Raw genomic sequence first — 144,179 nt, forward strand, 5'->3', positions numbered from 1 at the left:
TGGTCCCACCTTCCTCCTGCATTAAGTTATGGTGGCTCTGAAGTTTGGGATTTTGTTAGATTAAGGTTTACTTCTTCCTTTCTTAGCGCCACTGGCAGTTGTGCTTTATGAGACACCGGTAAATCAGCTCCCTTGCGTTACTGCACTGTATTTCATATATAGCTTAGCATATATATCATACTAGAGAGTAGTGCATCTTAAGATGAGCGAGAGTTTGGCTTCTCCAACAAATGGAAATACTGACCACTTCCTCCATGTTCTAGTAATAAAAGTATTTGTACGACTGTAGATGTGTGTGGTAAGGGTGCTACAAACTATGTCTATAATCACTAAGTAAGAATGCAACTGTAAGGAAAAAATAAGAAAAAATCATATATACCTTTAAGAACTTTTATTTTTTGGTGCTGAGACCAGCTTAATTATAAGTTTAACCAATTTCCTGCTGCTCTTGTTATCCATAGAGGCTGAAAATAAGATGATGTGTTTTGTCATTATTAGCAAGTAGCTGCCTCTCTCATTTGGGAGCATCTGCATAATGATGACTAAAGGGAAAATGACTGAAGCACCAAGTAAGTTGTTTTGCAGTATTTACTTACCTACTTTATTAAACCGTGCAACCATAGAGTGATTTTTTTTTTGTATTTATTTTTTATTTCTCTATCAGCTAGCTGTGTAGCAGGCTTATTTTGAGATCCTAATAGCATGCAAAACCCTGAAAATTCATGACTGTAAGAAACAGTCCCAAAGTACCTTAATCCTTACATTGATAACACTGCTATTGGGTTACACAGTTTTAATCCCCAAGGAGTTGTCGCTTGACATTAAAGTGTCCAAATAGTATTTATATCTGCTGCTGCCCTGCAAGATCACTTAACCCTGCACAGCAGTTTAAAAGTAGTTAATGACAGACCCAGCATGACTTGCCCCTTATGAATGATCGCGTAAGTTCGACCTGTGCTGTCATGGTTTATGGAGGAAGGCAGTTTGTCCATAGCCTGCTTCAGCCACAGCAGGTAATTTGAAATGAAATGAGACAGTTTCTACAAGCAGATTGATTTGGGAATCTTGCCTGTTCTTCCCTTTGACCCTTGACAAGTTGACACTACAAAGATTGTGACTTTAAAAAATGATTGGGTGCAAATACATTTAGGTAGATGATTTACTACGTGTTAAAGCAAGGACAGTGCGTTTAGAATGGAGCTGCAAGGGGAGGTAATTGTAAACTTTAACAACTCATGTTTTATGTTTCTCTATCTTATTAATTATCCGACTAGGAGAATCTTCTGATAACAGTGGTTTCAGCACTTTAATAAAGTCTATATGAGAGGCCACAGATTCTGGACACCAATATTCGGAATTTTAGTTATATACAAATAAGTATATATGGTTTAAAAAGTCAACTGTAATGCTTTCTTTGATTGGGCTGCAAGGGTTAAGTCTGAAGATGCACATTTGAATGTATAGCTTTCCCAATGCAAAGATGCCTTTTTCTTTATTATCCTTTTCAAATACAATCATTCCTATATAAATATTGAAAGAGCAAGATCTAATGCATGATTGGTAATCAGTAAATAGTGAAGTAATGAAAAAAAATGCTTAAAAAAGATAAAATCACAATTATGCGTCGATAAATATTTTCCTCTGTTTTTCAAAGCATACTCCCTTTCAGTTCAAATCTTCATGTAGTATCTCATAAAGTCCACATAATTCTCTGTATTTAGAGTCCATATTTCTGAAGTATACATGCAAATAGAGAAGGTATTGTATTAATTTCATGATGACTTTAAATTGAACGTTTAATTGCAGTCCTAGAAAGCAGAAACTTATCTTTGCTAAGCCACATGGCCCTAAATGTCAGTACACGGAGTGTATATGTAAATGTATAATACAGAACAAATGTTTGCACAGGCGAAGTTCATCTTTCTGTGGGTTTCTCTACGACTATGGGCTGTAAATGCTTTGTATAAAGCATAATTTTAAAGATGCATCTAAAAAAAAAATCTTGTTGGTCTCAATTGCAATTATTTAATACCCTTTTGCCCGTGTCTTCATTGAACTATGCTAAAAGTATTTTGCTGAAATGTTTCTTTATGTTGTCCGTTGAGTTTAATAGACGTGCCGTTTAATAAGCTCTCTACCTGTAAGGATAGACTATTTGACCTGTGTGACCTGCCAGTGGTAGACATAGTATAAGATTGCTTTGTGAAATAAAGCTGTCGGTAACATCAACAAAATAAAAAATGATCGTATTCCAATACTCTCTGCTGAGTACTATGACAGCACTGAAATATGGAATAAAATTGAAAGTAGATTAGTTTTGGGTCCTAAGTCATGTTTTGACAAGATATAAGAGAGGAGAACATATCTTTGAACTTTTAGTTTTAAAGTTTTTTAATGAAAATATTTATCATTTTGTAAGGTTCCTTCTTTCTTTATCACAACTGGGCTGTATAACCTTAAAACAATCCATTCTCTTATTGTGAGGGATATAAATACTGTACTATCTTTTATATTAAACATCATAAAGGATACATGTACAGTATTAAATTGCTTGACACTTGCAAGTAAAGGACTGTCATGCTAATAAAAAGCTTATTTAGGAGGTTGAAAAATCAGTCATTAATAAGCCACATATTTTTAAGCTATGTAAAGCATGTAAATACTGCAGACAAGAAGGCAGTTTTTGCCATATTTCCTCCTCTGTATTTGAAATCTTTAAAGTGTAAGCAGTAGAGTAAATAAGAAGGCTCAGATTGCCTCTACTGTGATTATTGTAGACTTCAAAATATTTGACAATAAATTCAATAATGTTTTTAGTTACACTGATACATTCTTCCAAAGGCGTGTGGGGAGTGCGACACCGGCTTCATTGTGAATGCTAGAATTTGTGCAATTTGCTTTCAGTCTTTCTCGAAAAACGACTTCTCAACCAAAAAAAAAAAAACAAAAAAAAAACAAAAAAAAAAAACAAAAAAAAAACCCAAATCAGCAAAACCCACTTTCTGTAACAACTACAGAATAGGGAATGGGGAGAAAGGAAAGTTAAAATAATGCAGATGGTCTATTTGTCTTCATCTGCATGCAAAATAAATTCAAAGCCAATTAGATTAAATTAATTGTTTTAATTAATTGTTTTAATTAAGATTAACATCACCGTCTGTTTCTGACTACTCAGCTTTTTTAAAAATGTGTCACAAGCTATTGATTAATTTTCTCTTTTCTTTATTTTTCTCTTTATTGGGAACTGAAAGGTGACCAATACAAAAGGAAAGAAAAAGTAAAGCAGATGGCTTATGATGGCATCAGTGAAAATTATTTGACATAACCCTTATGAAATGCCTTTTAATTCAGTTATTTTCATTTGGCTCTCCTGTTCTTTTAAGTGCTCCATTGTTAGTCTGATATAAATGCTTTTTTTTTTTTTTTTTTTTAAAGAATGCTTTTATGTTAGGGAAACAGTTTCTATAGCAGATGTTTATTTTTTGAAACGATAGTAATGAAATATGTTTCCTGGATGAAGTCACAAGATTTCTGCAAAGGCAGAGGCCTTTGTTTAATTTCAGCAAATCAGGACATTCTCTGACCACTGTGGGGAATGGAACAATTTTTTCATGCCATCTTATAAAGAAGAATATTCATATAGAATCAGACAAGGGCATATAGAAATTCTGTCTTTTGCAATGCTTAGAAAGAGGCCTGTTACAATGGACAGAAGTGTATCATGCTGCTGGGAAGATGAGAATAAAATGTTTAGTAAAATAAATTAAACCTATACCAAAGGGATATTTTTAGAACCATCCTCAAGCCGTACCTCAAGAAGGTCAGAATGAAGAGAATAGAAAAACTTTCAGAAAAATCTACCAGGTTGGTACTGGGCTGTATGAAATGTCATACGTACTGGGCTATACTATGGTGTGTCTCCATACCCTTGGGTTTGTCCCTCCAAAGCCATGTAAATAGATTATCCTTCAGCACAATGCAAATGTCTTGAGATGCTACCTTGTTGAGACCATCCATGGAAGTTCTTAGCTTGCTCTTTGAATTTGATTAATCCTTATTACCATTAATTTCTGTGTTCCTAAGTGTGTGGATGGTGTCCCCAGAGCAGCATGTTTGCCTTGAATGTTATTGAGGGTGAGAGGTTTCTGTAGAGCCTCCATTCGGAGGGTCACCTTACCCCTTGCACGTGAGGTGGTGGTGAAGAATGTGTGATTTTAGTCCACCGACCTGGTAACTCATTGCTTCCTTATGAAGTAGAGCAAACTGCTAGAAACAGCATGTGGCCTTTTTCACCCTTTCAGTGTCTCTTCCTCATGTCCTAGCCATGGTTTAACTTGCAGGTAGGTCAGCTTGTTCTTTCCAAAACTAAAGGAAGCTTGCAGGCATGAAGGAGATGCATCATTTCTCTGCTGTTTTATCTGCTCTCGTGATTTTGCAGAAATTGTGTCATTCTGCTGGAGCTGAGCTGCGAGGAAATGACCAGGAAGAGGCACTCCATGTTGTGACTGCTTTCCATAGCTCTTCCTTGCTGTTCTCTTCACCAGGTAGCTTCTGGATCCCACCCAAACTGCTCCCTACCCAAACATAAATAGTGATAAATAGTGTTGCACAGAAAACTGTTGAGAGAGTGAGTGGTTTCTGCTGCCAAATATTGGTGCTGAGTAAAAAAGGTTTTGCCAACATTTTTTTTTCAATGACTGTAGTTTGTGCTCACTGCTTGGCTACATCCTTTAGCAATGGGTTAGACATCATTGCCTTTGCATTGATCTTTGTCATCTTTTTTTGCCTTTTCAGAGTGAAAATAGTTGCATTTTGTATCTCCGTAGCTGCTTGCCATTAACCAAGAGGTTGTCCTTGGACTCAAAGCTTTATAAAGCTCAGGTCTTTATAACCAGATCTTTTTATTCAAAGTCTTTAAGTTGCATAAGTAGAATTTATTTGAGAAATAGCATAAACTATTTTTGTCTGTAATATTAACTTATATGCATGTAATATAACAAACAGAGTGATTGGGGTCCAAAAGTGTTGTGTCAGAGCTGGGCCATGTTGCATTTATGAATTTTCAATTTTTAATGACAGGAGAAAAATAATATATTTTCTCTGGCACTGTCAGATTTGTCCAAAAGGTGGCAGCACCATCTCCACTGTCCTTCCCTGCCTTTTTATGCTGTGTCTCCCTTTAGAAAAAGATTTTTTTTTTTTTTTAATAGAAGCTATATTCTGGACTACAGTGCAAGTAGTCTGTTAATGTAAGCAATAGTGTTAGTAGCTGCAGGATCTTTACAAATGGAAAGGCAGGAATCATGCTAATGATTTTGCGTTACATGCAGACCCCATGCAGCAAACTTTACTGGTTGAGCAAATGTTGGATTGTGCAAAAGCAAATATCCTCTTACCTAGATCCACACGGGGCTGCTGATAACAGAGGCTGAAGCCTGGTCATGCTGTGAGAGGTGAGCACCATCCCGTGCTGCCTGCGCTCCCCTCGCTCAGCTTGTGATTAATAACTTAGACAGAGAGCAAGCAAAGACTTTGTGATGATGGTTTGGCTCTGCTTAATTTTTGTGAGGAGGACATGCTAGAGAAATGCTCTGCATTTTGACCAAGCCAGATGGCTTTGGAGAGTGACCTTTTTAGCAACTATTACTACTACATATCACTTTTATGATCACAGTGGAACCATCTGAAATACAACTTATTTGTGTTGTACTGAGGCTTTCTTCTTTCCTGAGGATATATATTTCTTTCTTTCTTTTGTACCCTATTGAATAAAGTCAATGCTACCACTTGAAGGCTGCATTTTTTTTTTCCTTTCTTCTGCCCTTTGTAAGTACTTTCCCATTACTATTTCTTCACCTTGCCTATATGGTGCTTGTGGAGGAAGAGGCTTTGACGTGATTCCCATCAAAGGCCCCACCAACTGCTTTTCAATTTCCCACCAGAAATCTGTCATATATTAACTGCACTTCACTGTGTGTGTAATTCCATTCAAGCAAACCCTGGAGTTTGCTGCAGAGTTAAACTTGCAAATAGGATGCATATGCTGAGAGAAATCCGCTAGCAGCTTGGATAGCTCATTCCTTTTGTTTCTAATACAAACCAATGTTAAAAGGACTTTTTTAAAAAATCTTATTTTCCCCCTAATTTTCCAAGAGTCGCAAGGAAATGATAATATACTTTGGCACTGGGAAACTCCTTAGCTGTGCGAAGCATCCCGTTTTCCCCCGCAGATGAATGAGCTGTTCTCCACCGCAGCCTGAGTCCCGACTGACCTGGGGAAGGAGACGGGAGACCATCGTGATGAATGCAGCCGAGCGTCCCCAATGACAGCGCTGAGCAGGGCTGTTGTGTTGCTCACTTATAAAGTACTCCCAGTTATTTACTGATTCTCTTTCTTCTTTCCCCAAGGTTACGTTATTGTACATAGCACCAGTCAGGTCTGTACAGGAAATACTACAGTCTAGGGTGTTTCTTGAGTAGTTTCTTCCTTCTAATCCGTCTCTCTATCCCGCTCCTGCAGGGCAGGGTCCAGATGATGACAAATCCCATCTATGTGACCAGTGCTGGGTCTGCTCCTGCAGCGCTGCGTCCGTTCCTGTAGCGTGTGGCGTGGTGATGGTTTGTCAGCTCTAAAACAAAGTTTATGATGTTTCTGAACACTGTTAGTTCCTGTCAATGTTAACCTAGAAACAGTGACACACAGCTCTGTGAAGCTGCTTTATGGACCTGACGGTGCTTGCCAGGGAGACTCTATCCCACAAGTGGTGCCATCGTGCAGAAGAGAAATTGAGGGGGAGAGAGGTGTTTTTTGGAATGATTAAAAGAGTTGTGATATTGCACAGCTTCATTTCTGCCGCTGCTGTCAGGATAAAGTGCAAGAGCTGTTTCGTGCCACCAAAAAGTAGTCCAGGGTTGCTTATTAAAAAACAAATGCATCAGGAATTAATCGGCACTGCTTTTTACTATATTGGTATTTCACTATTTCTGAAAGAGACTGTTTCTGAATTAATCTCAGAATGCAACAATTTTACAATTATTTTGTGTGTTATTGCTGCTTTATTCTAGCTGGTAAAAAACTGAGAAACATAACTGTAATCCTCTCTTTGAATATGTTAATTTTTCTCTGTCCTGTATGGCCTTCAACCCCATAGTGCGTGAGCACCTATCATTCATCAATGGGTTTATTTTCGTAGTGCTTCATGGAGGAAGGGGATATTGCAGAAGGCAGCCCCAGCAATAGCTACGGAAGGCAGTCCCAGTCTTGGGGGACTTCTGCAGTGTAGTGCAGGAGGCTGCAGCTCTGGTTGGGTTTCTGACTCTAAGACCAGTGCTCAATACACCCTCTTCTGACAGAGCCGAGGACCCAATCTGAAAAGGCACCTGAATACGCATCTTGAGGATTGCGTGCAAGCAGTGGACTCTTGCAGACTGAATAAATAGTATTTTGAGCATGGTGGTGCTGCAAGTAGTGTATTTTTGGCTTGTGATGCCATTAAGTCGCCTGCTTTGGGTGGTGGCCGTGGAGAGGAGTGTGCATTGGGTTATCATTGCTGCAGAATTTGTGAATGAAATTCTGTAGTCCTTAATTAACAAAGCCCCTTTGGGAATCTCCATTTAGGAGAGCAAACTTGGCTGCAGTGCTCCTCCTGGTGCATTTTCTGCATAGCTGATAGCACAGAGCCACTTGATGCTACGAGGCTTGAGTGTGAGGTAGGTGAAATGACTGGTATCTGTTATGGAGCATTTTGGAGAAACTTGTAGAGTCTAATTATGCTTTTTATTTCATAGGTGAAGGCAGAATGACTTGCAGGCTATCTCTGCAGGAAGAAATGATGGTCCTTGCAATAAAAGTATGCTCTCTGAGTTTGGAGATCTGTTTTATGTTTTATTTCACCACAGACTTCTTGGAGAAGCCATGAGTTCATGATGTGGACATTTTTCTGTCTTCAAGCAGGTATCATAAAGAGACATCCAAATAATTTGAGAGCGAAGGGAAGAGGAGGAAGGTGGTGCCCATATGCTGTGCAAATGGCAGTCTTTTAAATACTTAGCTGTGTTAAATATCATTATTGAAATGTTTTATATCACTTGACTATCTTTGGTTTATATCTTTTTACCTACAGCATTGCTAAAGAACTGCTTCTTTGCAGCCAGAGTAAAGGGCTGCTGAGTATTCTGCTTCAGTCCCGAATTGCAGAGGGGAAGGGATCTTCTAGATGAAATAGTGTATTGGAGGGGCAAAGCAGAGTAGTGTAAATGTAATTCCCATCCTTCCGTTCTGCTGCAGGATAGCACCCTTGTGTGGGGAGTTTGTGTAACTGGAGATGCAGCAGAGGCTTGAGCCAAGGCTCAGGACTGTTTACTGCTGTGTTCCTTGCAGGTTTTAGAGATTAGCCAAACCTCTGGTGAAGGAGAATCTCTGAAGAAACTGTTCTTTCATATGTGGCAATGAAACCTTTTTCTCCCAGGTGACTCTGCCATTGCTCATCTGAAGTACCTGCTTATTGGTGCTTTGACAGTCTAATGATGGTTTGGATGGAATCCAGAGTATCTTGTCTCACCCTTTCCGTGGGACTCCTTTCTACATCACGTCCTGCCTCAGGGTAGTTGGGGATATCAGCTCTTAGCTTTATCAGAGGGTCTGTTCTACAGACTCAGTCACACCAACACCTTGTACTTGGGTGTTCCCAGAAAAGGGAAAGCTCTTACCAGCACAGACACTTCACCTATGCTGCTGGTAGACTGTAGGCATTGATGGTCACGTGCCTTTGGAGTAGGGCAGCACTGTGAGCATTCCCATCCCCACGTCTGCTTTTCTGCTGAGTGAACACTGACTTTAAATATATGTTTATAATAAAACAGAAAATTTGTTCACTCATCTATACATATATTAAAATATAAAAATTTAAATAATGACTAGTGACATCTCTGAGTTCATTCCTCATTCCGTCCTGCCTCAGTATTAAGATGACCCTTTGCTTCAAATCTGCTGTTCCTGCCAAAAATAAAACAAAAAGGAATCGCAAGATTGACTCAGAAATGATGAGCTTTGTTTTTAAGCTGTAGAACAGTGTTAGAAGTCTTAGGATTTGATATCAGGAGCCTGCATGACACACTTGGATTATTTCCAGCCTTTTTTTTCCCCTCTTACCGTGAACTTTGTTTTTATTTTATATTTTAATTGCAATCTGTCGGTAATCACTTCTCTCCAGGAGCTTGATGTTAAAGGGAAACATAAAATATCTCGTAGCATGCAATAATATACTAGGAATTGACAATAGGTACTGGTGGAATTGGATTTGTAATATGCCAGAGAAAGAAAGCACTCTCTGAGATGGTGAGCAAGAATTAAAAGATATGAAAATATCAGTTATCTGAATTGTTTACAGGTTTACTGTAGTTGTACCCAGCTTGTACAGGAGAAGAAAGAAACAAACAAACAAAACGCAAACTTTCAGCACAAGTGGAATATTTCCCCCTACTCGGGGCCCCCTTTTAGAGGAGACTCTGTCCTCCCCTGAAGCGCATCCCTGCACTGAGGGCTCAGTCCTGGGTTATCCTCCTCTCTGTGCCAGACACTTTGCTGCCTGGCTGACAAGTAGGAGACCCACCATGGGGACCACGTATCTTCCTGTGAATTAGGTGTCAGAGGTGGTTAAGAGATGTTGACCTGCCAGCTCTGGAAGTCCCTCGTGTGCTTTGGGGAAAAGCACGGGACAGATTTTCCGCACAAGGTATCAACCAGGTTCGGATGTAACCTAAGGTTCAAATATATTTTGCTGGTGGGGAGTTGTTTCAAAGAATGCAGTTGCTGTAGTTTGCATGTAGCTATTTGGGTTTGGAATGATCACTGTTTTGGTCAGGTGGAGTTACTGATCTGCATTTTCTCCCTGAAAATGGAGATCCGTCAGGCAATTTAAAAATGCATTGCTACTCTTGTGGGCCCTGGTTCTGCCATTCTTGCATGGAACGGTGTTTGCCTGAATGAATAGTGCCCTTGTGCTTATTTGCAGGAATAATTGCCCCTGGGTTTTAGCAAGGGTGACAGACTTGAGTGTTAGTTTGCAACAGTGGGGACATATGCTAGTGATTTTCTCTTTACTGCATATAAACAGTCAGCACAGAAGTGTACAGAGATTACAGTTTTGTTTTATCTTCTATTTGGTTCTAGGTATTAAAAGAAATTTTTTCATGGTATCAGAATACTTGCCAAGAGTTGTAAAATAGAGATATTTTCTCTTCTCTCTCTCTATCTCTCTCTTCTTCTACTTTAGCAGCAAACCAAGAAGTTTTGGACCGAGATGTCTGAGATGAAACTGCTTTTCATCTTGAGAAAATAGAAGATTCAAGTGAAAAAAAAATAGGAAAAACTAGTAATAACAGCTTTGAATGAAGTACTCACTTGAAGTAGTGAATTCAAGGCTTTTCATGGAGACTGCCATGAGCGTACTCGAACCTGCACACTGTGATGTAGTCCTATTGCATAGTATTTCTCTGAGAAGAATGGTTGCATATCTTCATTTTCTCTAGCTATTGTCATACCTTTCCATTCTGTGTAGCCTGTTTATTCCTATCAGTGGATAGGCTACTTTCTAGCTCTTCCTCCTCCCAAATATTTCATGAAAATACCGGATAACAGTAAAAAAGGAGATGTCGTGTGTGTTGTAATATATTGTGGTGGTTTGCTGAAGGAGCTTGAGAGTCTTCCTATATATAACTTTTCTGGAGAAGGCACATGGCTGTGCAGTCCTGTTCGTGGTAGAGAGCAACAGGCAGGGAGGCATCTTCAAACCTTTACCAAGACTTGACAAAGTTGTTTTAGTGCTGTGTGTGATTACAGCAGCCCGTGACATGCTAGTTGGTAATTATTAAAAAGAAGTAAATGAACGTTATTCAAATTCATTTTTGAATTCATATTCAGTTTCATGTTCAAAAATATTCAGATTGTTATTCAAATGAGCAGAGGCGAATGGTGAAGATCAAAAAGCCATATTCGTTCTTTCACGCAACAGTATCAATTCCCTCAGCTCAGCTTACACAATTTTTATCCATTGCTTCTAAAAAGAAACTTCTGTCTTTGAAAAGCTCATGAGATAGGAAAATGCAGGGACTTATTCACCTCAGGTAGAAGGAGAGTAAAGCAAAACAACTGGGGTCACTGAGGCTGCAAGAATTCCTATTAACATTTGAATAAGACACAAAGAAAACTAAATGTCAAGCCTTTTGCTGTCTTATGATGAATAGTTGTGGCTTTTCTTTTTAATAGATCAGAAACACTTGTTTTTGACCCTGATTTTGTAGGAAACTCTTGTGGAAGAATAGGGATTACCAGGAGCATGACAGCGTGTTGATCTCTGGCTAGAGTTGCTGTCAGGCACTCAGAGGAGAGACTCCTAAGCAAAAATATTGAGTTCTTCCATGTAAAAAGCCCTACTTTCTCTGGGGGAGAATTTCTGCCATCTGCCTTCTAGTGCTCCATGGGGCTGAGTGGCAGTGTTGTTTCAATGGCACATCCCCATTCCAGTCTGGTCCCCTACAAGCTGTCCAGGAGGCAGAGAGAGAACCCGGTGTCTGGCCATCTTATACTGTTATGGTGGAAAGAAGGTTCTCCTCCCTCTCAAACTCTGCCTGCTTATTTTCTAGATTAAGGCAATTTCAAATATTTTTTTCATCCTTAAGGGTCATGAAGGCAGGGGGGACGTGGAGAGATGGGAAACACTAAGGCTTCCAAAACAGCTTATTAAATCACAGTGACATTCCTGATAATCTAACCTTCTTGAATGTCAAACCAACCCATAGCGGCAGGGGTGCATTTTCTTGATGGTATTTGCTCCCTGCCGTCTGCTTAGGTGGTGGGATGCCTGTTTTGATGGGAACATTTGTTCAGCTGGACTGAAACCATCCATGCAGAGGCCACCAAATCTCCACCCAGTGGCAAGACACTCAGATGCTATCCCGAGAGTTACCACATCCCTCACTTTTCACTCATCTCTGCTTCTACATCTCTCACAATTTCATCTTTCACCTTTCATGCCTAGTGTGATCATTTTTCTCCTCTTCCACATTTACTTTTTGACTGTCACCCCCATGTAGCTGGCAAACACCCCAAGCATTTTTCCTTCTGGTGGAGAAGATGAGAGGCACTAGTGCAGTGGTCAATAGGTGTTATTTAAAAAGCAGACAACAGGAACTCTTTAGTTTGGCCTTTCACACTGGAGAATTGCTCACTATGTGTTTTTAAAATTGAATCTTCTGGTAATAAGAGTATGGCTATGAAGGCTTGCTAAATACCAAATCTGGAGTTTAACTAGCCAAGGAGGAGAAAAGGCCCTGAGACAAGTTATCACTTGGAGGAACTGCCAGAAACGCTTTGGGAGAAGTTTTGGGAGCGTATGTACTGGGATGCTTTTCCCTAGCAAATCAAAGCCTGTTTTTATATGCTTTGTCAACATAAAAAAAAAAAAAGTTACTTGAATTAAGTCTGGCGGCAGTCAAGTAGGGTTAAAATGGATCCTTTGCCCTTTATTGGGTAGTACCTGGATGAGCTGGGAGTTATATTAATAATAAATCCCTTCCTATCATGTGCTATTTTCCTCCACTCCTCCTCTTCCAAATTAAGGAAAACAGAAAGAGAAGAAACTACTGTTTCTGCTTAACAGAAATTGTTTTAAATTAGCCTGGAGGTGTGGTTGCTCCTGTAATCCAGCGCTTGTAAACATGCGATCCTGCCAATGGAGCAGTGTATTTTAAGCTGATATGAGATGGACCTCTGCCAAGAATCTTTTCGTAGGAATAATTGAGTCTATTTTTCAACATCGAGCTTTGCTCTGTACAGTCTCAGTTATAAAGTAATCCCAAAAATAATCTTCAACATTCTGCAAAGATGTTTGAGGTTTTAAAAGTTGTACTACAGCAAATGCCATAAGTTGCCTTTCACTAGGTTCAACAATCTGTTATGGGAAATTTCCTCTAATTCAAATACATGAAAACTAAAATTACTGTAAATGAGTTGATGCGAAGCTAATATTGTCACCATTTCCCTTTTGCATTTTATTACATGGTGTATCTTTTCAGGAACACTTTGCACTTTTCTGCGGTGCTTTAAATACTGCCCTGGAGAATAAACATTTCTTCTCAGTAAACAATCCCCAGAAATAGATTTTTACCGCAAGTAGTTTGTTTTTAATAACACATGCTGGCTCTCAGAGCTAGATTCCTGAAGGAACCGTAAAATGCCTTTCTGTCCCAGCATCCGACTTCCCTTCTTTGTCAACCTTTTAACAGATGTGTTGGATTTGCTGTACTTACAGGTCAGCCTCTGTTTATTCAAAATAAAAAAAAAAATACGCAAAAAAATAGACCAAAAAAAAAAAGGGAAAGGGGGCATATGCCACATGCCACGCTAGGCTGGACTCAGTAGGGCCAGAGCAAAGTCCATTCGCAGACACATCCCACGAGGTCAATGCGCTTGGAGTCGGGGGGAGTCGATTTTCCCGCAAAAAACCTTAGCTGTGTGATTTTTGTGAAGGGAAAAATTGGTTCTCCCTGGACTCTCCTAGCGCCTGGGTATGAGGATTAGGCTAATGCAGACTCACAAGCACAAATCAATGCAGATTTCTGAAATCCTTTCTGCTAACGATGGATCTGATCATACAGTTCACAGACATAATTTTGTACCTCCTTTCTGAAACAGAGGGAATATCGCTTGGACATGCAAATTTAATTGAATTTTCAGCCTCTACTAATGCTTACTTTCAGGAAAATAAAAGGAAAGTAGTAAAACTAATTTGTTTAAATAAGCAACAAAAATGATGGGCCCTTTTATAATTTGTCCAGAATAAATCTACTGTAAGGAACAAATTCATCTCTTCCATCTTCCAAACTAACGAATATAAAAATTATTTCCAAAGCAGTGCAGGTTCCAGCACACTCTATGGTTGTGAAACTGAAAGTCCCCCAAGTGCGTTGGTGGCTGCAGCAGACAGGGCAACTCTCTTGTGGTGCCCACTGAAAAAGCTGTGGGTTTCTGTGTTACCAAATTATCTGCTTAAAATGTTTTATCTCCCTTACATGCTTTTGGTGAACCTGAAAAGACCTGAAGTACTTTTACTTGGCAGTTCCCAAAATTTCCTACAAGCAACCTTTAAAGAAACCATTTTTTTCCATCTGTCAATGCCATTTTTGTTTTGTGCAATTTTATAAAATGAAAAAATGTGTGAAAAGAAATGCTTGGGTTGATTTGATGGGCATTTGGTGTTGCTGAGCTGGAGACGCATCCATTCCCTTCCTTTGTTATTTCTAGGGTAATGCAACATATGGTGGTTATTGCTGGATTAAAGGAAAGGGCCCCCTTTTTAATTCCAGCTGCGATCATGTGACTTTCTGGGAGTTGCAAAGACTGAGGAGGAATGGATTTAGAATATGGATTTGAATTTTATGACCTTGATATTCTCTTAAAAGGGAGCTTTAAACTGTCAGTTTTACATAGCTTGTTTGAAGGTCCTGGAGCTGTGGCATTTGGGGCAATTGGACGCAGCTGCTCTTGGTTAGGATTGTCTTCTCGAGGACATCGCGCCATGTCACTGCACACAGAAGAGCAAAATGTAGTTTGTTAGCTATTTATAACAACCGAAAGCAACCCATTAGGCTTGCAATGGTAATGTGTTTATAACGTGGAATGTGTGAAAGATGTTATTTAGCTCGTGATTAAGAACTCAGATGAGGAGGGAAACCCTAGAGCTGATGGTAATTAAGCTCATATGGGAGAAAGCTGCCTGCATAGGAGAAGTTTAAAGCTCTGACGGCCGTTTTTGAAACTACAGTTTGAATTTGGCTCATGTTCTGCCATGGAAGATTAGTGTCCTGAAGGAGGGAGGGCCTGTTGCTTTGCAAAGTTTTGTTATTCCCAGGGTTATGCTGAAGTAATGTTAGAGGGGATTTCCAGGGAGAATAACGTGCATGGATGTGAGCTTCCCGGCCTTTTCAGACCTATTCAGCATCATCAGAAAGAGTAAATTAAAATCTCTTGACCTCATATGTGCTTTCAGGTACTTTTTCCATTTCCTTTGCACACCTTTCAGCCATAAACATGACATCTCTGCAGCTGGTGGTGCTGATTTTCTTGGTAACTTTTGCATGGTGAATAGTTGGATTATTTCCTTCTCTGCCACAATAGGGTCTCTTACAGATCCTCTGAGGCAAAAATCTGCCAGGGCCTCTCGGCAGTAATTCTTCCTAATTTTCATTCTCATCCTCTCACACTTTCCCTGTGACTTGCCTCCTCCGCCTTTAAAGCTTCAAGCGGTATCCTGATGCTGATGACTTCCAATTCCCCCGAGTTCTCCTTGTATCTCTGCTTTTTCCATCCCTTTCTGGGAATAGCTGGTTACCTGCAGTCCCATCCCAATCACTATTTGTTAACATCACCGGTCTTGGCACCGATTGCTACAGTATCGATCCTGGCTCCTGCATCTTTCTTCCTTTATCGTGGAGGACAAATCATGTTGGTTCTTGAAGTGGATATTGCTCCTTTCCAGTCCTGGAAGAACATGCCCGCCGTTGATTTAGTAACTAGTTGTCTTCGCAAACACCCTTTCTTCCTCTTTGGTCTTCGTTCTTCTCGCTCGAGTCCTGTTTGAGCCTGTGCAAGATCCTTTCCGCTGCCCCAGACACACCAAAGCCCCTCTGATTCCTCGGGCTCTTTCCTCCTAACTTGCTGATTGCTGACTCAACTGCTGTCCTTCACCTCATCTGCTATTGTCCCCCAGGCCCTTGTTTCTCCTTCATTTATTTCCTCTTGCCCCTCTTCTGCTGTTTGTGCACCGCCAAGTGGTTACATCTAAAGGTATTTAAAGAATTAAATATCACATAAGCTAAAGAAAGGAGAATCTGGTTTATTCTTGTAAATAATGTGCTATCTGTGGAATCAGTAGTGATGTCCCACCTTGGTACCTGCCTTTGGTTGCTGGAGAGCCCTGAGATGACCCTGAATGGCTCTTATGAATAATAATTCACAGCGAGGAATAATTTAAACTCCAACTATTAAAAAAAATATTGTTCTGAATTGATATTAAAGAATCAATGAATAGCAAGGAGAATGTTTAATAAGCTTGCTGGAGGTCTGCAGTGCTGGGACCTCTTCCAATGATTTAAAATGCATTTCATGTTGATTTTCCAAGGTTTAGGGGGATTTATGCAAGTAACTAAGAGCTCTTCCAATTCTTGTTCCTCATACTTGGCATCCCTTTACTGCTCTTCTAATGCCATCCATTTGGACTGAATACAAATTAAAACAAACACAGAAGCAAAACAATACTTGCATTTTGGATTCTAAGTGCCTCTGTGATATGATAGCAATATCTGCTTGCTTGTTTAGAAAGCCAAAGAAGATTAATTTTGTGGTTTATTTCTGTCAAAACTTTTTCCTCTCATCTATCAGCATCACTGTGTAGCAAGGACAGTCGATGCTAGTGGTTACTTTGATCGCTAAGGGCTGCAAGAACTGTAGAGCCGTGTCCGCAGCAGAACTTCGTTATGTGTTAGTTTGGTCTCAGCAACCATACGGTTAAATTGGGGATTTCCCCCACGTCTCCAGGCTGGATGCACTCCTGTGAAGGGTAGAAATGCAACAGATCAGCTTTCACTTAAGGAAGAAGTGCCAAAGCAGTTCTCAGAACTCTTTCTCTATTTGAAAAGCTGAGGCTTTCAGAAGAAATAAAAACTGCTAGGAGTCGAAAATGAAAATCTGTAATTGAGCTACATATGACTGCTTCCATTTCAGACAAAATATGTTTATATTTATTCAGGAAAATAACTATTATTGTGAGTAATATAAGAATATGCTAACCCATATGTTGAAACATTGTGTTAGCTTTTAGTATTTCTATTGCCTGTTTCATTTAATTTCTAAATGTGCCTATTAATTTTGCATATTTTTGAAACTTTATGACCTCCTGAAGATGAGACCATTAGAATATAATATACTAAAATCAGCCCTCAAATGCCATATTATTAGGCATGTGAAAACTTAAGATGATTTTTACATTTTATACATTTTTTCATGTATTCCTATCTTACTGGTTTTTTTATGCCGAATATGTTTGAGATATGGAATGTAAAAACCCGCTAAACTTATTTTTGACTGCCCAAATGTACACATATGTAGTCCTATCTGCCCAGAGAGTCCCCGTTTTAGATATCTTCCCATCACCCCAGCTGAGGTTGGCATTTTAATCATAACCACTTAGAGCGTTATCTTTTTACAGTAAAAATAATGACTTTAGTTTCAGGAGGATAAAATAAATGGATTCAGGTAAAATTGGTGTGAGAACCCATTTCCATTCTTACAGGCCTCAGTGTCTCTTGGGGAGAAAATATCTAGTGTTTTCAGACTACATTTTTTCTCTTCCATAATTCCTAATTTCTGTTAGTTTCTTAGTTAAATGGACTAAGTCATCTCTCCCCATTACAAAGCAACCTGGTATATCCTCACTCAGAAAGTCTTAAATAATACCATTGCTAGCTGCTTACTTACCACCTTCCTTTTCCCTCTCCCCCTTGCTTTTTTCTTTTTCAGTATTTCCCTATTATTTCAGTACTTGTGCTTTAAAACTCCTGCTGTGCCTGCTTAAATCATCTTAAGATGCTGTTTGCTGACGTGGGCCAGATAAAACTGATTATGGTTATAGTATTGGCTCTAGCTCAGGAAACTGAGAGAAGTGTTCATGGTTGTGTAAAAATGACCAAATCCTTAATTATGCAGGGAGAGAAAGAACCAGGAACTGCGGCTTCTTCCTCCTTGAACTTCCCTGCTCCTGGAGAGGTGAAATAGTCGAAAGAGGAACCTTGATCAATAAAAATGGTAGAGGGGAAGCCTTGTTGGTGTGATGCCCTGCTGTTCTGAAAATCCATAAAAATTATTTGACCCTCTGGTTTCTGAAGACCAAATGTGCCTTGAGTCTTACTAGGGGAAAAAAAAAGAAAATAATCTTGAGTTTGACAGTCATACTGAGCACATTTCTGGCTCTAGCCTCATGTGATCCCTGTCAGATGTGATCGGATACCACGGCAGACATGGCAGCTGCTCGGTTCGTGTGTGGAGGGGGAGAGAGCCATTCAGTTTTTTGGGGGTGCGCAATATAAGACAAGCGACTAGAGCAGCCATCTGCACAGTCCCTTATTGATACTTTACAAATCAAAGGTTAATTTACTGGTAACATAATGGGTTACCTTGGAAAATAATGCATTCAAAGTGATGATGTACAGGTTTATGTGGTGAGAAGATAACGTATAGGGAATGTGAGTCATAAATGCCTTATGCTTCCTCTCTCCTACTATCAAAGGTGCCTCTTTTACGTGGCGGCCAGAGGGGCATCTGTTAAAAATAAGCAGGAAAAATAAAGGTTGTTAAAACTGCATGGAAAGTGGCATTAAAGTTGCTTAAATCCACTATATCGTGTACTATGCATCCTTTTGGTTTTGGATTATGCTCAGCAATTCATACTGATACTTCATCGTTTCAGATGCTTCCCTGGCTGTTCCGGAGCTCGAGGCACATCCCGACACCTCCCGCAATCCCGCTTGCAGGCACCTCTCCTCAACGCTCACTCTGGAGAAGCGCAATTTAATGTTTCCGTCTCTGATTTTGGGTCCGACTCCCGTGCCAGGGGCTCCAGTAAGTAATGCAAGCAGCACAGGTAGATGGATCTGACAGGGCTGAGGACGAAGAGCGTGTCAGGCGCTTTTCTCCAATGAAGGCTATAGATCAGCACCAGGAATCTGCAAGAGCCGGAGAGGGTGACAGGGGAATAACATCCCTTTCTCTTCCATCGACAGGGGTAATAACTCCTGGCTCCCTGGGGACAGATTGTAAAAGCCAATAGCCAGGAGCTGTGAAGCAGGGAGCCTAGAGGAATTGAAAATTAAAGAGGGAGTGAAAATTTTGTGCAAGGCTTCAGCGAGGTGTTGGAATAAACCATCAAATGTCATTCTTTTAATTGCCTTGTTGTTGATAGAAAGACGCTCTGAAATTTGAGTTCCTATTACTTTATCAGGTTAAAATACCAGGAAAACAGTATAAAATGTTAACATACACTATTCATGTCTTCATGTGTAGCTGACTATCATATATTCTACGGCAATAGTATTATTGAAAGTGTCAGGAATATTTTTTCAAGTATTGCTTTAAAATTAAAGACCTCTTGAACAGTTAGAAGTTGAATATCATTATTATAGGCACACGTAGTTTTAGCATGATGATGCTCTCCGTTATATATAAATCATATAATAAATTCAAATGGCTTTGTGATTTATGCATAGTCGATGCCTGTTATATGTAAAATTCCACATTGTTGAATCTTCCACGGTTCACCAACATTTACGTTTTGGTTGGGTTTGCGTCTGGGAGGAGGACTGCAGTACTATTAAATTTTACTAATTTTACGATCCTGCTGTCATACAGGATGCGGCACCTTTTAATGCTGGGCTGGCAAACATTTAAACAAGCAAATGCGTCGGAGAGCTCCAGGGCTCTGCAAGAGCCAGAAGCACTTAAAAGCGGTGTTTTTTATATGAGTTGTACTTGCTTAGTTTTTAAACTGCGACTGGTGTTTAGTTAAATCTTTTACAGACTCAGTTCACTGAAGGTGACAGAAGTACTCACTTGAGCTCCATGAAAAGTAGACATGACAGTAAATTTTTCAGTCGGAGACAGGAGATCTTGTTATAGGAGTCAGTATGGGGGTCAGGGCAGAGCCTGTTGATGATTGAGGAAAAGAGAAGTAAATTCATTCTGCTTCAGGCACTTTGTCAAGTGCCAGTAGCTTACCATTGAGAACTAGTCACCCGTTCGAGTCTTACGGCCCTAGAGGTCACTCATTTGATATAAATCATAGCCCCGCATGGGCTCGGCAGCCTATTGCCACTCGAGATGAAATAAAAAAGAGGGATGCCTCGTCCTGAATTGAAATGGCTGCGAATATCCCACCACATGTTGCTGTTTAATGCAATATGTGGCTAGATATCGATCTCCAAAATCAAGTCATTAAAATGTGCAGTTTTTGTTTATTGGAATGAAGCAATTAAATGGTTCAGTTATGCCAGACCTTACCTTTTCTGATGAAAACTATTGATTTCTTGCCACAGCTTTATAAGCGACAATGTTTTTGATTACTCTTGACAAACCTCCTTGGAGTGTTAATTAAAATCGTAGCAGATGAGCAGGTGTGGGAGATCATTAGATCGCCCGGATCACACACCGCACTTCATATTCTGCAGCCTTGCATAATGAATAGGGCACAAGAGGGGAAAAACAATATCTTCATCAGCAGAATTAGCATCTTCTCTCTCTTTTTGTTTTTAACTAGGTGACAGTACATTTTACAGCACATCCATTTATCAGCTATTGAGGAACTTCTACTGTGTTTGATGAAATTCACTTTCTTTTGAAATGCGACTTTGTCATGTAAATGCAAAAACATAAGTTTACATGAGAATGTGGATTAAAGAGAGCAGTTGATATCTTGAGTCTAAAAATAAAGCAGGAACTTTAGACGTTTTCCTTGATAAGACCTATTTAAATATGTGTCCCTGTATTTTTCTTTTGCTTAACTACATGATGGTATAAAATAGCATAAGGACTATCGATTGTGTTCGTTTTGAAAGAGCAAATTATTTCATGATTAATTTACAATAGATTTTTTTGTCTGGTGCAATATTAATCAGTTAATAATTATTTTTTCCAAACCTTATTATTATGCAAAAACAATGACTGCCTACTGTATTTCTCACATGTCTAGTAGCATGTTGTGGGGTGGAGGATACCCCTGATACTACAGCCTGCTGTGATAGGCAGCTCTGCTGCCAAGACCACGCAAGAAAAAGAAGGAATCAGAGCAGGTAAAGAGCTAAAGATGTAGTTTGATTGAGGGTGGGAGATATGTTTGGAGCAGCAGAGGTAAATGTAAAAAAAACTTTTGATCACAGACTTTCTGGCTCATAAATCAATAGCTTCAGTTTCCAATGATGTGACAGGTGAGTCCTGGCAACAGTTAAGTGAAAGCTGATGTGGTGGGCTTGTAGCTCAGCCCCTTAGCTGGCAGGTTGAGACTTAATGGTTTTACAGTGAAAAACAGGAGGGTTTTTTTAATGCTTCAGGTAATAATAGAAAGCAGGTCACGCTTGGGCATTCGGAGCCTTCGGGATACATTTTGCCTTGGACATTCACGTGCCTTTTGCCTTTGATCAAGGTGCCCCCTCCTTGCCTGCTTATCTACTTGGAAATGGGCTCAGCCAGACCGCGCTGTGCTCGTGGTGCAGAGCTACTGTGTAATTTAAGTCAAGTTTGTAAAGCTATTTGAGGCCTTAGCATAAATGCAAAGTCAGATTATAAACCCAGCATTCATTTCCTAATGCTTAATTGACTGTGCTCGTGCTTGTCAGATACTCCCCAACATGGAAGTGACGTTGAGAAGTGTCAACCCTAAGTTAGCTCCAGTGATCACAGAATTAAAACAGCCACCCACATATGAACACATTATGAAGATGGAAGAGAAGGTTTAGAAGATAGGGGCACACTGGAAATGCTATTGTTTTCCAGCAGATATTCAGCTGACTGACTTAAGTTGTCCCATTGATTTCGGTGGGCAAGGTAAATGAAATTTGACCCTAAATACAGTTTTCCGGGTCTCTAGATGGGAGTTAACTGGAAACTGAAGGGTGGCTGCTTTGCAGCAGCAGTGCTCTTGGTCTGCATGCTGTGATTGGGTTGTGGATTTGGGGTCTGAATGCGGAATGTGGTATCAATCACCTTTATTTGTGGAATTTATTGCTTCCTGCCTTTTAGGAAAGTCCTTCCTTACCTTAGTATTTCTGGAGACACGTGATACTCATTCAAATACATGTAACTCGAGGAGATCTTGAGATTTTGTAGGATGGTTCTTGAGGGATGGTTGAGTGCAGTTGCCTGTGCAGCAGTCGGCAGCAGCAGTGCCCTCTGGAAGAGCCTTTGTGGCGTGAGGGGCTGTAGAGTGGAGCCAAATACGCCAGGGTGGTCCCTAGCAGGTCTGAGGGCCCTTGGGGTGATGTTTTGTATCTCCTTTCTAGGGAGTAAATTGATTCCTGGAACATCCTGTAAGCATCCAACCTGGCAGAGAAATGTTTCTCAATAGCACAAGAATGAAATAATCTGGGGAGTATAATTCAAAGGGAACCAAGAGCAGGTGCTGCAGGGTGTATATTCCCATATTTTTTGGTGCTTTTTTTACTACTGATATGAGGTTTTGAGACAAGACAGCTGTTGTTAAGAACTTACTGGCAGACCATGCATGCCACATGATTTATAAAACAACTAATGATACTTCTGGAGGTAGTCAACACAAATTTGCATAGGTTGCAGATCAGCAATCTAAGCACAGGTTGTGCCAAGCAGGGTGCAGTTTTGCATCCTGAAATCCAGAATACATTTTCTATGTCAGCACCTCCAACAGGCTCTCAAATTTCTGCCTTTGCTGCTTCCCAAAATATTAACTGTAGAAAAGTTGAGTGTAAGTGGTTATTACCTGAAGATGTCAAGTGCTAGTAATACTACTACTACTACTAATAATTCACCTAGTGCCTTTAGTTTCAGGAACCTTTCGCAGTGATTAGACTTGCCATGGCCAATGTGCCCAAAGGAGGATAGTTCTGATCATCTGCAGAGGCTGCATAAGCACTGACCACCCAAGAGGCAATGGAGATACAGGGTAGAAATCAAGATATGGGGTAGCCTATTATTCAATAGGCATGGCTAAGTGTGCAGGTGCATCTGAACGTTGATTTTGCAGAACAAAATATTGCAAGACCCACCTCTGATGAAAGGGCTGGTGGGCTTTGGTGGGGACTGTGGAGTGGGACGCCACTGGGACAGGGCTTTTTGCTGGCACTTACCACATGTGAATTGTCACCCCTGCGGCTGCCCGCATGGGGCTGAGCACAATGGAGCAGCCAGATGGTGGAAACAAAGCCAGCAAATGCACGTGGCTATTAAAAGCTGTTTACATCAACTTCCAGCTTTTCATGGGCTGGAGTTTATATAGAGTCACTGTGCAGAGTGCTGAGCACCATCCTCTCTCCACATCGGACTTTTCTGTGCTATTGTTGCTTATGTGTTAAAATAACACTCAGAATACATACCTCCAAGCATGCTTTTTTTTTTTTTCAGTAGGAGATTTTTCATTGTATGCTAATTGCGAGCCTTCAAATATTTTAATTGATTGCCCTGTCTAATTTCCCCGCACTTTTCCCGCAGTGCCTGGAGGTTCGGAGTAGCGATGGGCAGACGGGTGCCTCGCGTCTCCTCCCGCTGACCCTTGCTCCTGGTGGCTGCGTTGCTCAGCTTCCCGGTCCCCATCTTTCCCTGGCCAAAATAAACTCACTGATGGGACGCGAGCCTCGCTCGTCCGATTGCCTTGCGTGAAGCTGCAATGCGTAGCTTTGGAGGAGTGCAAAGGAGGAAAGCTTTTTAAAACTGTGCTTTTGCATATGTGTTTTCCAGTTAGTTATACAATATGCTTGCAAAAATGACCAAAACTGCCTGAAACAGCTTTAAAAAATTGCACTAATTTAGAAGAATCAACAGAGCTAATATTCTTTCAAGCATATGAATGATGGCTAACATAAAAGCTGTTATCTGTCTACAGGATGCAACTCAACTACATTATTGTTATTATTATTATTATTTTCAATTTGCTTTAAAAATGAAACCTTACCAGCCATCCCTCTCTCTCCCCCACAGGCATGGGATCAATAAGGTCTCAGGTGAGGTGGAACTGGGACCATGAGGTTCTGGAGGATGGTAAGGATGGTGTCTTCGGTTTGTGCCCCTGGAGGACCTGGCTTTGATGGCCAGCTCCTGGCCACCGTGGCACGCATGACAAAATGGAAAAAAAAATGGCCCCTGAAAAGCACTTGTAAACTGTGTAAAGCTAATAAATCTAATTTTGATATTCTGTTTCACTCCTTTGTGCCATTTCTATTTACCCTAGAATACAGCGTTCAGCTTCTTGTTAGTGGTAGCACTAACTGTCATAAAGTGAACAGAATCGTGCATATTTCTTCTGCAAGAGAAATCCTGACACATTTTATAGGTTTTGAATAAATAGAACTCAGCAGCATCTAAATAGGACTACTGAGAAAATACTCTGAAGGTTTTCACTGAGTGTTTTGGTGGTGGGCTTTCTAAAATGGTTATATACCATGCAGGTTTGAAGGAGTACTACAATTCTCAATTTTAGCACATTTATACAGAACTGTAGAGAAATGATCATTGTGAATTCAGGAGCTTTCTTTAATATGATGTTTTATTAATATTAAAATTGGATGGTAATTTTATAATTCATACATGGTGCAGTTTATGCTATCACAATTTTCTTTCTTGTTTGCAAACAGCAGCTCTGTTAATCTCTAAGCCTCCTAATTGCACTGCTGAATACAAGGTTTAGTTATAAAGAGACACCATTTATATTAGCATGCAGAAATATCGTGCAATTTGTTACTTTTGTAAATGTATGAATAAATGACTCGAGCAGTCTCAATCTTGATATTTTTTAAAAACTTCTAATATTTTACAGAGTCATTTGTTTATTTGACAACATGTGACTGTAATGTAAAATAAAAACATTAACTTTTCGTATCTGTTTTTACTATTAGTTGAAAGGATGATGATTCTTCAAACACGACATTCTTCCTGGATCGTTCCAACAGATAATTGTGACATCGAATACCAGAGCTATGACTATTTTCAGAAACTTTTGAACATGAGGTTCCCAGACCCAAATTTAGGTATCCAGATAAGCTGGCTGAGGTAAGGGTAACTTTTTCAAACGAGTTCCATTTAAATTTGAACTCTAGTCTAATTATAAATATTTCTCTATTTAAAGATTTAACCTTAGGTTATTGTTTTGGAAGTCTTGTTTGGGGCATTTTTTTTTCCTGAAATATTGTAGGGAACAAGAAAAGCCTGCCAATTTTTGTGCTCTTCGCACTGTTATTTTTGTGCGATGTGGCAAAATCTCCGTTCCTTAGCACTGCTTTCCTTGGACAAAGACTGAACCCTTGGCTTGGCAAACGTCCTTAGGAATAAAGTTAATGCTGGGAATTTCCTCTGAGCTCTGCAATGCACACATGGTTTTCAGGGATGAAATGACTCCTGCAGCATCATCATCTTTGGAGCATCGTGGAAAAGATCTTCAACATCGTGGAAAAGATCTTCAATCTCATGGAAAAGGTCTTCCATGAGAGGTCTAACAGGGCTCTGCAATTAAGGGCCTGTGTTTCGCTCCGTTCTCTTGAGGTTTATTGTCATTTCCTTGTTCCCTGAATCCATGCACCTGGCAGGTAGACAGGGATCATCTCCCAGTGTTGTGGTGGCCCCTGCATGCATGGACACATGGTCTGGGGCTACCAAGGTAAGAGTTTGCACCAAGAATAAGCACTGTGTTTAGTTGTTGTGGGGCTTGTACACCAGAAAAATGGGAAATATAGGAAATATATTAAAGAAACGGCGTTAAATGCTACCAGCACAGGGGGGATGTGGTGTTTAAGACCTTTTTTCTGTAAAGTCAAGTTATTTTCAGTATTACGTTGGAGCACAGCAATAGAAGAATCTCACATTATTTCTATACCACGAAATGATTAATCTCTGACCTTTCTGTTCCAGTGCTGGTAGTGCTGAAGCCTCACTAAGTGAGGCCCTTCCCGATGGTGCAAAATGATGGAGAAAGACAGATTTTGTTTAATAACGGAGCAGCGCAGGGCGCCGGGAGGGAGGAGGAGCGTCCTGGTGCTGGCGGGGCGCAGGCCCGGTGCCCGCGGTGGATGCGCCCTCGGAGCCAGGTTGTCAGCCCAGCGGCCAGCGGCTCCGTTTCCTGTTTATGCCTGCGCGGGGCTGCACATCCTGGCTCGCTTGCCTTCAGCTGCAGGTTTTTCCGCACTCCCTGGGAGATTTCTTCCTTAAAACGGCTTGTTATTTACCATTTAAGTAAGCCATTGGAATTTTGTTAATTCCTGTTTTACTTAACACATGCGAGACGTTATCGTTAGCTAAAGGAAGATGATGTTGAGGTAGTAACTGTTACTGATACTCCTAATTAAGTGACCTTTGCAAAACAAAATCCGATCAGGCTGTGCCTGCAGCGTGAGGAGCTGATGCCAAGTTTACAGCTTTGCAGAGGTCTGGCCTATTGTATATCTGACCCGAGGTTATCAGTTATTCAAACCTGCTCTATCATTTAAAAATAAGCTTTCTGTGTATTGCAAATATATATTTTTTCATCTGTCATAAGGCTAATTAAATTTGAAAGGGTGTTCTTAGCACCTCCCTCAAATCTGCCATTCAGAAGTTCTTGTGCGTTCGCTGCTCTATGTCTGACCTCAAGAGCTACAGCTGCACTAAGTTTAATAGGCTTTCCTAGGTGCAGCAAGCAGCTCCAGTGAATGGCCTTCATGCCTGCCCCCAAGGAGGGTAGTTAATGAGGAAGGAGGCTGCTAATAAAGCCGCACTCCTAGGCAAATTTGGATGCTATTTGGTAAAGTGACTGTCGGTAAGCTGCATCTCTCCCCCTTCCCTTTTTGTTGCTTTATTGTAGTTAAAAGGTAGATCTGTAGCGCTGATTTATAGTGGCACCAGACTGAGGCTGGAGTGGATTTTATTAATCTAACAGTACATTTTCCAATAAGATAACAGATATGTGGTACAAGATGCGTAAGGGTGCAATAAAAAGCCAGAGTATCTTGAACCTGTATAGCTGGAAAGGAGAGAAAACAAAAGAAAAATAAAAAGAAAAAGTAGAGAGTGTTTTGTAGCAAATTTGACAGACTGAAAAGACAAGTCCTGACAAGTCCTGTTTGCACTTCAGCTTGGGTTGGTTGGCCTAGCTTTAAAGCTAATGGCCTAGTGGCCAGTGGCATTATCCTAGAACATCACCTTTGAGGGACCATTAAAGACATAAAGAGAAATATTTAAGCCTTCTTAATAGAATTAAGATGTTCTTCCTTTGGTCACTTGCTTCCAGTTTGTGACTAACCCTGTTAAACTCAGTAGAGCTTGCTTTGGAAAAGCCATTACAGAAGATATCATTCATACACAGAGCTGAATGAATTCCTCTTCTCCCAAGGGATGATTATATTTAATGATAATGTAGTGCTGAGGCTTAAAAATTAGATTTTAATGGATGTTAAACTAGTCATTAAATACAATCAAGTTTATTTCCTTAGTTATTTGAAGTCAGAAGAGTGTTAGAGCCCCTTTCCAGACATTGCCTGTTGTCTTGATAAATGTTATTAAACAACAGCTGATGAGAGTATTTTTATTTCAAGCGAGCATTGTTTGACTATCAGTTTCTATTTATATCATCATTTATTGTTCGCTTCCTACACTATAGAAGCGCTTAATGTAAATTGCAGAAAATAGCATTTTTAAACCTTTTCTTTTCCCAATTGTCTTTTCAGACCGACTAACACCGGGTCTAAACACCCAAGCCAGCTTGGGAATGGGTAAGCAGCAATTCCCTTGGTGACCGCGTTCACATTGTGAGATGCCTCAAGACACATGTTTTGGCCATCAGGTCTAAAGAATATCCCGTTTAGGGCTTCTCCCCAAAGTAATCAAGCTTGGAGACAGCTAAACAGCAATTCCTCCAAGGGATGCAGCTACAAAATGAGCTCAGCATTTGTTAAACACCAAAGCCTGGTACTGGCTGTTTTTTGCAGGATATTCTAGTGCGCCTTCACCTTCCGACAGCGGAGGCAGCCAAGGTTAAAAAGTACATGCATTTAATTTATGGTGGTGGATTGCCTCTGCTGAGGTACCCATCAGATCTCCTGCTGAAGTCTTTCCAGGTGTGTTACCCAACAGAGCTAAGATGAGCCAAATGCTGCCCTTAAATTTAGGAGCAGAAGAGGTTGTGCAAAATATTTATGTCTTTGGAAAATGTTAAGCATTTTACTTACTTTGGTACTGAGTTTCCTCCTACTACTTTCAGTATGTTCACAGCTTTGTTTAAAAGAAAAACAAAATCATAGGTATGTTTTTATCCAGGCATCCTTTGCAGATTTCTCCTCTGCTTTGATTGCTGCTTGCTGGCTAATTTGGTGGGGGGGACTTTGTCTTTTTTCATTTCATTTTTTTCCGAGCACTTACCCTTTCCATACTTTCGGTGTCCCTTGTTGTATTTTTAAATTATTGCAAAAATTCCCCTTCCTTCTCCTGTGGCTCGCAGGAAGCCAGCAGGATGCCAATACTGCTTACCCGCGGAAATTAAAAGCCAAACAATAGGTAAGGAAAATAAAGAGACAGAACAAACAAGAGGCACCGTCTTTTCTGTCAGCGCTCAATGTTTTGTGAAATGTTCATTTGCAAACATGCTGGAGCTTCAGGCTTCGAGGTCCATCTGGGAGCATCTATTTCTGTGCTATTTTGCTTCTTGCTTTTTTGGTGGCCGCTGTCGAAATGCAATGCTGGACTCTTAGGTCTTTCCATGTGCTTGTAAGTGGAAAAAAAGCAGCATGCTGGTGTGGGTAGCTTTGCAGTCCAAGGTGTGATAGTTGATGCAGAGAAACAGCATATTTATTTATTTGTTCTTTTTTCTGGTATGCTGCAGGCAGTGGCGCTCCCAGGACTTGCCATGCTGGTGAAGCTAAGTCGTTTGAACACATATTTAAAGTTCTGTATATCACATGGTTCTCTGGAAACTCCATATCTTTTTATTTTCTTAAGTCTTTCATAAGCTAATCGGCACCATGGACACACGATGAGGGGCTTGTATCCAGTTTAACATCTCACTCCACGCTTGGGGATAAATAGACCTCTCCGTTTGCCACTGACACGTGTGTGAAGAACAGCTCGTAACATGATTGAACTCCATTGATTTTTCATAAAAGTTTAATAAGATGATACAGGTCAAAAGCTTTGCAAAATTTGCAATAAATTCCCGCGGTGATGTGAACAAGACTTAGTGGGGAGCGCTGACACCAGAAGCGCTTAAATACAGGTTGAGTTATACCGAGGGTAATGGGGACTTGCGTCATTTTGGTTAATCATTTTGAACCTTGGGTTTCAGATGACAAAATTTATAGCATATGGATCTTCTTGCTTGCATGTGTGGGGGTTGCTTTGGTGCCTAATTTTTACAGCTGCCTTGCAAATAATTGTTTTAATCACGCTCCTCCTGCATTTTCAGAAATCTTGGATTCAGTAGGAGTAGAGCCTTTTTTGGCCTTTTTTGGTGTTCGGTTGGGCAAGGTCTAACGTCATTGGCAGTCATTAACCACAGAGGTCCCCTGGGCATTGGCCATAGAAGACATCAATGTGCAGAGCACTGGCTGCTCCTCCAAGCACTTGGAGGTCACCTCCAGACGCCGTCATCGTCACCACGTGCGTGGGCGATGACTGTGTCCGCCGGGGAAGGCTGGCGCCACTGGTGCTGCCCGTCCTCGTTGCTCATGGCCTCAGGCCAGGTCTTGGAGGCTGAAGAGCGGCCAGGTCAGTCTGAGCTGTTGTCCCTCAGGACGTGAATTTTTCATGAGCAGCAGGCCCTTTTTTCGGGCCTGACTTTGTTCCCTGCGATGGCGCGCTTGGGAGGAAGAGGATGTTTATGGTCCGCGCGGCATCGGCTCCTGCCAGAGGGAGGCCGGCGCGTTGCGACGGCGTCGAGAGGCCGTGGGTCCCAAGCACCTCTGCGGGGAACGAGGGTCTTAGTCCGTCTGGAAAGTCCGGGCCTGGCTCTCCACGCATTTCCTTTCCAGTGCTGGAGCATGTTCCCCTTCATCCCTTGGCAAGACTGAGGAGCCCTGGAAGGCTCGCATGGGCTTGGGATGAGACGTGCCTCGAGCCACGCATATGGCAGCATATATGTATTTTTTTGCCCAGAATGGGGGGTAGGGAATATATATTATGTCCTTCTTGAATGCACAAAGAGTGACATTTAGCTCAAGTGTCCCTGCATAGTCCTCAGGTTAGCGTTATCAGGTGGTGAGTTAGACACAGGTGTTAGCACAAAGTGTAGCTGTCACTAGCTGGTGGGTTTGTGCCTCATGTAGAAAAAATAACTTCACCGAAAGGTATGGGATTTTCCTTTAATTTTATATTATATTTATATACTAAATGTAAGCAAGAAAGCAAACTGTGCCTGAGCAGAATTTATCCCCATGGCCCCATAGTGTTAGGACCACTTATGTTTTATGCCTCCAAAGGATTCACAGCTACAGGAAAATATGGGATGCTGTACTCCAAAGCAATGCAAGAATATTAATGTATTCAAATGCAAGAGGAACGGAGTCAAGATCCGTGTCTGCCTGTGAATTACTGGGACGTGCACGACTGTAATTTAATAGAGAGCAACTTAAGTGTAGCTCTATTGCAATGCACTTTGTCTTGCAAGTGTGCTGTGAAAGTGTTTTTTGTTTTTCTTCAGTGATACAGCAGAAACACTTTGCAGTGTCTTGTCCTGGTTATGCTGGACGACAGGAGTATCAGTATAGGGCATCTCATGATCAGAAAACAGGTCAATGTTCATGAAATCAACTTACATGCAAGTGGAGATCTTTGTAGGGGCCAGGTCTTTGTATTTACAGCAGGGCTGTTGGGGTATTTTTTGATATACATCATCGTAAGTGTGAGCAGAGTGCTTAAAAGTAGGCAAACTCACTGTAATAAATTCCATCTCTTTTCCAGAAATCCTTTTAGAGGACACCCATCCTTAGGAAGCCTTTATTTTCCCCAAACTATTATAATGTAAATAAGTTGAAAATTCCCACAAAAGTTGTCTGGAGAGCTTTTTGACTGTTGCTGTGTTTTAGAGTAATACATTGCCTACGATACGGCGCTGCCATGATGTATTAAACTAATGCATCATAAGAGTGCCATAGCTTTGATGATGTATTAATGCAATACATCGTTAAGGTGCCGTCACTTTTGTGATGCATTACTCAAAACATTACCAAGGGGTTGGGTTAGCTCTCAGGCATCTGTGTGTAGGGAGCTGGAAATGGAAAGTGTTTCTGTGTCTGAAAGTACAGTGATACTTAAAAAAAAAAAAAAAAAAAAAAAGGCACATGTGATAACGAGTCCAGAAGATCAGAAACCGGGTGGCTGCTGCAGAGACAGCTGAGCCCAGCAGGACCCGACCTTTGGTCTCGCTATGGGCTTGTGAAGCCCCTGTTTGAGGGAGGAACGGAAAATTCAGGGAGTGTCGGGGAGAAAAGAACTTTGGAGATGCACCCTGACCAAAATCTGCCCCCGATCTGGGTATCAAGTGTGATCAAAAGGTGCTACAAAACATGTTCTGCGCTGGTGTTAAATCTCCCTTGAAACCACTTGTTTTCTAAGAAAAAGGCTTGTCTGTAGCTCTGTAGCGTGTGTTTATCTTTCTGACCCTTCTGTTTCGTACTCCTCTTTAAATGCCATGTACTTCAGTGGACTTGAGTTACTGCCTGCTTGCTTGTCCCTTGGTGGACAGAACTCGTAGCATTGCTTGAGTTCTGCTGAAAATCCTCCATGGTGACAAGAATTCGTTCAGTTAAAATGTCAGAGTAATTCTGTGGCCAGAAAGATCCCATTACCTGATTCACAGAGCTGAGTTCAGGGCTGGCTGATATGTTTCCTTTTCTACCTCATTCAGAAACCGTGGATGCAGGAGCAGGTGTAAAATACTGTTCTTTGCAAATCCCACTGAGAGGGACTTGCAAGAACATCTACAGGTACTGAAAAACGACACTTGCAGTGTAAGTTACTGTTTTGCTCTTTACAGTGGGGGAAGTTGAGTATTCCGTATGAGCGTTGCAGTTTTTCAGGCTTCACCATGGGAAAAATTTGCCAAGACTGCCAAATATTTACATCAAGAAGCCTTCACCACTAGATGGCAATGACATTGCTGTTGTAGGTGGGAGGAGAGGAACACTCCTAAAGGACCCTGGAGAAGGACATTGCTTTCTTCTCCCTCACATCCAAAACCCCAGTTAAACAGAAAACCTCACAAATCCACAGAGTTAAGACCAAGTGCAGAAATTTGGAAGTCTCCATTGACCATAGGACAGTATCTGCAGAAATTTTCAGCCATTCTCCAACTCCTAGATGGCAGATTCTGAGTCTTGTGCGATTTTCAGTCAACTATGAAGCAGCTGAAATGTAGCCAGGGCAAAGCTAATCAAACCGGCAAGAGGCACACAGGCTTATTCTGGACCTGTCACCACTCTTGCTCTTATAATTGCCAGAATTAAGAAAGTTAATGGTTGCTTCAGGCGTCTCCAAGAATAAGGAATATTGTAGCTGACATTACTGACCATGGCTGTTAAAATAGAGATCTGTATGTAAAGATTTACATTCTTTTTGGACTGAAAGAACACTGTTTTGTGACATGGGAGATAAGGCTGGAAAGTTATGTTACTGTTTTTTGGCAGTGTGGGCATATCCTTGGCTTTGTGAAATATGCCTCATTTTTGGATGCCGAAATGAAGAACTTGAAAAAAATTCTCAAAGCAGCCGACCCCTGGTGAGATACAAGTTTCTGGGCTGTACATCTCCTTCACTGTGCCAGAAGTGGTGGCATGTTAGCAGCATTTGAAAAGCCCTTGATGCGAGGGTTTAGGTATTTCAGCTATTTTAGATCTCTTAACACTTTCCAGCTATTTTTCTGGAACAAGTCAGATTTTTTTTTTCTAAAATAATTCTGGAAAGTATAATCAAATTGGAATTTTCTTCCTGGCTACATTAATTTGTATTGTATTGCTTATGGCTTTCATGAGAAGACATTAAAACAAAGTGGGACAACTACAAAGTGACCATCAGGAAGATAACAGAGTTGTTCTCGTGTCCTTGGCTTCAATTTTGTCACCCCAAAGGGATCACTTCCTTTTTGGAAGATTTTTTTTTCTTGCTTTGTATATGTTTTTTTAATGTGCATTTGTTCACATGATAAGAAACTCCAAAAAGCCTCAAAATATAGGTTTAGCAGATTAGTTAGGAGAGAAGTCAGGATAAAGCTACAGTATCATGACCGTGATTTTCTAATAAATCAGATATTGCTTAATGGTTTGAAAACATATGTTATTAAAACGTGGCTTTTTTTCTTCACAGCTCCCACCCTTGATGAATTGTTGATGACTCAATGTCATTATTAATCACTGCAAAGTATTTAAATACTGGGAAACTTGGTTCTAGAATGGCAAGTGACCTTTTCTTTTATTATTTATTATTTTGTGTGTGATTTTTCCTTTTTTCATGAAGGATGCCCAAGGGGTGAAGTTATGACAAAGTTGCCTATCTAAACAAAGGGAAAAAAAATAGACATTTTTTGTTCCCTTTCCTCTTTTTGGCAAGAGCTGTTTTCTTGCTTATGTTGACTATTGTAGTGCTGGGGCAAAATTGTGTCAGCCTTAAAATACTTCAGTTCCAGCTGTGATAGCATTTCTCTGTTTAGATTCCCTTGTTAATATTTTAGTGCAGTTCTTGAATTAAAATTCTTGGATGCTTCCTATTTTCCCTCTGAAAACAATATTTGATGGGAGTTGTTGATTTCAGAGCTCCGTAAGCCTGGTCCTTGCAAGCCAAGATGTGGCAGGCTGGCGGGTGACCTTGCCTTGCTTTGGCTGAGGCTTCTTCAGCCCGCTTGGACCAGGCTCAGCACTTGCTTTCCTGTTTTGACATTTTGGGTTGCTTTGCTGCTTCTAAACACAGAGAAGCTTGTTATTGAGTCCTTGACTACCTTTTCACCCCCCTGACATGTACCTATCGGTAGCCCTTCCGAAGATCTCGGTGCGTGGGGTTAGGCTGACTTTGTTCACTAAGTTTGACTTAGGTTGACTAAGGAGTTTTGCTAACGGTATGAGGAGCAGTGAGCAGTGGGGGGTGGCTTGGGATCGCTCCTGGACTGCTCTAAGTCCTGTTTCTTGAGTCATAAAAGATTATTATTTTTTTTCTTTTTCTTTTTTTTTTTTCCCCTTTTTCTTTCCTAGGAGTTGTGTGGCACTTGCAGGGAGATCTTCTGCAGGAAGGGGAACATGTCAAGATACCCTGGTAGAAGAGTTCAGCTGAACTTACTAAGTTGGGGAGCTACTTGGCAAGTGTTTGTGAGGCAGCTCTGCCGTTTGATTTTAAATACAAATGCAATTGAATAATAAGATCTGGTTTTCACAGCGTGAGTTGAATGCATTGATTAAATATAGTTAATCAATTATTCCATGCCATTTTTAAAATCTGAAAACTCTATAAGCTATAAAAGAAAACTACACATGTTAAATGGTTTTAAAAAAATCACTTATTACTTATCACTATCAATATTGCCTCACTGTGGCGGTAAACTAAAATACATAAATGGTAATTTATTCAGGTCTTGCTAATACTTCAAAGAAATGATAAAAATCCAACATATTTTATTTAATTTTTTTCCTTTAGATTAGAAGTGAACCAAGATGAAATATTTATGAAACATAAATATCTTCATGTTTCTTCCATGTCTGTGCTTCCTTCTTGCTGTATCTTCTTTTGGAGCTATTTCCCCAGCCCTTTTCCCCTTATCCCTTTTGCTCTCTAGTAGAGTAGCTGGAGCACAACCCAAGGGTTTTGCTATGGCTCACATGCAGGTAGGTAGTCTCAGCTCCAGGTAGCTGTGTCTGCACCAGATACGATCAAGCCTTTATCACTGAGCCAAAGATTTTTCACGGTGTTGGCAAATGCTCTTGGAAAATGACTTTTTCCTCTGCAGGTATATACATAATGGGGAGTGCCGGGCTGGCACGGAAATACATGGGATATGCCAGTGCTGCAAGGTTCACTTTATTATATACACCTGTAAAACTTGTTCAACCCTAACTTATCTAATTCATCTCTAATTTATCTAATTTATTTATCTAAGAATTTAATGCTCTAAGGCTGCCACGGCAGACACTAGACCATAGTAGATGACCCCATACAGCATTTCCCTGGAAAATGACAGCAAACTCCTTAAGGCAGAAACATTGTGTGGATTTTTGTGTGTGGAGCTTAGATGCTTCACATCAGGGGTTAATAAAAAGTGTTATTCGGTATTCCAGGAAATTGTCAGGCTCACTAAGTATTGTACTGATTTGACCTGTGTTACATTGAACTCACTCTTTCCATGTTTCCAATAAAAACACGTAGGAGGTTGCTCCAGAGCTGATGTCAAGCTCAGTTAAAAATAAAATCCCCTCGTAATTTGAATTTGTAGTGCTTATTCTAAATATATCACTGAAACACATACATTTTTAGATAGACTTCCCTGTATATTAAACATGAGAAATTGTTTCTTGCTGCCTCAAAGCCACCTCATCCTCTCCGTTTCACTGTGTTAACTGCAATTCTAGACCTGTTGTGCTTCCTTCAGGTGCGGTTGTTGCAGGTGCCCCGTTCCAGCCTTGCCTCTACCCCTCCATCAGCCTTTGGCACCTCCAGGAAGACCCTTCGGAGCAGAGGGAAGTTTCAGGGCCAAGGTAGCCTTGGTCTCCTGAAGGAGGGATGCACTGACGGGCTCTGCTGGACCCCTTCCCTCTGGCCATTGAGACAGCGGCCACGCGAGCCAGAGGGCAGCTCTGGGAGAAAGTTTTTCTTTAGCAACAGCAGCAACATCTGCCTCCTTGGCAGCGCGCGCCGGCAGCTCTGCCCTTGCTCCCGGGCCCGTGGCGTATTCCCGTCACTGAAAGGTTATCTATCTGCAGCGCGGCTCGATCTGGTTTCCTGCCTCCTTTTGGCCGTCGGTTTTCCCTCTGATGCTTTGGCTGCTTATATCTTCTTAGGGAACCTTTAAAGTGAAAGGCAAGTGTGCCCTGGGAGGCAAAATCTATTTATTTGCAGGTATTAACTACTGAATTCCTCTTAAATAGAGACTCACCTCTGCTTTTGTGCAGTGAGACGCTGTTATTATAAAGACAATTTAAAAGTGGTCAGAGTGGGCATATCAATATTTATTGAAATACTGAGTTTTTTTTTTTTTCCATTGGTGATGAGAAACTCCTGGCAAGAACTGACATGACAATATGTATTTCACCGATACAGTAAGAGAACTTTAACTTCACCAAGTAACTCACTGCACATTCTAAAAGTCTCATGGATTCAAACCCAAGGCAGCTGCAGAACATCTGGGATACGAACATCAGACATGACAGATTGTCTGTTTACAAACACTGAACAACTATAATAAACCAGCCAAAGCCCAAACCTTTGTGTTTTAGTCTGCTTTTACTAATACGTCCTGCAATCCGTAAGGCAGCTCTAAGTAAATGTCTGGTTACAAAGTAGTTAACAATTAACGTGAGGTTTTTTTTTGTTGTTGTTCACAAACTTTGGGCAATCTGGTGGAATTCTTGGAACCACAGATACAGATATGGGCAAACATATGTTAGTTCATCAAAACAGTTTCCATTGAACTGTATAGAAAATTTTACTTTTCTTTTACAGCCTTATTATATTTCTTTTGTCCTGTATACAGATAGCGGTGCTGTGAATTCAGTTAGCAACGGATTTCGCTCAAGTTTTTATTCTTTAACATGCAGTGAGCGTTCCAATGGAAATGAGAGGAAAATGCAGAATAGGAGCACCTGATGCACGTGTTGGTTTTTCTTCTGGAAAGGGCAAGAACGTCTGTGTTTATCTACATGTGTGTGTGTCTCACTTGGCCGCCTTGGCTTGCGGACGGGAGCGCGCGGCTGTTTCCAAACACGCCTGGGCAGAGCCTTTGAGGTGATTAATACGGGCGATTAAAACAGTGCATTTTGCACCAACGTGGTTAACGTGGATAACTGATGTCTTTGGTATACAATGCGTGAGCGATAGGGAAAAAAACTTAAGGGAATGCACCTTTCTTTTCCAAGTTCACATGAAACAGAAAAAGCTACAACTCACATAATTTACAATAGATTTAAATAAACTACATTTAGGATTATGAAGATTTACAGATATTTAATCAAGCGAATGATTTCAATGGTAAAGACCCTTGTGTGTCCCTGAACTATGTTCTGCTAACTTGAAGACATGCTACAGTAAACACATATATTTGGCTTCTTCATTCTGGCTATATCTTATATAAAGATGAAACCAAAGAACAATAAATTAGCATCATAATTGTCTACAGTGGAAACTATCATATACAATATAAATAAACTATTCAAATGCCAGCAATCTTCATGAAAAAAAAAGGATTAGGATTTTATACAGTTTCTACAAGTGATTGTGCAGCCAATAATCTCAAAAATTAAAGTCCAACTGAAATCCCCCCTTTGATTTTAGTGTCTCACGACATACAGTAATTAAGTACTGGTAAAATAATTACCAATTTGAAAGCAACATTAAGGAAATCACTGCTTTGCAAATTTATCACAGTTTTTTCCCCCACAGGACCTAAAGAATGTAAACAACTTAATGTTTTCATTATTGTTAGAGATTAATACTTTATTTTAAATGTATGTTGATCCACACCTGCACAGTTACCTTGAAGGATAATGAAATAAGGCAAGACTTTAGAACTGTGGCACTGCATGTTATAATACTGATATCCCATCTGGGCAGAGGGAGAATTGTTTGTTCTTCTCTAATATTTGTTCTGCAGCAGACTTTGGCCTACGTAGACACGGCAGTATCACTCTTCGTTCTATGGGTAAAAAAAGCTGTATTTCCCAACTTAAGAGAATGTTTCTTTATAAACTGGGCTTTTGAATGGACATTTATTTTCTTCAATATGGGTGATTCAAAAATCTCAGCAAGCTCCCTCTGTGGTAGCATCAGCATACTATTGATTTGTCTCTTCTTGCATAGCTAAACAAATGTAACCAATTTAACAAATTTCAATTCTTTTCAGTGGAGCTTGAGAAAGATTGTTTATTTATTTATTTATTTAGGTGTCAGAAGTTGTCCTTGCTGATGGCTAAAACATGTTGGGATACGATTTATCCGGAAACAGCCCAGAAAACACACCAGGGCTGTGTTTCAGCCACACAAATTGCTGAGTCCCTTTCGCGACGCTCAGCTTTGATGCTTGCTAATGGAAGAGGGATACTGCCTGCCTGAACAACGTGGACACGGGACTAAACAAACCTCGGGACACGGTAAGACGGCCACGCTGACGTGCTGACAGGCTCTCCGCGCCGCCCACGCGCGGGGCTGAGGGCCAGACGCCTGCGTGGCTTCGTGGCGATGCTCTGCGGCGCGCGGCCTGCTCCAGCGCTCGCTCTCGTGGCCTGTCAAGCGGCTGTCACATCACTAGTCACCAAAGAGGAAGCGTTGGGTCCTTGCAATGATGGCAGAGGATGCTGGAGGGGCAGTTTTGCATCTTAGAAGTGTTTCGGAAGTCCTGCTATACAATGAAGGAATTTAGTGCGCTCAAATTCCCCACTATCTTAGCTCAGTAATATGGATTTTTTCCCCTTAAATTTCTTCATATTGGCAATCAGCAGAGTTAAATATACAAGAATCATTCCGTCCTTTTTCATGTCGACATTGGTGATAGTGTCCACCTGGTAAGTCACTTCACGCCAGTATAAAGTCCTATATAGATTCCTTTGGGGATGTGTAGCATATGATTCACAGTTTGCAATACAAATACCCTGATACATCACTTATTTACTATTAGTATTTGATTATTATACCATTTTGGAAAGTCTTAAAACCACATTTTAGTTAGTGTTGCTTGGAGCAGTTCAGAATATATATATATATATTTTTTCCTCGAAAGCAGAAGCTCTAATGGGTATAATTTATGCTCTCTTTGCATGCAGCATCTCGATGAGCAGGTTATTACAGGGGACGTCCCCGTTCAGGTGTTTGTAGTAGAGGTATTCTTCAGCCTGCATGCTGATGGCCCGGATCTCTGGTAGTCGCAGGAGAAGCTGTCCAAATTTGTCTGTTTGCTGTGGGTAATTACACATCGTGTAGTCCAGCAGAGCAGCGTTCACTTGCTCCTGAACACCTTCCACAAGCTGGAAGTTCTCGAGATTTTTGACATCTGAATGAATAATAATAATAATAACAACAATAAAATAACAGCAGAGTTGAATTGCATTTCAATTCCTGTTTACTAAGGCAGTGTTTCACTAAACGGATGCATTTTTTTTCCTCCTGACAAAAGCATACTTTACAAGCTGCTGAATATTCAGTGAAGCCTTTTGCCAACTTTCCTGGGAAAATGATCGCAAAAGAGCTTTAGTGGAGGGTCTTGTTGAAATTCTGCATATACCTCAAATCAATTAGACACCAATGGAGTCTGAGCAAGGTCAGCTCTTTTCGCGTCTTACAAAAAGAAAGGTTGAGGATTCCGAAAGTAGAGGACCATAATATATTGCTAGCAAATGAGTCCCGAGAGGAAGCCCTATCTTTAACCTGGTATGTTACACCATTCATATAATTCTGTATTAATTTTTCTGACCCAAGGTGAAATCTGTGTCCAGGGTATGATGTAGTTAATTCTAATAAAAAGTGACAGGGTTCTTGTTTCTGTTTGACATTTTCTAAATGATTCTGAAAGCCTCCGACTTGCCCAGCCCATGCTAATGAACCATCTGGTACACTCCAGTGGCTGCCAAAATAATCTCCCCTACTGGAAACTCGCTAAAATATATGTTTCACTGACTAATGATCTTTATAAAATGAAATCATTGTCCTTTGGGTGGAATGTCAGATAAGAACGGTGCCCTTTAACCTGCATATAGTTTCTGAAATCCAATACAGGGATTTTCTTTGATACAGGACAGTAGGGCCATGTACATCAGCAAGGCAGATATCGGGGCTTTGCGCTGCCCCTGTGCAAAGGGCCTCTCTTCCTACTCGGCCACTCCAAGCTTCTTCAGAAATGCCAAAATTGGAGATAAATGCCAGTATAGCAACAACTTTTCATTTGATACACTTTGCAAAATTAATCTGGTGGCATCTTTCTCTTGGCATATCTAAAGAAGGCGGGAGTCATCACCTAAACTAGGCAACAAAACCACCGAGGTTATATAGCAATAACTGCAATTAACAGTAAAGCTTTTCCCTGCCATGTCCAGACTGAGAAAATGCTGCCTAAAGTCCCACAGATTGCAGCGGGGACGAGAGGTTTGTAAGCAGGATGTTATTAGTTAAAGACAGTGAAAAGGTGTTGAATTTGTTTCTATATGAATCAGGTGACTCAGATCAAATAATTACAATTTGGGGTGTCATTAGAGAATTCATCTGTGTGTTGATCTCCCACAGGTTGCAGTAGCAAACAGCAAGAGTGGGGAGCTGGTGACCACCAGATCAGTCTTTTGGCATGAAGTGTCTGCAAAGTTAGCAGAGTTTTGGGAAATGCCTTTTGGTAAGTGCCTTTATTTTGTGTGCATTAACAGCAAACGGTGCGGTGAAGCAGGTGAGGAAGCTCTGAGAGGGCAGTTTGAGGATCTGCGTGGGTATTATGCATAGCTCCACTGTGATTTCCCCAACTCGCAAGTACTATTTTCTATATGTTTTTTTAAATGGGGGTTTGAATAACACATAATTGCTATTAAATAATGTCATTATTTTTGAGGGAAAAATCCAAAACTGGTGGACTAGTTGCAACGGTGAAGATTAATGAAGGGAAAATATAAAGGCATTGTAAATATTAAGCTATTTCTAGCAGTGCTGACTTTTGCAGGTGGAACAGAAATGCTATGCAGTTTTCATTTCTGGGTCAGAGTATTTAGGTGATAATGTTACAAATACTATGCAATCATAATTTTGAGTTATACAGTTGTAAGCAGATATTTTTTCTTGTGCTTTTTCCTTTTGTGCTTGTTTTGTTTTTCTCGGCATTTATGATATAACACCTGGTAAAGGCAGGTGATTTGGTTTTCCAGATATTTCCTTTTGGACGGAGCTGGTTTGAACACTACTGAACGAACCTGGGGGAACCTCAGGTAGGGCTGGCGCGATGCTCCTGCGGGCAGTGGGCTACAGGCAGCTCGCAGGGTCTAGCCCAGCAATGTCCTGTGTGCTCAAGTAACTCCTGGTTCCTGCCTGATTTTTAGGATGGGAATGTCTCTTATCAATCTTTACATCGGTTAGTCACAATTTAAAGTACACATGTTTAGGCTTAATGTCAGAAATGAATTTTCAAGGTTTAGAGGCTTGTAAATTAAACGAGTAGGAATAGGTCTCCCCCTCCCACCCACACACCCTTTAGGTCCTAGCAGCCAGAAGAAGCGTTTTGTGTTGCTGCCATAAGTAGCAGTCTCTCATCTCTTGCACTTTATTCACTCAGGGACTAATTACCAACTTTTTACATGAAACAGCCTTACTGCGAGCTCACAGTGGGGCACGCATCTTTTCCTACCCTTATTGGAGAGCAAACCCTTAGGTCTTCTGGAATATATTATATGTTTTACAAGAAATGGCAATCACTTTTCTGTCAAACAAAGAATTTTTGTTCTCTATAGCTTACTTTTGATGATTAAGACAAAAACGTTACCACAATGTGTCAGTATCTGCTCTGTAGTCACAGTAAAGATCTCCTACTATTCCCACAAATCACCCAATTTTGATTATTTTATACATTTGCTATAAAGCTGTGTTTTAAGCTGAAACGGCATACAACGTGCAGCCCGAGGAGAACACTTTTGCATATTTTCCCCAAAAATGGGTCTGGTCTTTAGAGGGGAAAAATATTTAGGTTTCAGAGAGATTTTTCTCCCTCTCATATTCAAAACATGAAATACTGAAAATTTGGTGGTGTATTAATCTGTAGAGAGCTTCCCTTGGTCTGGGAATTTTGAAAAGAAAAATGAAAGAGAATGAGAAATTAAAATTTGAAAAATAGCAACTCTTTAGGAGCAGCATACATATTTTCCAAAGTAAGCTGGTTAATTTTTCCGGCACGCTTCCCTTGTTAGATCCCCTCTTGCAGCCTTACAGAAAGCTGTGAGCAGGTACAGACCCACTTCCCACCATTCCAGCTCCCTCCGTTTGCACCATCACAAGGATGAGTTAAGGATATGTTTAGGCTTCTCCGTGGGGACAAGTTTCTCAGTTTCGCAAGACTGAAAAAAGCTTTATGGATACTTAGGGCAATAAGATCTGATACCCTTCCCTGCAGGACTTGAATAAAATCTAGTTGGCCCGGACTTGATTATTTTTCCCCAGAATTATCCGAAGAAGGGGGATTGTGCAGGACTGAGATGAGGAGCCCTGCCAAGCAATTCCTTCCTCAAAAGCAGTGTTTTCCTAGTTCCTTTTACCATTTCTTTTAGCCCTGCAGCTTACAAGACTTAAAAAAAAAAAAAAAAAAAAAAAAAAAAAAAAAGGTAGATTTTTGACATGTGAATTTGATTTTTTTTTGAGGGCAAGAGAAGTAATGGTTGATAAGGTTGATAAACTGCCAGTCTCTGCAGATTACCTGCCATTTGCCTTCATTGCAACTAATGGTAACAAAAACAGTTCAATATAGCACATCTGCCATCAAAGCAGACATATGCCATTCTATATCTAAGCCTCCTTGACAGAGAAAATGCTGTAATGGGGGAGATTTATGGTAAAGTTAAGCTCCTTATTACAAAATTCTCCTTGATTTTATTAGAGCAGGGTTATGCTGAGTGTTATTTACTTAAAATGCATGGCAAACAATTTCTGACAGATCTATTTGTTAATAAGTTATAAGGTGCTATATTTAGCACTTTCCAGAGCTTGAAACAGAACCTTAATGTTATAACAACAATCACTGCTTTCGTTTTCTTAAGATTCCCAAGTCCAAACTAAAAGCATAGAAAACTTTCCTGTCCTGAGAAGACAGTTTAATGATCAAACTCTGTTTATTAGGATCATAAAGTAATTTTCTTGTTTGGTTGAATATAACATCAGATAATGGGTACATTGTTTTGAAAATCTTGATTAAATCCTGCCATAGCAATGTATTTCATCTCTGCACAAGTGCTAGGCAAAATGATCTATGCTTTTAAAGCTGGAATAGGATGCTCATGAGATAACAAGCTGTAATTCTTAGTCTGAATCCTATTTCATCCCCGCAGTATTCAATCTCGATGGACCTCCAGTTTGCTTCAGACAGATTCAGAATTCGATTTGAACATATTTTGATGTAGCCATTTTCAAATGGCTGTAAAAGGGCAAGTTCTCACTTGGCACATCAGCTCCTATCTCTATGAAGAATCATGTTTATTTACTTAAGAATCATATTTATTTACTTTTTGTGAATAATTTTATAATTGCTTTTGCTTCCGTTAGCTTTGTGACGCAGAGGGAGCTCTAAGGCAGCAATTTCTCTCTTCCTGCAACCATAGGACTATTTTGCAGGACTCCGGTTGCTTCTGTCCTTGCAATCCCAGTGCAACCACAGGGTAAAGCCTAATTTGATCCCTTGTATCTTTATCACCGGTGATTACTCAGGAAAATAAAACAGCTTGATTTTTTCCACCGGGCAGGGATGAGTTTGCTGACTTGAAAGTTAAACAAATAAACAAATCCCCACCTGCCTGCCTTGTCGCAGCACCCTAGTTCCCCACATCCTTATTGCTCTGAGTGACGTCTCAGTGATGTGTGTCACACAAGCGGTCGCAAACAAAGCCCAACCTGGCTGTTTTAGAGGATGAGTTTCACACGAGCCCTAAGCCAAAGTCCAAAGGCGGCTGCACCCTTAAATGCAAAGTCCAGCGGGTTCCAGGGAGTCTCTGGCTCCAGCTCAGTCCTGGAAAAAGGGCTCTAAGTCTCTCCTTTTTAGGGAGAATTTTCCTGTGCGCATGCTGTGGTGTTGTGCTTGTGTTCATACTGTGGCATATGTTAAAAAAATCTGGGGCTGGAGTGATTTAGGGGGGAAATTGTGAAAGTACCTGAGTCAAAAGTTACTTTTCCTGCTTCCTTATCCCACCCCATGTCCAATTGTGCTCCTGGCCTGGGGTTGTCTCCTGAATATTTAGTTGGAATAAGTACAGAAGAGAAGATTAGTATGTTAAATACCACTCCATTAGGAGCAGTCAAAATGTATACTTGAATGCAATCCGCACAGCATTAGTTTAAACCACACTTAGAGTTTCTAGAAAAAAAGTATCACACTTGATAAAAGCAGAAGATAAGGCTTCTGATTTAAAAATAAAAGAAAAACTAACAAATAGTAAACGCATTGGACCAAGTCATTTCCCCAGTTAATTTTTTAAATGTCTTTTTATTCTTCAAAAGTACATGGACAACGCAGGATTGCTGGTGTTTCAAGGGAACTGACAGTCGACATCTACAATTTGTAGGGTGTGAATAGTTCAAAATATCATAAATATTTATGAAGTGCCTGGGAACAGTGATTCAGAATCCTTGAGGTTATGAACTGAGGCAGAGAGGGCATTGCCTATAACTAGCAATAGCAGGCACTACGGTCTAGTGTAAAGAGGAATAAGGAACAATATATTATTTAGCTGAATATTAGGGGAAAAAAGGGAATGGGAGGTTTTGGAAGATTCTCTTTCTTTAGAATGTTATTTGCTCTGCTTTTATTTTAGATCCTTGCAACTTTTCTGAGTTACTGGACTTCTATTTACCTTAGGAGAAGTTTGAACATTACCTATCCTTTTTCCCTGCTACTCAAGTGCTGTTTAAAATAGGAATAATGGGGCAGATTAATCTCAGAGGTATTTCTGCTGCCAGCCCTGGAACCAAGGGCTGATGGAGCTTGAAAGAAGAAATACAAATATTTTCTTAAAAAATATCCTATATAAATTTCTACAGTGGTTAAAGCCCAGAAGTGCAGCTGCCACTGAAACCCTCTTGAGGAGCAGGCTGTATCCTTTTATAAAGCCCATCTGTCTCTGCAGAGTATAAAAAATGCATGATCATAAAAAGCAGTGTTCCTTAGGGGAAAAATCTCTCTGTGCTAATCTTGTAGTCACTTTACAAAACAGTTTTTAATCCCAAATTTGCATTTGATTTTCAGTCAAGAACTTTTGTGGGTTTTTCAAAGTTTTCTTATTCCATTAGAATAAGATATGAGGTACAGTTTGTTCAGGTGGCAAGTCCAGACTATGAATAAAACCAACCTTATCATATGAAAGAGAATTAAACAGGCAGATCCAAGTGGGGATATATTAAGCCAAATTTAAGCTCCAGTAGTTGAATTTAGCCTGTACTAGATGTCTGGTTTGCCTCAGGATAAATTCAGCTTTCCAGCTAATCGACTGAGGAAAACTGCCTCAGGTATGATAAAATTTACAAGAGAGCTCAGTCGAATAGTTCTTGTTATAAATACTAGCTTAGAGGCATTCTTCTGGTCTTTGGGATCAGAACTGTATTTGCATTTAATTATTACACTTCAAACTTTTTTGAACTTGGTTAAAAATATTAGACCAGCCAATTATATTATTATGGTGGTTTACAGATAAGAGAAGAACTTCATGCTGCTTTTTTTATTACCCAGTTAATTTTGTTTGGGTTTATCTTTCTGTTTAGATCCAAAGTCCCATATGAGCAAAAATTACTGCAATATCTTGTCTTTGAAAGGAGGAAATAGAGTTAAGCAAAGATGTTTTAGCGATATACTAATCTCAGAGGTGTGATGCTGTACCATGACTTTCTGTGGTGTCATTGACAAATATTGTAGAATTTTAAGGCTTTTGCCTTCGACTGTGCGGCAATCAGCTAGTCATCTCTTATTTCTGTCATATTGCTTGGAGAAAGATGAAGACAAGGAAACTAGCATTATATGTGACTTCATTACTTTTATGTGTCTCTGTTGGAGCTGATCAGGTTCTTTCACTGAACAACATTATAACAGTAGAAACTGATTTTAGTTTAGAAAGAATATGAAAAGGTTATCACCCCTCATTATGTAAGGGGTAGAGAGGAGTAAAAGAATCATCTTGTGTACTTGTGTTTAGATGATATAAAGCAAAATGCCCTTTATTTAGTTGCTCAATGCTGAAAGCTGCAGAGCATTTTGAACTCAGTAATGTGCTTAAAGACACCTTAAATTCAAGTGAAGAAATATGTACAATGTGGCTGGGTGGGTTTGGACCAGCACATGCCTTGGCTTGCAGTGTTGCAGTATCTTGCATAGATAACAGCTTCACAGGAGCAACCCAAGTGTTGTGGGTGCAGAGAGTAGCTCACAGGCCACTTGCATGGCCTGGCCATAGACACCAGCAGCTCCTGCTGGGGAACTGGCCTTGGCCTTCACGTTTGCATGTGGAGACCTGACAAGACTTCAGGGATCCACGTGAAGGAAAACAACTCAATGCACAACCACCCAGGTTCCAGAATAAACCCAAAATCTATTGTCAAAGTGATCTTCTAATGAGGTTGTGAAAGCCAAATCCTTACCAATAATGTCTGGGCATCATGTAAATTGATAGTTCATTCAGAGGCCCAACGATATGTGTTTTGTATGTGAAGTAAATCCACAGTGTGTAGGCCATGGTCTCTAAGATGCAGTTTCTATTCTCTATCAAATTAGGATTGACAAAAAATCTGCTGGCTTGGATGAAAACTGTTTATAAGGTTGGTGCCACCATCCACTTGGTTGAACGAGCATCAGTTGTCAAATCAGTGCTGTGCCTGCTTGCAAAGGGCCATGGATATGGGTATTGCTTAGACGTGTTGGTGCTCCTCACAGAGGCCATGGGGACAACGGGACGGAGCTGAGGTGTCCCCACACCTCCTGGCAGTTCCCAGCTGCAGTATTTCATAGCATATTGCTTCTGATATTGCTCGTTGATTGGAAAGAAAGTGCGTGTGGTCCTTTTGACTCTTTTTCTCAGAGGCTTCAATTTGTATTGAATTGTTCTACATTGCTTGCCCTTTTAAATATACAAATAGAAAAGCTAAAAAAGAAAAAAAAAATCACCTGCAAGTCCACCTTGCAACACGATTACCGATCACTTAAACAGAAAAGTGTCGAAATTTTCCATGGGAAATATTCTATTTAACCTACATTCCAGATAAGCAACTGAGGGCAGAGATAACAACTGATTTAATGTCATCCAGCAGGAATTCAGAGCATAGATCTACTCTCCTTCCTTTCTAATTATTATATTCTCCTGAAAGTGTGGCTGTGTACATGGCTTTAGAAGAGGGCTTTACTTCTAGCATCTTCTTCTCTCCACCTGCAGCCCTGGGAGACAGGGCCTGCCAGGTAACATGTGGGGACTTGACCTTGTCACTGGTATTTGTGCTTTTTCTTCCCTGCTGGGCTCATCCCGCTGGAGATGGGAGCCCCTGCCAACTTCCTTGACTCCCCTCTTTGAGCCTGCCCTTTGGCACAGCCCTGTGACTGAGGGACTGGAAGGAGATTTCGTTCCTTCCGCCCTGAAATCAGTGGTCATTGGATTAAGCTCAGCTGTAGCTAGATCTCACTATACCCTTCAAAACGACTTCAAAGTGGGTGTTTTCCCCATGGACAGGATTATGAGTTGCCATTTGGCATGATTTTTTTCTCTATTTTTTTTTTGTTTTGTGGCAAAAGTTATATGAGTTAGTACTATGGAAGTCATAAAAGCAATCTGAAATTCTTTTAAAGGCTTTTTTCCCTGCAAGCAATGTCTAGCCCAAGACATACTGCTTGTCTATAGTCCTGCAGACAGTGGACATACATTTGGTGGGATACACATTGGTGAGATATGGTTCATGTAAATACGTGTGTACATCCTCATGTTTTAGTTCCATGGAAATGCACAGACTTTCAGATGCTAAGGTGTACAGGAACAAAAAGTGCCTTCATATCTGTACATTTCCATAGTCTCCAAATGCCAAGGTAATCACTAGATCTTGCAAGAGAATTTGCCCACCTTCCTTGCAGAAATTCATCCTGAATTGCTGGAGAATTCAAGTGGCCTGAGCGTATTCAAGGTAATATACATTTACTTTTGTTTCTTGGCTTTCCTGATTTACATTCACTGAATGGAGGTTAATGTGTTCCCAGAGGCAAAAATGTATATTTAAACCCCAAACTACATTTTTTTTTTTCACCCAATCTGTACACTGAAAAGCAACTCAGTCTTTTGCACAGTGCTAAGAGCACCTCTGAGCCTGTGCTGGTAAAACTGCAGTAACTTTTTCACCTCTGTTTTAGCTGTTTGTTTAGCTCAGAGATTATCGGCCTGTTCGCCTTAATCAAAGTCAGCTCATGATATAGACTAGTTCGATGAATATTAACACTGTTCTTACTACTGTCCAGCCAAACCTAATTAGCTTACAGCAAAACATAGCCCAGCAGTATTTTATTTTGCCATGCATTTCTTAGGTCAGCTCTGGGTTTAAAAAAATACACAAATCCCAGCACAGAAAAGACAAATCAAACCTGACACCTGGAGGGGAAAAAAATCACGTACTGGAAAAACTTGAAATAGAATGCAGCAGTGTCAAAGATCCTAGATATTTGACGTTTCAAATTCATCCATTCTTCATTTAGACCAAAATAACGGCCGCTTACAGCGCACCTTAGTGCTGGTGACTATTTAACAGCGAGGTGCTCTCCCAGCCTGGTGCTCTTTATGTGCACAGTAATGAAAGTTCACTATCGATTTTTCTGTAGCTGCTTGTAACTATTATAGTTGATACATCAATAGAAAAGGAAAGCACAATGTTTCATAGGAGGCAGAAAATCAGAGAATACATGATGCTGTGACAGTAAATCATGGCATAATCTCAGGAGCTGATATACGGTTACGGCTAACTTGAAACCCATGGCTTTCTCTGAAAAGAGTAGCCTATAATCGCCCAATATGTTCTAACAGACTGACTGCCCGTAATAGTGCTAAAGGACACAACACAATGTTTCATCCTCAAAATAATGGCTCCTATGAGCCTGGTTGCTTTGCTGCGGTGGGATCTCTTTGGGGTGTTACTGAGGAGAGGTTTAGACTAATAGTTAAAGGTTGTAGGATTTTTTTTTTTTTCAGGAAAAAAAATGCAGAAGGGTTATGCTAAAAAGGTTTTTTTTTTTTTTTTAAAAAAAGAAGTTGTCATTAATTTTTAACTTGCAAAAAATCTGCAGCTAGTTGATAAAGGCAACACAAAAGAGCTGATTATTCTTGACATCAAAATATTGGAGCTGTTTTGTCAAGAAAGGCAAACACAGAGAAAATACATTTACCACAGCAGTCCCCAGGTTCCCAGCATCTGGAACGGGTGTCAAAGGCACACAAAGAGTTGAAGCTTCTCCTGTGTGTCCTCCCCATCTCTGCCATGTTTTTGGGGAGGTGATGGCGTTGTCGTGACCCAGGGACATGCCCCAAACCTTGAGCCTGGGACGAAGGGGGTTTCTGCACAGCCAGAGCCTGTCCCAGCTCCTGGCTGCAGCTGCACTGAAGGCTGAGCTGCAAAGTTTGTTTCTGAAATTTCTTTCATTGCTTCTTTCCTGTTTGCTTCTATTTCCTCCCCTTCCACCTCTTGCTTGGCTTTGATCACAGTTGCAAAATTTCTCTTTCCTTCCTGTCTGTTTTCCCCTATTTTCTAGCCTCCTTTCCTGCATATTCTCCTCCATTGCCCTCCTGCCTGTTCCTCTGCACCGTGTCTCCCTGTCCCTTGTTTCCAGCTATCACCCTTGATTCCTGTTTTGCACCATGCAGTTTGGCTGCCGCTCTTATTCCTCTTGCAGATCCTCTTTAAGTATGTCCTTCATATATGTCTTTCTATCATAATATATATCTGTTGATGTTATGATGGGAAACTTGGCTATCAAAAGCAGTCACCTCAGCGGCTGCTTCTGTCACTTCTGTCAATAGCAGCTAAAACAGTTTTATGTAATCTCATAGTAAAATACATTCAGACCTACTCCTTAAATGTATAAGATATATTAATAATGGGACAGAAATTTTCCAAGCGGAGATAAATGTAAATCTGGGTCACTTTGGGGGTGCTTTTCCCCTTACAGGACCTGTTTAAACGTCATACTTACTAGTACTCTGCAAACTATTAGAGAGAAGAAGTGCTTTGGTGTTGTGGTTGCAGAGCACTGATTGGGTTGCTCTGAAATCCCCACACACAGGCAGCAGTACCAAACACAGACACTGCTTGGTACCCATGGTTCAAATTACTTGCAAGATTGGTGTCTAACCAAAGAAAAAAAAATCCAAAGTTTCCTTAAGCATCTAATCTTATTGCTGTTACATTTTTTGCCTAAAACATGCCTTTTAGGGGAGAGAAAAAAAAAAGACCAAAATTACTTGCTGAAGACAGTTTCGCTTGTTTATTTGCCTTTTTGTCTCCAATGGCTTTCACTTGTTGGACAAGCAAACAACATAAGCCAGTAATAATCAAATTAGATCAAATTCATGTCTCGAATAATAGCGTTGTACTCAACAGTTATATGACGGATGAATTTCTAAGATTTCATGAAAAAAAGAAGACAAATCAACAGTGATTATTAAATTTCCCTATAATTTAGGGTAGCTTATTCAAAAAATATAATCAGCCGTGAAACACAAGGCTATCTCTGGAATTCCTGTAAGAATTTTATTATTCACGACTCTGGCATCCAGGCTGAATTTAATGATTAAAGATTTATTTATTAAAATAATGGTTTAATTCTTAACTGTAACTTATAATCACAGTATTCATATTTCATTCCCTTTATATAAAGTGTTTCCTTCAAGATATTAAAAAATAAATGCTTGGAAAATTCATGAACAATTCATGAACATTCTATCTATATGATAGAATCATAGAATCCTTAAGGTTGGAAGGGACCTCTAGAGGTCATTTAGTCCAACCCCCCTGCACACGCAGGGTCACCTAGAGCACGTGGCCCAGGACTGCGTCCAAGCGGGTTTGAAGATCTCCAGAGAAGGAGACTCCACAACCTCTCTGGGCAGCCTGTTCCAGTGATGTGGTAGCTGCTGTCTTGCTTTTTCAGCTGCCTGCACAGTGTTTGTAACTGGCAAATGCAGCCTGCATTCAAGTCTATGAGCTTGGTGAAAAGGTATTTTCAGTAAGCAAAGTTTATCAAAGCCTTCAGTCCAGACATCATCATATTGCATCTCTAAGTACTTTCAGTATTAGTACTTATTTTCAATTATTTCACTGTTGTTATTGGCTCTAATAGATAAAGCGAAGGGAAAGATGTCTTGCTTTTGTTTATGAAGAATTCAAGAAAAGCAGAGATGTGAAAGAGCAGAGTAGAAAATCTACTTCATCCTTCATGCTGCACTGAGTGCCAAATTCACTGCTAGAAATAGTCTCCTAAAAGATGAGTTTACAAAGCTCTGCCCTCATACAAAAATATGGCAACTTCTTTCATGTTGAGCAATTTACAAAGGAAAGGATCAAATCTGCTAAAGATCTAGTAAAGATGTTTTAAATGAGATTTCTTTTAACTTTGCCTTTGTTAGGATATCAATGGATATTTTAAACACTGTTATTTGGTTGTACTGTAGGCAGTACCTTCTATAGTCTGGTTTTCACTGCTATTTACAAAGATAAGTGACTATTGTTTTCAGTCACCAGCTAGGGTACTTAATATATCATTTAAGAGACTTCAAAGCTGCATAGTCAGAAACAGTGAGACAAGAGGATTGATTTGTATACTGGGAAGTGCAAAAAGTCCCTCATGATGACTCCCTAAAATGATTTTTTTTAATCCACATTCAGTTTTTTTCTTTCCCAGAGATTAAGATAAGTGAAATAGCTCTTCAAGTAGAAGGATGGAGAAGCTGGACCCCATTACTTAGACCCAGAGATGAGTGAAATGGTTCAGGTGTGGACTGGCTCTTTAGCTGTTCTGACCCTCACCAGCTCTTGTTATAGAGTCATATTATAGCTCACATATTCAAGGGGGCCAGGCAGTAGTAAGGAGCTGTTCATGATAGCTGACAACAGGCTCACATTAGAAGTTGGCAAACAGAGGAAAGTTTGCAAAAAGCTTGAATTTACTCTCACCAATTTGGAGGGCAAAGGCAACCTGTACAATCACAATCATTACTTGTATTAGCATTCTGCTCAATACAAGCCATAAACTTCCATCTAGTAGCTAGTGCATCAAATTCATAACTTTTAGCTTGAGATGTGCCACAATAGCTTAAAGAAATGGTCATCTTGATTTCAGAAGTCATGAGAAAGACTCCAGCAGCTCTAGAGATGAGCTCAGAAAGGTCAGCGATCACCACCTTTAAATTTATCTACTACATTTGTCTGCTATAATATACCCCAGACTATTGATTAGCTAGTATAACATATCTGGTCCTACAAACGTGTTCTCAGTGCCTTCCACGGGCTGCTCACAGTAGCCCTTGTTTACTGGATTAAACCTTTAACAAATACTCTGTGGCCTCATCATGTTACATCTCAATTACCACAGCATTTCTTTCTTTGCCTTTGACAAATGCTGCTGCTGAGACACCTTTCCAAGCTCATTGCTCCCCCACCTTCTTGCCTCTTCCCTTTTCTGTGCTGCATCTGTCATAAATTGCTTGTCTTTGCTTTCAAGGTCCTTTTCTAGAGGTTCATTCCTTGCCTACCATCAATCACCCAGTGTCCAGAGTTCATCTCCTACCTTGGGCTTGCCCACGGTACCATCTCCACCGCCTGCTTGCCACCTTTCCAGCCCAAGTGCCTTTCTGCTTTCTGCACTCTCTCATGCTTAATAGGAGCTCTCCCTCAAAACCTCTTTATTCACCTTCTTTTTATCCCCTCTCCAAGCTCTGTTTGCTGCGACATTTGAGAGACCAGCCTTGGCTGTAGGTATGCTGGGACTGTGCCTGTCCTCATATTCTCTGCTAAGTATAGGCAATACCTATGCTTTGTGACATGTTTATATTGTAAATTTATGAAGAGCATGAATGTTTAAAAACATGACCAGCCTTTGCGGATTCCTAATCATAAAATTAGCAAATGTTATTAATAATTGTTTTACTTGAGCAACAAGTTTGTTGACTGAAAGGATCCTCTTTGACTGGTATCTTGTTTTACATTCTCTGGTTCTCATTCCCAGACTAGCTGAAAGGACAGTAATTTCCAAAGGTCTGCTATTTAAAACATTATTAGTACAAGCAAACAATAATCAAGGATGAAAGGCAGTAAATGTTCTGTCAGAAAACAGTATATGGAAAAACATACTTAAATCTTGTTTTTATCTATTAGTCAGTTGTCATCTAATAACAAATTATATTCAGATCCCTCCCTTGTTATAAATACATATTGATTGCATTTAAACTCTAAACTTCAGGGTGAGTTATATCTGGCCATTGCTAAACTGCTCTGTGCACTAGGAAGAAAAGTCCAGCACCCATTAACTGCATTTAATTAAGACAAGCATCAGTTTTATGTACATTATTTGCTCCTGCCAAGTCGCCCTAATGTAAACATAGAACAGTTGTTCTCCCTGAGCACTGAGCAATCCTTCCTGAATTCCAAAGGATTATCCAAATTATAGGAAATGTTTATTTGTCACTATTATCTTTAGGCACTCGCTGTAATTAGGCATTATGATTGAGATATCAGCCTACGTTTGAAAGTGTACAGTAAGTATTTTTCTAAATTCAAATATAGTCTGTGGAAATCTGAAAACCCAGGAAGCTCCCACTAGTCCTGTGATCAGCGAGAGGGGAGTCTGTCTCTCAAACTGCTGCATTTTGGCCTGTTTCATCTGCATGAAGATCTTGACAGGAAGCTTTCCAAAAGAGTAGACAGTGGAGCCCCAAAATGAGGCTTGTTCTCCTCCCATCTCAGCTCTGACACGCCAGAGCTAAAAGCAAGGAATGACTAATCTAAAAGAGCAAGGACATACTGCCTCATTAGAGGAATGTGGCTGTCACCTTAAGTAAGTAATTCTGTGGTTTGCCAGAAAAAGACATCTCTGTTTTTGCTCAAGCAGGAGCCCGTTGTTTGCCCCACGGAGCGATGACATGTTTGCCATTCCTACAGGTCCCTCTTGCCTCATGGTAAGTGAGCTCTGAGATCAATAGTGGCTCTGCAATTATTTGCCCATTGATAAAGCCTTCGTTTCTTAAATGAAGTGCATTTATCTGGGCCCTGACAGTGATAAGGGAGCAGTACCCGGCAGCCGCTGCCTATTGCAGCATTTCGCTCAGCGGGCAGACAAGTGCCTCGACATGGGTCAAATGACATCTAACTTCCCTCCTATTGGCATTTCACTTTACAAACTGCTCTGATGGGAGGTTTGACAAATCATCCTTGCTGAATTCAGATAATAAAAACTGGCAGGACAAATGGGAAGTTTTGGTAAAGAGAGAACAGCTGATTTCAGGTTAAGTGACCAGCCTATAAAGATACTGGATGGCAAAATGAAGAGAGATCTGTTGTCTCAGCAGGTCCAGAAAGTATACTGTGTAAGACACTCATTTGCTTCTTAAAACAACATTTAAAATTAGTTATTTAGCAAATTTAATTGATGAAATGTTGAGCTGAGCATTATTTTGCTGTAGGACAAGAATGAAAGAAGCAGTGAGGCAAATTTTGGTTACAGTAAAATCACTGGGAAACCTTCTGGCTTTAGTAAGGCCAGGATTTCAGCCTGGAAGAGCATGCCAATCTGTTTGTACCATCACAGGCCCTGTTTATATTTGCTGGTCTGTGATTCCTGGTGTGGGTCAGGTTGGCTGATCCCCATAATGTTGTTCTGATGTGTCATGAGTGTTGCAAGCAACACATTTGTGTGCAGTGAAGAGGTACACAGCTGGGGGGCTCATTCAGGGGAAGATGGATCAAGAGTCCCTAAAAGAATCCTGCTGGATTAGCACAGCATGTTGCTCTGCAGATCATGCAAGTTGATGGCTATCAGAATAACATGAGCGAATTCAAGTCTAGCCCAAATGTGCATGTCTTGACAGAACAATTGATCGAGTGATGATGGTGCAGTGAAGCTGTGAAGGAGGGGAGCTCTGCCAGTGACTTAATGTCATGCTGGTGCAAGGCTCTTGTCCCTTGCTAGCCTGAAATAGAGCTATGTCTCAACAGCGCTCGAATCGCTTGTCCCCAGCGGGATGGGGATGACCTTGCTGGTTGTAAACACTGATTTGTTCCTTGTAGGCTCTCACCCTACAGGAGCACCAGAGCAACAGCCTAACTCAAGAGAACTGACTTTCTGCTGAAAATGAGAGCCCAGGTATGATGGACTTGCTCACCATTGGAGACAGGCAGTGACTAGAACTGTGCTGATGGCGTGAGGAACCACTTGTGGTGGACAGACATGCAGTCACTGACCTTTGAAGATCTACCATCATGAAAGGGGACTCGCTTATGTACAGGGAGGTAAGAACTACCTGGGTTTAAAGAACCTGGAGGAAATTTAAAAGTTACCTAATTCTAAATATATTAATACTAGAAAGAAAGAAATTAAGGAAATGTCACCCTAAAAAATTAGTTACCGAAGTATTCTGTCTTATCCAATAATTGCTGAATCGGCTGCATCATTCTCTACTTGGCAGTGTTGGTCCTATGGGCCCAGAGAGACTAGACAGTACTAGAAAAACGACCTGAACACATGTGCCTGGATGGCATCACTCACTTGTTGGTCTTACTGCAGAAAGAGCTGTAAACCGCTAGCCATAAAGGCTACTTCAACAGCCTGTAATGCTACTATCGCTCAAAAGGGTTTTCTTGTCCCTTGGGAACCTCTGATGAGTAAATAACTAACAATGTACCTCTCATATTTAAAATACAACAAGCAAGATTGACAGGATTTAATTATATTTTGACAAAATTGTATGTGCTCTGGGTTTTGAATATTATTTTACTCTTAGTTTATAAGGCTAATCACTTTTGAAATGTTAGAAAAAAAGATGAAGATAGAGTTCTTTCTCCTCAAGGAGATTGCAATCTTGTGAAGATACAGACTATACAGTAGAGCCCTGAATTACAAACAGATAGAGAAGACAGCCTCATAGTTTTTTTTTTTTTTTTTTTTTTTTTTTTTTTTAAATAACTGCAGCTAACAGCCTTGTTAATAAATTAATTCTTGGGTTATTAACTTCACATTGGCTTTGAAAGGTTTTGTATAAGACATATATATACACATATATATAGAGGGAGAGTGTGTACTATATAATAGTATAAGGCTTTTGGTTCACACTGTGGAATGAACATCCGTAGAAGTGTGAAAAGTCTGGTATGTCCTCAAGTGCTTTTTATTTCATTGAACATTACAAGACCCGATTTTCAACAAGAGCCAGCTCAGGTTTTCGAAAAATTTGTTTTGATTCAATGATGTATTTTTGGCCTTAAGACCACTTTCCTACTGAGATGCCTAACAGATGCAGATATGTGGCAGACAAGCCTAGATGCTTAGATATAATGATTGTTCCCAGTTATTTCAGTAGGAGTTTGATGCTTAGCTGGATTTGACAATGCTGTTGGGTGTCTGCCAGCTTTCCTAGGCACTTCCATGTCTTTAAAAACATGACTCCTAAACAGTCGAAGAATGTGAGTGCTCACTGTAACTTAAGCCAGACTATTCATTCGTGTGTTTGGGAACAGACCTGTGTGCTTAGCTGGAAAGGGTTGCTGAGCTTTTCATTTCAGTTTGATCATGATTCTCATTAAAACTTGGCCCTAGTTCTGTGGTCAAGTGGTAACATCTTTACATTCTGCTCTTTGCAGCATAACATCTTGCTTTGGCCATTAGCAAACTGAATTATGCAGTATGCTAAAAATTGAATTAATCAATTTCAAAGGTGTTGAACCTTTCTTAGCTGTATCATTTCTGCATGCAAGAGGCTTGACTACAAGGCTCCTGTTAGCAGCAGAATTCACTTTTTACAGTGGCATCAATGAGATGTGAATGGGATGAGCTGGCTTGGCACAAGCCTGAAAGTGGCCCTTGCCCGCTCCTTGTGACCACATCTGGCAGAATTAGGGTAAGGACTAAAGAAAGAAAAAGTCCTAAATTAATGAAAAGTATGTTGAAGAAAGTCATCAATGACAAGGGCCGTCTAAATGTGAATATTTTCCAAACCACTTCAGCTAATTTAAAATATCCCTGAGGTGACAGGAAGTCTCTAAATATTTTATCAGAAAAAGTCTACAAGGCTCTTCAGAGATTTCTGTACCACTGTCCAATGATGGGAAAGCCTGCTTGTTAGGAATTAGGAAATCTGAATTCTTGTTTTTCATCAAATTAAGTCATAAAACATTACAATTTCTGCAACAGATGGTTTGCTTTTCCTTCTCTGAATTTAAAACATGAGATGATGCAAACCCTGAATGCAAAAGGTTAATGGTTACCAGATAAATCCATCATGTCTTCCTGGGATTCAGAATGTAAATGGTTCATTAAAGTTTTTTAACTTAATTTTGATTTTTAAAATAATTCTAATTTATTTCTACATGTCATATACTGATGACTGTCTCTATGCTACCTATATTTCAGAGAAGAAAAAACTCCACCTAAAATTTTCTGAAGCAGGTTCAAATTCCATTTGAATTCTAAAAACCTATACGCAAGGACATAATTAAGGCAGTAACTGACAATTTACAGTATAATTAAAACATCTTGCTGTTTTTAGTTTAAATACAATTTTATTATCATAATAGGTTTGTAGAATTTTATTCCTTTACCAAAGAATTTTTTAAATTGAAAATTTGAGAAAAACTTTAGTACATGTCACTAATGGTGATATTTCATTCATTGCTGCTCTTGGCTCAACAGATTGGTCTCTGCACACAAAATACCTTTTGAATAAAAATGGAGTTTTGGCTATGTAGGGGTAGCTGAATCTGATCTTATTTATGATTTTAAGTCTCTTTCAACTACGAGCCAGTAAATAAAATTTACTTGGCCAAAGCTTATTTAAATCAACAGAGTGCAAACCTAAAACAGCAGGCAGGCAGAAAAATTTGTCCCTATGAATAGGAACAATAGGAATCCAACTCCCTAATCCTTTTTTTATTTATATTTTTATTCCTAGTGTTTTTCTGGCCATTTTTTTTGTCTGATTCATTGGAAGGTACTGGCTTCACTAAGTCATCTTGCATAGGTATCTTTTCCATTTTCTGAGTGATTTCCACTAGTACAAAACAACCTCCATTTATTCCTAATTAGAGCTGGTCATAAAGCTATTGCCATTAATTTACACTTCAATTTACAAGACAGTGCCTCTTGTAGTTCATTAAAAGCTATTAGTTACTTTCCTGGTTTGTGTTGCAATGTGACAGCAGAATGCCAACAAAAGATGATTTATACTTACCATGCAAATACATTTTTTTTTTTTTTAAAAAGGGCATGTTTACTCATGTCCCATCTCCATCTACCCCATGTCACTACACCACATATCATAGAAGATCCACTATTCTAAATTTTTCCACCACCCCTAGAATTTATAGTAGAATTGTATCTGTGGTCTGGGATATTCAAAAACTGCCTACAGACAGCATATAATATTCTGTTAAGTTCCATAGGTTTTAGGAATCCTTTCCATAGAAATCAACTTTTAACCCTGCTACGTGATTTTCCTGCAAATGATATTTAAAAGATAATCCTCAGATTATTATGATAAAAATCAAAAAACATATTTTGAAGTCTTACTTTGTTTTTAATGAGAAAAAACAAAAAAGGTTTTGTAACGAATAACACCAAAATCAATAGTCAGTAGTGTATGAAGAATAGAATTTACCTACCTAAACTAAAGAGCACCAAGAATTTGAGACATACAAATTCCCGTAGATCAAACTGCAGGGAGCGAAGCTTTGCTACCAGTTCTTGTGCATGGCTCATGAGGTTGTTGAGGGTGGCTCCAGCTTGAGATGCTATTACTGAATAATCCACCTGTAGGAGAGAGTTATATTTCTGAATGATTATCAGGCCCACAGAATCACTTTAGGATGTTTCCAGCAACCCCGCACCACTGGGACACTCCCAGTCAAAAGAATCACTCTCAATTTAATAAAGCCATCAAGTCAGGATGATTTTAGATGCCAGCTTGTTTTAGCACAACTCTATACAATGAAAATATTATTCAACCATGTATCTTAATGGTGTGTCACATCTGTGTGGACGCGGGTTGTCTGCATTAGCTTTTTTTAGAAGCATTGTAAATGAGTACTGCTCGCGGCACCGGTAGTGGTGTCCCGTGTCAGTTTGCTTTATTCCCTTGGTGTCTCTTGTTCTGACTGTAACTGTAGGATCCGGCGGAGGGAGCCTGATGAAGTGGCCTTCATGCCTACGCTGGCTGCGTTGCTCCAGAGGGATATAACGGTATTTGTGGGAAATGATCCAGCGTTCACAACTCGGCCAGAAACATCTACTTCTTGCCTGGCTGCCCAGGGTTTGCAGAGCCTTTCCATTCCAGGAGCCTCCCTAACAGCGTTGGCAACCACACCTCATATACCACATAACGTGATTGAATAAACCGTGCCTGGCTCTAAAGGAAGACCAAGCACAGTGGTAAGTGCACTCTCTGGGTTAATGACGTGTTTAAAGGTATCGCTGCTCTAATCCGCTCTTTGAGGACTCCCGCAATAACGAAGTTAACAAATTCCAGGTGGTGCTAGAGGAAAGATAGATACTGCACATTTCTATTTTTCTATCACTAATCTCTTAAAATCTATTTTTTTTTAAATAATTGTTAGGGAACATTGCATTTTGAAACATCTTTTTTGGATCTTAAAAGTGTTGAACTGATTTTGCCCAACCATAAACAAGAGTAAAACAAAGGAAAGAGCAACTGATGTTACACCTGCCAACATTTCAACAAGAAATATAGGTAAGTAATTGAAAGGAACTAACGTAAATTCTCCTAGTGATAACCTTAATATAATCAATAGGTTACTGACTTTAAATAAGATGCTTTACTTATATGTCACTTAGTGCTCCCAAGTCATTGATTGAGGCAACTGTGTAAGAAGAAAAGTGAAGGTACATTTTTGTGTGAATGTTAAGAATGCAACTACCCCAATTCTGCAGAGCACTGAAATTTGTGCTTACATTTCAATAAAGTCAAGTGTTTGCGCTGAAGTATTCTGTGAGATAGGTTTTACTGCCCTCCTTTACCCCTGGGGAAACCAGAGCAGTGACATTAAATTGCTTACTCGGGGCCAAAAAAAATATGTGGGAAAACTAAGATGTAGTCTGTAGGATTCCCAGCCATACTTCCTTTCATAAACTACTTAATTGGTTGTTTATATCTGTCTATATATGTAAGAACATAAACATGTAAGAATATATATACTTACATAATAAGTAAAAAAATAATAACACCTCCCTAACACTTTCTATTGGAAGAGGAGTTTAACATGGCGACATGATTTAACTGCTTCCTATTGAGAAGCTGTTCACATACAAGAGTCAATTCATTCACAACTTAATTTCCCTTTTGTAACCGCAATTCTTTATTAGAGGGGAAAAAAAATCTCAAGAATCCCTCACTGAGCTTCCAGTTTGTAGGGGGAATATGCTATTCACTTCATGATAATAAGTTAAGATGTTTGGATGTCAAGAACATGACTGGCCTTCCTGCAGCGATTATAGTGTAATGGAAAAACCCAAAAGGTGTCTGGATCTCCCACCATCCCTGTACTGGAGAACTCTTGGGCACCCTGCTACTCTTTCAGGTGCATTTAATATTTGCAGCACCAGCAAATTTGTCTGGGAGGCAAGTCCTCATCTGCCACTCACCATGAGCAGGGTGTATTAAATTTTTATATTTATTGACATTTCATTACCATAATTGACTGCAGTTGGTTCTCTAGTAGAAGGCACAGGGCTGCCTCCTAAGCAGGAGAATTGGTCCCTTGAGTAGGATTTGCAATTAAAAACAACGCAGAATGGATTTTTTTTGATTGTGTAAATATGATGAGTTGAATTTTCAGCTTTAACTAGAGAATACTGGGTGTACAGGAGCCTTTTTCAAGAGTGAGCAAAATTATGAGTCAGTGGAAAGACGACCCCCAAAGGTGTCAATCAGTTTATACAAAATCAACTGTGCATGAAAAAGCCTCAGTTAATGTCTGCTCTGAAAAAGTGGCCACATTAAGCAGTGTGCTGTCCTGCTTGCTTGGTCCCGGGTGCAGAAACTGATGCTAAAAGGTGCAGTGAGTCTTTTGCCTCAATTCATGATTAAAAATGCCTTTAAAAAAAAAGCTCAAAACAGACTGGACCTTCAGCAGAAACTGCATACTGAAATCACAGCATTTCACCATGAATTCCACTTGCTAAAAACAAACCTATAGCTGAAAAAATATGACTTTTGTTTAAATAAGATGATGGTCTGATACTGTACAGATGATTTTGATGTTCTGGTGATTTTTGGTGCCCAGAACTACCTGAATCGCGATGGTGACAAACCAGTGTGTCCAGCCTGTGCCACAGCTTGTTTGAGATTTATGACCTGGCTGGGTTTCATCTACTTAAGCCAGAAAACATACAAAAGGAGGGAATTATTCAGCAGCCCAGGGGCTGAGATGTGGCAAACCTGAGGCCAAAGCTCCCGTCCAAACAGAGCATGAAATAAATAAGGCTACAGCCTGGACTCCTTTCTGAAACTGCAGGCACTGAAATATTGAATGTGTTTTTTTTTTTTTTTAAATCCTTTCTTGATGCAGGCAAAACTTACTTCATACATTTAAAAGTCCAAATCCAAATAATGTCAATGAAGGTGAAGTTAAGCTAGTGCTGAGTATGAAATCTTCACTTAAAAACAGTACATTGTAGTAAAATATTTGAAGTTTAGTAGCACTTAGAAAGGCAGCCATCAATAATTCAAATAATAATAATATTGAATAATTTCCTAGCTGGTCAGCAGAGTTCTAAGATAGATGGAAGTGACTGATTCTGCAGCTGTTTTTCTCCCATGAAGGACTCGCTTAGGATAGTGAGATATTATCTGAGGAAGATCAAAAGATAAATTTTTTTTTTTTTTTTTTTTTTTAAAAAAAAACTATATCCTGGGCTAAATAAATACTGAAGCTGAAGGCCAGGGATGCAGGGAGCACTTGTGCCTCTTTTGTTTTGCCAATGATATTTCACAGTAAAGGCTTCTCTTGAAGGCAGATCTCCGGTGGGTTCAGGTGGTGGCACAGGCACCTCTGATATTGTCTCCTGTTCTCTACACCCACGAAATAGAGCCTAAAATTTAAGGCAGAATCAGAATCCTTAATTCCCTAAAATTAAATTGTATATAATTTATGGAATATGTCAGAGGATGTTGTGTGGAAATGTCGTGCAGGCCTGCACCATCCTTCTCAAAGCCTTGCAGCAGTCTCCCGAGGAGGTGACTGGAGCGATTTTGCTCAATGCCACCTCTTACCAGGGACTCCCTGCTGCTGAACCAGGAATGACATCGTTAAGGAATAATCATATTGCTACATATATTCCTCTGGTGACAAACCTGTCCCCAAGCCTGAGGATCTGTCCCTGGTTTCAAAGCTTTGGGTCCATGGGGAGCTGCCTCTGGGTCACGGCTGTGTGGGCAGAGGAGCTTCTCCTGCAGAAGGGAGTGCTGAGTGTGCTCTGCAGCAAGCGGGTTAATTTACTGTCACAGCCACAGTTACTCTTCAAGGAAAGGGAGAATATATATTTTCCTGGCAACTCCACTGGTTATTAAACTCATTTTCATGTAAAACTCTCATTAAAAACTTTTAAAACAATATGTGTTCTCTTTCTAAGCAAATGAACGTGGAAAGAACACTTTGAAGAGGTGCCTACGTATAAAAACCGAGGAGGGCTCAGCATGGACAAAAACCAGGAGGTATGCTTTTATCAGGTCTGGATGTATTAATTAAAATTGTGATGACTTACACTGTGTAAGATGCTTGTCATTTTAACATGATACACAATAATAGAAGATAATGAATTAAGTTGCCAGTGGACCTTTCCCTGAGGACGATGTTATTGTGCTTGCTAATTAGTTATAATATGCAAATAGTATCATTCACAAGTACTGTATTTACTTTGTCTAACTTAGTTTCAAAATGACTAGCACATCAAGACACAAATAATTTTATGCCCTGTGCTTGACCATTTATATATTAATTTATGGTATTTATATTTATGTGATAAAACACAGGATGACAGAAGTATCACTAAGCTTCATGCAGATAGCTATTTTAATCATTAACGTTAAATTTACTACGCCAGTAATGATGAATATGAGGTCTTTCAAGTTATTAATGTGAAGGTAATAAAGTAACAGGCAGGGCCAAACTAACCTCCAACTGAAGAGCAACTGATTCCATCTCTTTACTGAAGTGTTGTTGGGCACTTCATGCTTTTTATATAGAAATGACCCAGAATTGCTGCTGCATTTGAATATTCATAAGCCCTATTGAAAGTTAGACCCCATGTTGGAGATTTTGTTGTGAATATTTAGGTAGACTCAGTAGGGCAGTGTGACACCTTAATGCTGGCAGCAACTTTAGCTCACTACAACTCTGAAGCCTCACTGGCTGCGGTCACAAACTTAATGAAAAAGCAAAGCAGCAGCATTTTGTTAGTACAAATTCTTTTGGCACTTGTTGGTCAGGTTCTGTATTTCAGTATGCTGCTGGAAAAAGCTAACATGATTACTATCTGTTTTCTTTATGTCAAAAAGATGGGATATTTTTATGTTCTATTGTGGTTCCCTGGTCATTTGAAAACTGTTTTTTTTTTCAGAGTAAAGAAATGATTAATTACACACACACACACACACACACACACATATAAAATAATGAATGCTTGAGAATGTAAGGAGCAAGTAATAGCTTTCCGTTAACTACCTCCTAGCTTATCATATCTATAACTGGTGTTTGTATTTTCATTCATTTCTTAAGATGAAAGAAAAGTCACTTTGCTCATCCTTTCTTTGTCAGCTCTTCTCTTGCGGCCTGAGGCACCTTCCTCTTTGCGGTGCTGCTCCTGCTGGGGTGAAGTGCCCTCATCAGCCACCCGACCTGAAAGCCCAGCTGTCCCTGAGAACCTGCTTGGCAGCAGGGCAATCTCCTTGCGCTTGCTCCCTGCTCATGCAGGTTCTCCTCAGGTCTAGGGCAATGCAGCTATTCTTGGGATAGAAGAAGCCTTCTTCGCAAAGGGTAAGTCTAACAGAGATATTTTTGCCACAGAAAAATCCCCAAATGATGTGCGTTGACATCTTTAAATAAAGGTGCAGCTGAAAAACTTGTGAAGTCTAGAAACAAGCCACTAAATTTTAAATTTTCACTTGCTTCAACGTACAACGCTATTGAGATCTGGGTTCTCTCTCTCACTCTTCCTTGATGGCGCTCTAGAATGCAAATCCAGGAGAAAGAATAGCTGTGCGATGGCTGCAATCATTCAGTAGTTTGAATTATCTCAAAGAAAATTGAGCTTTAGGCCTATATTTGGAGTGTCTTTTTATCTGTTTGGCTTGGACCAAAGTCATCAGAGTGCAGTTTTGGCAACAGCAATGAGCAGAGGATAGGTATGAACCAAATGAGCAGCCTAGGCTATAATTCATATGTTGTGTGTGACTGCTGCAAGAAAATTCATGGAAAAGAAAGATATTCTATGCTAGGCTTTAGTATCTACCTTGTGGGTTCTGGACCTTGGAATCTGGCAGCATATTGCTGGTGCAGAAGATAATACAGAAAGGTGCTCAGGTGGGAAGATTTAAAGTCCTATAATTAGGAATGATCTGTTAAAATTACATGCCAAGCCAATGAAACCTGGCATGTGGAAAGCATATTGGCAGTGGTTTACAATTAACTACTACATTGCAAATTACTCCTTAGCTGCTTTCTATTATGAAATTTGGAGAGTTGTAAAATGCATTTGTGCTACTTTATTTCCTTTTGAAATGGTAATCACTGCTGCTAAGGGGCAAGACTTAGTGCAGAAAATGAAGTGTGCAGCATAGAGAGAAACTTGTTTCTGAGGAATTGCTGAGGAATCGTAATGTTTTGAAAAAAGTGCTTTCTTGAAACATATAAACACAAAGGAGCTGCTTTTATGAAACTCCAACCAAACAAATAACAAAATAAAATAAAACACGGTCTTTGTGTGCAAGGGCCAAAGCTTGCTTCTTTGTTGCTGACTGCACTTTTTCCCCATCAAAGCAGGAACAGTGGATTGACACTGGGAAAAACTCATAAGCCGGTGGCTTGAGAAAAATACAGAGGCATGGTAATGTGATGGGAGTGCTTGGAGGTAACAGATTTAAGCCTATGTGTTTGAAAACTATTCAGGATGCTTCTACTAGCCCATTTTAGGCAGCTGGTATGGAACAGAAATGGTACGGCCCCAGAGGGCTGGGTGAAGTTTGACTTTGACCTCTTTGGAGCAGAGGCTGTACTTGGAGTGGAAAAAGCAGTTCCTTCTAATTGCAGCTTCTTCCTTGACCAGGACTGTAAAAGGGCCTGTGTTTATGGGTGGCTTTTATGGAGAGATGAATTAAGGAAAGCAAGGAAGAAGGCTTCTAAGGCCTTAAATTTGCTAACTTGTGAGGATAATCATCATCTCTCAGGTAATAAAGCAGGCTATCTAGCTCAGGCCCTCAGTTTAAAGTTAATATGTTCGAAAGCCAGATGATTGACTGTAATTTCACTCATAGTGCTTTGCTGGCAGCAATAAATAAAAACATCCATGGCACTTTTCATCAGAGGTGTCAGAGTGCTTTCCAAACCTTAATCAATTAATTTTTACGAGATAGAGATATAGTTGTTTCTCTCTCCATACCTGAGGAGCTGAGAGGATCAGGGAAGCTACTGGCAGCCTATAGCATTTATTGCAAGAGCAAACACTGGTAATACCTCAGTCTAGACCTCTGGGTTTCCAGAATTATTTTACAGTCAATAGAGAGCAGACAGACACAGGCATAATTCCTCTTTCATAAATACATTTGAACTGCCCTTGTGTCTTAGGGAGACAACTGACTCAACTGATGCAGCCAAGAAGGTGCAACCTTTTTGGGTTGGACCCAAAACACTGGGAGAAGAAGCAGACGCATCAGATCAATTTGGTTAAACAGGTAACTCATGACTAAAGTGCAGTGTAAAAAGGCAATATAGACCAGGGGAAGCAGGGAATGCCTTGGAAGGAGCCGTATGGAAGCATTGCCCAAGCATGTAGCACTGAGGTTGAAAAAGCCAAAGTTCAGTTAGACTTGAGACTTGTGAGGGATGTCAAACGCAGCAAAAAGAGTTTTGCCATGTTATTACTGTTCAAAGGATGAGCAAGGAGAACGTGATACTGCTGCTGAATGGGGCTGGTGATTTACTGGCAGCAAACAGGCCAGGCTGAGATAATCTCTACCTTCTTTGCCTTGATCTTCACAAATGAGGTTTCCCAAGTGGTGTTCCTGAAGGCAGGGAGTGATAAGCAGGGGGCGAGGATAAAGCCAGGCATGACTGGAGAGATCCTGGCACAGTGGAAGCCTGTGGGATCGGAGCGGCTGCAGCGGTGCTGTGAGGTCCATCAATGTCCATGCGAGGCTGCTGACTATCACTGAAAGGTCATGGAGGCTGAGGAATGTCCCCAGTGACTGCAGAAAGGCAAATGTTGCACTGAATCTCAAAAAAGGCTGCGAGGGCGATTTGGGAAACTAAAGGCCGAAAAGCCTCACTGTTGTCCCTGAGAAAATCCTGGAGCGAGCCCTCTGGGAGCTCGACTGGGGTTATGGTCTGGATGGGTCGATAACCAGATGAACAGAAAAGGAGGGTGGATGGCTGGGGATAGATCAGTGGTTAATGGATCATGCTGTATCTGGAAGACGGTAACAAGTGCCTTGGACCTGTCCTGCTTAACTCCTGTATCAGTGACCTGAAGGAGGCAATGGAGCAGGGCATGCTCATCAGGGTTGTGAATGACACCAAAGGAAGGAAGAGGCAGTCACCCAGGGTTACCGTCTTGAAGGATTTGGACAGCCTATAGGAAAGGGAATAACAAGGACACTCAACAGGACAAGTGCCAGGTCCTGCACATGGGCAGGTCTAGCCCCTCGCAGTGACACAGCCTGAGGGCAGGCCGGCTGGGGAGCAGCTCCTCAGAGAAGTCCCAAGGGTCTAGGCAAACAGCAAGCAAGCGTGACCAGCACTGTGCCCTGGCAGCAGAGAGGGTCACCAAGACCCTCGGGGGATGCAGCACTTCCCATATGTGGGAGAAGGGACAACCTTCAAGGGGGCCCAACAGCAGCTCCCCACTACATGGAGTGTGGAGGACGTGACTGCATAGAGCCCCAAGCTGGTCTGAACACAGGAAGAAGTGAAATTCGGTTGAAAGGAGGATGTGCTAAACCTACTTGATAAACCTGGGGCAAAACCAGGTGCAATCAGTCCAATTTTGCCAGGTTTTAATTTAGTTTGAGATGATATTTCTTCTTGGAAATATAAAATTTTCAAGCCAAGCTGCTGATTTTTAAAAATTTTAAAGAGCATGCACTTATTAAGCACCTGCTACCTGTTGTCCAGCAACCATGTTTTTTTTTTCCTAAGTAAAAGTAAAGTTGGGCAGTATAGTAAGATCTAGTGCTGTTGAAAAATCAGGACAATGGCCAGCTTTTAAAAATATTAAAGGTCAATTGATTTCAGAGGGATGTAGGCACTCAGGATTTTTTAAAAATTAGCTGGTCACGAAACAAATGAGACATTAACTTGGCAGTTCTTTAGGAACAGAGAACGGTCAATATACTCAGCTTTATAAACAAAGGAATCAGTCAAGCACCCTGTGTGGTAAATGAAGTAATTGCTAGTACAGTTGTCCTTGTTTTGCAGATGATGAAACAGAAAAGGAATCAGTAATTCTTTCAGCAATACCAGACTAAATCAACAGTACCACAACTAATTTTAGTTAAAGTAATTAGGGAGAAAAAACTATCTCAGATAAGTCAGTGACTTCCCACGAGATCTGCAGGAGTCAGTTTCATAGCTAGAATTTGAATTTTCCCACTTCTGTTCTTGGATGACTGGACCAGTTCTCTCTTCCACTATACAACTATTAACCAGAAATGCAGACAGATAGTTTTCTTTCTTTTCTGGTTCTTATAAACACTTTTGAGTGTTGAGAAATGGTTGCAGTCTTGAGATGACTAAACCTTTATGGGAATTCTGTAGCACGTAGATTTAAGAGACGTATCTAAGTAGTTAGAAATAGAAAGTCTTTCCCATGTGTGTATATAGTCACACAACTGAGTTTGCAACTACTTAAATAGCAATGGACCATCATTTGTTTTCACTTTGAATCAAGAATACAATGCCCAGGAACACTCCTCATTGATACTGTGAAGTTTTTTCCATTAAAGTCAGAGTAAGAATCTTAGGAATAAGGTTCTCATTTTCATTGTCAAGTCATTTGTGCTTTGGAAAAGAAAGAATGAGACAAAGCTTTCTTTTTTATTTGGGATTTCTCACAGTTCTCCTGATATATGCCATATTTTTGCTCTTATGTTTTGGGTGACCTATGCATCTGACGCCTGGAGAAAATTAACCTTTGGAAAGCAGTGCATAAAATGCAGAGTGCATTCCCTGAGGCAGTACCTGCATTTGTATCCTGTGGGCTGAATAATTTTCCTGGGATTAGAAGTTTTGGCTCCTGGCTTTCTCTCACATGCATGCATACTTCTCTAAGAGTAAGATATTTCTGCGGTAATAGCTGCAAGTTATCTAGATTTCTGATCCCGCTAATGATTCTTTTGAGTAAACTACAGTTCTGAAGGGAAAATAAACTATAATTGCTTAGACCTAAAGCACAGGGTTTAGGAGTTCTGTTGTTGTTGTCAGAAACCATTTTAGCCCTAAGGAAATATAACTTCTTGTGAAACACTTCTCATCTACTATTTTTCAATCACTGAAGTATACAAGCATATTTGAAAGGCAAAGTGCTTGTGATTATATCTGCTTTTAGAAGTCTAACTGTAATCAGCAGGCTAGGAACAGAGTGCACAAGTCATTTTACCTGCATTATTTGTGGAGAATCTCTCAGGACACAGGCCTCTGACCTAGTTAAACTTCTGCTATTTTGAAAATGATTATTAAAAAGGCATCAATATGGCTTTGAGCCCACATACTCACTTGTTGCCCGGTAACCAGGAGGATGGAGCCTTCTTTTCCATGTACCACTTGCCGGTAAATGTGATCTAGGATTAAGAGTTCACTCCAGCAGTTCTGAAGCAGCTTCATTTGGTCATCAACCTGCAAGGCAAGCACGGACATGGGTGACATTGCTGGGGGTGAAATTCTTACCTCATCTGATGGAAACCAGCCACATGCCTCTGTCTTCAGTGTCTGGTTAAGGCTATGGGAAAAGAAATGGTATCAAAAAGTCCTTGTTCACAAAATTGCTATTCTCAGCTAAATAAATAGGCTGCTGCCAAAAGAATTATCTCTAAAATGCATGGAATATTTACAGCTGGCTGCATTGTAGGAAAGCAGAATTATGGCATTATTTTGCAGAGTAATAATAATAGATTATATAAGATATTGATGAAATGTTCGTGGGATGAGGTATTATTCTTATCCAAAAGCAATAATAGCAGGAACTAAAGTGCTAATGTGATCATCTTCTCTAACCTGGGACCTTAGTTTTTTGAAATGGTGAACGATCTGCAGGTGTCAAGAGCACTGCTACCACAATCGGGACGAATAAGAAGCAATTTCCTTGAAAAGGGATAAAGTGAAGAGACAGGTAAACACTTCAGTGATGGTCCTGGTTCTTTTAAAAAGGAAGAAAACTGCTTCATAAACAGAAGCTGAGTAGCTTCAAGCGACACAGGTAGGGTAAGAAAGGGATGTGCATAGTGTGGCCATGAGAAACCTGCACAGCTAGCAATTGCTGAACAGATTGAAAATGTTTGTAACCTAGGTGAGAGAGAGGGGAAAAAAAATAAAAAGAAGAATGGTCCTAAAATTTCAGTGAGAAAGAGCTACTAAAATAGCTTTTCAGGTGTTCTAAGTTCAGTCAGTTTGAAGTAGATTTGGCAATGCTTGGGAAACCACATTATAGACAGCAATCTTGCATGAGCTGGATTGCATGGTGCAATAGGTCTTTTCAAATGTTATCACCTATGATCTAATGAATTTTTGAGGTTTATCCTTGCAAACATTTCTTTTCTGGCTGTATGATGTGCTCATTTAGAGAAAATGGTAACATTTGCTAGTGATAGTTTTTGCAGCACTGTCTATGAAAGTCACCCAGTGTTTCCTATCCATTTTCAGTCACTTGCCTTAAGATCAGATTCTAACATTTTAAACATCCAAGTCTCTGCCTACCCTCCTCATTAGCCTCAGCTTCCCATCTCCTTGACCATAGACCCTCTCCTAGCTGTTCTTGTCCAAGCTTTTGCCCCTTCAGCCTGTCTCCCAAATTATTTCTCCTCCTTGGACTGTACAAGGAAATGAAATGAGAAGAGAATCAGTAGACCAAGTGAGAAGATTAGTGCAAAATCAGTGCTGAGAGGTTGATATTATTTGCTACTTTTTTTTTCCAGTTTGCTAATAAAAAAGGAGTAGAGGAACTATATCTGAATCCCTATGCTAAAAGAGCATTTTAAGTTTGTGGAATCAAGTGCTGCAAAATTATTTAATGCTTGTATTATCTGTACTAATCTTATCCTCAATCTGCACTTGTGTTATAATAGAGATCTTAACATATAGACACAAAGGGGCTGAATTGCTCTTACGTGGACAGTCTCAGTTCAGATATTGCTAAATGTTTGCATGCTTTGGCTTTGCAGCGTTAAGGATAATCTTATATTGTAATTGCTGTTCTGCTTGTATTCACAGCTAATACAAGTGCACTCAGATATCCCCCTGAGCCTCGAATCCATGAGCAATAGAGATGGAGTGGAGGAAGAGGTGTGGACTCTCTAGATGGATATATTACTAAGTCAGAGCAAAGCGAGTGCTATCACAAACACAGCCTTGCTCTGTCCCCATGCTGTCTGTGCCCATGATAATTCATTCCTGCTCAGATCACAGAGCAAGGCTGAGTCTATATTAAAAAATCTCTCTTCCTCTGCCCACAACATGTATTTGACTACAAAACCATTTCAACCAAGTGACTTTTTAGCTCAAGAGAGGACTGTAAATCACTCCAGGGATACACTCCCTGCCGAAATATGGACCAAATTTAAAATACGCTGCATTTCACAGGCCTGGCTTCTGGCAATGCCAGCTGCCCTGTAGTCTAAGCCTAACGCCTGAGCTTGGACGTATCATCATTACCCTGTGAGAGCAGAATGGGGCAACCAAACTACAGCAAAAAGCCTTTTGCACATAGTTCATTTCTGCCATTCTGCAAGGTTTGTACAACCAGCAGCAGCGCAAGCAGTTCACGAAACCTGCTGCTCCACATCTGCTGCAAGTTCACCACTTAAAGCCCATGAGAAGGATAGCATAAAAATGAAAAAAAAATCTAGAGATGGCAAGAAGCCATCTCTTAATGAGAGGCAAATACTGCTAAAATGTTGGGTAGGAGATCTGTTACAGACTGCTTCTAAAAGGTATATGAGTAATGAAAAACTCTGAGGTTCTTCAGTGCATGGAGATTTTTGCAAGCAGTATTGCCGTGTGAACATCAGCAACTGTAGAGGTTTTGAAGGAGGGCAAGGTGGGGGGCTGGAGAAGACGTAAGGGAAACTGGCGACTAGTGAAGCCTTGAAGGTGGGGACGGCAAGGTAGGGGGTGAGGCAGACTCGAGGGCTGTAGGCGTGCAGGACGCCTGTCAGAACTTGGGTCACCCATAACCCAAACAGCGTGAAATGCAGGGTCATCTGTAGAGTTTTCCTTACGCTGCAAGACAAACGGTTGCTGTCACGATTGCCCCTCGGGTTGTGCTGCCTGTTAGCTACCAGTTAACCAGAAGAACCTCCTGCACCAGCACAGTCCGTCGTGAGCGAAGACCTCGCGGCCCGCGCGAGGCCGAAACGTCAGTGTGAGGGGGTCTACCGGCCCCTCTGCTCCTGCCAGGGCTGTCACGGGGAGCCCGCCGGGCTCCTCGAGGCTGCTGGCGCCCTGTCTGCCGTAGTTAAAGGAAGGGCTTATCCCAAATGCTGGTTACTCATCGGAACAGCTATTTGTGCTGATGTTATGGCGGGCACCGGCTATTGCCGTACAAGAGCGGCATTGTGGTGGTGCGCGCTTCCCACCGCGCCGCCGTTAATCATTACTTTTGTTTTCTCTGAAGAACAGCGTGGAAACTGCTAAACAGAACAAATGAAGAATGATGTGTATGTTTTGCTGAAATGCACACTAATCTTATCAAGACCACATTGCGTCTTTCAGGAAAGTGTTTCACAATATTGAGTATACTGTAACCAACAACTGCAGATTTATTACAATTTTTCTTCTGAAGAGGTGTTTTCAATCTGACATCTGATGAATTACCTGCTAAAAGTTTTGGGGTCGTGCATTTTTTTGTGTGTTGCTTTAAGTTAAATATTTTCCTAATAATTATTGCTGCAGATTCAGTCAAAGATTAGTCACCTTTTACCCATTCAACCCTTGCCTTTGGAGAAGCTGGTGGATTCCTTTTCATCTCTTTTCATTTGCATTAACTGGCACTACAGCTTTGGGCCTTTCTGCTACTGAAAACTTAAAAGGGTGTCTAATGATTAAAACAAAAAATACAGTGATTGAGATTTATGTGATAAAAATGCATTAGATGCGGCTGAGCTCTTCTTACTTGTGCTTTTAAAAGGGGACGCCAATGTAGCAATAAGGTGAAGCATCCATTTCACAGTGCCACTTTTAAACCCCATGGCCACTGAATAGCCGTTTCCTGGTGAATATGGAGTGATTAAACATCTGTCTGAGTTGCTCAGCCCGATGTGTGTAAGTTCAAGGGACGGCTGCACCTTCTCTCAAACGCAGTGCAGAGGTGGCTCGCGAGGCGCTGCAGGCACGAGCTCAAGCCCCTGCTCCATTAATTCCTTGCTCGCTGAACTACTGGTATTTGGAATAACGAGTCCCTTCCAATCTGTTAGAGGACGTGGATGAGGGGTTTATACTGCTATTGAGCAATGTGAGACCTCAGAGCATTCCTATGCTTTTACCCTCCTAAAACGCACAGGGGGCAATATGTGGTGTCCGTGCCTAGGAAGGTGTGTGGCATGTTACTTTGTATATAGCTATGTATTATAGAGTGCCTCAAATACAACACATAAAAATCCTATTTTTCCTCCTTTTCCTGAAAAACACATTTATCTCCCCGTATCCTGTGTAACCTGCATGAAGATTACTTAGTATTTTGCAGTCAGCATTATTTCTGATGAATTATATATGTGTTTTCCTTGGGTTCTTTTTTTGGTTTTGTTTTCTCTACTGAAAATAAGAAAAGGATTTCTTCTGAGTCCCAAATGAAAATTTTGCTTACAATGCAGTGTTTTGTTCCTGTCAAAGTGAAAGCAAAGATAAGGAAACAGCAAAATGATTCTTCCCAACACACAGCTCACAGAGCGAAGGAGGTGTCGTCTTCAGCACTGGGCCCAGAGAGCTGATCTTCAAAATCTCACTCCTGTGAGTATCTCTACTGATGTTAGTACAGCACTAGGTTATGCAAAATTAGGCCTAGAATTGAAAAATCCAATAATTCTATGCACTTCATATAGCAAGTTTGGTAGTAAAACTATTTTGCTCACTTAAATTACTGCAGATACACACCTGTGTTACTTGATGCCCACAAACTAACTGTGAAAATGTGATGGGGCAGATTCGTGGTTCACTTGCAGGAGCACGAGAACCTTGACTTCCACGTTAATGAAATGGGAATTAGGCCTGTTCAATTCACTGTTATCCTTGGGGCTCTGATCTGCTTTCTTAGGATACACAGCGACATGCTCCTGGGAATCCGAAGACGAGACTGAGACTAGTAAATTTTGAAGTACTGGGGGTGAATTTATTCTGGATATATTGAATCAGCAATTTAACTCAATTGTACAGCAGCCTTTGATTAAAATCTCTATCGACTTCTTTAAGTCACAAATATTTTAGCATTGTTTAAAAGGTTTTGTAAAATGTAATGGTCCCTTCCTGTGTGATGATTTATTGGGTAAATTATCATGTCATTTTTCTAACACCTACCCCATTTTTCCAGCTGACACTTATTGCAATAGACTATAGGTAAACTTCACCTCCTACATTAGCTCTCATTTGTAAAATTTATTAGAAAACAGCAACATCAAACCCTGACAGAGATCAATACCACACACAGAGACGCATTGTTAATAGTGTAAAATATTAAAGTCAGAGTCCTAGTAAGAACCAAATTTATTTTCCCCCAAATAAATATTCTATAAAAACTCCACGAGCTAAATATAATACGGAAAGTATTTCTTACTCATTTATTTCACAACAGAGACATGCTGAATTCAGGGAGAGCCTGAGCAACCTCTCTGCACATTTATGGTCCTGCACTTGCAAGTGCCATGTGTCCCATAGCACTCTGCTCTATAGGCAGCAACACAGGCATCCTTTAAATTGTTTCCATTTAATTTAATAGTAATAATAAGAAAGACTAATAGAGTCTGCATTTATTTCTCTCCAGCACAGGTATGAAGATAGGTAAAGGGCACATAGAATTCAATATACCGGATGTTAAGATACCGTTCCTGTGAACCCCAAATCTGAAGTAGAATTATATTTTTTTGAAAGTAATGCCTTTTAAAAAAAAAGTACAAAAATTAAGAGTAAGAAAATGTAATTTTTACCTTATTTTGTTTTTATTACTCCAGTAATGTTTTCTTTTTAGTGGCATATACTAGAGTACGTCATGATGTGAATTCCTGCAGTGATTCTTTAAGGCTACATTCACACTATTTATTTGCTTACTTGGACTCAATATGTACTCTGCAGGACACAGAAACATCAGTTCCATACTAAATTTTGTGAGGACTATGCTAAAGAAACCTATCTAAAAGAGCAGGTACAAAGTAACTAGAGAGTCAGAAATGACGTGAAGGCTACAGGAGGGGCTGGGCTATGTCTGTATTTACAAGTGAAGCACAAATCCGAGAATATATTCAAACCAGATTCACCTTCTACATTTCAGCTAGCAATTTAGACACTGTCTGAAAGTGTCCAAGAGAAGGCTAAGTTAAACAAGAGGTCTTTAACATTAAGATAATTCTGAAAACCAAGATATTGGTCTGCAGAGTCCCCAGGTGATTTGAGTTCAGACAAACAGCTGAGGACCAGCCAGAACTCCAAGGGAACAGTAGGAGAGTTGCTAAGAGAAATAGCATGAGCTATGTAGGTTTGCCCTCTATGAACATAGAACCTAAGCCTGGGATAGACCTGAGAGAAACAGAAAGCCACAAATTAAATCCTGTAATACTGAAACAAGAGTGCTCTGCTAAAAAAATAGCCACAAAAGAGAAATCAGCTGAAGGGGAAAAAATACACAATGCTGGAGACGTTCTGGAAAGATGCCCTACTGCCAAAAGCTAGATTTCTTTAGGCAATGCATAGATTCAGCTGCTGAAAGTAATAATTTCTAAGAGTTTTATAATGAAACATACCTGCAGACTTTAAGAGGCCAACATTATGACCCCCATTTCACTGAAAGTGACATAATGGCAGTGGAAAGGACTTAATTTCACAAACTCTAGTGACTGAGCTAAGAACAGGAGTTTTACAGGTCCTCTTCTTCTGTGCTGACCACAAGCATCCCCCAGAGCGAATCCAGGGATTCACTGGTGGCATGGAAGAGGGAATGGTGAGTACAGTGCTAGATATTTTTAAAGTTTTTTGTTTTGCTTTGTTTTTGCTGGTTATATGCTATCAGCATAGCTGGTCTTCTGGTCTTGAGATATTATGTGTATTTCTCAAGGTTACAAGATGAGCGTGGGCCACATTAAATCAGAAGAGTGATTCAACAACGAAAGACAAAGTGAAAGAATATCCAGCCTTATAGGACAGCCAAGACATGTTACTGTGTATTATGACAATATCTGATTTGATAGAGAAGTATGCCCAAAAACGCCACTGAAGAGAGTTGAAGTCATACAAGAGGGTTGGGTGGGAGAAATGGGAAGTACTGATGCATGAGCCAATGAGCTACCACATGTGAAAATGATCCAAAACACTTAGCACTTGTTTTTTGTATCTTAAAAGCACTACAGAAGGCCCTCAGCATGTAGCTACCACTATATGGCTTTTTTTTCCCAACTATGAACATCATTTTCAAGAAAATTAGCTCCTTTCCTGAAAAACTCAAGTGTAAAAGAGCAAGCAGAGCCATGCTACTAAAAAGGTCAGGAAGTGCCGATTGAATGAAGGTTTAAGGAATAGGCAAGTGTGCTTTCAAATGGTTTTTTTCCATTTATCCTTTTATTTGGCATGGTTTCATTTATTCCCACTTCCTGTTTCCTGTATTCTAATTCGGAATTCCCAGAGGTATTGAAATAAGGTTGTCACAACTCGGTCCAGGGTCCATGCAGACTGGAAAACTGCAGTTAAGATGATTAATATTAATATTTGCTTAAAAATATCCATATCCTTGAAAGAACTCTATTAATTGGGCTGCTTATTAGGAAGTGTTGATATGGGATTTATTTTGAAGTACAAACAACAGAACAAACTGGAACTTTATAGGCAAGCTCTTTTGGAAAGGTGAAGAAGGAAATTACAGCTCTGTTGTTGGTCATCTAATTATGAGGTATTTGGATTTTTAGTCTCTAAATTGGGTTCCTAAATCTCCATAGGCAATGGAAGAGTAAGCATGAGCTTAGTAAAGCGGAAGAAAGTCTAAACCCAATGTATTAGGTTCCTCTTAGCACATTTCTCCACGTCAGCTGGAGGAACGAAGACCAAAACCAGGTTGCTCTGATTAGCTTTGATTCACCTATGGTTGCACCATATGTGGTAAATGTGGGAACTAAGTTTTAGTCACAGAGGCAGAAATGTGAAAAGTATGTACTCTTTGCTTGCAGAGCAATGGTAAAAAGATAACGTTTTCTTACAAAAATCACTCTTGAGGATCTTGTTTACTTACAGTTTACTGTTAATCTGAGCTGGTTGCTTTGTTTTCTAATTGAGTTCATTAACAAGTCCTACCTCTGAAGATCTACTGCAACAAAAAAAAGTGACTTTGATACCCAAATGTAGAGAAAAGTTATTGATTAATCTTAGCTTTATCAAAGGAAGGTTTAGAAATATAAACGGATGTAAGATTATGCAAACATTCAGCCTCATTTCACTGGCAGGTATTGGACTAAACTCTTTCCTTTTAATTTTTTTTTAATCTGACCTACCTCATTTTTAACTAATCTCTGTGCCTCTGTTTCCTTTCCTTTTTTGTCTGTATCTTTTTTTATTCTAAGGTCTTTAGGGAAAGTACAGCCTATTATTATGATTTTATGCCATATCTGTTTATGTTACGGTAAATCCAATAGTAGAAAAGGGCTGCTTCATTGCCTGGAAAATGCACGTACAGTTCTCTATAAATAAAAATATCTACCTTCCAGTTTAAACTGCCAGCCTCCAAAATAAATCCAGAAAGTCTGGTTAAATAATACAGCACTCTCTTCTTACCTAAGTATAAGCATCAGTTTACCAACATAGTGAGAATATTTAGCTCAGTATTTTTGTCCTGTGCATAACTGTATAACCTGGCATCCTATGTATCTGAGGTTTGATGCTATAGGATAATTTTATTGTGCATGTCTTCAAGACTGATCCAACCGTCCATATGTAGACAAAAATACAGAAACATCTGTGCTTCAGTACAAGACTTGACAGAGCAGCCCCTTAGTTTGTATTGCTGCAATAGTGTGCACATTTTTCAAATACACGAGCCAACTTTCAGTGCAGCTTCTGGCAACAGCTCCTGTTATACTTCCTCTTACATGAGCACATGCAGCACCAAAATACAACCTACTGTGTCAAACACATGTATTTTGCAAATACCTGACTATTTGCTGTCTGGAATTGAATGTGGGTTCCTTTAGGTTACCTTTATGAGCTGAGAAGCATGTGTAGCTTACTCTTTATCTCTTGTGTTGCCTGCACGTTGCCTCTTTCCACAGTGCAACCTGTCAAGAAGCCCCTGAGAAGCCTGAACTAGAGGCAGGGTGAGGACTTTTCCAGTGCATGCAATTAAAAGGCAATTCATTTCTATACATCATCAACAGCCTGTCACTGTATGAGGGGAATGGATTAGGTGACCCGTGAAGTTTTTTCCTACCCTCATGTCTATAATGACTACCATATATTAGTAAAATCGCATTTTAAGGTCACTTATACATGGCGGTCTCCTTTATGCAAACGTTTGGTCAGGCATTTGCATCCCTTTTGTCCCACTCTGCTTGGAGTGGGTGAGGTACAAATCAAAGGGAGGCAAAGACCTGATATTTCAGTGTAAATAATTCATAAAACAGTGTTATGACCCTTGCTCCCTGCGAGTCGCCCCCATAATGAGCCCCGCAACGAAGCGGCGAGCCCCTGCCCTCCCGTCCCGGCGCATCCGCGTCCTCCTGCGCGCCAGCTGGTCAGTCTGGAGGGGGACGTGCCCGTGAGCTCCCCGACGGATGCAGTGGAGCACGGAGATGGATCTTGTCCCGCAGCGACCGCGTTACCAGGCTCGTCGGCGCGGCCCCTGCCCCCGATGAGGACCTCAGCTCGCCGCTCTCAGTAACCTGCTCCGCTGCGGGGAAGGCTGGAGCGGGTGCAGAACGGTCCCGGGAAGCTCGCCGGGACCGCAGCGCGGCTCCTGCGGGAAGCGCCGCCCAGCATTGGGATGCGGAGCCCGCGGGCATCGGCCACGGAGCCCCCTCCAACCTCAGCCTTTGGAGAGCTGGGCGTCCCCGCACTTTGGAAAAATATGTGTGTACAGCCCGGAATTGAACTCTGTCCTTTGCAGGGAGCAATGCCGGCAGCCCTCACTAACCCCACGGCAAGTCTGTCCGTGAAACACGTGCAGCATCTCCAGCTCATACCATGTGCAGCCACTTCAGGCCTTCTTGTTTTAGAGACTCATCTTCCTCCTGATGGAGATGTTCAACAAAACTGCGCTCTGTTGTCCCCAAACCACAGCATTCATCTTGTTAATATCTTAAACCCCCTGAACAACCTCACCACACTGAAATATTTATGTATAAACCACATTTTAATACTGTGTTTTTATTATACCGAGCGTTTTTATTGTTCGATGCATAATTGAGTCAATGAATTAGGGGAAGGTTGCTAAAAAAAGCACTGATGCATTTTTAATGAAACTGAATGATATAACTTCTGTTATTCACTAAGAGCAATGGCAGAGCTGTCAGGCTGGTACAGACAAGAGTTTAGGTGGAAGTCGCATAATGGCTCTCATTTAAGTGTAACCCAGGAAAACCACCCGGGTGATCCAACTGGGGGGTTCAATTCATGGTTTATTTATATGATCTCAGATCACCTGTCTAATCATGGAAATATGCATCTCTTTAGCAGATAGATTTATTTCCCATATTAAAACTTTTTCTTTTTCATGAACTAGTGCCCTTTTCAAGGCTAAAGGGAAGACCTGAGACAGCCACGCAAAGTCCCTGGGAGATGTTTTTGAAGCTCGAGGTTCGCGGGCAGAAGAAGTGGTGAGAACTTTGTGCACGTGGACGTGGCTGTTTTTGCACAACTCTAATTCTTAACTAGCTCACCAGCCTAAATTGTAAGTACTTTCCATGCAGCAAGCTTTGCTCTTAAAGATATCCCACTAGAAAATTCCAATACTGCTAAAATGTTCTAATTGAGATTTTAACATTGCGCAAAGTACTACGCTGAAACTAAAGCAGCAACTGCAAATTTAGCTCTGAATCCCATGTGCATATTGCCTTTGCAATATAGGTTTTTTTATAATTTTGCAATTAATACAAAAATAAATAATGAGATTTTATATTTTTATGTCTATAGAGATTTTGGATATTTTTATAAAGATTCTTTTTTTTTTTTAGATATTTTATACCTTGTTTTATTATTTTTATAATGAGTACAGGATACAGGTATTGTGGGAGAAGGACTTTACCTTGACACCTTTAGATATATACGTGCATTTTGCAATGGGAGGTATGTTATTAAACTTCTGTTGAAGAGAAGAATTCTGCTATATTCTCCTATCTTTCAGTAGACACCGAGAGAGGGTATACGTGTACCATGTAATGTGAATACATATTTTATAGCATGATATACAAGATGCTGCAGTTTTGCTAAAGAACTTTGTGGCATGAATTTTGCGAGACCACATAATTCACAGCGGTAAACCACGATTAAATAAATCACGCTATCAAAACAGGCATACAGTTTTTTTCTACCACTGCAAAGTGGTTTTTATGTAATATTCTTTCCAAACAAACAAACAAAAAGCTATTGTATAGGAGAAATGTTTTATATTTGCAAGGTTTTTAGAATGCTGATATTACAGTTGTATCTCCCCGCTTATTAGGCAGGGAATTTAATACACTCCTAACAGTACAAGCCTCTGTTGGACTTTGATTTGGGGAAATGCACATTTATTGAAGCATTTGCTTCAATACGCTGCAAAGAGTGCATCTCACTGACGGGAAGCAGAAACTTAAATATTTTCTCTGAGGAAAAAAAAAAAAGTGACTCTTCTGAGCAGGGGCTAGGAAAAGTAAAGTCCTAGCATATGCTAAACTAAAATACCTTTTCTGTAATAATATCTTTTTAAAATTCAATGTCTTACACTCAGCAAGTGGTAGAAGCAAATGCTGCCTCCCAATGGAAAGGTGGAGTTTGCTTCCCAGGAGAATAAACCACACAATTTCTAGTCCTGATGTTTTATCAGACACTAGATCTTAAATTTACTACTACTACTGAGTACTGAACACTTTTTTCATTAGGGGCTTCACAATAAATTTGTTTTATTTTAAGCACCTATGGAAGGTTTCTGGAGCAAGGAGCGAGTTTTCTGCTCTTAAATGACAACTGCGTGAAAACTGTTCAAAGGTCAGGAAAATGAGGAAACAAAAATGGATTCGTGGTTGAGTTCAAATGAGGTAATTGACTTAGGCGGTAAACACAGTTCATCTGGTAATTCTGCAATTAATCACATAGCTCTGCAGCTCAGAAGTGCAGTGTCACTGTCACCCGGGCGCTATCGGCAGCGGCCTCTGCCTAGTGACACAGTCTATGACTTCATTAGGGATATCGCCTGGTGGCATCTATTTAGGTGCTGGTTATTTATCTGAATAGCAATGAATGATACACATTACTTATAATCGATGAAACATGTCACTCTTTAGCTTCTGTATAAGATTGGCTGATTTTTGGTGGATTTTTTTTTTTTAAAAAACAAACATTTCCAATTGCATGTGCTTACAGGTGGAGAACCTGCATGAAAACTTTCAGAACAACAAGAAAATCTTCTGGGAAAGTTACAACAGATTGAAAATACGTGGCTGGAATGGAAATGCTTCTTCAACTGCCACAGAATAAATAATAAATGCTTTCCAGGTAACTACTGCATCTCTTTTGATAACATATATATTAATAAATTAAAAATGTCTGTAGACTGACAGCAAGTGTTTTGTGGGCTTATACTGGAAAGCCAACAACTAATTATGAAAGCCTGACTTGACTAATCAATTATTCAGATGAACATTAGGTGCCTATTATATGCGTAAACATGGGAATTATATTTCCCCTAAGTAACTTGCTAAAATAACAAATCCCAAACATGCAAATTTGATACAGAAAGAAATGGCACTTTTATGCACTTATTGCCCAGGCAAAATTCCCTCTGAATTATTCAAGGAACACGGAACGGGGAAGCCAGGCCCTCTGGCTCTAAGCAATGTAGTGAGGGTCGCACATGCTATGTTGTAGTTGCTGTGTGTGTAATATTGATTTAGCTTGTTCTTGCTGGTCATGTTTCAAATTCATTTCATGTTTAGGAGGTACAGGAAGGGAGAATGATCTCTGGATTGATATATGCAGTATATCAAGATATTTTTCCACCTGTTGAAGACAAGATTATCTGATAAATTAATAAGACCTTTTTTTTTTTTTCAGTGCAGAAAGAATAAGCCTCTGAGAGGGAGCACAACTGAGGTAATGAACTGCTTTTAAAGGTTTATATTTGCTTGATATCCCCCTTCTGCATGTAAAGATTGGGAGAGTACTAATACTGCAGAACAGATTCGCTGGGGTTTTATTTAATCTGTGAGGCACTAAACACAATAAGGCAACCCATAACAGTGTCGTCCATTTAGACAAGACCCTGCTCTTAAACAGAATACAGCAACAGGGAAACCAGAAATAGATGTGACCAGACACCTGCTGACAAACAGTGACAAATCCCACTGACACTGCAGTGACCCCCAGTTAGTCAAGATTTAATTAAGGGGTATAATTAAGCCAGTGGAACAGAACACTAATGAGTGTGTGTGAGGTTTTTTTTTTTTTTTTTTTTTTGGATATGGGTAATTATGCACAAGGATACAAAGCAAGCTTGGCCCCTAAATGTATTATTAAAGCAAACGGTATGGGATGGCACCCAGCGCTTTGAGCGCTCCCCCGTCCGCGCTGCTGGAATATCGTGTGTTGGAACAACTCGGCTGCAGTCAAGCAAATGCCAGATGCCCGATGCTGCCCGTGCTCTTTCGAGGAGCGGATGCTCCAGTTGCCTTTATCCGGGGTGTGAACAGCAAGGCAGCGATTCCAGGGAGCGAACACCCCGCGGAGCGAGCTGTGAGTGCGCGCAGGTGGGGAGCTACACCTCTACAAGCGAGCAACAGGTTCCCGACAGCAGTCGCAGTCGGAGCCTGACCCACTGCTATGGAATTTAGGGAATTTTAGCCAGTTGATTGAAACAGCTGAAAAATCTTTGTGCGGTTTGTTTACGCTTCAAACAGAGAAATACTCTGAAGCAGATCTACTCAGCCAGCGTGTTCCCCCGGGCTGGCAGACGTCCTCGTGATAGCGATAACGACGGCAGGGAAAAAGCCCGGCTTTCCCGCAGCGCCTCGGATTTGCAGGAATGCCGGTGCCGGCTGGGGCCGGCCCTCCGCTGGGATGCTGCCCCTGCTCCCAGCTGGCCGCCCGCAGCTCCTGACAGCCTTTTATCCACCATCAAAGCAACAAGTGGAAAAGCAGAGCCCGGCGCCCGCTAGCGCGCCGCTCGCTTCCCTCTGTAGAGTTTCTGGTCCTAAATCTTCCCTTTTAACAAGTCCTCAGGTTTCCTTCCTACTGCTGCAGCAGGCACTAAATACATCTCTCAAGGCTTCAGCTCGCTTGTCTAACTCTGCAGGACGCTAAAGGAAGAGAAAATAATTGTGCTACAACAGAACGTTTTCTACAGGGACTGAGCGAAAGGCAGAGTGATGCCGTGCCTGCTCGTGCTAAAGTGATGGGGGTTTTGCAAGTGAGCTCAGTGAGAGCAAAAGCAGCTCCTAATTACTGAAGTAACACGGTCCTAGTGCAGTACTTCAGTTATAAATTCAAATTGAGCCATGAGTTAGGTTTAAATTTAATCTACCAGCCCAGGCAAAAAAAAAAAAAAAAATCAACAAATGATTTATAAAAATTTATCATAATGAAAGCAAAGCAAATGAACTACATTATAACTTATTACATAAATTCCACGCTTATTTTTTGGTCATCAAAGTGGTATATTTAATGGAATAGTGAACAAGGTAAAAGCAAGACAAGTTTAAATATACTTCATGTGAATTCTTTCAAGAAAAGGGATATCTACTATAAAAGAATATCTAAATGAATATACTTAATATACCAAAAATTTACATTCAGCTTTCCTTAAACCATGCTGTGGTATTATAAATACAGCCCTGTAAGGGTTCCTACAGCATTATTTAGGTCATCAAAAGCACAACTTTGTTAACAGAGCGTTGAGCTCAGCACTTGGGCCTATAAAACGTGCCAGTGTGTTTAACCCTTTCTTCCCACGCGTGTCGCTGTGACCCGGTGCAGCCGGGCGCGCGCGGGGCCGGATCCTGCCGCGCGCGACTCTGCTCGGAGCGCCTCTCCCCGCGTTGGGGCCACTGCGCCTTCACACCCAACCCCGCTCTTTAAACGCAGCAGGGATTTTTAGTGTATGCAAAAGCATGTTTTAGCTCTCAGCGTTGAGGAAGGGAGCTAAGGGGCAGGAGGAGAGGGCTGTACAAGTTGCTAAATACTAAATGATTTCCGTGTTTTTATCTTGATGGGGGCACGTGTCACTCTAATGCACTGGGGCAGTGGACCTGCTTCCTGGCAGGCTCCAGACACACGTTTGCGTAATTGATTCCTGACATCACCTTCTTTCTCCCCACATTTTTTCCCCCCTTTCTTTGCAGGGCCGCCCTTCACCAGTTCTGTATGAATGAAGTGTCTTTCATCCCCCACTTGCCTCCCGGCTCAAAAGGAACTACTAAAATAGCAGCGACAAAAATCCAGCAGCCTGCCAAAAGGCCTGCACACGTCCCGCGCTTAAAGGCATGCGAAAGGTTGGAGAGCTCAGCAAAATTTTTATGTACGGGAGCAGGCCCAAGGAAAACTCACACGCCATAACCAATTGTGGACAGAGGATCATCTATCAGCAGACAAATGCAGGAACTCCAGAATGTCTCTCCTCAAATGAAATAATATATCTTTGAAAGCCAATGCCCGTTTTAGGCCTGAGGCCCATATATCAAGCCTGAGAGGCTTGTGGATACGCTCCAGGGCCATTAACCTTCCACCTGTTTCCCCTTGTCCTTCAGGATGAGACCCTGCCCTTGATTTTACTCCCTTCCCCTGTTCATCTTCCGACAGAGTGTAAATGTAAAGCAGAGGGCCTGCGAAATAATTCAAAGGCAATGGACCAGGGACATGGTTACAAATCTCTGCCACTGGCACTGTGACTTATGCAGGCAGTTTGTCACACATGAGCCAGGTGACCTCTGTGACATAACGGAGAAAAATATCGCCCCAGATCAAAAGATGAGATTCAGAGCGCTCTAACTAACTCTGGAGCGCGCTCGGAGCGCGCGCCGCCCGGCATTTCCTCTCCCCCAATGCTGTTTGTCCCGGTTGCTCGCTGCAACTCTCTCCTAAGCACTCGCTTTTCCTCTCGCCTCCTCTGAAATTTCTCCTGAAACGCCAACGTCAAAGCTTATTTCCTTCAAAAGTCCCTCTTTTCTTAAAAAAAGGAGATATTTAAATGCAATTTGTCAATGAGGTGGCAGGAAAATTCACACAATGAATAGGAGTGAATGAGTCACTTTTGCAAACTAAGGTGTCCAGTAATTTCTGAAATGCTAAATAATACTGATACTGTGTAGGACATGCACATTCTGTATCTAGTGAGAAGTCCTAGAGGTCTGAAATATATATTAGGTTTTGACTCTCATGATGGCTAAAATAAGAATGTAGTTCTCATTGAAAATGATGTAATGCCCCCATATAACACAACATCTGTATTGATTCATATTTTACAGAGATATACTGCAGGACCAGGGAGCAGTCACTTCAAATGAAGCTTAATCAGATTGATTTCTTAAAATCTTGGATTAATTACTCAGGCTGCGTACTGCAAGCGAAGTTTCCCAGCTGTTTTGTACATTCGGGACTTCTCTGCTGGATGCAGACTAAAGAACAGGGCCTAATACAATGTTTCTCTATCACTCCCCATAACACAAAGGTATGTCTGGTATGGACATTTAATTCTGTATATTTCATAAATTAAAAAAAAAAAACCCTGCCGGAGTATTCCCTGTGTGATGATGAAAGGAGAAATGCCACCGTAGCTAGATCAGCCTCAGGCCTACTCGAATCCAAATCGCTTTGTCACTTGCCAACACCCATTGGGTGGAAAGCACAGTCTAACCCATGAGTAGATATAAAAACACACATATGCAAGCACACATGCACGCACTCAGCCTATTCCAAGTGTATGGCACATGATCTGATTAGCTAGTTTCATTCTTATCACGTGCTGACTTAGAGAATTGGTGACAGATTTCAAGCTCTTAAGCAAAATCATCCAAAAGGAGGAGGTTTTCACCATTAAAGTATTTCTAAATTCACTAAATCTAAAAATATAAAGAAAGTTGAACTATGGTTGGGACTTGCAGTTAAATTTTGCAGCAGTTAAAAAGAAATGCAAAGCAGAAAAACATTTCATGCTTCACGTTGATTGAAGTCTGACGTGGAGCACTAGACTAGTCTGTTGCTGCATGCTGCAATAGCAAATACAAAATTATTTCTGCAAAAAGATTCTTGTGAAGTGTTACTAAACGCCTCTGCAAAAATAAGTCAGTTGTTTGATTTTACTGTCATAAAATCTTTTACCCTTACTTGGGCCCCGTCCCTACACATGCTTTATTCTTCTCTTCTATATCGCTCAGGAAGGTCTGTGAAGGATACAACAGTCAGCAACTATAAGTGAGTTTTGTCAATGATTTCAGCGAACTCTGACTCAGATCCCAAATGTCTTCATTCTTAAAAATACCCAGAGCATTGATTTTTGATGTAAAATAGAAGTGGTATTTCCAAGAATTCTGATGGTCATATCTTTACCTTTCGTTGGGATGCCTACTGAATATACTCATATGTATCTGGATCTGATTTCACCTAGGCTTTCTGCCTCCAGTCCTTGGTTAAATATATTTAATGTATCCTTGAAAGATTAATATTTAATTGAAAGAGCACCTTGACTAATCCATTGCCTTTTACAGTAAGCATGATCTTGTGCATCTGCTTTTGTAATATTCATGAAATTTTGAAATCAAGGCTAGACACCATATACTATTCTAATAGAGAATTTTCCTCATTTGAGTGTTGATCAGTTCTGAATGCCCAAATGGCCCATTTGAATTTCCAAGGCATAAGGAGTCTACTTTAAAAATCTACAAATTGCTATTATATGAATAAAATAAATTATGACTCTTACATACAGGCTCACTAAACTTTGAAGCATCTTGTCCCATTTATCCCCTGTGCATTTGCCTTTTGTGGAAATAAATGTCTGCCGAGCATCAGCTACTTTACAAGGCTAAAAGGGTTCAGCACCCAAATTCTAAAGAACAAAATTTAACTCTTTTTTAATATAATGTAATGCCTTGTCTTTAGAAAGAGCTTTAAACTTTTTTGGCTGATGTACTGCACAGATGCTACAAGCCCAGCTAATTATATTTTTGGCTGCTTATGCCTCTGTGATTCAATCATTTAAAACAAAGAAAATGAGGAGTATATAACACTCAAAAAAAAAAAAAAACCCAAAAAATAATTTGTTGCATGAATCATTCCCTACATTCTTTTGCAGCTACAAACAATTTCTGTTGGGAAAAGTGCCACGTAGTATCGACAGTGACAACAACTTGTATTGTCTGGTGAACATCTGTTTCCGACTCCCACACTGATACTGCAGGTTGGGTACTTCTGAGTTAGTCTTCACAGGCTGCCCGACCACAGAGGAACTGGAAATTACTGGTACGGTCAACTTTTATTATTGGAACACAGGAAAACTTTATCATCATGCTGGGAAGCTCTGTATCTTTTGAAATATTGGAGGGAGGGTTACGTTAGCACAGAAAGCCACATGCAATAGTTCTTATGGAGAAGGAGAAGAGTGGCTCCTGTTCACTGTGTCCCTCGGTACATGTGGGTATACAAGCCAGGGCTCAAATCAATCAAGCAGGGCTCAATCTCAAAATAAAACAATATTTCTGTTTTCATGATGCAAACTGCAATTCAGCAGCATCTGAATGTTGCAGCATCTGGCCCCAGAGAATCTTGGTCTCTTGAAGAAAGATCTTTTCTAATTCATGTTAATTGCACTAGGATATTATATTAGCAGTTGATAAAGAAAGTCCTTGCTGGCTAGCTGACTTTATTACTAAGCAATATTTTCATAAATGAGAGGTGTTTGTTAGAATAAGGAGTGTTATTTTGTTCACAGGACAGCCTTTGTTACTCAGTCTGGAGTAATAGGTCAAGTTCCACTTTAACAGAGAAGGGAAGAAATAATGATACATTCTCGATGGGCAATCTTTGCCTCTTTGATAATGCTCCTACACTCGATCTGTAAATACACCAGCCACTGCTGTGATAAACCACTAAAAACTATCCTCTTTTACACAGAGAGAGGGAGAGACTCCATGGAAACTCTTATTAATGTCAGTTGGAGTTGTCAACATGTAAGGGAATTAAAGGCAAATTATGTGGAGCTCCCACTGAAGTCAAGAGGAGAAGGCATGTCTTAAAGGAGACGAATGCAAATTAAAAATACATACTGTTCAAGGGAGCAAGGCATGTCAAGAGTGAACTACTTGTTCACAGGAAGGCTAAAATGTCAGTGAATTTCATTCTTATTGAAGAGCAAGCATTGTCCTTGACCATATTTTCAGAAGAACCTATCTTGTGAATGACAGGTTTAAACTAAAGTAAAATAATTGCTATGTGTTTATTTCTACTTCAGATTGTTGTTATCATTATTATTAATTTACCATATCTCCCAATAATTTACCAACCTCCCTGTCTTTCTCCATATCTAGTCAGAAGGAACACCAGTGATTGTGGAGTGGTTAAAAGCAGCAGAGACCCTGGTGACCTGGGCAGAACTATGGCATCAGTTCTGGCTTCTACTTGCCCGCTAGATAACTTGCACCACCACCTAATTTAGCTTAATCCTTCCCAGCACCCTTTCTCCCACATCCTTTCCTAATGCAACGGTTGTGATGCCCTAAATCTACTGTGTGAGCAAGATGGAGTAGGATGAGAGGTTTTGTGCAATTGCATCCCCTTAGTCTCCGTGTTTTTTTTTTTGTTTTGTTTGTTTTGTTTTGTTATCTGAGAGAAAGTTAGCAGAGTCTGGATTAAATATCATTGTGCCTTATTTGTGCCTTGGGGAGCTCCAGCAATAGCCAGATGAGAAGAATACCGCCAGCCTGTCAGACCCATCCACTCTGAGCCTTCGTCTTAGAAATTTTTGCCACCCTTCCATGCCAAGCCCAGAGCGTCATTTCTCAAAAGGGCATACATGGATTTTAAGGGAGTGTCACTGAAACACAGTGGCTTTTGTATGAAGTTTCTCTGTGGGATAGGACACTGGCTGATGCCCACAGACAAGTGTAGTTACTATCCTAGGTAGTGACTGTGGTAGTAACATTATTCCTGGGGAACAGAGAAAGGACGAGAAGAGGATATACATCGAACAAAAAGGGAATTTAGAAATAACACATAGCAGATGAAACGGGAATAAAACACTTGACACAGGCAGCTTTACAAAGGAAAACAGGAAATTTGAAGATACTGTGAGTGAAACTGGAAATACACTATTCAAGACTTAACTTGCACTTCTTAGTCAGACAAAGCTCTTGTTGACTTCAATGGCAAATCTTGCTAAAGGGAGTGTAAGATATGGGACCATAACCATGACTCAAATTGCACTGAAAATCACTAAATTCAGGATTGACTTGTTCAGCTCGCTATGTAGCAGAGCGAGTGGTTGTAGGTTCTCTATTTCCTTGTACGGGGAATTGTGGCCACTGCACGGAGATGAGGATGGGTCCCAGCAGGTTTTGACACCTTTCTCCCCAACCCTCTAAGATGGATGAGCTGGGCTGGGAGTGCACAAGGACCACGGCAAGTTACTTCTGGAGAAAGGAGGGACCCTGCATCAGATGCAGCGCCAGGAGGCCCTGCCCTGGCTTGTTACTCAGGACGAGTTTTGAAACTGCAGTGGGTGTTCCCCAAGTGACAAGAAGGTAACTGCTGCAACTAACACACGGCACTGGTGCTAACACTAGAGCCGGGATATAATCCTTCGTCACATCCAGTGTCAGGATGATGTTTCCTGTATGCAGCAAACATGCCAGTAAAAGAATTTCCTTGGCATATGGACAACATGGAAATGTCCTTTTAAAAATCAGTTAATACCAGCAGAACTCATGAGCTAGCTGGAACCGTTTCCTATGCTATGGAAAGAACACTTAAATAAGGTTAACCAAGACACTTCACCCCCCCTGCCTCCCTCCTCCCCATCTATTTCTGGCTGTCTTCTTTTGTTCACCCTTGCTAATTATAGTGGCCTTGCTTAGGTGATATTTATAGCCTTAAAAGACTTGCCTGACTTTCAGAACACTTTACTCATGTATATTTCCTGTGTTTATTGTTGCCCTAACTAATTTTTTAAATTAAATTTACTCGATCTAAGATTTTATTTAGCAACAAATATCAAAGTAACTTTTCTTTCAACAAATGAGGGCTGTATTTAGATTTAAAAAATGTTTTTGTATTTCTGAAGACAGATTTTAGGTTCTTCTCATCTCCAGATGATGAGTATGTCAGACAAGCTCCAGCATTAGACAAGATGTTTCTTTTTTTCACCATAACATGCTTATTTGCTATCTTATTCCACTATTTGACTTATTTGACTAATATGACTTATTTCACATTTGTGCCATTTCTTTAGGTCTGTAATGAAGACTAAGGCCATTCTCAGACACTGTAAAATATTTTTTTTATGTAGTAGCTTGCGCTGACATTTACCTAACCATCTATAACTAACATCTGACAGGTATAGGGGTGGAAAAAAGATATTGAGGATTTCCATGCAGAATTAGAGCCTCTCTTTCCCATTGGTATCATGCCTTCCCTCTCAGTTTTCCCTAGTTGCCTCTTGAACCTTTCCTGTCTGCAAATGAAGAGCTTTTGGGGAGAAAAATCTCATGTGTGTTTTTTTAACTCAGCCTAAAGCAGCGGGATTTGGGAGTAGCAATGAGGAAAAGTGTGAGAACAATTAGCAGTTCATGCTTTAACGGAAAAATGCTGGCAGAGCAACAACTGCCAGCACAGAGGCAGTGCCTGGCCAGCAGCTTCCCTCATGGCCGCCCTGCGTCCCCTCTGTGCATGTCCCTGTGCCGCCATCCTGGCCCTGGTCAGCCATTTTGCCCTGCTGTCCCCCTCTGTGTGACCCTGTGCCGCCATCCTGGCCCTGGGTGGCCATTTCACCCTCCTGTCCCCTCTGTGTGTGGCCCTGAGGGGCCTTCTCGCCCTCCTAACCCCTCTATGTGCGCGCCTGGGAGGCCATGTTCTCTCCCTGCCATCCCCTTGGCACGTGGCATGGGCGGCCATTTTGACCTTCTGTCTTCTCCATGCAGGGCCCTGTGGCGCCCTCCCGCCTCTCTTTTGCACAGCAGAGCTAGTCCCCACACAGAGAAGGGAAATTTGCCTCAGACAGACGAACATGAGGCTTAGAAGCAGATTTTGCGGATTTGTTTCTCAGTGTTGCCCATTAATGGGCTGGCAGGCACCACTTGTCCCAACATCCTCTGCCTGGCCATTGTAAGGCTGGGGTGGAGGCCGCTTCCCACCCTGTTGTACTTCCTGGCCTTGCTGAGCAGACCTGCCACCACCAGCGGTGATTTTAGTGGCTGCCAACCCTGGACAGTTCCCTGAGGAAGTGGAGGCAGGAGCATCAATCCCAATCTGCTTCCATGGTGCCCAGGAAGAGCCATGGCCTTGGCCCTTGCGGCCTCTCCATGCGGCAATGCGAAGCACCCTGCACCTACTAGGTGAAGGTCATGCCAGGCAATAGGCAATCTTTTCCTGGCAGTAGGTTGGTACTGTTTTACATGGTCAAAAGTCTACACATTCATATGTACTGGTCAAAAGTTGGATCTGCGGAGTGACTCTGAAAAAAGTTCAGGTAAAATCTGCTTCTCAATTTTACTATCTTCTACTTAAAGATCTGTTTTATAATCCATTTTTAACATTGGATATGGAAAAGACCTAGCAAGTCCTCTACTAAATTTCCCCATCTACAGCTGGATACCGCATCCAAGCTGTTTTGAGTGATCTTACAAATTATAACATGATTTGAAAGACCTTAGTTTTAGGCTTTTATTCCGATAAGGAAGCCTGCAAGTGATTTCAGTATGACTCTGATCTCATCCTAACTATAGATATTCTTAAGGGCAATGGTTTAGCAGAGAAACATCCTTAAATTTCAACAGTGCTTGAAGGCTTATCAAGGCAGGTGTTCATTGTAGCTGGGTACCATCCCATGCAAACAGGAATATTGTACAGGTATTGTGTAGAAGCACTGGATCTCAAGGAAACGAATGCCAAAGAATGAGGAAACATGTTTTTTTCTTGCAGTAAGATTTACTGCCTGGTTGTAAGAAATGTCATAATTTGTGTGGGGAAAAATGGCACTTTTTTTTTTTTTTTTTTTTGTGTGTGTGTGGTCCAGAATCTCACTTAAAAAGTGAACTCCTTTGCAGGGGAAGAGCTTTGACTAGAATGATGGATGACTTTTGTACGTGACATCAGGAAATGATATGTCTATGATTTTACAAGAGATTATAGTTCTTTAATTTTTAATCTGTAAACCTCTCCCCTTTGTTTGGCAAAAAGATTGATTCCTCCTAACAAAAAAAAAAAAGTTAAAAATAGTGGTCTGAGTGTACCGTAGAGCTGATCATTCACCGTTGGCTAGATTCTTTTCCAATTTTGCAGCCCATGTTTGAGTTCACCTTAATATCACTTTGGACCAGTGCCAGCATGCAATGTCTAAAGAGCAGTCTTCCCCTCTGCCACTCAGCAGTGTGAGGTGCATGGGGTAGCATCACACATGTAATCCTAAAAGCGCGTTTTTTGTGTGCTTTTAATTGGATGCCTACACTTTGAAGAAAAGACTGGACTGTAAGTGTTGAGCTTCTCGTTTGCCTCCAGCTTGCTCAAATCCTGCCTAGTTCAGAAGTAACTGAACGCTGTTATCCCGTTGTGACTGCTCTTGGAAACCTGAGTGTATTTGCTATAGTGAAATGGTGACTCCAAAATCCACTCAAGGGGGAGAGCGGCCACCTTTCAAAAAAAACACACACAGGGAGCACAAGTGCTTAGTCTCGGCAGGATGCTGGGCATCAAACATTAGACAGAGAAGTGACTAAATCCAGAGTGTTGCTGAATCCCCTCTTCTGTTGTCCCCATCTGTAAACTAAAGTAACCAATTTTGAAACAAATGGATTCAGAAAAGCTTTTTTTTTTTTTTCTTTCCCTTCTCTCTTTCCTGTAGAAAAAGTGGCCCTGGACTAACACTGAACAATTTGAAAAAGTAGCAAAATGATATAGTCCCTTCCAACCACAACCGTTCTGTGATTTTGTGACATGCCCATATGCTGAAATATTGCATTTAGGCATAGGCTTGGTATGGAGGAGAGCAAGAGAAGATTGTGAAGCTAATATCTAATAAAATGTTTATGAGGTTCAGCTGGGTGGAGGGTATAACCTGAAGCTTCATTAATCACTGGTTTCTCTGCTGAGAATTCTCTTTCTGTAACAATAGTTTTAGTGGGGTTTGTGTTTGTTTGTTTTGTTTTTTACTACATCTTTCCTCACTCCCCGCTCCCCACCCCAAAAAAAACTCCTAACATATTTCCTGCTCTTTATAATCCAAGGTAATTACTGATCTTAAATAATTATTTGCTTATGTAAGATTAAAACACTTTAGTGTTTGAGAGAAGGGTGAAATTTCTTATTTTTCTCTGCAGATCAAGTATACTTAAACTAGACCAATAAACAGTAACTAAATAAACAGCAACTATACAAGACAGCATCTTAACCAGTGTGATACTAAGGACACTCTGAAACCTCAGTTTCTGATAACTTCCCTGATCGAAAGAACACTGCAAAAATTTCATTTCATCAGCTATGTTAGTTACATTTCCTATCCTGATAAATGCATGCTACAAAGTCCAAAGAACTTCAGGTTATCAAATTGCCTTTGATTACTTAAGCCTAAATAATATATCAACCTTTTGTCACCCCAAGGAAGGTTTTTAAAGATATTCTACTACTGTTTGTTTGTTTGTTTCAGAAATAGATTTTTTTCCTAATCTGTATTAATCCAGTTTAACTGGATTTTTGTACTGCAATTCTCTGTGTGCTTTTTGTTGTTCATTTCTTGATATTTAATTGTACAGAGATTGAATTTTGAAATTAATTTTCATGTATAGAGACTTATTTTACTATATATATCTTAATGCATTTTATAGGAAAAATACAGACTCCATCAGTTTAGTTGATCCTATTCTCACTAAATTTGCACTGCTTTAAGAAACAGTTTTAATTTCTCTTAATATAGCTTAATATAGTTTCCTGTATGAACTCCCTATAGTTTATAGGGAATCTGTTGTGGTGTATGGCAGAAGTTGTACAGACTCATTGCTTCTCTGAACGGCATTTTACCCCTTATGTGAGCATGGCACAATTTATACTTATCGGGAGCAGTCTATGCCAGAAATGATGCAGTCTGACAGCAATGAATGGTCCAAATCAATTTGCAAACTCGGTGCATAGTTTTAGGATGAGCTGCTTTACCGTGAGATAGGCCGCCTCTTCCTGCAATCATTCACTAAATGGGCTTGTGCTCACCTAGTACTTTGACCTATGACACCCTCGCTAAAATAGCCAAAGAAGTTAAGGTAATACTTTGTGTGACTCGTGACTCCTTTAGTGCCTTTTCTGGAACTACCATCACGCAGTTAATTTTCTGATCCTCAGCCAGGAAGGAGCAACCTCAGGGCTCTTCTCCGGTGCGGATTCTGTTGTCTCCCTGCTCCGGGCAGGGACTGCTTCCCTTTATGGGCTGAGGAATACTTAACTCTGGAAATAGCTCTTGAATATTCCCTGATGTGAGCTGATGAGGAAAGACAGGTCTGCTGGCACTGTCTGCATCTTTTCTTGGGGCCAGGAAACCTTTGGACCCTAGAAACTCTTGCAATATTTTCTTTTTAGCTTTGTACAAAGACCTTTTCACCTGACTAGGACAGCTGGCTACAAATCTAGCATCCCCAGGGCATTCCTGAGTTTTCATAGTTGAGGATAAGATGGATATAATCTTACTTTCATATTTACTGAGCTTTCAGCAACTCCAGAATAGCAAACAAAAGGCAGCTTTGCTATTACTATTATCAGGAGTCTACTAGGAGGTTATCTCTGTATTCTTATTTCACATGTATAAAGAAACATATAGAACATTTCTCAGTATGAATAAACAAGTAATATGTAATGTCAAAAGTAGAATTACTGATGTCCCTACAAAACATCCTGAATTTCAAAGGCAGATATGTATGTTTGAGATAATAGGCAGATGCTGAAATCAAGGTAACCAGACTGCAGCTGGCTGCTTAGGATCTCACTCTGACATTGTTATTCATTGTGACTATTTTGCCTCATCCATTTCCATTCATTTCTGAAATCCAGTCTAAAGGTACAAAGATCTGTTCATTAGCAAGTGTCAATATTAGCCTTAAGAAATCATATACTTTTAAATTGATATATAATTTTGGGTTATGCGAAATGTGCTGTAGTTAGTTCCACACAGTCAATGTTTTTACTTTGTATGCGCTAACATGTGTAACAGCTCCAAAAAGGTGTTGGCAATTTGGCGGAACAACAGGTGAGAAAATGGTGATAATGCATGAACAGATAAACTTCATGGATTAAAGTTTCAAAACGTGTTTGTTATCATTTGAGAACACTTAAAAAAAATGTCAACCATATTGGAAGAAAAAGAGGAAACTTTAAAAATTAATTCATGGAATTTTTTTAATAGTCTCTGATCACTAAGATAAATAAAACCTAAACCACTGATAGGACGGACAGCATTTTTTCTTCATGCCGCCCTCCTTTTCAGTCCCTCCTGAACAATTCTAGGTCCCAGATCCCTAGGTGTAGGAGACAGGAAACTGTTTTTCCTTTTATGTGAACCGAAGAGAGAAATGAAATGCGTAAGAATAGTTTTAGAAGTAATGTGTAAGAAAGATTTTGCATAAAGCGAACGGGTAAAGATTTTGCAAACATGCTGTTCAGTAACTCGCACCTAGTTGTTCAAGGAACGACCTATAATGACAGAATCCTTGTTGATTTCCTACAAACCACCTTTGTTTTCACTTTTATTGTTTTATTGCTTGTGTAAGTTGCTTTTCAAAGGTGAAATTTTAATTTTGGGGATCTTCTAAAGCACGTATCTCATCCGGAAGAGATCTCTGAATCAGTCTTTAAGCTTAGACAAGTAGGAATAAATAGGAATAGGAATAGGAAAATATCTTTGTAAACCAGTACATACTTCTCAGCTACGTATAGCTAGTACATCTGCTTTTTTTTTTTCTTACAATTGCCTCTTCCTTTATGTCTGTATTCAAAATCCCCGTCATATTCTAAGGTCCTATTTTTTCCCCACCAAAGGTTCTACACTTTGTGAAGGATTCAGAGAGCTACTTTTCCTGCCTTGACTGAGAGGAGCTGACACCACGGACTGACGAAAGATGGTTGTGCCCAGGAAAGGTATGGAAACCTCACAGCAACACAAGCTTTGGTTAATTCCGGTTCTCTCCTCTCAACTGCAAAGCAAGATTTTGTTATCAGATGCTTTAGTGCTGAGGCCTCCTTTGCTGTTGACAATGTAAGGTCTGATCTAAACAAGTTTTGAGCACCTCAGATTCTTTTGAAGAGCTTCATAATGTTGTTTAGTATGTTCCCTAAATACTAGATGTAGATAGATTTCCAAGTCTGTTGATATGGCTCATGAATGCCATGTGGTTAGTAGATCTTCTCCAACTCAAGAAAGATCCGAGTATGACAGAAGATTTAAAACTATCTTAAATATATGGTCCTAAGATTAAAATGGTACAAATATTAAGATGAAGCAGGTGCCTTTTGAAAACATATGTGGAAAAAGAGTAGTTCATAGACAAAGCCTGAGTGCCATGAATTTCCAGAATGTGAAAGTATTTCCAGAAGTCTGTATATGCAGAGAATTACATGTATACTTCCAAAGCCTGGAGATGTTGGTCAATACTTTTGAATGTTTACATCTTCTATGTCTGCACTAGTAAAAATATATCTTGAAGAATATCTGCAGGGTTGGGGTAGGAGGTGAAGACTATCACGTAAACTATCCCCAGCAGAGCATTTTGCATGCTTGCGAACTCTTTGCTAAGCCGTGTGACTCTAAAAAGTGAATATTGCTTAAATATCTTTTCATATTATCACTTTAATCACAACTGGCATTTTAAGGAAGATCATGATAACTTAAAAATTCTTATACTGAACATCTTACTCTGCAATTTGTAGTGATTTTTGACAGGACTACTTGCAGGCTAAAATACTCTGCAGTGTTTAGGTAGAAGGACCTGGTCCCTGTTTGTTAGGACATGGTTTCCTGGATTTTTTTTGTTTGTTTGAAATTTTAATCTTCAAATTATTTAAAATGAGGAGCATGGGTTACTATGAAATCATAAACAACTTATAAGGCAAACAAAGATGTGATAATCTTTTCCTCCCTTTAATGTCTTCTCTTTCCTCTCGGAGTAAACTTCCTCCTTTCTTTCTCTATATGTGGGCTGAGTTCTTAATGATTCCCACACCCGTTATAATGAAAAATCTGAGAGAAGCTGGAGTTGTATATGCAGCACAATGAATGTTACCTTGCTTTTCCTGTAATCAGGCTTTATTACACATTTCTTGGTATCATTGCGGTTATGTCAGAAATACTTTTGTGGCGGGCATCCTGGCTACAGCTCGTTAGAGGAGGTCTCTCTGCTGTGCTCTCTGTTTCCTTATATTTTCAGCGAAATCCTATGATAGGTATTCTGTTTGGGTGCTGTCTTGCTTCCTCTTAGCTAGACAGGAGTTGGCAAGAAGTTATGGGTGGTTCAGCAGAAAAAGGTTGAGGCAACATCATCTCTGGGCAGCATGGGGAGATTCAGTAACTAGCAATACAATAGGGAAATTCAGATGTGATTTGAATTCATTAGGCAGTTTTGGGGGTTTTTTTGAGGCAGAAATGTTTTTAAATCAGTCCAGAGCTAACTTCTGTATCAAGACAGTGGCTGACCACCGTAGTCTCTCTCTAATATCTAATCCTAAATTCCCATCTTAATACTTCTGTGTCAGACATGTCCACACCAGACAGTAAAATTGTCCTAAAAAACAATCTGAGAAATATCTGTGAGGGAATTTCTGGCCGCCAGTGACCTGTGCTTCTAAGTTCAGTGGGTGACCCAACTCACTAGTGCTCCAATGACGAACAGCCTAAATGGTCACTGTGACCAGCATAGATGAAGGGAATCCCTGGTGCATCAGTGATGATGAGAACAAAAGGGAGTCCCTGAGGTCTTCTCCTTGCTCCCTCCTTGCTTTCTCTTCTGCCTATACATTGCTTGGGGTTCATCATTTATGGTTAAATATATGTAAAATTAATAAATTAACACAATAATATTTGGGTGAGAATGTTAATATCACAAATATGGGATTATGTAGGAAATATACACAAACATTGGTTTCATACATGTGTTGCTTGGAATAATAGGATAAGTGTGTGACTACTGTGTAAACTGGCATGACGTGCCTGCTGAGAACTCAGAATAGCAGCCTGCCAGTGAGGAGCAAAATTCATGCTAGGCTCTGTGGAAGTTAATAACAGTTGTGATAAATAATAAAATACAAAAGAGCTGAACTGAAGCTTGAATCTCTTTGATACAGCTTATAACCACCTTAGATGGAAAACGGCTACAAGTTTCTCCTCATAATCCACCTACATCAAATCAAATAAATTAAGCATGAGATGCATAGTTGAAAAAAAATCTTTCTTGCTTAAAATACAACATTACAGCAAATGTAGTATTTTTCTTGATAGAGTGATAATGTAAGGTCGTTACCTACCTTAAGTTCTCTAAAAAAGATGCTACTCCTAGCCCACTCGACGATGGAGAAGAGCGTTTGGTCGGCCATTTTGCACATGAGCCCAAACGTGTTGAGCTTCTCGTGCTTGCCTCTGTTGGCTTGCTCTTGCTGCAGGTAGGCCATGATCTTCGCTTGGACTTGTGGCTCGTCGGGCTCGCATTTCAGGAGTTCCAATATCAGGTGCGGGATGCTGGCTGGTGAGCTCGTTTGATAACTATCCATGTAGGAGTAGCCCATTATGGACTCTGGGGAGCTAGTGTAAGGGTCGGGGTACTCGGACTTGATGGCGCGGCTTGGGAAATGGCCGTAGGTTTGGTAACCTTGCAAGCTGCCGTGGGGCGGCATGGTCATGCTGATTGGGGAGGTTACGAAGGGGCTCCTGTCATAGTCTGTGGGAGGCAAGGCAGTGTGGTTCAGAGGTAGGCCTTTGGAGGCAGAATGGATGTTCTGGATCGCCGAGGATATTGTCAGGTCGGTGGGCATCGCTTGGATCACCTGAGTCATGGCTTCCAGTTTGAGTCCGTTTGCTCGGATGAGGGCTTTCTTCTGCTGCTTCAGGGCCCTGTCTCTCTTGTACATTGGTCCAAACTTGTTTCGCCCGCCGCGCATTCGGTCAGCTCGCACAGCTGTCAGGGCAGAGGAGGGAGAACAGCGAAATCAGAATGTGAGAACTGAACATTCCTGAGCAGAACATACATTTTTGTACATTTCCATGTTTTCCTGATGTGTTTCCTTTGTTCTTTAAATTCAAAATAGCACTTTTACTCCTAGAGAAAAAGATTTGTTTTGATTTAACAAACATTAGTTTTCACTGGTATTTTTAAGTACCTCTTGCATATTACTAGTATGGAAGGACTGCTGTTTACATTGATTAGGACGCAGGAACAAACACAATGGTTGGCTACAGGAATTTCACACCTGCCACGGGATCATGTTGAGATCTCAATGTTTGGTTTTCTGTCAAGCTAATATATCATTAGAAACAAGGGCTGATGTCCAGAATTTGTCTGAGACGTATCCAGCGGGACCACACTGGCTCATTTTTATCATTCCATTACTGCCTCCCACCGCGGCAAAACATCTGAAACGTAAATTGCGAAACATTCAGTAGTCATAAAGGGGAATAAGGTTTTCTTGGCAGAAAGGAAATATTTCCTTTGAATGGTTCTGCTCAGGTTGGTGCAGGAAACTTAGGAAGTTCCTGGTTAGGTGACCAGCTACAGAAATGTTTAGCTGCAGTTGGAAGGCGCCCGGGAAAAGCTGTCAGCTTGCTGCCTTCCCACACAAGGTGGGAGTGACACAGAAACTATTGACACTGCCCTGGCTTGCAATATCCCCGGAATTAGAAATAATTAAAACAAATCCACCTCAACAGCTGTCTTGGGAGTCATACTGGTGGTCTCTGTCACAGCAGTGCCTGTCACCGTGGTGTGGAGCTAATGGACCAGTGCGTAGCTCTCACCAAGCCCACCTTGCCCAGTGGCAATTAGGTTGAAAGAGGAACTTTTGACAGCCTGGTGACATGTTGAGACTGCTGAGATTGCTGGAGGTTAAGTTCTTGAGCTTTTTATCTTAGGGATTAGTATAACATTAAAAATTTATTATGAATGCGAGGTACCTGTTATACTGTACATTATCATAAGGACTTTATCGTTTAGTGATTTTTTTTTTGGTCCATGTTAATTTATGAATTAGATTTTAAGCCTGTGTATATCACTATCAGGGAAATATACATATAAATGTCAGAAACATTTACAATTGTGAAATCTTGTGCTCCTTCAATTTGCTAGCTAGAGAAGGAAAGTTGCACGGATGTGACCTACAACAGATAACATTTTTAGAGTATCTTTAAAACTACAAATACTTTACTTACATTTGTAGTAAAAAAAATCTTGTTGCTAATATTACTGCTAATGTTTTTGAGCAAAATGCAGGGAAAAAATATCAACAAGCTGCTGAATATTGATGCTAAATGTAATTACCTTTAAAGCAACATACATACTATCTTTTCAAGTATTCTACATTTAAAAACTATAAGCCAAATTATTTCGGCAAATACTTTTTATAAACGCTGTAGAAATCAAAAGTTAACTGTGGATATCACAGAGACACAAAAATTGGTCCCCTCTCATGGCTAGTGATTGAGAGGAGTTAAAAGTAGAACACACATGTATTCTACCCATGTTCTTAATCTCAGCAATGGGAAAAGGATTCCAAATGTCTTTTGTTTGAATTTGGAAGAATATGCAGGAATTCAGGATGCTCAGAATGGTGTATCAGTGCTCGCTGGGTCTTGTGGGCCATTAGGATAGCACTGAATTCACCAGACAGTGGGAGGCTGATCTGGTTGTTTAAATTCAGATATATCAACAGATTTCCCTGCCCAACTCAAGCGAGTGGCCCTTCTCCTTCATGATTAGCTTTTGGCCCAGTCCTTCCTGGCTAAGTGAATGCCATTTCAGTCCAATTATAAGAATAAGGAATGTAGATTTCTGATCTAGTGCCCTTAGTGAAGCAATAATGCCATTTGCTGTGAAGTCTGAGTTATATCAAAGTCGGAACGCTTTATGTATAACCAGTATGGTTCTTATATTTGTCTCTTACTGACAGTTTTGCTGTCTGTTAAGGCAAAGGGAATGGTACTTTTCTTATTGCCCTTTGTATAGAAGGGAGCACAGTACTGCCAAAAATAGACTCGAAAATGCATAATTCTCTTTCAGGTCTTAAAACCCCTCAGAAAAATAAAGGTCAAAACTTTAGAGATCATTTGGTTCCTTATTCCCAAAGGCAAGTCAGTGTGAAGAAAACCTGTATTTTATCTGTTTTTGTTTATCTGTCTTCTTTGGCTTATTGTCAGAAGAACGTTAAAAAAAATCCCTTAATTAAGTAGAAATAAAATCAGACTGCATGACAAAGACCTGCATTTAATTACAGCTACTTTTTTTTTTTTCTAATTTGGACACTGCTTAGATATTTTGCATTTAATCTAAATTAAGTCTGTTATTAAAAAGCTACAAAACTAATTTCCATGCTGGCTAGATCCCTTCATGCACAGACTCTAAATTATTGAAACTATTATATTATATATACACATATGTAAAATTGGTTTGTGGTTTTGACTAGTCTTTAGTGATTTACCACTTAAGAGAATTTTTTGAAAAGCAATAATAAACATACACAAAGTCACCTTCTACTACAATATCAAAGTCAGAAATGCGTAGCAAAATTGTGTAAAATAGTATATGTCATATAATAACATACATTAACCAATTGCATTTTCAGAAATTAACTGGATATTGGATAGTTGATAATATCAGGAAGACCATGGCTCTTACCTTCTAATTTCATTCCAACACTTAGACACTTTTGAAACCGACAGTAAGGGCATCGTTTTCTCTGTGTTTTGTCAATCTGGCAATTCTGGTTTTCTATACATGTGTACCTTTTGTTGTTCTGCACTGTTCGCTTAAAGAAACCCTGTGTGGATACAAAAGTCAGCCTGGTTAACAGTGGGCTTCGACATTTTATTTCATGGAAGTCATTGTCAAATATCTTTCTGACACCACTTAAGTAATTATGAAGTTACAGAGTTTATTTTAAATTACAGTGAGCTGTACCCAGGAGAAAACTGCCAGGCTCTAGAAGTTTTCTCATTTTAACACTGTGTTTTATAGACTTATGTCCAAGCTTGGTAAAATTGGCTCAAGTCTCCCCTGTCCTTAACAGCGGTAGCAGAAATAGCAAAGCTGACCAGTTTCTCCCTTTAATAATCATAAAATGAAAATCAAAGTGTTCCTTTTAATGTAACTTTATGTGGAATAAATGGGAATGGTGCTGCGAGGAAAATGGAAATACAGAACACCTCTAGCTACTCTATGTCCCCTTGGTGCATGTTAGAAGCATAATAAGTGCTTGTTAGCCACTTCTCATTGATTATTTTTTTCATGAAAATATCATGTGCAAAGTTATTTATTTTCCATGCGCTAAATATTTTAAATCACGTTTCTCTGCTAAAGGTGTTTCCTTTACAGTGCATTGCTTAGAGCACCAAGAGATTTTTTTAATCATAAGGTATTTGGCAAACGCCATAAATTTATCTGCGTGGCACTATCGTACTTTGGCATTTAAATAGTTATGAATTTCCCTTCCAATACAATAAACAGCATTTCTGATTATTTTGGTCTCAAAATGAATGAACAATTTAAAAGGACTCATAGATAGTCACTTAATTGGTTTGTCATGCATATATGGTTTGTAGGGGGGAAAAAGTGCAAAGTCACCACGGGCGCAGAAATGTGCAGTCTGATATGGACAGAGGTAAAATCTTCTCCAGAAACCTGCAGGAGGTTTTGCAAAGCTCGTCTGTATCAGTGATAATTTTTCACTTTATGCTGCAGAAACAGAATGTATATAAACCAGCTAAGACTGATGTTTAGGATAGGTAAGAATGGAAGCTGTTCTGTAACTACAGCACTTTGCAACAGCAAAATACTTGAAAGCAATGACAAAGCTCTCATGCAAAGCAGCTTGCCTTGTTTCTTCCATCTGTACAAATAAGATTCCTCCCCAAGTGAATCCCAAATACTAAAGCTTTGCGGAGGCTAATTTTATAAGTGAACGTAACAACAAACAGATCAGAAGTAAGTTAAATTATTGCACATCTCTATTTTCTTGAGTCTCCTTTTTATTCCTTCTCTATTTGAAACTTTTCTGGCTATGCCCTGCCCGGGGAAGGAATGGGAACAGAACCTTGCAGCTCTCGCAGGTGAGGAGCCCGTAGTGGTAGCCGGACACTTTGTCGCCGCAGACGGGACACAGCTCCTCCAGGTCCTCGTCGTAGGAGTAATTCACCATTTTAAACTGAGACACTGCAAAAGGCAGAGACAGCGCGTGCGATTAGGGCTTACGTGAATAACTCAAATTTCCTGCGGCTATTCTGAGCTAGAGGGGGGAAAAAACCTTAAATATACGGCTGGAAAACGAAGAGAAAGTTTTTTGTTTTTTGGGTTTTTTTTTCAAAGGCGGCTCGCACGCGGCTCCTCTTCAGCGGCGAAGCCGCGGGACAGTTAACGAGCCGACAAACCCCAGCAGCTTTACGGCTTTATGCTCGTAATATTTATTTTTCCAGAGCGCTGTTAACCCAGCCCTTTAGTTTACGGAATCGCAAACTCAATTAATTCGTTTAGGTGCCCGGACCATGCGGGACGCGCTTTAAAAGGGCGCCAGGGAGGGCGCGTTGAGAGCAGCGCGCGCGGGGACACTTTGCTGCCCTCAAAGTTTTCCTGTCACCAGCAGCCCGCAAACAGGGACTCGGGGCCGCGTTTCCCCGCACAAACGCCGCGCTCGGCGCCGCTTCCTTCCCTTTTCCTGCCGCTCGAGCGCGGGCACCGGCGCTTCCCGAGGCGCGCGGGGAAAACGATCCGCGCCGGGACCCGGGAGCGCAGCGCGGAGTCCGGGCACGGAGCCCCGGGCCGCTCCCGCGGGAACTTTTCCGCGTGGCGGAGGGCGCCGGGCTGCCCCCGCTCCTACCTTGCATGTTTTCGGGCATCTGCCCCTGCTCCCCATTCGCCCGGGCGAGTCCCAGCGCCTCCGTCTCCACTTTGGGCAGCATGACAAGGCGGCCGCGGGCCGGGCTGGCCGCGCCGGGGCCCTCGGCGACACCAGCACCTGCACACGGCAGCACAGATTTAGCCGGGGCGAGGGGCACTCGGTCGCCTCTTCCTCCTCCTCCTCCTCCTCTGCCGCCCCTGTGCTCCAAGGCGCAGCGGGAGCGCCGGGTGGCCGCGGCTGCGGTGGCCGCGCTGCAGGCGGCTGCGAGCGGAGGAGGAGGAGGAGGAGGAAGGACCGGGAGGAAGGCGGCGGCGCGGGGCTCAGCGCGGCGGCAGCGCGGCGCCCCGCTCCATGCTCGGCAGCGCTCTGCGCCGCCGCCGCCGCTCCGCGGGCTTCCCACCGCCGGCCCCCTCCTCCCCGCGCCCTCCTACTCCTCCTCCTCCTCCCCGTCCTCCTCCTCCTCCGCCTCCCCCCGCCGCGAGTGCGGAGGCAACGAGCCGGGACCTCCAGCCCCGCGGGGAGGCGCTCGGGGGGCTCCGGCCGACGGGGGCACCGCCACCCTGGGCAGCGGGGCCGGGACGGGGGCAGCCGCCCCCGCGCACCCCCCTGCCGAGCGGCTCCCCTCGGGGGCCTGGGGACACGGGGACCTGCGCGAACGCGCTGCGGGGCCGCGCTCACACATCCCAAGCCACGGTTTGGGGCAGCGCGTATTACAAATGATACCTGCTCCCTCGTGGCTACGTTTAATTTAACATGGAGTGCCAGCTCTCCCGATCGCCTTGAGCAACCTTAATTACCCTTTCTTCTAATCTCTTCTCAATTCCTCGCTAAGTTCTCCAAACTTTTTTTATTTTTTTTTTTTTAATATGATTTCTCTCCTGAGTTTGCCTGCCTTGTTCTGACTTTGCCTGAAGGTCTTGATTGACGCGTGTAATTATAATTATAAAAGATGATGGCTCGGGGAGCCTCCAGCAGCCTTGATTAGTACAAGGAGCAAGACCTGGAATATTTTATACGTCCCAATGTAAATGTATTAACATTTACATTAAAAAACACTGTCTGTTTTTTAAAATAATCTGAAGCATCTTCCACCTCTTTGTTTCCAAGATAGAGCGCTCAGTGTGATGACATTTAAGGCAGCTCCAATTTCTTACAGCTTCAAAGAAGCCACAGAACTGGGCAGATTTCAAAGCTCTTTTCCCTAAGGAGGGACATTTCCAACTCGGAGACTCTGCTCCACGAGCACCAAACAACGTGGTCCAGCCTTTGGACACGAAAAACTTCGGGGAAACAAGTGCAAACAAGAAATACTCGAGCGCCCGATGCTTCTCTGCAGGGAAGCCTAAACTCAAAGGCAATCCAAGGGGGAATACTGGGAATATTTAGGGAGGAGGAACCCGTACCGCGTTCCCTGCTCAGCATTCCCGTTTCCAGCCAGCAGCCGGACCCTCCCGCCGTGGAGCCGGGGGTTCCGGCCGGGCGGCGGGCGAGAGCTGCCCGCGGAGCCCCGCGGCCCACGGACACGCGTGGCCCCGGGCGCGGCGCGCAGGGGAGCGCGGGCGCGCTCGGCGCCTGGGGGAGTTCGTGCCGCGCACGGCGCCACGCTGCCCTCTCTGCACCAGGAAATAAGCGCGCGATGCAGACTTTCTCCTTTTCTCTCTTCTTTTCTTTTCTTTTCTTTTCTTTTCTTTTCTTTTTTCTTTTCTTTTCTTTTCTTTTCTTTTCTTTTCTTTTCTTTTCTTTTCTTTTCTTTTCTTTTCTTTTCTTTTCTTTTCTTTTCTTTTCTTTTCTTTTCTTTTCTTTTCTTTTCTTTTCCTTTCTTTTCCTTTCTTTCTTTTCCTTTCTTTTCCTCTCCCCTCTCCTTCTTTCTCCCCCCTCATCCTTTCTTTTCTCTCCCTTTCGTGCCGGTCACAAACCCGCGCTAAGCAGAGCGCGCCTCGAAACCTCCCCAGCTCCCGGCGCTCAGGAGCGGGCTCCGCTCCTCACTTTGCCGCTTCTAATTCCTACAGACTCATCAGGTGGTGGTTGTTCATGCCTCCGACTCACGAGAAAGTAAAACTGTCCTGTCTAGGGAACCGAAAAATAAAAAAGGAAAGCAAAGCAAAGAAAACCCAACGCATGCTTTATTTTTTTTTGCTCTCCTCATGGAAAAGGCGCCGGGACCTGTTGCCGCAAACGATTCAAGGGGAAAAGAAGCCGCCGCCGCGGGGCTCTCCGAGGCGCGGGCCCTGCGCGGAGCAGCGCGGCGGCAGCCGCTGCCTTTGCCGCTTCTGCCTTTTATCCGCGTGGGAGCGGGGTGCGCAGGGAGCAGCTCCCCAGATCCGCGGGAGCGGAGCCGCCGCGGGATCGCAGCGCCGCAGACGCCGGAGCGCGGCTGCTGCCGGGGCTCGGCCGCGCACGCGATAATTGATTCCTATCCTGCACAGACAGGCTTAAAAATGAAATTTCTTTTGCTGAGGCAACTGACCTTGATCCGCTGGTGTAAAAAAGAAAAAAGAAAAAAAAGCCGTTTTCGGTCTGTGCTTCTCCTCCCCGCTGCCCCCTCCCCCCCGCTAATTGCGTTTTGAGGCTTGGAAAACTTTATTTCGAAAAGTAATTTAATAGCTGATCTTTATCATGAACAAAGCTAAGGCTCATATATACACGTATCGCGTAAGATTTCTTCACACAGAAGTATATAATCATAAAACAAACCGTGAAAAGATAAAATAGGGATAGTTTATACCGAGAAATCTTGATAAGAATTATGTACATATGCATGTCTGTTCATTGTGTAGAGGAATATATTAATATATATTAACATGCACATGTTGCATATGTTAGCTATGCCGTGTGTATAACGTACTCGGGTAATATATGAGCAAACCGTATACATTAATAATAAGGTGGCATCGGAAGTTGCAGTGATTTCCCCCCGCTGCAGCCAAGCGTGACTCTCGCTGCTGATAATTCTTCCCTCTCGCCCTGGGTAAGGATGGGTTTGAGAGCTGACCTCCAAGCTGCCCGCGCGGACAAGCGGCCGCCCGCATCTTGTCAGCATCGCGGGCTCCCCTCTGGGACACGGGCGTCAGCGCGCCCGCTCGACCCTCCTATTTTGGCATTTAAAATCAGGCTGACTGGAGAAAAAGGGGTGTCAAGGCAAGCACTGCCGCTTGGTCAGTGGATTTCCCAAAGCATCTTGAGGAGAAAATGCCATCAACAAGGCAAAAATATGCTGTTATGAGTTCCTTACTAGCCCAAACCCCAACCTAAGTGTTGATAATGAATCTCATGAATGTTTTCTAATACACCTATTTTCTACTGTGCTTAACTACTCTACAGAAACACAGATGTTTATATAACTTCCCACGATAATCTCTGCTGTCTCTGTTAGTCATATAAAACTGCATTTTATGTGCGTTCTGATAATAATAATAATGCTGAAAAATAAACCTTGCCAAACTCAAGAGCACTAATTATATTATAATACTGTAAACTGCCCGAGGGCATACATTAGAATTAAGATGGCAGTAAGTATTATACAAGCTGGAAAATTTCACAGTTAGAAACTACAAGGAGATTACTTTCCTGTTATATAACCATTTTTTTCAAGTCAATGAAACAATTATTTGTGTTAAATAATCATAGCTAATGCTTATAAAAATTACAGTGTCCCAGAGGACACCAAGACAAGAGGCTGATTAGAGGAAAAAGAAAAAACCCTAGTGAAGTAGCTTTGTATTACCCATGCAACTGATAGAAGAAAAATGCCACGGCACCTTCCTAGCCTTTTTCAGAGGAAAATTTAATGAGCTTGGTGTGGAAGACCCTGTGTAGCACCAAGACTTGGTGGGTTCCCATTGCCTGTTTGATGATTTGGCTGCAAAGTTAAACTTAGGTGTTGAACAAGGCGCCCCAGCGCCAGCTCCCCTGCGCCCGGGCACACGGGATTCCTACCGCGTGCCAGGGGCTGGGCCTGCCTTTCCCAGGGGTGCTTGCAAACATGCCCTGGTAGGTTTGCAATAGAGCGCACGTGCAAGCTCCCTTTGGATGTATGTGACATCTGTGCTCTGCTGCCTTATGTCACCTGCCAGTTTGTCTCTCGGAGCCACACAATTTAGGGAATCCAGACCTGCCACATAAAAATGGCACTGAGTTGGGTGATGTAGGGTGACAGGAGTGTCTTTTTCTCCTCTCCTTGAGTTGTATCCCTCCACCAGGAGAAACTTTATCTAAATGACCACTCTTCATATGCAGGGGGCTACTGCTTATTTTACCACCCCGTGCTGAAGGCTTCTCTAATGCCCTTATCTCCCCAGGAGCCGAGTGGAGCAGAAGGCTTTTCCATGGAGAAGAACCCACAGCCATGAGGAGACATCGGAGCTCCCGGCTCGGCTTCCCCGCAGCTTCCACCTCCCATCCCAGGTGAGCCTGACCAGCCTGGGCCAGCCCAGGGCTGCCACGTGTCTCCCCAGCCCTGTGGATGTGCTGCCAGAGGGACGAGCCTCTGAGGAGAGGCATGGGAAGCCTGTCCTTGGAGCCAGGCTGGCCCCGGGAGGGCAGGTCCTTGTGGCCGGATGATGCTGTCCCTGCCACTGCTCCTCTCCAGCCCAGCCACCCTTCCCTTCCCCAGCCAGGGATCCGGATCAGGTCTGAGCTGCATTTTGGTGCTTTCCTGCAGCCACCGCTGCCCCCTCCAACTCCGCTGCCCTCGGCAGCCTCCCGGTGAGGCCCAGGACGGGGCGAGCATGTCGCCTGCTGGGCTGTGACCCTCTCTGGGGCCAAGGGGAGGAGAGAGCCCGGTGCCCACACCCAGGTCAAAGCTCCCTCCTTTCGCTCTTGCCACCACAAAACCAGCCTGGGGGACACTAGCCCTGCCGGGCTCCCTGCCCAGGCCAGGGGCTGGCGTGTCCCTGCTGCCACATCCACCAAGGAGAGACTTCCCTCCGCATGGGATTTCCATATGCTACTGAAAGCACGCATGTTTGCTGCTGCCCTAAAGTCTTGAAGGACTTTTATTACCTAAAAAACTCACCCTGCCAAAACACACTAAGAACTAACTCTCTGCCTTTTAAGATATATAAAGGAATCCATCTGACATCTGCATTATTCGCAGAAAAATCTGAAAACATTCCTGAGATTTTCTTCAACGAGAAGAATCAGGCCAGAAGCAATTGAAATCTATTGGTAAACTTAGGCGTTTCTTGTATGTGTATACACGCACAATTTCAGTTACCAGCAAATGAAATAGATAAAAATACCATTAATTATCTGATGATATATATGATAATTGCATTATCTCTGCAGAAAAGAATTCTTCACTGATTCATCAGCTGTTTTCCTACATTTTTACCTAGCATCACAGAGTTCCTGTTTGGTTAAGTCCGCATGCAAATTCAGCAGTTCTATTGGCTTACCCCACTATAATGATTTTTTTTTTTCTTTCAGTTTGGACAGCCTCAAATCTAGTATATTTACACAGTTATCAAAGCAGTCAGAAAACTGTTACTTACCAACTGATGTAAGTCCATGTTTTATAGATTCCTGTATGTTGGCTGTGTGGGAACTAGAAGACATTATTAAGTACAAATACACAGTACCCTTGGGTGCAAGGGGTACAGCATTGAGTACAGAAGAGGTGCAGCCTGTAAACTTTTCTGGCCTTGAGAGCCAGGCTATAATAGCCTTCAGTGAAAGTCGGTGTGATGAACAACAACAACAACAAAAAATTATCCAAGAATTCAGAAAGTAACAAGCATGTCTTGCAGTGGACTCTGTACTTTTTCCAGCATTAGTGACCTGCTGTAAACCATGTATCCCATTTCATGATACTCTCTAATCAGAAGAATTGGAACTTGCGATAGGTTTGGCATCATCACGTGGTGTTGTACAGCTTGATAAGAGGACCCTGTTATAAAGTGACAGCAAAAGAGATAAGAACTCTTGGCAGATAATGGCAGAGAAATGATTAACCTGGAGTGGAGAGGTGCTATGAAGCCCAGAGAGTGGAAGGTTGTAAAGTTGTGGGGTCATAAGATCATACCGAGTGGATGAAAAGCCATACCAGTGTAAGAGTAACAACTCTAAACTCAGACTTGTGACCCGTGTTCGCGATGTCATCACCTCTTTGCACAGTGGACAGCAAGCACGGTTGTTTTGGCTTCTGTAAACACTCTGGGATGGCAAAACAAGCAAACACTGATTCCTCAACGGAGGCCTATGAATGCGCCTGGGATTCTCCACCCTGAGTTACAGCATGAGCAAATCTCTGCTGATGGTTTTGTCAGACAAAACCAGTTTATTGCACCGACCGCTCCGGCCCGAGCCTCACTGCGGGCTGTTTGGACGGCAGCCATTTAGCTGAGAGCGTGCACCCTTTTCTCAATAAAGCGAGAGCTTTGCAGCGTGGTTAAACATTGATACCCCGGGATTATGATGCATGCACAGTTTGTGTTCACCTCTGGGGCCGTGTAGGTGCAAAACCTGTTCAAATGGCTGTCGAGAGCGTCTTGCTGGGAAGAAGAGCCAAGAAGGGGACAGCTGTGCAGATCATAGGGTGATTTTTCCACATGGCTGTGAGTGGGGCAAGTCCTGCTCATATACACATCAGTGGCAATGCAGGGGCACGTCAGGACTTTAAATGTCACCGTGTGGAGGTTGTGGCTCTTTCAGTGCCAGCCGTGGCTAGTGGGGCCCATTTCTCCTCCGCTTTCTCCTCTCCTCCATCATTTCAGCTGCAGCCCGGTAAACTCAGCCCGTATACACCTGGTGGGGTCAGACACAAACCTCAACAATCGGCTGATATTTGGTATTTCAAGTTGGGCTAGATGTGAAGCTTCTTGAAGTCAGTGGGAGTTTTTCCTCCTGAAATTTGCAGGGGGCTGTAAAGCGGCACGGGCTCTTTCATACACCTTGTCGCAGGAGTTAGACTTTGCTGGTAAGGTGAGAGGCTGGTTAGCTGGTGCTCACACTGAGTGGCTTCTCAGGCTTCACCTGGTCGGACCCAGAGGCAGAGAGCATGGTCTGTGCATGGGCTGATGCAGGAGACCATGCCAGGACTTTCTGAGGCTCGGGCTTGTTCTGTGCAGTGGTGCCCCCTCAATCGCTTCGCAGACTTGCGGCATTTCCCAAATTCTTAAGCAATATCTGCATGAGCTTTGCTTGCCATGGCAGAGTGTATAAACCACATATTTGCTCACTCAAGTAATGAGTCACACTCATAAAAGCTCATTTTGCTAATGGTACCTGAGGCAATTTAAATCATAAGGATTTGTGCACCCAAAACTTAATTTTGTTTTCCTCTTTTCTTATACTTGTAAGGTGAGTATACTTCCTCATGGCAGCATTATGAATATTAATGTCTATGAGGCTTAAAAAGGCTTTAAAAGGAAGACCTGCTAGGTAAATTTATCTTCCTATTTATTACAGAAAAAAATAATTTAGGAGTCTGGTTAAATAGATACTGTGGGTCTCTCTTCAAGTTCACTGAACTTTCTTTATCTACTGAAAGCTGGAAGCCAGCTATTGCAACGAATTTTATACAAACCTAAAGAATTCGATTCTCTGTTTTGATTCATTTGATGATCAAATACATTTGAAATTCAATTCATACAAAATAAGAACAATTCTTTATTCCATCAGAAAAAAAACAACAGAAAAAAAATCCATATGTCTTTGGGGACTAGGGATAAAATAAAAGAGAAATGCTGCAAATGATACTGTGGTTAGAAACTTTCCACTGTGTCATCAGAGACATTGCTGAAGCTCTGCTGGCCCATATACAAGATTTCTATGAAGGAATCTGCCGTCTGTGGGGGAGAAATGTACTAAATCATAAGAAATATAAAGAAGCTTCATGCTTCTGGCTTCAAACACTGCCATTCCTTCCCTTTTTTTGAATCAGTATCAAATGTCAAGGTCATTTAAAAATGCTCTTTTTTTTTCCTCTTTTTGCTACATGGTGTCCATTGGTAGAAGAATGCATGCTAGATGCATAACCACACAGATTTGCTTTGCTTTCTTTTTACCCAGTCCAATGCGGGAAAGGAAATTTACAGGAAAACTTCAGGGCAATCTCCATCAGCCTAGGATCCAGCCACTCTCTATATTTAGCAGTCAACTTTTCGGGCCCCACCTGAGAAAGCTACAGAAGGATGTGTGCAACGTTAGGCTTGGGAGCTGTCCTACTGAAGCTCTGCACATTAACTACTGGATTAGTGGGTTTGAATCGCAGCCTTTCTGCACCTGCTAAAGCAGCCACTGGCCTTACCGAGAGCAGCTTTTCCTAATGGATCATGGATTTTCCAAGCATCATGGATTGAAAAACATTTACTTTTTTTTTTTTCTTTTTCTGCCAGTTCTCATATGATGAAATTGTCCCTTGTTTGTCCCCCAGACAAATGTCCTCAAAGAAAACGTACCTGAGTTCAAAAGCTTGGCAACAATCCCTCCTTTGACTCTTGCATATCAAATTATTTTGCAACCATTGACCACAAGTAGTAGTTTCTCCTCCAGTGGACGTTTTTGCTCCTATCTTTTCATTTGGGCATGTAAGGATAGTAAGATGCAAGCTCTGGAAATGGATTGACAAATGAACAGTGGCCTTTTCAAAGAGTTTCAATGCTTCATTACATATGCATGTGCAAATTTAGTGAGGTCAGTCTTGAGTCTGTTGTTTTCCTTTTGCATATTGCTCTTCTGAATCTGGTGTGCACCTCATCATCTTCCTGTGCCATTGCAAGGGACTATCGACTTTATTGTCAACACACCTCAACAAAGCCAAACATTCAGCCCAGCACACTTCAAACGGGGGACATGGTCCTCATTCTCCTGAAAGGCCATGGCAAATGTGGCATTGACCCAGCACAAAGCCTACCAGACATGAGCTGAGCGACCCCCTCTTAAGAGTAGTCCAGCTGGTGTCAGGTGAAGATTTATTTAGGTGGAAAGAGATTTATAAACTATTTCAATGGCATTCCTGCTAATAAATTAATATATAGAATGGGAGGTAAGTGCAGACGTTTGTATTACTTTCTCAGTTTAAGTGAGGAAATGGGAGGCATTCAGGACTGTTTAGGAGGGAAACTCAATTCTATGCAAAACACAGCATATAACTGTGAATCACCAAGTCATTTTGGTTTGAGAAGAGTTATTCAGATACTTTTATCTATCTATCTATCTGTCTGTCTGTCTATCTATCTATCTATTCCTCCATCCATCCATCCATCCATCCACCCATCCATCCAAATAACTTAAATCTGAATTTCCCGCATACCTCCTTTTCTTCAACAGTCTAACTTATTGGCATATGAAGAAAAATGATATTAATTAGTTACTTACAGAACCTTTTTGAAGCTTATCTGGGAGATATTTACTAGAAATATAAGCAGAGTATTTGACTTTGTGAGAAAAGAACAGATTTCTGTGCAATAGGTGAGGGGAAATTACTTCCATGTACATAGCAGCAACAGGTGTTGTGAACTCATTCATCATTTTATATAGCACTCAAGTTACAGAAAACAGTTCTTTCTTGGAGCACTATTAATAGAAAATGAGGAATATGGTAGTTTGGAAGGTGGAGGAAAAAGAGACTTAGAGTACCATGCTGATACCTTTTGAAATTCATAGCTACATTTTCTGATTTTTCAAGATAGGTACGTAAGTGTTGGGAACTGTGGTCCCACCAAAATGTAGCATGAGACAGGATGGAAACATCAAATGTTACCTCAGGAGACCTAACTCTGGAAGGCTCTGAGTGCACTGAGGAGGTTCTGACTAATTTCTGCTCCCAAAGGAAGCTGACACTACGCTGAAGCTTGGCCTTCCTGGAGGCCATGGTGGCAGCAGGATACGAGTGCCATAGGCAAAGACTGGCAAATGCCAGCGGTTCAGGCCAGCATTTTGTACCTGAGCAGAGGAGTGCGTCCCTGCTGAAACTCTGCCCTTGCGCTAGGGACAGAGGGATGTGTGGAGGCTTGTGAACCACATGCATCCGATGGGCCCAACTCCACAGGGACGAGGGACCCGAGCACTTGGTCGGTGGCTGCTGCAGATGGGACCTTTCATTCCTTCCGTCTCACCAACAAACAAGTAGAGTTTGTTCCAGTTTCAAAGCTGCATTTTTCTGGGGAATGGGATGAAGCAGGAGGGGACAAACCACTCAGAAACTCAACGTTCCTAATCATTTTTGTAATAACGGTGAGAAATGCAGCACCTGCCTGGAGAGATAAGTGGATTTTCCTAAGCTCTGTTATAGGCAGGTAAATACTGCTCTGGTTTATGGCACTAATAATTAAACAGCACACCAGTCTTTCTTTTGGCAATTGAAATTTTAAGGTGGTTGTCTTCTAGAGAGATGCTGAAATCTGAGTGTAGCTACTTTACATACAAGTGTAAGCTTCATAGCAAAACAGTTTATCTATTTTGTCCAATGGATATATTTCATAAACGCCTATAGCATTGAAAAAACACACATTTTTCATTGTTTTCCAAGTCATTTAAGCACCACTCATCGTCAATATTGCAGTTCTAAAAAACAGAACAAATAGGTTTAAGATCTGAGAAATGCTTCATTCCTTCAAGAACATAGTCTCCCTAGTGAAGTTACATGAATAATAGATTAGGATAACATATTAATTAATATTTTTGTATCTTTTTAATACAATGTGTTCACAGCTTACCAGTTTATAGTAATTTTATTATATGCTTGGGCCACAATAAAAAAAAAAGAGCTTGGGTGCTTATATTGCTGGGGAGAGTGAGAGCACTTGGAATTTCTAAAGGGAGTTATGAGGGAGCAATTTTGATTCAGATGTTTAATGCATCTGCAGTTGTGCATGCAAATCACTGCTGTTCAGCCATTCCGTTTGTATAGTGCCTAGATTAAGTTCGTGGTCTCCAGCTGGGGCTTCTGGGTGTTTCCACCACACCAACGTACAGTAACAGATACTTAATTACCCTGATTAATCATAAATTCACATTAATCTCATCATAACACTGTTCCTCTTCTCTGGTCACTGATGCCTAGTCCCTAGTTAGGCTGAAATGCTTGTGGTGACCCAGACAACAAATTGCACATCGACACTGCAGACCTGCTGATGGCCCCTGGAAAATACTATAATATACACACGATAAAAGATGTTTAATAGTGGAAGAATGGTTAAAAAGAAGCGTTTGTCAGGGTCCTGAGGGCACTGATTAGGCCTTAATGGCCCTGACCAGCCTCAGCTGTGCCCACCCACAGCCTCTGCCAAGGTCCAGGGCTCCATTTAAGGTCCAGCCTGGGGCCTTAGTGCTCCCCTGACCTTGCTGGAGATGAGACTGAGCTCTTGTTTGGCTCTCCGGGCCTGCCCCTAGGCCTGCCCTCCTACCTTGCTTGCACATGAGGATTCCTGGAGCCTCCCCAGGACCTGCTGCTGGTATCGTGCTGCTCTGCGTGCCTGGCTCTGGAGCTGCAGGACTGTCCCTTGTTGGTGATGTCTGATGGTGATGTCTCATATCTCTGGCCAGTGCTTGTTGTGGCTGTGCCTGATCCTCATTTTGCCTCCCTTAGGGTGAAGCTGAGGGTTCCTGATGCTCCCTGGCAGCTTTTCCACAATGAAGTTGTGATTTCAAACTCATCTGAGACTCACTGGCTGTAAAACGTAACTATTTATACAACAAAAATGACTGCTCTACTGCTTCTTTTCTCTGCCTAAATCTTTGGTCTTTTTATAGCAATCCCTAGTTCTGAATTAGAAAACAAAGAGGTTCAGGGCAAGGTTGAATGTTTAGGACTGCCATGAAGTTGGTGAAGCAAGCTAGCTAAACATTTTTTTTTGAATTTCCAGATTCTCTAGCAACTCATTTTTTGGGGTATTAATGTCCCCATCCTGAGGAATAATCTTACTTTTGTATGGCAGAAGGTATTCCTTCACACACAGGGAAGGTCACTTACTGTTCTTCTCTTACTTCAGTAAGATTACCCTTGTGAGCAGAGTCAGCAGGGACTTGGTTCCTCATTCCATATCCTGTTCTCCTTCCCTCCCCAGGTCTTTAGAGGGATTCTCCTCCTTTCCTGCCATGGTGAGCAATAACTACTTCTATAATGAAGCATATGGACATGTTGGAGCTTCTGCATACTTTTCACTTGGAAGGTAAAGGCTTTTGAAATGACAGTCTGATAGACCCTCTTGGGATTTTCCCCATCCACTTACAGTTTTCTGTTGTCTGTTATCCTTAGCTCGCTGCCATGTTTGTCACTGTGCATCAGTTCCTGGTGGGTAGTGACTGAACAGTAAATATTGATCTTCATTTCATGTTAACAACATTGGCAAGTTCTGAACACGGCCGTGTGCAGGGTGTCAGTATGGAGCCTCCTATTCTCTTGTCAAAGAAGTTCCCCCTCCCTCCTTCCTGGCATCCTTCTGTGCCACATCTTGAAGATGTGCTAAAGTCTCATCAAAGGAGCAAAAGTTTCACATTTTACAAAACTTTGAAGATTTTACAGTGAGATTCATTTCTGTATGAAATACTCAGGAACTCCAGAATACTGTACTGCATGAGTTATTTACTTCATGCGAAACTCAGACAGATTATGGAAAGACAGAAGAGGTATGGAAAGAGAGAATGACTCAAAGATTCTAGCTTGGACAAAACTAGAGCTGCAGAGACAGGGAGATGTGCTTTTTGGTGCAAATGCAGCCTTTCATCAGTTATTATGGACTTTTTTCTCAGTCTTCTCATTGGTAGTTTGATACTTCTGCTATTGATCTCACTAGAGGAGCTATATAGAGCTATTATATAGCACCAGCTCTATAATTTATTTTTTAAAAAAGTAAAACAAACTAGAGTCTTTTCCTGACTTATCCTGATGAGAGCTGCTTTGAAGTCACTGACATTGTGGTGGTATAAAATGTGGGGAAGGGATATGAGTTGAGCCTTTTAGTTTATTTTTTAATTCCAGAGGCTGGAAAATGCTCTGTAATTTTGCAACAGGCTCTATGATTTTGGCAGGAGGTCAAGCATTTCTGTATCACTTCTCCTGTAATACCAGTGAACTTTTGAAACTAGCAGAATTCAAGTGAAATTATTGTAACTCAAAATGTGTCTACATCATGAATAAAAGCACACTTTGTTATTTCACACAGATATGTTTCTCTCTTGCTTTTTCATTCTGTTACTGATCTTATTTCTGACCCTTTCCTATTTTGGATTTTTTTCTCTTCTCTGTTTTTTCACTGGCTTTTCTGGGTACTTTCCTCTGGTTGCTTTCCTCCATGTACATCTTAGTCTTCTCTTGGCCTCACACCGAGGCCAAACACCTTCTGCAATGCAGGGGGTTGAGGATGTTCAGCCTTTCCCCTGCTCAGTCTTTGTGCTGCTTGCAGTAACACTGCTACAGCTACCAGAAATGCTTCCTTTCTCTAAATGAGTACAGTAAATATTCTGCACATGCAGCATTAAAACAGCAGGCAATGCTAGTAGCCTAAAGCTGAAACTCTTTTGCATTGTAGTGTTTGGAATAATAAGGGTTGCTTTTAACCTTTGAGCTTGCACTGTTTCCGCACCTCTCTGGGATAAGTACAGCTCAAGTGCAACATGGCAGATGGATTCCCATGGTTTTGGTCTGTCAAAAAGTTGCAGCCCTGAATATTTGCCCAGGTTGTGCCAGATGCCCTGGGTAGCTGGGACCCCATTCATGTTCTCCCCTGGAAGCAGCTGTACTGAGAGAGTTTCTTTCAGAGTTATTCCCTGAGCAGAACAACTCACGTAGCCAAAACCTCAGCATTTCTTCTGCCATGTGCTCATTCTATTTTAAAAAAAGCTTTTTTTTTTTTTTTTTTTTTTTTTTTCTGTGAAAAAAGCTTTAGCTCTAAGGCTTTATAGTGGATTCATATGGGATTTGGGGCTAATACTGATCCTCTTGTGCAAGGTTGCTCGAGAAAATCTTCAGTTCAGGCAGCCATCTCAATATGTGGCAGGTCAAGAGGCTGATAACATCAAATGTGAATACTTAACATATCTGGAAGGGGTCTGTTGGGCTGAGTTCTAGACAACCTTTATGAGAAGGTGCCATATCTCCTTGCTTATCTGTGAAGCCTCTTTTTACACCCTGACTGCTATAAAAATAATTATGATTTCAAAGCTTGACTGACCCACCCCAAATCTGAGCATCCCAGAGCATCCACCATTGTGGTTTTAACTCTACTTAACCCTCTTAGAGCTGAGCTGGCTAGAGAATAAGTTGACCATATCCGAATGAAAACTCTGTGCAAGCTGAGCCTTCCATGCAAGACCAAGGGGAAACCTGTCAGGATTTCCCATGCTGGATCTGTGAGCCTGCTGCTTTCTGCTTGTGGAAGATGTGAAGACCCATCCTTAAAGCAGAGACCTAAGTGGCTGGATAAGGAATTGGGTGATCCTTGCTTTATCTTATTTGGCTTGATTACCCACAATGTTGAAAGCTGGCTGCAATGTGTGGTACTTTGTACTTCTTAAGCCTCAATAGCTTTTATACCATTGTTCTGAGAAGCTATTTAGAGAACTGGGAATCTCTGATATGATTCAGTCCTAGAGTCACTCCAAAATACAAAGACCCTATTGTCCTACTGGGTTACTGATGTGTTGTAAAGAAGAGTTGGCTACCTGCAGTTTTCTGAATGGTTATTAAACACATCACATGACAGGAGAGTCCCTAACAAAACGCAGAATGTAAAGATGAAACCCAAAGATGCATTTAGTTCCTACTCTAAGAAAGGTACTTACTTTTAGATAAGGCACCACTAACACAGTCTACATTTCTTCAGCAGGTGTTGTATTTCCAGGGCCAGCCACCTGCACAGTAATTGAGAACATAGATTCACTGGTAAGGTTCTAGGTTTTGTTAGAAATAATAATCATTTTGCTATGGCCTGTTGGTCTTTACAGAAGTTTGCACCAATTATACAAAGGTGTGATGTTGAATTAGGGCAGCATTACTGAGAGATGTGTTTCAACTCATGTTTTCAACTCAGATGTGTTTCAACTCATGTAGAAACAAAGTGAACTGTTACAATTGTGTTTGAACCGAGGGAAGTATATCCCACTGCTGAAATGTATTGATTTATCAACACTTACTGAGTGCTTTATTAGCAGTATAGCTTTAGTTTTATTCATCCTAATTCTCTGTTTGAAAAGGAGAATTGTAACAACAAAAAGGCAGAAATTGCTGAAATAAACACAAGTCTTTGGAATTAGAACAGTATTTTTAAAATATGTTAATGTGACTGGTTTGGGTGACTTATAGTCTGTACCAGGTTTAAGTGTTTAGTTTTTTTCCTCCCATTTTAAAAGGCCATAAGCTGAAATTCAGCAGGTATCGTCTCCGGGTGAGCTGCAGGGGTGGGGATAGGTGGGAAGAAGGCCAAGCCCTTTCCTCATTCCCTTGCAAGTTTGAACATCAGCAAGGCACAGCTCCACCTCCTGCTTCCCGAAGGACTGTGCAGAGATGTCCCTTGAGTTCCTAAGGAAGCAGCCTTGCTCCCACCATGTCAACACATGCCATAAATGATCCATTGGGATAATCTACTGGGTGGGAGGCACTTGTGTTTCTACAGGCAGTTACAGCATGGTGTGTGCGCTGTCTTCTCTTGTTTCCTATCTGCCATTTTTCACAATAGTTTATCTGACTTTATTCTTTCTTTTCTTCCTTGTAGTTGTCAAATGAATCATATCAAATCTTCAGTGTCGCTCAAGAAAAAACAGTATTGTGTGAGTCAATGCTGTTAGTATTAATATAACCAGAGCCTTTATAAAAAGGGTTCATCCCTGTTCCTGAGAGGAGCTATGCGGCAGTGGGGTTTTTTCTACATTTGTACTGAAGAGCACCACTCTTCTGAATGAGCAAAGTGCATCATAGGAAGATTCGAAGCATTATGATGGTATGATAAACAGATGAAAGCGGTTTGGATTGTCACTGTTTTTTAAAAAAAGGATGTGCATCTATTTAAATAAAATCTAATGCATATTATAACTTTACTTTGTTATGACCGCTTTTTTTTTTTCCTAATGACAGTTTTGTATTTTGTTTTGTATAGTAAAATATTCTGCTTAATGCAAATTCATCCCTCCTTCCCACATTCACAATGCTCCGACTGGTGATCTTGGAATCAGACCTGCTAGATCTTAGGCATGAGTGAAGTTCTTAACTTTAAGAGGCTGAAGCAAAGGCATTTTATAGCTGTTTTGGTGCAAGCAGAAACTATTTGAAACGTGACGCTAGATATTCTTTCAAAACGCTTGGTCAGAAATGCCCACTCTATCATGTTTGGTTTAGAGTGGGGAAAAAGATGTGTCTCCCGCTGCAGACTCGACCGAGGTTTCTACGCGCTGTCGCGATACACGTCGTTCCTAGGAGGAGGCTGCCTCGGTGCACGCGGATGGCAGGTTCTCCGCCTCGAGGCCTGACTATTCTTTCTGCTTTCGTGGCAGTGGAGTACCTGGGAATTTGCTCTAGTTTGGGAACCCCAGCCAGGGAGCTCGGGAGCCAAATCCGGACTGATGTGTATTTGAGCTGGCAGACAGTGAATGACTGGCACTGAGCATATGTAGCCCTTGTTGTGGAGCTTTAAGGTGCCATTAGTTTTCAAAAAGCACTTGCTGTCAGTATTCCTGAAATACTAACATTGAGGCATAGAGGTCTGTTTTTATGAATATTCCTGAATAAAGCATAAGGTAATCCCTCTCATAGGCATTATGCATGTGCATGCCACAGTGAAAAAATGTGTGTTCTTGGGCCCAGTGGGACAAATTTTTTTTCTTTGGTTACATGAGAGAAAATGCAGAGTAAAGTCATGGCTGATGCTGAGCTCTTTCAGTGATGCAAATGAAAGCTGAATTAATCCTTCTCCTCTACCTGGTATTTTGCATAGAAATGCTCACTGTGCTGAAAGATACCCCCGCTTGCAAGAATGTGTCTGTGGAGTGAACATTTCCAATTTTAATTTTTGAGCCATGCGTAAGAGGCTCCAGGGAACAGTGTGTACTGTCAGCAGAAGTTATCTTTTTGATGAATCAGACACATTGTTTGTACCCCTGCATTTGATAGACGTGTTGTAATAAGGTCCTGAACTGCTTACTGTGTCTTTATGTACCTTCCCTCTCAGCAGTTGTAACTATTGTGCTGCCTGACCTATATTAATGGTACTACAAACAACAAGTTTAACCATTAACTTGTGAGCCCCACTTAAATGGATTTTTGCCAAGAGATGAGAACTGTGGATTTATGGAGGTAAAAACTAGAAAGGGTCAGTGTGAAGGCTTTCAGTGCTTCCTCAGCTGACATGGGGATTACAAGGATTTCCAAGACCCAAGAATAAAACCTAGCATTATATTTGAGCAGCTAGTGCCATTTAAGGTATGGACAAGTGGTATCTTAATTTCTTCTATTCATTAAGTAACTTGTGTCTTCTCTGGTTGCTCCAATGAGGCTTGCTGTGTAATCTATATCCACCCATGCCACCGTAGCAAGAAGAGCTACCCCAAATGGGGTAAATATTGCTTCCTGCTGGTGCCTGGGAAGTGGGGGCATAGGGTCACAGGGTCACAGCTAGAAGGGTCCAAGGGGAAGGAGGCAGTGCCAGAGGAGTAGTACTTACACACGGAAATAGCTTTTCCTCTAAAAGTCTAAATCAGAGAGCAGTGGGTTTGGCTTGACTTAGCTGGGCTAATTTCAGAAACTGAAGTGCTGCTCACAGAATTTGAATTTTAGGCCATTTAGGAAGAGGCAAAACTCTCATTTCTTACGCATGGTTATGTTGTCTCAGAATAAATAGTGATGTGACTGCTGATTCATGGTAGTCGTCCCATATGCACACAGCCAGCAGCAAATGTGCGATGGTCCAAGATCCGATGTGGTTTGTTCCTTCATGGGAAAGACTCTGTTTCTCTCAGATCATCGATGTCTGTATTTTTGACTGGGGTCTTTAGAGCTTGCAAAGGTGAAAAATGTGGAGATCTCTGTAATGTCCTGCCAAAATCTTTTGTATTCAGTGATGCAGCTGCCTCTCCTTATGGACCTAGGCATTTAATTATGCTACTGTTTTCCTTGGGTTACCATATCTCTTTCTGCTAGGATTTCACCACTGTATAGGAGGCATGTAGGCATCTTGTGCAATTGAGTAGTGTGTGTCTGTGTGTGTGTGTCCGTGTCCTGCCAGGTCCTGATAAGTGACAGTCCCAGAAATATATGCTTTAGCCAGAAGTAGCAGATCATATTTGTAGGTGCAGATATCTGTGGTTCATTCTCTACAGCTGGACTATTCTGCAGCATTTTTACAGCTCTGTTTGCTGTGAATTAAGCATTAGGTAGCAATGTGCACATAATCAAAATGGAGAATCTCAACAAAAATCCCTTAGGGTCATCTGAGAGACTCCTGCGGAGCTGTCACAGAAGGGCAGAATTACCCATCTTACTCTAAACCCAGCAAACCTGGTGTTTGAGTGTTTCCTCTAGATGTGTGTGGTTCCTGTGTCCTTATTCCCATGTAGTTAAACCAGGAGGAACAGGACCTTGTCACTGGCCTACTTTAGTGGAAACAAATCTTTATCATCCTTGATCTCAAGAGTTGTCAATTGAGTAGTACTTTTCTATATATCTTGGATTTTGATATTCTGGGGTCTTGATCTGAGGGTTGTTGACATCTTGGTAAACAACAAATTAAATCACTCAAAGCTTTGTAGTAGGAAGGGAGGCAATGAGCTGGACTGCCAACATTTTAGTGACATCTAAGCTAAGTCAGCGAGGGTCAGCAGGGCTACCAAGACTTCTCGGAACAGAGGGCCTTGTTGTCTGCTGCGAATCTCTAAAGGAAGAGGCAACCCAACACAACGCAACCCTAACTAGGGAGTGGGCTCAACGAGGGCCACTGTGGAGGGCAGCATGGGAAGAAGGTTTGGTGAAACTTAGTGGGATCAAGCAGACATGGAGCTGTGGGCCAGCAGAATTGTACCTGCCTCAAGGTTTCTCTCTCCTCTGATGCCAGGGATTCCCAAGGCTTGCACTGAAGCTAGTTAAACTGATAAAAACCTAAGGATAGATATTTATAAATACAGATACAGGCATTTCCTAAGGGCTATCTCTGTTTCACTAATTTAAGTTTATTCCAGAAACTCTACAGAAGGAGACTAAAAGGGGAAAAATCAGTCCACACACATAGTGTGTCCATACACGAAGCTGCTTTGATTTCCTTCATCTGCATTAGCAGGTTTGTGTTTACCTCAGAGGAGGTCAGGCTTCTGGGGCTCTTCTTTCTTCTCTCCTTCTATCCCTTCAACTCGCTGAAGAACCGTGTTCAGGAGGGGCTCCCAGCATGGTGATTTGATTCTCAACATTAACTTTTGTTCTAGCAGCTGTGCTGGCTGGCACCCATGCAAGGAAATCTAGCATTTTGCAGTGCATTGGTACAGCAGTGTGATTTTTATTTTGCTCTGAGACTAATGGGCACATTCCGGCTCGTAATCACGAGAGGGCCTGGCAGATGAGCTTTCGAGATGCTCGTTTGCAGCTCTGGGCAGCAGCTTCCTGCAGTTCTGGGTATTGAAACAAATGAATTTACTAGTTTAAACATCCCTGCTTAAGTACTTGTGTGCTAGCCAGGCAGGAAAGGTGAATCTGAAGCTTAAAATCTCTGCCAATTTCTTGTGAGTTTTCAGAAAAAAGGAAAATTCCCTTACAAAGTGTGTCCTGCACAATATGGTCAAGAGGATTTAAACCGAAGCAGTGGATATAAATCCTTGCCTTGTTATGGATGCAAAAGGGTTGACTGTGTTCTGGGACCTGAGGACAAGAAGGCGACTCAAGAGAGCCCGATTTTGTTGTTACTTTTTTCTCTCCAAGTTGTGCTTTCTATCCTAGATTAATGCAGCAGTCATGATGGAACAGCATCTTCTGGTATCTCGATACTCTCTGTGCTAAAAGGTTAGCATGAGCTGTCCTGAGAGAATTTTGTCTCGTATCAGAGCTATAAACCTTATCTCAGTAAATAGAATAAAGCTGGCTAATGATCACCAACTTTATTTTCTTTTCTTTCAGGGGATAGGTTTGAAAAAGTAGTAATTTCTTTCAACAATACGGAAAGCATCTTAGGGAAAATAGTCTTCATTACATATCAGTAAAGATAAGCAGCCTTTCTTAGGCTACTTATCCCTCCTATTCTCATGTGCAGAGCATGGTGTGTGTGCATGGAAAGATGTATTTATGAGCATTTGTATCAAGCCTGTGCTGCTTTTATGTATCAAATCTCATATGAGATTTGGTGGACTTTGGACTTAGATTTTATTTTATTTTTATTTTTTAATCAAAGACATCTTGGAGGAGACAAACTCATTAGTAGAACCATCAGGCAGAAATGGAAACAACTGGTGTTCACTGGGTAGCCCTCCTGAAAGGGAACGTTGCCAGCCTAAGGCAAATGTATGGATGAACAAGGCTGCAGCCGGGAGGGCAATTTAAATTCCTGCAAAGTAGCTCGGTGGTGCTCGTATTGATCGTGTGCTGTGTGCGAGGTAGAGCTCAGGAGCAGGGCAAGCTGCTGTGGAATGCTAGGAGAAGGACCATGGAAGGGATGTGTTTGCAGAAGAAGAGTATCTTAAATTAGAAGTAGCCCAAAATGACAGAGCATGGAAGCCAGGTGTAGTGAGGTGCTTGGGGATTCCTATGTGCACACGTCAAGGACGGACAGTGAAAAAGCTGTGCGGAAGCAGAGGTTCTCTATCTGTCCCCAAAACCTGAAGTATAATGTAAGGGATTGCACTGAAATCAGGGCTTGCTTCAGTGCAATATTTACACTAAGTGGCACTTGAGCTGACACACAGAAGGGAGCCTTTTACCCCAAGAAACTTTTTGCAACCTCAGTTAATTGCTTTATCTCTGAACTTTTCAGCGCTCACTTTCCCCTTCTCACTCCTGCACAGTCACTCTTTACATAAGTTTTGGCTACACTATTCACTCCAGTGATCTTGTTTTGGCGACTCATTCCAAAGGATTCGCTAGTCTCTATGTGAGATAGTTTAGCTTCATTTGTTAGCTGGTGTTTGTATCTTATATTTTATGTACTCCGCAGTTGAGCACATAGGTTATCAAATCTGTTCTGCTAAATTATGTGTTAATCAGAAGAATATGTTTACACTGAGTGTGTTTAATGGCATAGTATTACAAACATCATAGTAGGAGAATAGTGGTTCTGTAAGGAGTACATTATTATGTGATAAACTTTGTCACCGCTGCTCTGCTCAGGATATTTGGTCTTGGCTATCCACGATATTAAACTGCTAGAGTAGATTGCTTCCTGGTCATTCCAATATTCCTATAAAATATGCTACCTCCCAAAACACCCTTGTTAGGTGGCTTGTTTTTTTTTTGAGGGCAAGGATGAGAAATTAAGTGTTAGAGTGGTGACAACTTTGCTGATGCAGAGATCGCGTTTACCTGCTCAACACTGCACCAGTGTCTATCTTGCCTATTGACTGGTTGCCTTGATGAGCTCTGGGAGGTGCAGCCAGGCTTCCCCAGGGCAGCACTACTCAGGATGTCATTTCTCGAGTTACTAGCTCTAGCACTTGTCTTCCAACCATGATCATGGAAAACAAAAGCAATACCCCTTGGTGAGGACCATGCACGAGGTCTTACATAGTTATTCTGTTTTAGATCCCCCCGTTCAGTTATATTGGTTTTCTGACTGCAGAACATTGGTTTTCTGACAGGTGGACTGTAGATTTCAAGGTTTTAGGACATGGACTTTACTCAAATACAAAATAAATACTATCTTCTGAATACAAAATAAATACTATCTTCTGTGATGTCGTGTTGACCAATATCCTGTGATCATTGTATTGCCCAAAGCCACCTGAGAAAGGTCTCCATAGAAAGATTTGAGGAAGCTAAAAATAACAGCTTTTAGTTGAGAGGGATCCTGAGGTGCTCCACTGGTTCACATGCAGGGAGATGCTAAAGGTGCCTGGAAAGCTTCCCTTTATTTTGGTAAATGTTAGATTGCTGCTTCCACCCAAAAGTCTGATCTTCAGCAACACGGTCAGATAGCTCTGTCATGACCTTTATTCAAAAGCGACATCCCTTATTAATAAAGAATTAATGGTGCTTTTTAGTAAGGTTTTGAATGTTTTATTATTTGGGGAGTAGCCTGGATGTGCTTTGCACATCCTCTTCACGACAGCTGTGGTGAGTGTGCAAATGATTGTGCTGCTTTAAAAACAGGAAAAAAACTCTTGTGTTGCATCATTCTGGCTGGGAAGTGCTCAAAGTTATTGTGACAGGGCTGCATTTTGAGCAATTGTTGGTGATTTGTTTTTTAGCACACAAAGAAAGTAATAAATCTGTCACCCTGAAAAATCAGGTTGTGACCTAAAGGAAGGAGCAAATTGTGGCTTTAGGTAAAAAAGAGTGACCTGTCTATGGGGGTCATTTATCATTATAGCAAAATTGCTGGTGCCCTCCTAGCTGACCAGGAAGAACGGCTGTGGTAAGCAGAATCAGGGGATGCAAGCATCCGAATATTTTTAACTGATCAATATTTTCAGGATTTACAAGCAGCCAAAAACCTGTCAGCGTGCAAAGTAAGTGCACTGAGCATCTCTTCTAACACAGAAAATGGAGGAGAATGGGTTTAACTGGGCGATTGAAAATAAAATATATTTTAGGCTTAGAATAAGTAGTGCACTTAAAACTGCATCTCACAGCAGATGCCCTTGCCACCCTTTGCAGGTTGAACAGTGGTATAGAAAATGAGAATCAAAACAAACTCCCAAGATTGGAGACAAATGAGCAAAAACATTAAAAAAAAAAAAAAAAAAAAAACCTCTTTGAGGTGTTGTTAGCATGTTAGTATTATTTTCCAGTAATGTATGTGGCACACGCTGAATATTTCAGGAAATTGTCTCAGAATTCACTTGGGATACACAGCTTCATTGTTTGAAAGTAACTAATACTCACAAACTGTTTGTGATTTAAAGTAAATAAATAAAATACCAAGAATACCCTTCTTGTATACAAAAGTCACTAGCAGAACAAGTGGAATGTCCCAACCGAGGCTGACAGGTTGTATCCATTGGAAAAGATGTATTTAGTCAGTCAGACTCATGGTGTATGTATTAGCCATATTTTGAAATATAAAATTGAAAAGATTAATTGAAAAGATTAATTCAATATCATTATTCTTAACTATAAAAATCTCATTCAGATTTGAAAAAAATACTTCCAGTTAATTTATAAAATATTTTCATGTTAGTCTTTCCTAGTTGCAAATTTTCCCTTTAATCTGTTTTTTATAGAGTTCACAAAGACATAATGAAAGAAGAGTGGGGCAGAAAAAAGCCAATTTCCTGTACAGCAATTTCCATGGCAATTGCCAGTTTCAGTTGATTGCCTCAGTGCAGGAGTGTCTGATCAGACCAGAACATCCAGTGCGAAAACCAATTCTAAAATATGAGTTTAGAAAAGCATTTATGATTCAGGCCATCACCTATCGTTAGATATTACCAGTATTACACTATATTAGGAATGCTTAACAAAGCTATTTTAATACAGCTTTCAAGGACATTTACATATACAAAGGCTGGCAAAGTACTCTACATTTTTAACATATTGTAGAAGACATTAAGATAAAAATCATGTTAAAGATAAAATAGCAACTTATAAGCTGTTTTTAAGTGTGTATTGGTAATATTGTATCATTGTGACTTTATTCAGTAAATCACTTGAGCACAATTTTAAGCACAAATGTAAATCCCATTAGTTTATTTAAATTCTATTGCATGGCAAAAATGTCATTTGCATGGACTTTTTTTTTTTCCTGAATTGGGGCCCATGTGTTGAGGTCTCTGATATAGTTCTATTAGTTTTATACTAAAGCGCCCTGGCAGATTTTACCATTTCAGAAGAGTTTCAGACTCTCTGAAAGGCTGATTAACTCTCTCCATCTCTTAAAAATAAATAAATAAATAAAAGTACACAGGAAGTAGGAACAATCCTGGCCAAACTTCATTAGGCAGGAGATACTTGACAGCTGTTTTGTAAATCTAATAATAATCTAATTTGTGAATCTAATAATTCAACACGTGGCTGCAGGTTAGTAAATGTGGAGGTTAGATTTCTTGTGTCAAGGTAACAAGACAAAAATGTGCACTTAATTCCCTTGCGGTATCTTCAAGTGTAACCAATATCACCTTAAAAACGTGAGTATCATTTTTGTATGTGACCAAGGTCATTACATCTTTCATTGGGGTCTGGGACAAGGCCACCACGTGCGAAGGGTCGGATCCACCGCTCAGCAGAATGGAGACGGGGCTTTCCTCCCCTCCGCCAGCACCGACCCGGAGAGAAGGTAGGTGAGACAGTAACTGAAAGAGACAGCAGGAAAAAGTGCTACCTGTGGAACCATGACAGGAATGAAAATTTCTCATAGCCAACTCGTGCTTTTATCTTGTGGACCACTAGTGCGTGTTTTCTTCTCTACTTTGATAGTGATTGAAGGGAACTTTGTAGTCTTTCAGATTGTCAGTGCTCTTTCAAATTTGATTGAAACTAACCTATGTTTAAGAATTAAAATTTCCTGGAGGAAGACCTACAGAAGAAAAAAATTCTTTTTGAAATTAGTATATTTTATTCCTGTGTTTTCTCTCCTCCTTGCACCTTGACAGTTCATTATTTTAATCACTTTAAAAAGTTAAATGTATTTTATATATGGGGAGGAAAAAGCAGGTTATCACACTGAAGTAAGGTTCACCATAAACACACCTTAAGGTTAACCATAAATACTTTTTTTTTTTTTTTTTTTTAAAAAGAGTATTTTTTCCAATGGATTTAAGAAAAATTTGTCAGCAAATCTCACGTGAGACTTCGAAAAGTTGAATAACACTTAAGTACATTTTAGAAGGTGCTGAGAAACTGAATTTGCCATGCAGTTACATCAAGTCGTACACAGCAACTGAAGGAGATATGTTGTTACATATTGAAGCCTAGGACACTTCTAATTTTTAGGAGTATAAACCTTGATGCAGAAGCCTCTTTTCTTTTAGCAAAGTCTACTGCATGCTTTGACTTGCTCGTCCCTAAGAATTATAGCTGAGATTGATATAGCTGAGATAAAATATAGACTTTATGAATGGAGAGAACATGTATAACTTAATATAAAGCAGAGTTGAAACACTTTTCACTTGAAATTATTATTAAATATATGGATAATCATTCCTTCCCAATATAAACAAGTTACGATACTATTAAATCTGGGAGGAAAAAAAAAGAGCTGGTTGTAAAGTCACCTTTTAAAAACAGGTAAAATGTTAAGAATTCTGATCTTGGTTGCCTGATACGGCAGAAACCACTTGAAGTCTATATGAAGTCTATAACAAAACTGTGATTATTTTGCTCACACATATTAACCAAATTCTGAAGTGCAATGTGCTTGCCTTGCTGCTGCTTTTTATGCCTGCTAGTAGCCATGCATATTACAAATGAGTTCCTCTTTACTGTATTATTTTTGAGAACTTCCTGATTCAGATGTTAGGTATTATTAGGACAAAGTTGTCAATTTTTTTCTGGCCAAGTTATTTTCTTGCTGTTTTTAGAAACAAGTGTGCTTGTATTGTACTTCATAGATTGGCACTTAGATGAGGTTGGGGTATGCAGCTAATCAATCATATCTGGATAATAGACATCAGTGATATTGCTTTGCAAGGTTTGCCCTCTTTGATTTATGTTAGAGGGTTGTTTTTTTTATGGGACCTTTAGAATATTTGTGACTGAATAATGTTTTTATGACTGAGCCACAAAGACAAAGCCATTATTTCTTTTAAAGCTGTCGATCAACAGTTTGATTAAATTTGTACATATTTCGAGTGCGTTCGGCCTGGATGCCATCAAGCAGAGTAAGTGCAGTGAACTAAAGATGCTTCTAAAGCAATAGCAGTACTGGGCCTGAATTGCTATTGACCATCACCTTGTAGGGCCATTTACAACTGGGGGATGTAAAATGCAATCAAATGCAAGTGGTAGCATTCACCAGGCAGTGTGTCCTCACTTGCTTGACAAGAAGTCCGCGTAAACCTCAGGATAGCAGAGACTTGAGCCACTGTCCTTTAAGCTTCAAGCAATATTCACCCAAGGCATTTCAATTCATTTTTAGCCTGCTTCATTAGTTCTGAAGTGCTTAAAACCCCCACTATAACTCAGTTTTGATGAAAAAGAAGCAAAAAGGAATGCATACCTACGGCTGCCATCCTGATGCATGGCTATCCTCATGCTCTGGTGTTCCAGCTTGTCAGTGTGGCAGCCTCCACGGGCAGGTTAGTGAGCAGGTAGAGCCAGGCTCTTGCTGAGGTGCACGGCAGGAAACCAAGAGGCGATGGGCATGAAGTGGAGCTGGAGAAGTTCAGACTGGGTGTGGTGAGGTGAGGGGCTAATTAGCTATGAGGGTAATGAAGCAATGGGTCAGGTTTATGGAGAGCCTGTGCAACCTCCAGTCTTGGAAGTCTTCAAGTTCCAGAAGACAAAAGCCCTGAGCAACCTGGTTTGGCTTCAGTTCGGAGCCTGCTTTAAGTAGGAGGCTGGACTAGAGACCTCCTGAGATCCTCCCAGCCTGACTGATTTATCAACTTTGTTTCCTTACAAGAATAGGCATTGACTATGGGCTGGTAAATATGACTAAGGTTTCCAGAACCATCCAGAGAATCTGGTTCCCCAGAGGACTTCCTGGATGCGTGCAGAATGATTTGGAGTCTTACTGTTTTCAGAGACAGCTAGATACCTGGAGCTGTCCTGGAAAACATGGTTTTACCTCTAGTCTCATTTGTCTGAGGGCTTTTAGTTATTTTGGCAAATGCATAAAAACCCACATGGAGCAGAAAACCCTGTCATTTGCTGGCAGTGTAGAACATAAAGCCACCAGTAGGCCAGTTGCAGTAAAAGCTGCCAAGGTCAGTAGAAAATTAGACTTTTGGGTGAGTGATTAGCACAAGATGCATATGGGTCTGAGAAAGATGTGCTTAAGTTTCCTTTAACTAGTTTGGTCTTATGATACTTGATTACAGTAATAAGATAAAAATGAGACATTACAAGTGAAGAAATGGAGTCTCCTTAGCCTGTAGCTTACATTCAAAGTTAAGTAAATGCCATTTTAGCTAGATCCTTGAGGGAAAACTGCAGTGTAAAGTGAAGAGAACTGCCTGTTCTTCAATGCTATGTGGAGGAGGCATCATGATGGAAAAATCTTATCTGACTGTTTGTAAACTAGTGTTTTGTCTGGAATCCGCCAGTGGCCAAGCTATGCTGATGCCCTTCTGTTGTTTGCGTTGGTCACTCTGGTCCTCGTGTACTATTGCTTGATTCAGCTCCAAAGCTTTGCTCCTAACAAAGACTGTTTTAGTTGATATAATTCTGATATTTTGGTTTTTAAAAAAAAGGCTGATAATGTATCATCAGTATTCAGTCTTATAGAGTTTGGTTTTCTGTGAGTGATTACAAAATGTTTGCAGCACAGCAGTCAGGACAGTGGAAAGGAATGGCATCCAGATTCCCTGAAGAAGAGTGGTGTCAGTAATCCTGAATATTTCCTTTTTTTTTTTTTTTTTTTTTTTTTGTCATTATATATTAACACAGGAAGTAGTATTTGCTTCTGCTGTCTCAAAGCACATATTTCTGCGTGCAGGGCTCTTAAGCCCAAGAGCCTTCCTGGGGAAGAACAGGTAGTCTTATTTTATAAAAACATGATCTGTTCTAATTTCTATTACCCTCTAACTTGTTGGCATGCTACATGGAAGGGAGGCTATACAGAAAGTAATGAGTGTTATTTTGGGGTTATGGAAATACATAAGTCTCTGAAATAAGACTACAAAGAAGCAATATCACAATATAGCAGAGAACAATGCTGACAGTCCCGGGTCTCAGCAGCTCTGCTCGGAGATGTGACACGTGTCTGGTGATAATGAGGAGGGTGTGGAGAGCCTTGCTGTAGGGATGACCAGCACGATAAGATGTGCCTGTGCAAGGCTAGAGCAAAATTTTAACAGGAAGAGCATGGGGAAATAAAGATAGCACGTCTAAAAGGTAGAAATGCAGTTTAGCCTGTCCCAAGCCCCTCAAGGCAATTTGTAAGCAGCAGAAATAAATACAATATATATGAAGACCACTACCAAAAATGCAAGTAGTAGAATAGCAGCCTGTATTAATGTGATGCTTGTCACTATAGAGGGCTTGTGATAAAGCAGCATGCTAACTTCAGAAAAGGGTATGGATCCACCTTTAATGTATTGCCTCATTGCAATGATTAGCAATCAATGCCTTGTGACACACCTAGTACCCTAGATAGTGTCTAATTTTCAGTAGAGCTAAGCACTGCTTTCAAGAGGCAAACCACAGGGTTTAGGGATCAGTATATCAGTCTGTGAAGAACAGGCATGTTTCAAACTTCCCCTCTTAGCATGTAGTATTTGTGCTGAAGCCCAGCTTTCATTATTTTCCACATCCCTATAATTTACTATATAAATTATTTTAAAACAATTGTTAATTTTTTTTCTAAAAGCAAATATCTGCAACTTTCACAGTACCTATAAAAGTCACATTGCTCTTGCATGGCTGCTTACTGCTCTGGGTAGCTATAATAGGTAAAATAGTTTTTATTGAGCAGAAAAACACTTTCAACTTTAAAAAGCAGTATATTATCATGACAAAGCATGTAGCTATATTAATCAAGCTTAAAGTTAGGATCATGACAAATCCCCCAAAATTCTAAATAAATGTAGTTTCTGGATTGTAAATCTATGTGTTTTTAGCAATTGCTATTTATTCTAAGTCGTGATAAATGTTTTTCATATCTGAATTAAGTTAGATAGAAAACTAGAAACTTTGCTTGGCTAATATTTGTATGCGGTCAAGTATAATATCAAGTAGCTGTTACACTGATTCCCCAAATTACTGTGGTTTCTAGGTCATGTCCCATAATGTTGTAATAAGGTGTGAAGTGCTTCGATGATTTGCTCAAGATAGTACGGTAATCCTATGGCTGAGCCTAAAATAAAACTCGAGTGTGGCTCCTGATCCAGTGACCTATTCCTGGCAGAGGAGCTGATGCTGTCTCACTGAGCAAGCAGAAAGCCTTGTAAAGCTTGGAAGATGAGTGATCTCATGACAGAGTATTTACAAACCAAAAAATGAAACCAGAAAGTGGTGCTGTCAGGGAAGGGGTTTCTTATGTCCCTTTTTATCCCCAGTTCCAACTCCATTTTGCTCCAAGTCTGGTTTTATGACTGCGTTAATAATTGGCCCGCTCTGCACATTTGTCAAAGAAAGTTTATTTCAGACTGGGAAACTCCTCGGTATCCACAGCAATTTACTGCGGAGAAGGAACGTTGACTTAGCTGAAAGCTGACTAATCTCCTGGCAGGCACTCTATAACGCACCCTTTGAACCAAAATGACATTGGTAGTAATGCCTTGGCTAACCCTGGTGTGGGGCCTGAGCTGTCATAGATTTGGAGAACTTCGACCTCTTTGGTAATGACGATTTTACAAGTAATCAAGCCTTAGTATAATAGTAGTACTATTGTTGATTAGCTGTCAAAAATAACTGGTCACAGGTTACTGGAGGAGAGGGAAATTGGAAACGTAATTTTGGAGTGTGTGTGTATATGGGCATATCAACACATACAGAATATCTAAAACAATTTTGAGTGATATGAGGAGCTACATTAAGCCATTTGGTATTGCTAGCTAAAGGGGTGAGGACAGAGCATCCTAGACACTCTTGTCATAGTGCAGTGCTCTTGTATGTGCCGTACGTCCAAGTCAGCTTGAAAGACAGCTCTGAGAGCGTGCACATGTGCTTGAGGTTAAATGCCAGCTGCATACCAGCACTTAAGACAAAAAAGAAAACTCCTGACTCAGACAATGCTTTTAAAGCTACTGAGATAACAAACTGAAATTCCTAAAATGCAGGATGTCCTGCTGCAAGAAGGGCCATTAAGGAGAAGGTGGAAGGAAGCTGGACAATCCCGAAGAGAACTATTCACACAAACTCCTTATTTTCAACACACACACAAAAAAGGCAAGTATCTTTATACAAAAGAATTGATTGTAGACTATGAACTCTATACCACCTGTTATTTTAAAGGCAGTAGATTGGGCAAATGAACTGAATTTGCTTTAGATATCAGACAAGTTGTCTTGAAATTTTATTTATCTCTCCAAGCTAATAGAAAAAAATGAGTAGTTCTTATCTAGGCCAGATATAATCTGTAAATATGCAATAACTTCTAGATATACAAAGCAGCCTCTAAAGAGGCCTAGGGCCTGTCTACTGCCTTTTTAACTCATTGAGAAAAATCTTTGAAAAATATTTTCTTATGTAAAATTTTAACCTGGATTTCCCTTTTTGTTTATTATTAAGTTCACTTAATCCTTGCTTCATTCTAGTCTTCCTCTTCCAACCATGGAAATGCGTAAAGAGATTGTTTTATGAACATGCTGATTCTGTGCTATGAGATCAATAGATAAGCTAATTAAAGCCTAACAATAATTAAAACATTAAGTCAAAATGCTCAGCTGTATTTGCTGTATATATAATATATATTGTGAGAAAGTAATAAAGTATTTGCTTTATGAGTGTATATTTAAGTCCTGTATTGCAGTGTATGCACATATATGTCTACGTACCACAGCTACTTATTCTTAGTCATCTCCTTTGCTGGGTCTAAAAACAACTTTTGGAAACACTTAAAGGATCCATCCAATCAAATGGGATTGCTTCATTTAGTCAGACTTTAGATTTTTGCAAGAAATACCACAGGACAGCACATATACTGGACAGCAGAAAGCAATGACAAAAAACTACACTATAATTTAGAACACTTTTTTTTTTTAATGAATTAAGATACATAGGAAAACATGGCAGAATATTTCTGTGGGTTTTGGCATTCCTCTAGCATTCACATATATTAAAAGTGCTCCCCCCCCCAACACACACACACACACACACACACTCACTGTGCTTATAATTATGTTGCAGAAATAATGTATAATTTTTCCTGCCATGGGAAGAGAGCATAATACTATGGAAAAATACTAATCTGAAGAAAGAAAATCCTGGAACGGTTTCACTGGCATCCATGCAATGTAGTGCTCAAATATCAAATGAAGGTATAAGACAATTAGCTCAGGCTGTGTCTTGGAGAAGCAGAGTGGGATGCCAAAGTTCCTATCCTATGATGCAATAAATTCAGTTCTGTTAGCAGAGCTTCAGTTTTTATTCAGGAACAACCCAAACCCGCACTGTGTGTTTTATTCTTTTTGTGACGTGCCTCAATGCTTCCTGATGGAGTAAGTGACATAACTCTTCCCAGGCATTCTGTACGGACTATGCTTAACAAGACAACTGGAAATTCAAATACCTTGTTACATGTAGTTAGGAAGATGGATTTATATCAGCAGGAAAATATTTCAAACGATCCTATTGCTGATTACATTTTTTCCTATTTATTCTACACATACGGAAAAGTAATATAATCTGTAGAACATCAATCTTCCAGTAGGCCCCATTTCCTCTGCAAATGCTACTGATTTTTTAAAGATTTTTCCATGCAACTGCTCTTTGGTGAGCAGATAATGTTTAATGCATTTGCTTATTAAATGAAACTCAAGAATAATTTTGTAGTTATATTCTTTCAACATATGGAATATTCTATGATATATTCTGTGGACATGCAGAGGTGGGAGGCAGTTGCAGGTAAATGATTCAGTGGATTAGGAGATGTGTCCCACTTGTGTGAAATAGTGATTCATATGTTAAGGGCAAAACAAAGTGGACAGTCCTTAAGAAAAAAAAAAAAAAAGACTTCTGTCTGTTTACATCAGTCTCAGGCATCATTAGGAATTAGTAATTGGGACTTAGGAAGCACAGTCCTAGCAAAGTCTTGATGCTGTGTGCGGCTTCGCGGAGCCCTCAGCAGAAGCTGTGTCATGCCATCAGTGCTGGCCTCTCAAAGGGCTTGCACGTTTTTTTCAAAGTGGTTTGCGTTTCCAGAACAGGCAAAGTTTGCATGTTTTCAGTGCAGAAACAGGTTAACCATGCACGTTTCCTTGATTTGCTTTGATAGACACACTGTAGGTAAGAGAAAAGGCACTGAACTCAACCTTATTTATGCTCAGACAGCTCTTGTTTGAAAATGTGTGTATGTACAGTCTCCCAGGGGAGGTTACATCTGTCATTTTAACACAGTTCTTTTCATAACTACTGAAAGATTCCACATCAGTTGAGTTAGAAATTTTTGTTCACTCAACCTCACTAAAAACATAGCTTTTCTTTAATTAAAAGTACCTGTTCTTCTATTTAAAAATGCATGTAGATGTGAGGCATCCTGGGGCCAGTTTATATAATATCTCCCTGGCAAGCAAGTCTGGCCTTAGGGCATCCCCTTGCCCAGGGCTTCTGTAGAGATCCTGGAATAGAATTTCTAATGGCCAAGGTTACTTTTATCAGCTTCTTCTTAATGACTGATACAGTAAATACCTACACCTGTGCTAAACTTTTAAAAGTCACAAGATGTCCTAAGCTCAATGAGCCTATGCTTAAAATAAATTCAAAATCAACTGAAACATCATACCATGGTAACAGTTCTGTGCTCTAGTTTTGGTGTGACTTCAGCAAGAGTTTTGTTTGCATTTCAGTCTTTATTTATGTAAAAATTTAATTACTTTTGTAGAGCCCTCAAAAAAGAGGGGTTTCCAATGTGTAGTACAAGCACCACAGCTTCAGGACAGACTGACAAGCCACGCCAGCTGCGTGTGGGTTACTGTTTGCTAAGAAAGATCTTCAGATCTTTTCCAAAGGCCATTAGAGGCTTGTATATGCTGCTAGCAAAGAGGGTTGTTCATATTCTGGCACACTGGGGGTCTGCTGTCAGTCTGCTGTCTGAGGGTGTCCTACAGAAAAAGAAATATGCTGGGTGACCCAATGAGCATAAGGCAGGAGGAGTGTTTAGGAAGTATTTTACCACCAAAGGACAGCTACACAGCAACATTACTGAACTCTACCAAAGATTTTCCCAGATAAATACGAAGCCTCAGTGGTACAAAGCAAGAATAAAATACATGACAGACTGAGCGCAGGAGAAGCCGTTTTTTTTTCCCCTCTCATTGAAATAGCAGCTCAGGTTTGCTAATACTGTAGAAACTTGTCCCGCGCCTTTGCTGGGAGCTTGGTGCCTGGGGAGCAGCGAGCAGGGCCCTAGTGCAGCTGTGATCTGGCCTGTCTGGGAGATGCAAATTCCCACTTCTTTGCAGGCAGTAAAAAATTTCTGCTATCTTCTTTTGGAGAAACTCTTGGAGGAGTAAAGCAGTTCAAGTCAAACTGAGGCTTGAGAGGTATCTAACTACCTGTAATGGGAACTTGTATTTCTCTTCTGTTACACAGACAGGCCTGTGACTTTTTCAGGTCTTTCTTACTGAAAATAAACCAACCAACCCCTTTTACAACTTTGCTCTGATTCCAAACACATAAGCAAAGGACAGAATATTTTTTGAAGTGAAATCAGTGTGAATTTTGGCACTAAGTTCAATGAACCCTTCCTTTCATTCCAAGTTCTTGTAAAAGCTGTTACCTGGTGGTTTTGTCTTGCATTTTTGATATGCACCGGTGTGCATGTGCATCGATAAGTGGATGCTTTTGCTGCCACCTGCATACAATAATCAGGCTGTGCAAGCTTGGGGAGTAGCTCTGCTGGTGGCACTAGCAGCAGCGTTTGAGCAGGGCATGTGCTGAAGCGTAAGGAAGCACTTGTGGTTTAGAAAGTCAGGCTGAGGGGGAGCTGAGAAGCAGAGGTGATGCTCCTCATTTGTAACGCAGCGAGGAGCAGCAGGTTTCAGAGAGTGGCAGCATTTTGGGTGCATTACCTCCTTCCCATGGCTGTGCTCGGCACTGGCCCGCAGCCTTCGTCCTTTAGAGTCACCTCGTATCAAGAAGGGAATGTTTCCTTTGAAGACAGGGGAATCGGCATTCCTTGGATAACGAGACGTCTCCAGCAGCTCAGGGACTTGGGGTCTGTGGCACATGAAGGACCAGTCCCACGAGCAGGGTTGCTGGAGAGGAAGAGCACAGGCAGAGGAGCACCACAGTGCTGCTAGGAGCTACTCACCGCGGCGCAGTACATGGTCGTAAATTTGACACGACAGTTATAACACGGTTAGCTCCTCAGCAATTACACACTGCATGGCTCTGAAAATGACTCTGAGCTCATCTGAAACGTCTTTATTATGAAGTATTAGGAAAAGAAAGGAAAAGCGGGCTGTGGAAGACAAGGAGAGCGGCGCGTGCTTCACCGTCTCAAAATCCCACACGTAACCCTGTCCTGGACCCACGTGTCCGGAGAAGACTGTGTAGCTTCCAGTGCAGTAGACAGCTTCCCTGAGGGCAGAGGGGCTCCCTAGGACCGGTGTGTTTTCTCTGTTCATAATTGTCACTTCAAGTTAAAAGGAACAATTTGAGTGTCCTCCTGCTCAACAGTGAGTTCTTTGCTATTTCTTCTGCGTGAGGTCTGTTGTTCCTACTAGAATTACTGACAGAATTCCCTTCGACTTCAGTGGGGGCTAGTGAGTCACCAGGGAACACACTTAGCTGATCTCCAGGGCCTCCTCTTTTATAGCTGAAAGGGAGTTTAATGTCTAACTCATCCTGGCACGGCCCTTTCATTAGAGAGCCAAGGTGGGGAGGAGGAACTGCAAGTTTTACCTTGTCTGTTGGCTCTTCACCCACTTCGGTCAGGAGTGCAAGAAGACAAAGCGCTGCGAAAGTCTCTTTCTTGGCAGGTCAGGAAGGTATTTGTGAATAGACGACTGATGCTTGGCAAATTGCCAGAGAAATACTTCTTTCCAGCATGCTTTCCTCTTTCTCTTTCCTTTTCTCACTATTTCTTTTTGGCTATAGAACTGTCACTAATTCAACGCACTGGAGGCAGTTTTGATTCCAATTTTTTCCTCGGGAAACTAGTGAAATTGGCCTAGAGTTCTTTTAATTCATCACAAAAAAAAAAAATCCCTTTTAGTTGTATGAGGAAAAGTGTACCCGTGGTGTGCCAAGGACTGGAATAACTCCCAAGCAAGATGCTGTCTAGGTGGTACTTGATGGAATAGCACAGCAGTGTGGAGGCGCACTGGTATGCTAACAGCTGATCTGGTTTTACTGCAAATATTGCTGAGGAAATGAAAGGTGTCCCAGGCTCCTTTTAATGCAAAGGACCCAACTGGCAGGATCTTTGCTGGCAGTTTGCCTCTTTCACCCCACTGCTTAACTTGGCTCCGTCAGAACCTACTCAACACAAATAAAGCTCCTGCAGAAGGAAGCTCTATATCGTACACTGAAGTTCCTCTCTTCCTTAGACTTTTGCCAGGAGTGATTTAGCCAGGACACATATAGCGTAACTAAACTTCCTTCTTTGGTATTGCACTATTTTTTTTTCTTTTCCCTTTTAAACACGTGTTTTTTCTCTCCCTCTCATACTAGCAGATGGTCTTCAGTTATATGCAGGAGCTTCTATTCCCCGGGTTGCTATGCAACAAAATGCATCCTATCTGCATCCTTTCTGTGCCGTATCCCGTTTCCGTTCAGCAACTCAAAATAACCGGCTTAGTACTTCAGCATGCTACTTCCTCTTTTCTACAGAGTTGAATATCTATCAAGTATCTTCCTGGGCTTCCTATCTCTTCCTGTTACAGCCTTGAAAAAAAATGTGTTTGCCCTGAATTGATTTTCCTCATCACTTCCTATTTACATCAGTCCACTTAGTGCTAAGGCAGGCAAAACATACATAAATGAGTCACGCAGCTGCTCGCCCATAAAAAAAAATAGTGTCAGCCAATTGTGTGATGTTTGAAAGCAAGATTCTTCATTGTTGTCAGGTGTGGGGTTCCTGTTTGTCCTTTTTATCGGCGCTTTGTTTCCCTACTGATACCAGAAAGTTGAAAACAAACTTTTCCTTTTTTTTTTTTTTTTTTTTGCCACTGGACTTACAAAAAGAAAAATACGAATCTCCAGCTCAGCAAAGGGAAAGAAGCTGAGGCAGACCAAGCAGCATGGTTTGCTTTGGCTGCTGCTGAGGACCAACTTTTTGCTGGGAGTTCATTTTGTTTTGCTCGATATTTGCTACGTTAGTTGAAACTAATCAGGTGCTTGTTAAGAGGAATATGTTAGTTAGTGTTAATCAAAGTTGTGCACGTCATAAAGTGTCTGTGCTGCCATTTAATATAGGTCAGAGTGAGCACAATTACCTGGCACGTTGGTAAAATTCTGTAGGTGGACTTAATTCCCCCTTGGACCTTATGCGGCCCTGCTGCAAGGCGGGTGATGTTGGCTCTGCAGAGCCTCTTCTTATCACTCACCCTGGAGATAATTTAGTAGGTTAAAGGAGACCTGGGAGAGGCACCTCCAGCAAGGGAATTAGAGCAGCTGGAGGTAGCTGGGGTAAACGTACAGAGCAGCAGTACAACATTTGAACCACCTCTAAATTTCCAGAGGAATCAAATTATTTTATATCATTAATTTTCTACATATCAGGTCAACTTCTGGAGTCTCTGCTGCTTGCCACATTACATGGTTACTGCTTATTTATTTATTTATTTATTTTTCCCTGTCTCTCCCAACATTTTAATTTTGCTTTTTGGCATGATGGTTCTCTCCCTGTGTTTGTATCTGGTATGATATCATTTATACAGTACAGTTATATGCTATTGATAAAATTAATACAGAATAGGCAGTCAGGTGATTTCTGTTACTTAGTACTGGTGTTCTTTTAAAACAGTCCAGTCCTGCTGTATTTTGTTCAGCTGTTTTCTGATACCACGTGAAAGTAGAGGAATTAAATTCCAGAGCGGGAGGTGAGTTTTACCCAGCAGGGACCTCATCGGTGACGGGGTGATGGTCAGTTAGCTTGACCTCAGAGGATCCCTCTGGACGGGTGGTGTCAATTACATTAAAAAAATAAAGAATGAAATAAAAAGGATCCTGACTAAGGTTTTTGCCTTGCTTACCTTTTACTAACACAGGGTAAAAGGTAACACAAGGTATAAATTGCCGTGCGAAATACTCTGTTTGGAGACCTTGCTGTTCTGCCTGATGGATTTCCTTTTAATGAAACAAATGTGTATCACCACTGCCACAGAATGATAGGAAATGCTAGCCCTGGCCAAGTTATTTCACAATAAAGTTTTTATTATGAAAAAGATACTTCCTCTTAAATGAGCTCAATGGTCATTTCTTTCAAATACAGAAATAGTATATGATGACACATGTGAAAAGGATATTCTCAAGCTTTTATTGCTAATTAGAAGACACAGAAAAAAAATATCAGTTTATGATTTTGTAACTTGTAAAAGAAAAGGAACTCAATGCTCTGCTGATATCTGCCTTAGAGACAAGCAACCCAGAAAGAGAGGGGAAAAATAACACAGATTAGCACCTCATCAGTTCCCTTACAGTAATGAAAGTCCAGGTTTCCTGGAATGAACAATAATGCAATAATTCTTGAAGTGTATTACCTCAAAATTTCCTGATGCAAATGTTTTTCATTTGACCTTTTCAAAAGTTAAGGCATCTTTCCTGGGAAGGTGTATAGTTTCTCTTTCTTTCTTTCTTTCTTTCTTTCTTTCTTTCTTTCTTTCTTTCTTTCTTTCTTTCTTTCTTTCTTTCTTTCTTTCTTTCTTTCTTTCTTTCTTTCTTTCTTTCTTTCTTTCTTTCTTTCTTTCTTTCTTTCTTTCTTTCTTTCTTTCTTTCTTTCTTTCTTTCTTTCTTTCTTTCTTTCTTTCTTTCTTTCTTTCTTTCTTTCTTTCTTTCTTCTCTCTCTCTCTCTCTCTCTCTCTCCCCCTCTCTTTCTTCCTCTCTCTCTTCCTCTCTTGCCTTCTCTCTTTCTTTTCCTTTTCTCTTTCTTTCTCTCCTTCCTTCCTTCCTTCCTTCCTTGCTTCCTTCGCCTTTAAATTCGCTTGAAAAATAAAATCTGTCGTATGTCATCTGACAGATGAAGTCAATTTCTAGTTCTTTCTGGTAGTGAGAACTGATACAAATTTTCACTTACAATTTATGAATTTTTGTGATTTTTTTTAGCAGTTAATTTTAGAAATGGCCTAAGTTTATAAATCAAAATGTAAAGTGGGCACTTGCAGGCAACACTGTTCCTCCTGACCTGTGCTGAAAGACTGGAGTGGGAGACACATTATTTTCTGTCAGCATCTGTCCAGTGCATGCTGCCGGATGCAGAACAGAAGAATTCATATTTTATCTTGCAAAAAGTTAAACAAGAAGATTAGGAAAAATCAGCACTGGGACAAATCTTTGTACTGTTTCCCGGGGGGAATTTCTGCAGCGCGGTGACGTTGCAGAGGACAAGGCACCCCCAGAGTTTTGCCCAGCGCCTGCTGCCCCTTGTAGGGGTGACACTGCGGTGGTCCCTGCTCAGGAAGGGCAGGAGAACAGGGGACAGGGGACAGTGTGGTGGTCTGAACTGAGACCTGCACAGGGATGCAGGAGGCAGATGGGCACCGGGAATCTGTTTAAACAAGGAGATCCCTTTTATTTAGGGATATCCCCTATTTTGTAGTATTACATAAAATATACAGTGTCTGTATGACAGATATACTGAAAGGAAAGCTAGTGTCCAAGAAGGAACATGTATTTTGCAGAGAAATTGTGGTTCACTACAGTGGTAAGAAAATAAAAGGCAGCAGGACAAATCCTGGGAGTCTGGTGAGGCCGGTGAGCGGGACGTCGGGGTGGGAAGCAGGCGTGCAAGCCCCAGCTCACCTAATGAGAGATGAAATGATGCCCAGTCATTGCTCTAATAAGCAATTTGCAATAATCCTTTTCTGGTGGACTCAGTAGTGGGTGTCCATGGAGGAATGCTCTTCCCAAGCATTGATTGCTGTTGGAGGTACAAGTTATTTGAATACATTTCTGATCATTTTTCAGTAGTAACAAAAAAAGCTTTGCAAGGGGAATATTGTGCAACCAGATTTTAATACAAATGTCAATTATATTGCAAAGCTCCACTGGCTGCTCTATTATTGACACGCCGCTAGAAAACAGGCAAGCATGGTGATTAGCAAAGTAATCAATTTCCGTGTTTCACAGGTTTTCTGCAAGGAAAAAAAGCTGTCTTCCCATCACATAGATCCTTTGCTTGCAAAATGAGCTATTTTGGCTCTCCTTCCTTATTTGTGTAGCCTAATCATTAGTACCCATTTAAGACAGTCCATCTGGGAATTCATGCGAATTTTACTATACGACTGTATGACAATCAATAACATATCACTATATAACACTTATTATATGTAAGGGAACTGTAAACAATGCTGATAAGACTTAACTCACCTTAAAAGTGATTTGTCCCATTTCTGAAGGAAATTATGGTGTTTTAAGGACATTCACTATGTTTTTTTTGGCTGAAGAAATAGTGTAGTTATATAAGCACGCTACCTCTGCATGCAAAGCGGTCCTTCTCAGTATGATATGTTTAAAAACACTTCTAATCCAAACTGCAGAAGGCACTCACAAGGGACAAATAACTTAATATTGACATAGACTTAAATATATTGAAAAGACATAAATCAGAATAATGAGATTCATAAATCTGTTAATATTAATGGGAAAACCTTTGGGGGAATGTGGTGTAAAATCAAAGAAAAAGATGAACTTGAGTTGTAAGTAATGACTCCAGATAAGTGAATAAAGAAAGTGGATATTTTGTTTCGATGCCTTCGCAAGTCAGGGAGAAGTATTGCTTCATTTTGAGATAGTGCTTGTCTTTCATACTGCCTCAGATGGAAAGAGCTGAAAAATATTAGGAAAAATGAATCAAAGGCATCCTTAGAAGCCTGCTAATAAATTAAAAAAAAAAAAAAAGAAATTATTTGTTTTTCGCATCATGGGATGAGGAACACACCATGAAGTCTTTCTTTGAAAATTTCTCTCTAAAATCAATAGACTAATTCTACACTGAATTTCAAGGCTATAAAACTTTATTAGCAAGAAGGCTATGTATATTGTTATTCATTTGTTCACACTGCAATGGTTAAGGGTCTGTCAGCATTTCCTTTAAAAACCCCTGTAACATTACAGGGATTTCTAACGCACTCATAAAAAAACGCACCCGCAGCTGCATGTAGCAAATGGGGTTCCCTGTTAATGGGAGAGGTG

The 144,179-nt window shown here is 41.0% G+C and overlaps 1 protein-coding gene across 1 annotated transcript; it reads right to left on the bottom strand.

Moving 5' to 3' along the window:
* Nucleotides 1-38,511: 38,511 nt before the first annotated feature.
* On the bottom strand, nucleotides 38,512-109,739 carry NR5A2 (nuclear receptor subfamily 5 group A member 2). The gene is made up of 8 exons (XM_088524373.1): nucleotides 109,495-109,739; nucleotides 103,982-104,119; nucleotides 103,202-103,320; nucleotides 101,788-101,929; nucleotides 98,432-99,078; nucleotides 68,867-68,986; nucleotides 58,529-58,676; nucleotides 38,512-38,981 (listed from the first exon to the last, which is right to left on the bottom strand). The coding sequence occupies exons 1-8, from the start codon at nucleotides 109,556-109,558 to the stop codon at nucleotides 38,734-38,736; spliced, it is 1,626 nt and encodes a 541-aa protein (XP_088380499.1). The 5' UTR covers nucleotides 109,559-109,739; the 3' UTR covers nucleotides 38,512-38,733.
* Between the last annotated feature and the right edge of the window lie 34,440 nt (nucleotides 109,740-144,179).

The sequence above is a fragment of the Tinamus guttatus genome, unplaced genomic scaffold (assembly GCF_059628265.1).
Source record: "Tinamus guttatus ecotype Peru unplaced genomic scaffold, ASM5962826v1 Tinamus_guttatus_pri_ptg000211l, whole genome shotgun sequence".
Classification (NCBI taxonomy): Eukaryota; Metazoa; Chordata; class Aves; order Tinamiformes; family Tinamidae; genus Tinamus; species Tinamus guttatus.

Bases quoted from the DNA above. Each gene is read 5' to 3' on its own strand.
- NR5A2 (XM_088524373.1), bottom strand. From the start codon at position 109,558: ATGTCTTCTAGTTCCCACACAGCCAACATACAGGAATCTATAAAACAT. The intron at 103,321-103,981 runs GTAGGAGCGGGG...TGCCTTTTGCAG, and splicing joins GATGCCCGAAAACATGCAAG to TGTCTCAGTTTAAAATGGTG. The intron at 58,677-68,866 runs GTGAGTATGTGG...TCTCTCCTACAG, and splicing joins TCCTGGTTACCGGGCAACAA to GTGGATTATTCAGTAATAGC.